Source organism: Primulina huaijiensis, chromosome 2 (assembly GCF_012295235.1).
Source record: "Primulina huaijiensis isolate GDHJ02 chromosome 2, ASM1229523v2, whole genome shotgun sequence".
In the NCBI taxonomy this organism is placed as follows: domain Eukaryota; kingdom Viridiplantae; phylum Streptophyta; class Magnoliopsida; order Lamiales; family Gesneriaceae; genus Primulina; species Primulina huaijiensis.
Genome location: NC_133307.1, coordinates 20,764,756 through 20,903,159, shown reverse-complemented (window position 1 = coordinate 20,903,159; position 138,404 = coordinate 20,764,756). Strand labels below are relative to the sequence as shown.

Sequence of the window (138,404 nt, the reverse complement as noted above, 5' to 3'; positions counted from 1 at the left end):
ATCATTACCTTCATCATCACACACAAATTTCAATATTCAACACCTAATTTTACTTAATTTTCAACATTCAAATATTCAATACACACATTTTAAATATTATTTTTCAACACTTTTATCTTTTTCTTTTCTTTTTTTGAACTGGCCAATAGGGAACTTGAACATACAAACACGTTCAGTTTGAGGCTGAGACAAAATTCCCGGTGAAGGGGCTCAAAAGTCAAAATAAGATAACTTGATCATGTAACGAAATTCCTTCGCCTAAGACTGAGCTTACCTTGAATGTACTATCTATTTAAGTTCTATTTTATGTTTCGTGGCTGGATTAAAAGCTTGACTGAGCTATAGTCTCCGGACTAGTTGAGCACTACTTAAAAAAATTGTGATGTTAAAATATGTATGTCTGATCAGTATTGAAACCTATTTCTCGTTTAAACCCAATATCCTGTAAACGAACAAATTGTCACAAACAATTCGCCTGATCCGAGATTTTTTTATGTTATATGAGATTTGTGGTTTTTTTCTTAATAAAGAATGGACTATCTCAATCTTAGGCTCCATCTGATCCTCTCTCGTACACAAGCTTTTTTTTTTGGGTATTTTCCGTTACGAGTTTTCTCATACATCATTACTCACAACATATCTTCATCCGTGGAAATGAGTTCATTTTGCCTCCTAGAACACAAGATCTCCAGAATAAATCCAGAGATTCTTAGAGTGTGGGTATCAATTGAGCTCCGTCTTTAGTTGTAACGATGATGAGCTATCTCGATTTTGGGTTCTTTTTTGGGTCTTTTCCTGTTAGCGAGCTCTTTATGAAGTTTTCTCCGTCATGTGAGGCATGGGAAAATACGTGAGATAGAAGGTCCTAGAAAAAGTCCTTTTACCGGAGAAAGTCTCACAGTGAACTAAAGATCGAAATAACCTATGATGGTTAAATGTTGATATGGAGCTCTCAAACAAATTTACAGAAAATAGAAAAAGTCTATTTTACCATAAATGATTTATGGAGCTCTCAAACAAATTTACACAAAATAGAAAAATGATTTATGGAGCCCTCAAACAAATTTTTTTTATTTTTATTTTATAAAACCCATTTGTTATCAGTATCATATTTGTGATGCGATGATTAAAGACGTAGATGTGAATTCAATGTTAAAACAAAATCATTGATTTATTGTACCTTCTGTTACGTCTCTCCCCTCTTTTCATAAATTTAATTTAACGCTACCAAATTCATCCTTCTAAATACTTTCAGAAAATATTTTAAAAGATGCATCTTTCTTTCAAAAAATAAAAAAAGATTCATACCATAAATAAAATCCACAATACATTTGATTTATTCCATTACTTATGTAATCTTTAGGCATTACGGATTCTACTCTCTTTTAACATTGTGCGTATGGCTTGATTATTTGAGAGTTGTCAAAACGGACCAATAAGAAGAGTGAGCCTTGCATACCACCATTTGGTGGGGTGAGATGGAATATTGTACCAAACGCGTTGATTTGGCGGGTTGAATGGGTTAACCTATCAATTTTCGGTTATATTTGACGGGATAGATGTAATTTGAGTGAGTTAAGAATTTGTCAATCCAATCCATTTGTTTAGCGGAACGTGACGAAACCTGAAGTACCTGGCCAGTTTTGACAAATATAATTGCATTTAAAGTTTATAGATAACAATACAATATTAAGTATTTAAATTAATTATCCAGCAAAATTTGTATAACACTTGAATAAAATTATTCATATGTCCTGGTGTCTTCATGCCTCAGTGCTAGGCTAAATCTTCAACTAAATGCTTACCACCATATGCATAGTCAATTATTATTACTCAGAAGAAACCAGAAATCAGCCACATGCGAGAAATGGAAAAGAAACTTGCAAAATTGCGATTCAATTTGCAAACAACAAACAACATTAATCATTCAGACACAAAATATTAATCAAGATATACCTAGTTATAGTTTAATCAAGCAAAAACCTTATTTAAGCAATCATCTGGTTGACTTGGAGCTGTTTTACCTAATTTCATACCAAATCACGAGAATATCGACTTATCTCATTCTGACTATTATCCCAACTCATGATCATGAACACCCTATTCTCCAAGGTTATTTGGGATTGCTATAAACCTGGATGAAGATAATTCATCACGGAGTTCTTAGCATCCAATTGGCATAAAAGACCAAAACTAAAAGAAAAGCTAATGAAGAACACTTGAAAGACCTTACCACAATTGCAAAATTTAGTGAGAAAATGGTGGGTGTAATTAAGAATGCTTCCGACGAAACTTCTACACCGTTTGGACAATTCTTCGGAGAAATTTCACCATCCGGGTCCGACCTTCCAGAGTACTGGTGTGGGGACCCGGACGCTAATCGTCTTCTTAATCGTCATTGGGATAATTGGATCAATGTAATTAATCTGGGTCTACAATTTTTTTTTAAAATATAGTACGGAACGTAATGGAATCAATCTAATTATACATATCAGTATAAAAGTACAAGTCTTGTACAACATACATTCATTTAAACTCAGGTTTAACAACTAACTGTCAAGTGTTCCAACCCTATAACATACCTTTCGTTCGTAGTCTTGGTCTGAAGACTTGGAATTTCTGAACTCAAAACTGTCGTCAATCTGAAATGACATATCGAGAATAGTAATATCAACATTCCATTCCCAATTCAATACTAAATCCGATCAATCTGAATTTGATTCAAAATTAACAGCATAACGGCACAATCCCGATATCCCCGTCAATACAATATCAACAGATATCAATTACAATTCATAATCCATATCCTATACAATCTGTAATCAATCCATAATCCAAATCTATTCAATTTCAATCAATATAATCTTAAAAATCATAACAATTCCAAATTCAACTTGTTCTTCGATCGGACTTCGATTTTACGATGTCTAACATATCCATAACACCATATAATGATCAAATAATAATTCCGCCAATATCATAATTTCAAATGATAACAGAACTCAATAAAACTTACTTTCAGTTGTAGCTGTTGACAAGAGGAGTACAGAAATGTATTCGGATTGAAAATCGGATAACCGAATCTCATAAAATCACCAATCTATTGTACGAAAGATTTTGACAAATCTCTGTAGCTTTTCCTCGGTCCTTGCTGATATACAATGAAGGAAATGAATCTTATATATCTCCAGCAAACATGGCAAAGACAAGTGTCATATTCAATTTTCATAATTGCACTTTGGCCCCTGAAGTCTTAACTATTTGCAATTTGGTCCTCAATAACTCTTTTTAATTCCATTTCAATCCTAATTAATTACAAAAACTATGGAATCTAATTCAACATTCCAAAATTCATAAATTAAATAATCTCGGATTAAAATGGTAAAATCTTGAGCCTTACAACTGGTGTATTGTCATGATTGCAATGAAGTAAAAATGTGTGTATTTTTATTGTTGTGTGCATTTTTTTTAATTTTTTGGTGATCTCATTTAATACCGTCTATTTTTATGTGTCCAAAACTATTGCATGATTATCAAGTTAAATTAATTCGATGATAAGTGTTTGTAATAAATTGTGTTATTTATTTTTTATCATGAATTTGTTCATTATTTTTATTTGATATTTATTATAAATAGTAAAATTACAATTAATTAATTAAAAATAAAAATTCAAATAAATTAAAAGGAGATAAAAAAAATTAACATTAAATTAATTAAAAAAATTCAAAAAAAATATGAAATTGACAAAATAAAAATCATTTTACAACTTTTGAGGATGAAATTTTTGTAATTTATGTCAAAAACTATTTAACACAGGACCATGATAAATATCATGGGCTTTCTAAAAAGTATCATGGACTTTCTAAAAAGGTACCAAACGTGAGATAAGGAGGATTATTTATCAATGCATCTCTTATCCCGTGTACCAAACTATACCTAAATATATAATGATCCTCCATGTTTGGAAAATCATTATAGTACTCTTCAAAAGAAAGTGTACAGATAAAAGTGGGTTGAAATATTTTTTCTCCTCTATAAAGAGGAATTCTGAGGCATCTCCAACCTTTACACTAAAATAGTATTTTAGCACCATTTTGGTGCAAAAATTGACTCCAATGGAAGTTGCACTATTTTAATCGAATATTCTTTTTGGTGTAAGATTTGAAGTAAATGGGTTGGAAATGGATGTTGTATTTGGTGTAGAAATCGCACTATTTTAGTGTAAAATTTATACTAAAATAGATTTTGTGGTTGGAGATGGCAACCTTGGTTGGAGATAGGTTTGGTTTCCAAGCTGTTCACAGCGGTGGACATGTTCTTGGGTACATACTTTCCGGTGCATCTCATCTTCAGTTGAATTATGGGGTACGGTTTATCCATCTCTTGCATTACTAAGCTAATCTTGGTTTATTTTCAAAACGCATGCAGGATTATACCGAAACCATTGGTTGGCAAAGAGGTTAATAATAAGTATTTGGTAGTTCTGAATCATATGAAAAATAACATTTGAGATCTAGTCGGTGAAAACGGTTGAGACTGTAGGGGAAGTGAGAATGGGGGCTGATATGCACCAAAGAAAGGCTGAGATCATGGCCCGCCACTCTGCCAGGTTTGGTGAAGAAAAACGTGTACTTACTATATATATGATCGAATTTGTCAAGATTCGATGCAACTGGGAATGGTTCTTGATACCCCGGAAAGAGTTTAGAACCCGGTTATCTTAGAACTCGGGCAAGAATCACTTTAGGCAAAGGAAGTGCTCTCTGGTTAACCAGAGCCGTATCTGTGTTGAATGAGACCTGAAACGAAAAATGAAAAATGGGTCCTCTTGTTGCAGTAATAAATATAAAATTCAATTTCCAAATAACAAATATAATAATAAATACATAAATATATCAAATCCAATATATTATATCATTAATAACTCAATAAATATTTAAAATGACTACATAAATATTACTCGTCTAGTTTTTTAGACACGAAAATATTTATCAAATCTGTGTAATCCAATTGTCAGACCATTTTTTTCTCAATCGACAACATAGTTAGCTCATTTAGTCTATCTTGCGACATTGTTGATCGAAGATAATTATCGTAGAAACTACACTTTTAGTCTCTATAATTGTAGAAATTACAAAAGTCGCACTTAAAATTTATATAAAACTCATAATTCAATTATAACTCATTAAAAAATTTAAATCATACGATATGTGCTTTAGTTATATATTTAATTAACATGATCTCTAAGCACATTATATTGCCCATATCACAAGTAAATTTCATTTTCAGTAAGGATGTTTTAATAGAATAATCTACAAATATAAATATAAATGTGTATTTATAAAGAAGATTTGAAATTGAAATAAAGCATAATTAATGAAGAAAATTACTTACCTTCAGGCTTAAAAGAAGTAGTGGACCGTAAACTTTATTTGTTGAATGAGAACAAAAATCAGGGTTGAGATTTGAAGTGAGTTAAAGAACAATTAATATATACATATATATATATATATATATGGGCCCTTTATTAAGCCGGGCTCTGAGGCAACCGCTTGGTTGGCCTCATAAAAGGTACGGCTCTGTGGTTAACCATCTTAAAGAGCAGATCAGACTGGCACGTGCCCAAATGAACTCGGGCTCTCAGCTTTGCCTAGTACAACAGGATTTAAGAGATTGAGGTCCTGTCCTCGTTATCACACCATGATCGTCTAATGTGGGCATGCGGTGTGCAAGTGGTTATGGGACTGAAGGAGCATGGGCTCAGCTAGGCATCCATGATATATAAGCCCCAACACCAGGCACTGACTTCCATGGGTCTTCCGGCCACAGTCCTTTCTCTTTTATTTAAATCTGATTTTTGAGACTTAAGAGTATTTATATTAATTAAATCTTAATTAATTCCTTTAGCTCTTGATTAATTATTAGGTGGCATAATCATGTGTTATGAATCACCTTTCAGTTTTTCACTAAATCCAATCGTTTTAGTCGCATTATATATAGGAGAAGAGAACTAAAGTTCGAATCGGGATCCATATTTCGCCTATTCTAGAAGTTAGATTTTAGAGTTTTTAACATTTCAAATTCCTACCTTCGACACATGGCACGGCCGCAAAAATTCCAAGCAAACAATATCCATCGTAATTGTTTAGATTGAAATTTACAGAGAAATTCACATAGATTAAATTCTTCCAAAACCGTAAAATGAATTTGAATAAGTATTGAATTACATAATTTCAATGCCCTCGACATCGGTTAATTGCATTTGTAGAGCGATAAATTAAAATGAATGGATCAGAAATTCTCCTAATTTATTACTTTCTATATAAGTGCAATAAAAACCCAGAAAGTGGGTTGTAAGTGAGTTTATAAAACCAAGTTCCTAGTGGATAGGACTTTCGAACGATATATATCACGGTTAGTAGGAAAAAAAAATATTCAACAAGAAGGTGTAGATTACTTTGAAACTTTTCATTAGTTGCAAAGTTAGTTATTGTTCGAACTTTGCTAGCTTTAGCCGTCATTCGAGGGTGGTCTATGATGCAACTTGATGTGAACAATGTATTTTTGCATGGTGCACTAAAAAAAAAGGCCTACGTTTCATCGTTGTCGTAGGTCTTTTAAAACCGTTGTTAAAGGCCATATGGTTAAAGGGTGCGCTCAAAGACAACGATTTTTTTCCGTTGCAGCAACAATTTGCGACGGTTTTTGAAAAAAAATAAAATTAGCGATGGATTTATGTAAAACCGTCGCTAATTAGCAACGGTTGGTTCATGATATCTGTCTCTAATATTTTCAGTAAAATAAAAAAAATTACTTTTAATAATTTAATAAATCTAAAAAAACTTACAATTTGTATAGGCTAATAATATTCATGATCTTAACTAACACTTAAAAATTTATCAAAAATAAAAGCGAAAAAATTTACCCTAAATCGAAATTAAAATCGTGTAAGAAGAAAAATTTTAAGTGTTGTGAAGTGGTAAAATCGTGTAAGAGAGAAAAATTTTAAGTGGTGTGTGTTAAAATGGATCGAGTGTGCGGATATTTATAGACAATTTGCGACAGTTTTTGGTTAAATCGTCGTTAATTTTTGGTTAAACCGTCGATATTAGCGACAGTTTAACCAAAAATCGTCGCATATTTAAAATTTGCGACGGTTTTTCTTAGTGACGGTTTTAAGCAAAATCGTCGCTATTTTAAAATTAGCGACGGTTTCAGCAAAACCATCGCTAAATACGTTGTTAAAATCACACTAATCGACAACGATTTTAGAAAACCGTTGTCGATTGTCCAAAAAACACGCTAACTATGATCCTAAAAAACGCTCAAAGACAACGGTTTTATAGAACCATTGTCATTGACCCTAAAAACCGTTTTCTTTTACCCCGTTTAAAACCGTTGTCTTTTGTTAAAAAAACGCACTTACGACATCGGTTTTCACTAAAACAGTTGTCGTAGGTACGTTGTTGATTTGTATTTTTCTTGTAGCGGTGACTTGTTTGGAGAAATTACATGTCACTTCCTCCTAGGTATAAACGAAAGGGTGAATTTTTGTCATCTAATGCAATTTGTAAGCTACAAAATTCTTTATACGGGTTCAAACAAGCTTCTCGACAATGGTTTCTTAGATTTTCTTCCAACCTTATCAAGATTGGTTTCGTTCAATCCCATGCGTATAATTCTTTATTTGCTCGCACACATAGTGATGTGTTTTTGGCTTTATTAGTCTGCGTGGATGAAATATTAATTGCCGCAAATGAAAAAACTGAAGCTAAGAGTTTGAAAACATTCTTGAACATGCAATTCAAGCTAAAAGACTTAGGTGAGAAATATTTCTTGGGCATTAATGTAGTCAGATCTTCAGGAGACACACACACACACACATATATATATATATATGTCGACGCCATATACTCTCCAGTTACTCACTGAGGCCGGTCTTTTTGGGAGTAAATCACGAACTACTCCATGGATGCTAATTCGAAACTAAGTTAAGATGATGGTGAGTTGTTGACAGATCCCTCCTTGTATCGTAAGCTCGTGGGAAAGATACTTTATCTTACCATCACCCGTCTAGATTTGGCTTATTTAGTAAACAAGTTAAGCCAGTTTGTTTCTGCATCAAGATTTGCCCATTTACAATCTGTATATTATGTTTTGAGATATGTCAAGGGAATAATAGGACAAGGCTTGCTTTATAGCTCCAAATCCCAAGTTAGATTGAATATATTTTCGGACTCTAATTGTGCTGCTTTTCCATATTCACGTCGATCGGTTCATGGATTTTGTGTGATGCTTGGCAGCTAGTTAGTTTAATGGAATCAAAGAAGCAACAAACCGTATCTAAATCTTCCGCTGAAGCCGAGTACATATCCATGGCAAATGCCACTTGTGAAGCAATCTAGATGATTTCCTTGCTCAAAGACCTGTGTACTATTGTTGACATACCTGTGACATTATTTTGGACAAACAAGCCCCCCATTCATATAGCATCCAACCATGTGCTCCATGAACGCACAAAACATAATGAAATTAACCGTCACATTATACGTGAGAGAATTCAGTCGGGCGTCATCAAAGTTCTAGTTGTCTTGCAGTTACAACTTGGAGATTTGTTCACTAAAGCACTCCTTCCAGCCAGATTTCGAGCACCGTTGGTCAAGATGAGAATTGAGAACATTTATTCCCCATCTTGAGGGAGAATATTGAAGCTAAAATTAAGAAACACGTTTAACATTAGTCGCTCTTTGTTTTCTTATTGTTTGATATAAATAGAGAGATTAGTGGTAGTTATTTTTAAGATTTTAGATCTCAATTCATTTTTAAAAACCTTGTACACATTCAATGGAGATTTACTTCCAAATTCTATTTGATTTCCCTGCTATATAAAGGTGGATACAATTGGTGAGCATCACCAACCGTGCACATTTCTATATTACATTTAATATTCCAGTCGAACACGAGGACATAAACTTCACACAAATTCATAAGAATTTGAAAATTATAAATTGACAAAAACTTGTGTGAGACGGTATCACGGGTCGTATTTGTGAGACGGATATCTTATTTGGGTCATCTATGAAAAAGTATTAATTTTTATGCTAAGAGTATTACTTTTTATTGTGAATATGGGTAGGGCTGACCCGTCTCACAGATTAAGATCCGTGAGACGGTCTCACATGAGACCCACTCTTATAAATTTGAATCCTCCATCCGACTTCCGAGTATAATTTCATGGTCGCTTGCACGTTGTTTCAAAGTAAGAAAAAAATTGAAATAGATGTCATCATAAATGGACTAGAAAATATCGCAAAGAGATATGACATAAGTTGATAGCTATTTTTAGAATTTTTTTAGAAACTTCATATCTGATTTTAATTTATTTATTTTTTTACAAATAGTGGAGGGAGAAACTTCACCATTGTGGAGAAGTTTCAAACATAACCTTATTTTAGGGAAAATTGCAGGAAGCTCCCCTTTTACCAGGGATATTCAAACTTCGGATAAAACCGAAAAAACCGAACACTGAATCGAATCGAAAACCGAATTTTATAATTAGGATATAAATGTTAAAACCGAAATTTATTTGGTTCGGTTTCAGTTTATATATGTCAAAATCGAACCGACCGAAAAAACCGAAATTTCATTAAATTAATAATTTTATTTTTATTATATATTTTTTGAGATGATATCAGTAAATGATGAATTATTTTGAATAATATTTAGTTGATTGTTGTTTATGTAATTCATTTAGACTTTATATTTAAATGTTTTACTAAGAAATCATGTAAAAAGATAACATATTATCTTTTACAATATATTTATCTTATTAATTTAAATAATTGTATCAAAACGAAATAACCGATCGAAATAATCGAACCATTTCGGTAGAAAACCGAACCGGACCGAAGAAAAATAGTTTGGATATCGGATTATATATTTGTAAAACAGAAAACATAAATAAAAAATTGAAAATCGAATCGAACCGACCGATGAACATCCATACCTATTAAGTTGTTTTAATTGGAAATATTAATAGTTTCTAAAAATGATGTCTTACATGGCTTTAAAAAGAGAAAACCCTGACACCAATTCAGCCCAAACCTGACATTTTTTAAAACAATCCGACCGATTAGATCGGGTCGGGTTGGTACCCAATACCCCAAAAAAAAAAAAATCAACCCCTAATACTATTACTAACAACACAATCTAATATGTTATAGGTATTTTATGCAACTTCCACATTTTATAGGTGGTTGGATACAATTTTTTACTTTTATTTTAAAATGTTTTAGTTATTTAACTTCACAAGATAATATTATTTCTCGATTACTTCGACCCTGGTGAGTGCTGTTTAAAGAGTTAGTCTAATGGTTATAACAAGAGATCACATCATTATTTCTATGTGATGTAATGCATTTGTCCACGTGAAAAACTATGTACGGATATCATTCAATACTTGCAATGCATTTATCAATGTAAAATTATATTCGGATAGCATTAAATACTTTAGGTAATATCCTAAAAAGATTATTTTTACAAAATATATTCGGATAGCTTTAAAGGAGAAGTTGAGAAGAAATTGTAGTAGGCCAAGAAAAGGGTATATGATTGTGTGGGAGAAGACGTCCAAGTCAAGTCCCTCGGAGACTCCCGACTCTGCTGTTTTCCTTCCAATGCCAAACACAATGATGCGCAAAATACGCGGTTTTAGCATAAATATTAAATGATTTTCTTATCTTTTATATATATATATATATATTGTAAAATATATTTTAATTAATTGTAAAAACAATAGAAAGAGTTTATCAGAGATGCATATAACAAATTTCTCCATAAATATTATAATTAATTGCAAATTTGATTTCATACAAATCCGACAATATGTAAAGTTCAATTTCCATTATTAGGATTTAATCGCATGACCGATTCCAAGATTGACGAAATTCCAAAAGGTTGATTGGGTTATCGAATTTATAATTCACTCGTGGTCTCGCCATATTAATTGGTGTATAAAACAATTTTCTACGTATAATATTTTTTTATCAGATTAAGTATTTTTTTATGAAAATATGTAGAGATTATATTAATATTAAGAATTTAAAAGATCGTTTTCATAAGATTTTTTAGTAAATAAATAGAAATAATTATCTAAGTAGGATTTGTTCATCTTTGAAATTTATATTATTTTATAACAACTTGAGGATTTTAATATGAGACAGATAATACATGGTCACTACTCATGCGGGCCCACCTTTTTAACCACGAAAAAGAACCCACATGAATTGAGTGACATTTTATCGTTTCACAATTGTCAGATGTATATTCTTATTATTAAAAAAAAAAATACACGGGTAACTCTATCGATATTCACAATAAAAAATAATAATCTTAGCATAAAAAATAATATTTTTCATAAATGACTCAAATAAGAGATCTGTCTCATAGAATACAACCCGTGAAACCGTCTCACATAAGTTTTTGCTTAAAAAAAATATTATTTTTTACTATAAAAGTATTGTTAGTTATATTAAAATATATATAAATATAGATCTAATTTGAGTGAAAAATATTATTTTTATATCAAAATTATATTGTGTAATACGCTAACAATATTATTTTTTTTATGTAGAAATATTATTTTTTACTGGAAGTATCAGATATGGATCGAGTTAACTTTTCTTTCATGCAGAGATCATTGTACATTAGACTTACACTTATTGTTTGGAACTAAAGTTTATAATTTTAATTGGAATTATAATAATTCCAACAACAACTATACTCCATCTGTCTTATAATAAACAACATGCATTTCTTTCGTTTGTCTCAAATATATAATTTATTTTCTACATTTACTCTTGTTTTTTAAAAAAAAAACTTGATAATAGAGAGGGAATTTGTAATTTCAGATACAAACAAGGAAGAATAATAGTCCAGAAACCGCGTGAATTAGTCTTGAGATGAGTCTCTTTGACAGCACTCATCGTTATAGATATCCGAGGAAGAAGCCTCACTTGACAGAAACACAAGGAGTAGTGCTGGTAGCAATATTAGATATATGCGTGAAAACATTTATATATTTATAATTATAATCATATGGATGAACCGAGACTGGAGTTGAAGTTGCCGGGTTTCAGGTTTCACCCCACCGAGGAAGAGTTGCTCAACTTTTACCTCAAAACCAGGGTGATTGGCAAGAAACTGCGGGGAGATATCATTGGAGACTTGAACATCTACAATCATCATCCCCGGGAGTTGCCAGGTTATACATATATATATAATCAAACAAGCTGTTTCTTTTAAAGAAGAATAAATCAATTGATTAATGAAATATGGACAGGGCTGGCGAAAATCGGTGAGAGAGAATGGTTCTTCTTCGTGCATAGGGACAGGAAACACGGGAGTGGAGGCAGGCCTAACAGGACCACCGAGTGTGGCTTCTGGAAGGCAACTGGATCGGACCGCAAAATCCTGAGCATATCCGATCCCAAGAAAATGATGGGCTTCAGGAAAACTCTGGTGTTCTATGAGGGCAGAGCTCCACGAGGAAGAAAGACTGATTGGATCATGAATGAATATCGTTTACCGGATACATTCTCTCATCAGTCCCCACTTCCACACAAGGTAAGCAAATATATCTCTCTACTTACACGAAACAATCTTGCATCATATGACGTTTGACTATAGTTTTACGATAATTCGTCGCATCCTTCCGTCATCGAGTCCTACTAGCCAAGAGGTGCCTAAATACTATACGTTATGAATTTGGTTACTATTCATTCTGAGTTGGTTTTCTTGTTTGATGCTTTAGGACATAGTATTGTGTAAAGTATACAGAAAGGCGACCTCCATGAAGGCGCTGGAGCTGATGGCTGCAATTGAAGAACCAGCCATGGACTCCATCTCATCCTGCAATCCAATCGATGAGCAGGTTAAGAGCCAAAGCAGTGACATGGGATTCAAGAAAGAATATGAACAAGACACGACATTTCTAGTAGGGGAGGCAGCAGCAGGATCAGGGAGAGCTTGTAGCAAGTTGAATTTACCTAATGGGCATGAGAATTTGGCAGATCTGCTGCTGCCTAAACTGGACATGGACTGGACTCAAGACTCTTTCTGGGCACAATTTAGAAGTCCTTGGCTTGATAACTGCGCCAATTTCTTGCCACTCTGCTAATTTTAAACTTCCTTCGTCTATATTATATCAATATATATACACTATTATGCATACGCATGAATATCTCAGGCTCGGGTCTGGACAGTAGGGACTTGAGTTCGGACACCGACACGATTTTGTGTTTAATGATCATGGAAGAAGGATCATTATGTAAAGAACAACATGGCTGATAACATGCTTAATCATAGTGGAATATTTTGTAATAAAACCACTGGAAATTTTCATTTTTGTGCAACTTAGTTGATGATTTATCTCAAAATGGTTGTTTACATTTTATAAGATTTAATCAAAAAATTTGAACGTCTCCAACCTTCTCTGGACACTCTGCCAGGATGGAGTCTGGAATAGTATCGCGTCACTCGTAACACCAGAATGTTGGCATAATGCCACCACTCTCTTGGTACGGTGATATTAACATCTTCCATCGAAAGATGTATGTGTTTTTTTTTTTTTTGAAATCCTATTCTATTGGGTAGGAGGACTCGAACCTGAGTAGAAGAAACAAGATGAGATCATTGGAGCTAAAGTTCGGCCTCGAAAGATGTATGTTTTAATTCACATTAAAACTAATATTTATAAAAATTCATTTTATTTGTTATTACAGAGTATAAAAAAGTGAAACTAATTTCAAGTTAAAATCATGAATCACAGAGGCTGCAGGCAGGATACCCATATTTTCAATCACTTGAATTTTACGTAAATTTTGTGGCAAAAGGAACATGACGTAGATATAATTCTCCATCAAACTTATGTATAATAACATTCTACAAGTCCTCTCTATATACAGAGTTCATTTATATATAAAATGAATTATCCATTCGTAAGCAAAACATAAATTATCACAAGATATAAAACTAATTCTTGGCATTTGCCAGTGCTCTGCAGTTCAAATATGCGAAGAATATGTTATGATCGGAAATAAATTTAGAAGAGGTGAATAAATTTATCTCAACAAATTATTTTGGTTGGATTAGCAACACTGAATTTTTATTCTTGTCAGTTGGGTTCTCAGTAAGTCAATCTGTATGAACGGTGCGGAAATAGACAGACTGAGACTGTTCGAACAAATTATTTATCAAGAAAATCAGTTGGCTTCTACTGAATAGTATTTGAGATTGATAAACTGAGAATTAATAAGCACAAAATTGTTTGTGGATGTTCGGAGACTTCAAAACTCCTACGTCACCCATTTTTCACGGAAGGATTGCACTAAAAGACTTTATTAATTACAAACAATTTGAAATCACCCACTTTAGTAGTACTTAACATTATCTAACTGACTTAGTAAACTCCAATCTAAAATGATTTGAGTGATAAGATTCTCTCTCAATTACACAAATTTCACAAGGAAATTATAAGCACAAATTTGATCCTCACAATGATCATTTAATAAATTATCAACGTGTGCTGGCTTTTCAGTTTGGCTCGCAAAAAACTTTTTCAAAGATCAGTTGGCTTTCAAAAGTTCAGAGATAGATTATGTAACTATGTAAGCTTCAGAGCTTGTTCAACTGATATATTTATAATTTAATCTGCAACAGTAATCTTTTCAAAATAATATATATGTTTCCAAATATAGATGTCGATGTCGTCACCTCATCGTTCTTTCTGACATGTCCTGGTAGTGCACAGAAACCCGACATTGTATTAAAATCCAGTGACTTTTGGTACGAAAAACTTTATCCTTTATTTCACATTAGCTATGATATTTTATCATTGATTATTCTGATTCTTCGAGAAATGTTTGAATTTAGACTTACTGAATGACTTAGATAGACTATTAGTTGGATTTCATCATTTAACATTGAATCGATTTGACTATCAATATCATTCTTATGTTTTATCCGTCTGGCTCTGAAATCAGTTAGCCTCCTTAGAAAACTTCTTCTAATGAGTATTCAATTTTCCTTCTTGAATTCAGTTAGATTATGATATGTAATTATTTGTTAGATTAACACCTTTGTTAAATCACCAAAAATTAAAATGTTTCAAAGGAATAAATGCAACACATGGGGCCACAAAGTACTTGTACAATTGCGGGAAAAATAAAAGCTACCTTCTAACCCCCAAAAAATACACAAACTTCAAAAGTAGAATGATGATCATCCTCTCCCACCAGCTTTTTGCCTCTTTTCTTCGAGTCCAGCAGCCTCCTTTAACATGTCAGCAGCATCCTGGTGCATGTCCAGTTTGGCAAGGGCAACCGACTGCATGTAGAAAGCTGTTGCCCAGTCTGGATGCACAATCTGTGCTTGCATTGCATCTCGAAGGGCCACATCAGCTTGATCACACATCAGATAAGATAAACTACGCCGTGCATACACGGTTGGTGAAACCATAGTTCCTACGTCGATGAACTGTGTAACCAATAGGAAAACAAACCATGATAAGGGCAGGTGAAGTAAAGAAACATCACTTCACTTTTTAACTTGAACAAACTACTCAGCCAAGTATCTGTTGCTTGGTTTCCGAGATGCTTGAATCTCTCTTAAACATAGATGCAAAAAAGGGTGGTATCTGAATTTTTTTTCCTTTTTAACCTTGTTTTTTATTCATCTTCAATAGGGAATTTCTGCCTACAGATTTAGAATCATTACCACTGCATTTCGCTAGTCATATTTTGTTTTGTCTCACTTGTTAAGGCAGTAAGAGGGACTCGAGCTACAAATGAAAAGGAGCACCACCTGGTTTTCATTTCTGTACATTTACATTTTCTCTACTTTAATCCGGGATATTAAATGAATCAAGTTAAATTAAATTATTGTGCAAGCAATTACTTATTTACATCCCATAACAACAGCAGGAAAAAATGAAAGCCCAAACCTGTGAATAACAATCAATAGCAGTCTTAAAGTCCTTGTCACGGAATGCATAATCTCCGTGCTTTCTAGCATCTAACATATCTCTCATCTGCTGGGTCCATTCTTGAAACGACAACTGGAGAGGGTTACCAAAAAATGCAGTTAAAATACCGAACCAAACATTAGAGGGAAGTGTATGTGCATCTACAACTATGAGAAATAATACCTCATTTGTTCCTTCGTCATCCCGATAGTGGGTAGTCACCAGTATTTGGTGTATTGCTGTGAGATCCATCCGAGAACAGGCCTCACCCATTGGTGAAAGAGGGCGCTGAGGTGTTGGGGGATCTTCTTTGTGCTTCGAAATTCCAAGCATGACATAAGAAGGAACCTGAAGCCCCGACGATTTGTGGTTAGATCAAATTACATCCAGTCACTTTCAAATTTGCAAGACGCAGTCTGTAGAATAACAAATGTAGCTTCATGCAACATCTGATATAAAGTATTCATAGGGAAGAGACATGCTATTGTGTATGGGAAACATTTTACTGCTCTTAAACCTTAAGTAACAGGATGGCTGGTCATTGAGATGACGTAAATTGTACTAAACTCTGTGAAGTTCAGAGGAAGACATTTTTAGCAAACAAGTGGCTATAAAGCGATAACAATATGACAAGTTGCCAAAGTCTATTATCTTAGAGGTGTCTGATTCTTAGTTTTCTATCAAAAAAAAAAAGAGGTGTCTGATTTGTAATTTATTAATTTTTTTATAAAAAAAAAAAAAAGATTCCCACAAGTATAACGAAAATAGTAGTACCAAATGAAAACATAAGGAATAGAGTTAAGATTCATACATCTGATTTTGGATGTAGTGGAGAAAGAGTAGAAACAAGATCCTTTACATTAGGCCTTTCCCTAGGTTCATATTGCAAACAACTTGAAGCAAGACCAACGACTATTGTAGCTTCTTCTGTAGAAAACCTTCCCTCCAAATGTGAATCCATCAGTAGAATGATGTTTTTACCTCGTATCACGTCAAGAGCCTGGCACATAATTCGAGTTTAACAAACCATTCCAGCAATATCATAATTCACACATGAGGAGGGACCAGCCATTAATAATAACGTTTATAATGTGATTCTCTAATTTCTAGAATTTTATGAGCGACAAAGTAATTTAAGATACCACGTTGCCCATTTAAAGCACACTAGACCACAATGTAGTTAAGTAATACAAGCTACTCACATGACTTGGAGGAATGTGCTTTCCACTTAGCAGATCCAAGAGTACAGTGCCAAAGCTGTATATGACACTTTGTGGTGTTACCCTTCCTATGATACAAAATATTGTCAACAAACTATGCATGGAAAATGGAAGCTAACGGTTGCTTGTTCATGGCTGACAGCCTAACACATTAACAATAATTATAATGCAACACCAGCAATAATGAGTCATGATAATGGAAATATCACAGTTTTTTTCTTTCGCTTTTGGGATCTATGATGGCTTTTCATAGAGTTTTAAAAAGAAAGTTGTAATCAAAGAAGCTAAGAGATAATTTAGAATATATGACAGGAAAACATAAATCAACGCCCATTACAATCAAATATGCCATTACATTGGGTGGACGATAGTGTGAATTGCGAAAACATTAATTGAAGCTTGAAAGTCATATACATCGTTCACAAGCTCGGTGCCAGATAAGAGTAACTGAAAATGTGAATTTTTGTTGGGTGCCCAGTCGAAGCTTCATATCCAGTTAGCCCTTGAAATCAGATGAGATTTCAGGAATAGTTACTTCATCTTAAAGTAACCAAGATGTCTCATCCACTAACCAGTCCTGCCATTCATAAGCATGTTTTTCAATCAAGAACTTTGGACTGATCATAAATCCATGAGAACAAGTGCCAGATTAAATTATTGAGCCAAAGAAATGGAAGATCAAAGAAACAGCATAATGCAGGCCGGAAGATGCTCATGAGTGGTACAAGAAGGATCAATAGACTCAAACCTACAAATGTTTCCACACACAAAAATAAAGAGTTTCCCAGCAATAGAACATCCAGCAAAATTACCATTTTTTAGATATTCTGGGGGAGTGTAGGCAAGATTTGTGCTATAACTTTTTCCATCCTGACTGTTTTTCATCAAGCCAAAACATGAAAGCCTAGGATCACCATCCTGCAAAGCCCAATCATATTTACATCGTTCAAGGTCTAAAAAAATAATAGCACAAGAATACTCTAGCACAAACAAGTAGGCGGCTGATTCTATTCACAATGACAAATCATAAGACAATACTCCATCGAAGAGAACCCTGTAGGCATTGAGGTCGTGGTACAACGGATGACCTTCATCGCCACAGTATGCCAAGGCTTCAGCTATATAAAGTGCCACTCTCAAGCGCATGGCCCATTCAATGGTCTGACTCTCCCCTGTAGAATTTAATGGGATAATAATATCACTAAAAACTGTCACAATGGATAAAGCTATCCCGCAATCTCGATTATCAAAATAAAAATCTACCAAAAATCATATTCTTATTAATATCATCTTCAGGCCCCAAGTGCTACATTAATTTATATAACATTTCAGGAAAAGATTGTGAAGAATGACATTAACTCATTGACGGGGCATTATAACAAATTTGATGCTGCTTAAAAGCAAAATCCGAAGTGTAAGAAACAAAGATAACATACAATGAAATAAATGCTTAGCAAGTGTATCATTTGTCATGTATTCTGCAACGAGCAACCTCTCATCACCATCACAGCAATACCCTATTAAATTTGCCAGCCTTTGGTGCCTCAACTTGCCGACTCTCCATGCCTCCTCCTACAACACAAATCAATGTATGGCATAACTCAACCATCTCAACATCCCTTCGCTGTAATATTCCACCAGATTAGATACACGTATTAGTGTCTATCATAAAATTGCAGTACCGCAAACTGTTTCGGGTCCGACCAAGCCATCTTAGGAAACTTCTTGACGGCGATCCACCGGCCGTTCTGGAGAAGGCCTTTGTAAACAATATTCGGGGCTTTTTCACCGCTTTCTGAGACAATAAAATCCGGGCTGAAGTTATTTGTGGAAGACTTGAGGTCCGCAAAGGTGAACTCGGAGAAAGATGGAACCCCGGCGGCAGCTACCCCTGACCCCGAGTCGGATCCTGCGGGCAGGTGTCGGCCGGTAGAAGTTGGAGCTGGGCCGTGCGCCTTGACCTTATCGTTCCCCGGCTGAGCCTCATCTGGAGGAAACTTTGAAGCTAGGCAGCCCATTGCTCAAACACTCCCCAATACTGTTCAAATACCCTCTTGTACTTATCTGCTCAGTATATATGTAAAATCACCCTTCTCACGTTCAGGTGTCAAGACTATGATTATAAAAGAAAAGAGCCCAACAATCCATACAGATTTGAGAATAAATTGGAACAGCTAAAATCTATTATATATCAATAAATAAAAAAAGGGATCTTTCTTGGTTTCGCTGTTTGTTCTTGAAATATGATATAATAATTAGTAGCAGATGATCAAAAAGCTTAATAATCTCCTCACAGTTTTTCATCAATCTTCAACTTTGTTACATGCAGTTAAAAGGATTGTTGGCCGGGTTTCCAACAGTACGAGGGACCATATATCATATTATATATTAATCTATATATGTCCAAGGTTGTTGGTATTTATTTACTATTAATTATGAAAGAATTAATGATTTGATTTAGTGGAATTTCAGGCTGGTTTAGCTGTGGAATATTGAACATTACACATTAAATTATGGCTAATGATTCTTGGTGACCTTTAGTCCATTCAAATGAAAATTATTTGAATAGGTATCTTGTAATACGGTCTCACGAATCTTTATCAGTGAGACAAGTCAACCTCACCGATATTCACAATAAAAAGTAATACTCTTAACATAAAAAGTAATACTTTTTTATGGTGACCCAAATAAGAGATCTGTTTCACAAAATACGATCCGTGAGACAATCTCACACAGATTTTTGCCAAATTATTTATCCTTCTTTTCCTTTTCCTTTGAGTCAATTATAACGAATTTGATGTCCTCTGAACCCAACTTTATTTGGATGCAATTTTTATATGACAATTACTATATATTAAATGTGACACAGATTGATCGATGAAAATATTAACATGGAATAACCATCATTATCTCAAGCGTGTGTATTTTTTTTTTTAGAAAAATAATAAAACAATCTAAAGCAAGTACTAATTATTGAGGAATATTACAATCATATTAATAATAATTATTTGAACATACTTGGTAATGAAGAATTATGTGAGAAAATATTCTGATCTTATTCCATATATTCATATTTGGTAAGATGATGCACATTCCAATAAAAATGACTATTCGATCATTTTGGATAAGAATGCTACTTATATTAATATTTTATCGAATAATAATTGTGAAAAAGTTAATTTTAAAATAATTAATAAATATTCATTATTTTTATTATTTTAACGATAATAATAATAATATTTTTTTAACAAGCTATTATTTTTACTTTTTAATTAAAAAATATTTGGTTATTAAAAACAACTGTATTACATTCTTTTTTTTAATTTCTTTCGATACCAATCATTGGGATAAAATATAATTCTCATTTCGTTCTCATCTTCATTCCATTTCAAGATGTGCTACATTCATATCATATTTCATTTATTCATATCAATCATGTCTTCATGTGCTATACGGCATTCATTAAGATTAAAATGACTACACAAAAAAACACACTTAAATTTATGGCAAAAACTTGTGTGATACGGTCTCACAGGTCGTATTTTGTGAGACGGATCTCTTATTTGGTTCATTCATGAAAAAGTATTACTTTTTATGCTAAGAGTATTACCTTTTATTGTGAATATCGGTATGGTTGATCCGTCTCACAGATAAAGATTTGTGAGACCGTCAGACAAGAGATCTACTCTAAATTTATATATGAGGAGTTTAAATAATATCCAAATAACTTACTATCTACATCCCAAAAAATACATAGGTTTTTTTATTTTTTACAAAGATGATAAGATTAGCATTTAAAATAAAAGTTTACCAACAAATTTCTTATTTTATTTTTATTTATATTTAATTTGTTCAAGAAATAATTGCTCATTTTAATTAACACGAGTATTCAATAAAAAATACTATTAAATATAAAAAAAGTGAAATATATATTTAGGACAATCGAAAAAAATAACATGGAAATGGAGATGGTATAATTTTTCAAAGACCCCATAAAAAATTATAAATGTTCCAATTACTACTTTATAAAATATGAAAGAATAACATATCCTTAGCTTTTAAATAATCATGGCTTTTAGTGACTTCTCTTTTGTAACGCCAGCAATTATGAATTTGCCGTCCAAATAGTGCCTCATTTGATCAAATAACTCGCACACAAAAAAAATTTTTAATCATAAAAACCCTTTTCACAGCATTTAATTTTCAACAACTTCCCATTAAAGTTTTAAAACAAGTAAAAAACAAAGTCCTCACTTCCAAAATCATTTGGCAAGTTCCTCTAAAGTCGCAGTATATAAGCATGGAATTTGACAGCTAAATCGAAATAAACATATTCACGCGGTGTTCATAACATCATATAATACAAACTATAATCAAAGTTCATAGTGATGTAGGAAAATTTGGTAATAATATAGCAATAAGAATCCATTCTCAAAAAAGTTGCAAAAATAATAATAATAATAATCCAACATGTAGAAATTGTGATCAGAAGTAAATGTCAGTTTGCTTGGACTGTGCTTTGAGGTCTTTCAGCTTCTTCAATATGTTAGTGAAATAATCCTGCAGATATTTCTCTAGCGTACTAATATCTTTGGCATCCACTCCAAGAAGATCATATGTCTCAGCCATTGGGTTGGAGAAAACAGTATCACTACTGAGAACCTACAAAACAAAGAATTAAATAATTTGGAATTTTGTGTCGATTCCAACTACAGGTCATTAGCCCACTGTTTATGAAGCAAATCTATCAAAGATTATTCAAGATGAGTACAGATATTGGTATGCCTCAGGGCTCAGTTCAACTGATAAAAAAAACTTCATGGAAAATGGTAGTGTTGTGCAGAATCTGGAAAAAAAGTGATCAATCAATTAATACCTCAGAAAACGCCAATCTATCAGCGACATCGTTGGTCCACTCAAACAAACGAGTCAACTGGCGTGTGAATCTTAAAACTGAGACAGGAACTGTGGTAACGTTTGCATCTTGACCAGCGAGTCTCTCGCACAAGCTTATCACCTGTAAAAATTACACAACAGGATGATTCGAAATCATAAAGTTGGTTTTACAGTTAGTGAATAGTGGCATGGCTGGGACGAGAAAGAATGAATAACACATTCTCAAGCCACAAGAACACTGAGTGGAGAAAATAGACACCATCAAATTTCCACAAACAACTATTTTCTCAAATTGAGGGCATTATTCTTTACCTCTTGAGTTGTCCATGCACGAGGCCCAGCAAAAGTGAGGAGTTTTCCATTGATATTCTCATTTCGTAGAGCTATAAATGTTAATCGAGCAATATCCTGGAGACAGGGTAATTGTTTGAGGACCTTAATTATATGCTAAATTACCAGATTAAGCTATAAAAATTTACTTGTGTATCCATATATGCTATTCTTGTGGGAGCATCAGTACCCCAAACAGATTTGTCTTCCAATATGGGCACTGCATACTGTCCAATCAGACCCTGTAAAGATTGGGAAACACCGCAAGTAAATGAATAATCTGATTCAGATGTCAAAATTTCACAATGAAACACAACAAAATGAGTCAGAAAGATGGCAAGGAGAGAAGAATCCAGTACCAAAAGTTTCTCTTCTAAGAGATTGGGGACAAACTGGATTATTTTTATTAAACATATGTTCAATTTCCCCGGTGGAAAATTCCTAAAACTTTACCGAGATTAAGTCTAAGTTCAATCTACAGCATGTCACAGAGAAAAGTTGTAACAAACTCTACAGTAAACAAACAGTTGGATGCAATTTTTCATTGTTTTTTCAGTTGATCGGGCCTTGTATTTATCAATTGCATCACCTTCAACGAGGAAGGCAAGAGTTCCAAAGACATTGGAAGAGAAACTAAAAACTCCAAACATTAAACAAAAAAAAGGAATTCACCTGCATGAAACCACATAGCCGGATTGTGATGTGGTTCAGGCCTGAATCACGGAGAAATTTCTCAGTGCAGTGTTTGATCTCCATAAGTGGAACTTCAGGATGCTTATCACAGTTATGGATTGAAAAGAAGACAAATTTTTGGATTCCCATAGCCTTTGCGCATTGAATGAGAGCAACTTTTCCTTTCCAGTCTACCTAAAGTGAAGGTGAACTAAGTATGGCAGATTTATGTAAAAGATTTCAAAATTATTGTAGAAACTCAATAACCCTCTAACATCGATCCATATCCTACTGTGTAATTGGTAAAATAATCAGATTGTTGGTAAATATCCTCACATTTTTTATGGGTTCCTCTGGTCGTCCTGTAGCACAATCAATAACTGTATGGATGCCAACCAATGTCGCTGGTATTGTTTCAGGTTTGCTCAAGTCTGCCTGCTCAGAAACACTGTGATTTAGTACATTATCATATCACGGGAGTAATAACTTTCGTTGATGCATAGATTTCAGTTCACACAGTAAAAATGGGCATATTGTCAGGCTACACACACAAGTTTTTTCATCAGAAGTCGATCCTCAAACAATCAATATTACGAAGAACTGAAGCTCTGGACGACGGAAGCGAAGGAAAACTGAAAGATTCGGTATCTACTCCCTGGCATGAACGTGAATATCAACAAATGTTTACATATAGGACAACAATATGGCAAACGACTCAGATTACGAGATTTAGATTCCATTAGGTGTCATATCTCCTCCCCTGGCTCCTCGTCAATCAGTTTTAAACTGTCTTTTAATTCTTGTAACCTCTACCGACCTCACGCCTTCCATTTTGTAAATGAGGACCTTCTCTACATGAATTGATAATTGATTCAAAGCTAGACTACACTTTGCCAATCCCTCACCTTTTTATACAGAAAAGGGTTTGATAAAGTAACAAAAATAAAAAAAACATGAATTCTTCCGTTTTGGAAAAAGTATGCAACACCAAATCTACCTTGTGTAATAAATTACAGTTCTAACATCGGGGTGAAACACAGCACTTTGGCAAAAGGAAAAAAAAGATCAAAACACAGACAATCCAAATTCCAAAAACCGCTCAAAAAATAAGTTTAGAAGGGTTTCCATTTGCGCACAACTTCACTCACGAGTAAAGTGCAACGTAATGATTACTGTACTAACATCAAGCTAACACATTGAGCAGTGAGTTTACATTGACAACAGTGGCGCCCCAGTCACGTAGGAAATCAGCAGGAGCAGGGCGAGGCCTGACGAGGCACCTAACGTCGTATCCTTCATCCAACGCCCGCCTCACAATCTGCCTGCCCAATGTGCCCGTGGCGCCTACCACCAGTATGCTGGTAGGCCTCACAGGAGTCCCCGGGGACAAATTTACAGCGGCGCATTTGATCAGCGCTCCATTGCCCCTGCCTAAATCAAAGCTAAAGACAATCACAAACGATATCAAAGAGTAACACAAAATGGCACGTCAAAAGAATGAAAAGGATCACCTTTACAAGTAAGAACCGTAGCGGAGGAAGAGGAGGTGGACGCAACGGCGTCCGGAGCCAAAGTGCGCCGCCAGGAAAGGGAGGTTCGCTGCGGACGGCGTAGAGCGAGGGTGGGAAATTGGGGGTGGAGAGTAGAAGCGGCCATAAATGATGAACCAACTTCAGCTGTGCTCTCCGTGTAGGAGAGAGAATGTAGCGTAACAACAGATGCGGAAGATGCCACGTCTGCAATGTCACGTACCACATCATTTTTATTTATATTCTAATAAAATATTTTTGTTATCAAACTTCGTGTTACAATCGGAGATCACAACTAAGATCGACATCATACTATGTTGATATCCGTTAAAATTCAATTAATTATTTAATTATTGATAATTATGATAAAATCTTCAGTTTATTTATTAAAATATTCATCGAGTTAATAACATATTTAATTAGATATAAATACATTAAATATGTTTGAAATTTCAATTTTCACCTAAAACCGTACACTGAAATCGAATATTATTTATAGTCAATTTAATCATGTGTTGATGACGTATTTATTGTAATATTTAACCAATACTCTTTTGATTCGTAATTAATCAACAAACATGTAAATAGGTGATCATGTTAAACTAATATCAATTAATAATTAAAATTAAAAAAATAATATATTGAAAAAAAAACCAAATATTAGACAAAATATTGTTTTGTTCTATTGTGATCTTAGTATGAAAAAATTTATTTCATAAAATTAAAACAAAGAAAAGACACAATGTTTGAATTCATAAGAATAAAATATAAAAATAAATAAGAAAATCTTAACTTGGTTGACGTGATTCTTCTTTCGAAGTTGTCTTCCTCCTTTCTCTCAAACCCTAACAGTTTCTTTCTTCCTCCAAGTTTCAAGAGAAAGTTATGTAATGTCGTCTTCGTCTTTCTCTCTCTCTTCTCTTTTCACATGTAGTTATGTATTCTGTTATCTCCTCTCATTTTTTATCTTCCTTAATATGCTAAGCTTTTTCAAAGCCCAAAATCTCCACGTGAAGTCCTAAGAAATCTGTCACAAAATCTCTTTTAATAAACTGCAGATTTCCTATGAACGAGTCCAGAATTATCAAAATTTCTCCATCCTTATCCTTGCTTCCATTGTGTATTACAAAGAAGTATTTTTTTTATTTGTACTGATATTGACATGTAGGATGAAATGTGTTCCTTTCGTTATTGTATGTGGGGAAATATCCCTCCAAATACACCTATTGTGGGTGCTTTAAGGATCAAGTGTTGGAGGTACATTGTTTGAAAGCCCTATTTTCCATTTTCAAGTTTGTTTTTAAATTTTTATTTATTTATTTGTCTCTATATTGGACTTTTTGGGATAATCGGTCCATATTCACTGTTTTTCAATTGTCAATTTCTCGAAACAAATTTTTATTTTGTCTATATTGAACTAATTAATTTCAATCTTTATTATTGAGTTCAAATTGGTCTTTTGTTGAGGTGATTGAACGTTTGTCTTTATGATGTATTGACGTTAAGCTTGAACATTNACACTCCATTATATATATATTTATTGATGGTGAGATTGTTCTTCTATTATTAATCTATTGATAATTTACTTTATTTAATTACATGTTTACTTGGTCATATTATTTATGAGTAGATCTTTTGTGATACGGTCTCGCGAATCTTTATCTGTGAGACTGGTCAACTCTACCGATATTCACAATAAAAAGTAATACTATTAGCATAAAAAGTAATATTTTTTCATGGATGACCCAAATAAGATATATCTCATAAAATACGACCCGTGAGACCGTCTAACACAAGTTTTTGCCCATTATTTATCAATCTACTAATTCTTTTATCTTATATCAATCAAATCATTGAATTTAAATTACAGTATTACCTTTAATAAATAATATTATTACAATTTTATTAGTTATTAAAATGAAAAAAATGTTAATTTATCATCTTATCTCAAATTTAATCAATAAAATCAAACAAATCAATATTTATCAATCAACCCAAATACTATATTAACTATAATTTTTTATTATATTATATTATTTATCTCCATGTTATTATTTATCTTTACGTTCAAATGTTGTCAATTTTAGATTACTAACCCACATACAACAAATCTGATGAGTAAAACTGATGATCCTGCATGAAATTGATAGCTCCGGCGCCGTCCCACACTACCATCACTTACTATGCCCCCGAACAAAAATATCCGCCCCTGATTTTCAACATACTTCTCCTTTACCGATGACTGCTCCATCTGTTGATGAAATACGGATGGAAGGGCATTCAACCAAGTTCCGGGTTTTGTTTTTCAACATCGTCCTCGCCAAGCTAACCAATCGGCACACTTCCTCGCAACTGAAATGATTTCGAGTTGAGTCAATTCCTTAAGACGCACATTTTGTTGTAACGCAGGTTTCTTTTGATATAACGGACGACCACATATTTACAATCGAAAAATATTTATATATTTAATCTTAAGTTTGTTATATTTATATTATATAGAAACTATTATTCAACTCAAAATAATATAAAAATCCAACGCATTATTTTTCGATCGCTTCGGGTAAATTCGTTTAAATTAACCTCACCTTTTACACAAGAGTAGAAATTGCTAACAATATCAAAAGTGGCCTAAAAAATTTGGGTTTGAATGAGATGAGATAACAAAATCCTCATCCACTCCAACATTATTTCTTGTTAATGTTAATAATTAAATGAATGAGATTTAAATGAGGGCCCTGACACCAAGCTGCTGCATTTCTCTAAGCTTCCATATAGAGTAAGGAGCTGCATAACCATCTCCAAGTTGTTCGGCATCCAACTGCTGCATAGCCCATGCATAATACACCGTCTGGATTGTATCCTGTTTCATAAACATACATACTTCAATCAAACATTCAAAACATCACGTTGTTCTGATTCCAACGGAACTCACAAGACTTGAAAATTCATCAAGGGCACGCAGAAAATTAACGAATGATCGGACTGTAAGTGCCGACTGCGAACCGATTGTTCACGTGCATTTCAACTACTATTACACAGCCATTCCATCAGAGGCAAATATGGGTGACTATCTAGAGCAGAATCCTTACAAGTTTCCAGATCTAGGAAGGCTTATATTCCTCAAAGATGACTCTCAGGGTAGTCACGAAGGAACACTGAGGAATACTTCCCTTAGAAACATCAATTCATTCAAATAAATAAGTACGCGAAGTTAAATTGATGGCTTATATAATTTAACTTCAATGATGAGAGATGAGCAGGGTACCCACAAGCTAGACAAAACAAGACCCGACTGTAAATGCTTCTTCTCCATTTACTTTTTTTTATTTATATTTAGAGGTTCAATGCAATAAAGGTCTCAACTTTACCTGACCACCTTCTGTTACTGAACCCAGACTATCGCGTACACAGTAGACTTGCTGCGTTTGAAACTGTGACAATGTCAAACCAAAATAGTTGTCAGTTCCAACTATTGAGCATTTTCCGGACGAAACATCAAATATGTACCCTTCGTTTATCAACAGACGAGTTCTTCATGGAAAATCAGAATGATAATTCCACAGAGACCAGCAAACATCCTCAACCACTTTTCTAATCTAAACAAATATACCAAAATAGGGGAGAAGAAACAGTTGATTAAGAAGGTAAATTTTATCCACTTGTACAAGGCTTGTCCACATCATCCCTTCCGACAATCTTAATTATGTTCACCTCCATAAATGTCTATAAGATTTTACATTCGCACAGTCAAGGACTTCATCACTTGGGTGATTGATATCATGTTTCAGAATAATAAAGGAAAATTTTTATTTATACGCATACTATTTCAAAATTTAATCTCACCAACATAGCCGAACATACTAAGGAGGTTTGATGATAAGCAAAAAGATAATAAATGAAAGCCTAGATGCAGCTTACTGTTGTCAAGTAAGTAAATACAAGTTCAAAATTAAATGGCATTTTTTAAAATTATTTGTCTCGATGTATCATATAGCAAAAGCATCCAAAAAACTTGAACTTCTACTCTAGCAATATCAGTATTATATTTCAATCCTTGATCAAATTACTTTTTACCTCGGTGTAAATTTCACAAAACTTACTATTCCTTAAATTTTGTAATTTCATGATTAGTTCAAGTTTATATTATTCAATAAGTTATTAGTGGATGTTGGTTTCAGGGGACACAGTTGTAATTATTGCTGTTAGATGATTTACTAATTTGGACAACATACTACAAAAGTATATATAACTTACCACATTTGAACTTCTACAATATGTCAATTTAAATCCAGGAATAAAAAATGTAACGATTTTTCCTCTAACTTTTTCAAGAGGTGATGTGTTCATGTCAATAGGAATATAGGATGTATTCCCACGATTCTCCACAAAAGCAAATAGAGAGCAGCCAAGGCGAGTTCTTACTGCCACAATTATAATGGGAGTGTCTCCCATCATTTTAGTCTCTCGAACCTCGACTTCTGATATATGCAAAATCTGCAAGGAAGACACAAAGAAAAGAAATATAGACGGGGTTGACATATCCCTATGCAATGAATGAGAAGCACAAAAAGTGGTACAATGTATTCTCACCTTGTTATCAAAAAAGATCCCTTGGCTTTCAAAAGCTTTACGCTCCGCTATACACCGCTCAATGACGTGAAAAGTACAGTACTTCTTCAAAACATCCGCATCACCCTATAGACAGCAAAGCACATAAAAGCATACATCAAGTTAACTAAACAATGTGCTTTTTAAAGTTACACTTTTTGTATCCAAACTAGAAAATATCAATCCATTTTTGGTAACAACATCAGACCCATGGAACACCGAATTAGATATCAAATACAACCCTTGCCCTCACGGACTTGAAGACATACTTTAAAATAAGCAATAAGAACTGGTTTGACCACTTCTTGAACCTCAGCTACAAATTCTGGTAAAGAAAAAGTCCTGCCACACAAAGTCAAGTGAGCGATATAACATTTCCGAATAGCACAGTTATTTTTTTATAAAACTTGAACAAGGACAAGTTATCTTACGGGTCTCTGCGACGAATCTCTTTAAATGACATGGCAGCGTCTGATTCTCCCAGAACAGTCTCACTAATACTGGCAAACAAAATAACAATTTTTAGTCATGTAAATGCTTTAAATTTTAAATAAATTTAGGGGGAAAGGGTGGTAAACTACTCTTGGATTTTGTGAACAACTGGGTGATCACTAGTCTCCCATCTCTCCCGCATATCTTCTGCAATCTGTATTTTAGCAGCAAGGATGAGTTGCCGATGCTAAAACAGAAAATGCTGGAAAATCACCGAAGATATAAATTGAAATATTATACACAAGTTTTTTGACCACTCATGCCCCTTTTCCAAAATTTTATAAACAATCCAAGAAAGAAAAAGGATTCTCCTAACATACTTGACCTCGTGAGATTTTTTAGTATCGGCAAAAAAGGCTAATTAAGAGCAATTTTGTAGGACCATAAAAGCCAGAAACTTAAGCAGAAAGATTCATCTCACTTTATACTGTCACCAAATATCTGTTATCCGCCATGCTTATCTATAAACAGATTACGCATCTGTGATTCGTAGAATGACTTTGGGGATGGTTGTGTACTTGTGTATAACAGGAAAGTGGGAAAATCAATTGGCACGTAAAAAACCAACTGCCGTGACTGCTATTAAATAAACTTAATAATAAACATGTTGACATCTTAATGCGACTAAGTTCTCTCAATATAAATATCCGTTAAATACTAACATCTTGGACAAACACTACATGCGGCAATTCAATTTCACTGCACAAAACAAATGAACAAGACATATTATCGCTAGCAATATATCATTTTAATCACACAAGCCAACAGAGAAAAAAAAACAGGCGTATCTACAGTCATTTGTGATAATTTCTTCATTAAAGATATATGACCGATGAATTATCACAAAAAGTAGGATTTATGTATGAACTCTTATTTCGATCTTGAGCGGCAGACACCAGATTGAAGAAATTGCGGATGTTAGCAGTGTAGATAAAAGTTCAAATAGCGCAACAGAGAGAACTAAAATATCATATTTCACATTCCAAATTACCTCCTGGCTCTTTTCAAGTACAGGTTCACTTAACCCCCTAACACGCTTGAACATAGGATAGCCTCGCATCTGAGACATCAGTAAATAACATAAGGTGAAAAAGGGAACACAAAACATAAATAATCCAGCATACAAAATAGAAGATACGGATTCACGTGTCATATCACCTTATTCTTGAATGCCTCCCATTTCTTACTCCATGGGGATTGTTTCGAAGGTACCACGACAATATCAGTCCGGGTACTTCTTTCAAAGTTTGAGGATGATGCAGCAGACGAAGCATCATATTCGAGACGCTTTCTCCTATTCGGATTGCCTTTCAACTCATCTTTCACAATCTCATAGCTCTTCTTTACCAAGTCAACGGGCCTCGCTTCCTTCACTTTGTGGAAAGCTAAAGAAACCTTGGGAGAAATGGAATAAAAACCGTTCTTCACCTTGCCAAATAGAGTTTTGACATTATCATTAGAATCAGGTTGCTGTTGCTGCCCCTGTTGCTTTTCTCCTCCAAAGGCAGACTTGTCTCCACCATTGCCATTTGAGCAATGACTTGATGGAGTTCCATTGGATCCTGTTGGCTCTTGCTTTCCAGCACCATAACTTTCTTTAACCTGGTTTAGACAGTTTGTGACTATCAAGTTTTCTATACTGAGTAATGTCACACAAAATGGCAGCAGACATATGTTCAATCAAGCACAAAAACTTCACACCTCGATTTTAGCAGCAGTAATCTTTTCTTCCATGTCAGCATAAACCTTCATGAAAACAAAGTAACCCAAAAGTCAGTAAAATATGTAAACAGATAAATAAAAACCAAAACAGTCCATTTTTTAATCTAATCGGTCAGTTGTTCAAGCGTAAATTAAATTCGGTCATTTCAGCCATCATCCCGTCACTCGACTTTGCAAGCTCCTCGGCGAATTGGAACCACAATTTGCATTCATGGCCAGATCATCCAGTTTTGAAATATTAATTTACAAGCAATTCATCACAGCCGCAAAAAGTTTGGCAAAATCTATTCAAACCAAGTTTATATCTGAGCAAACCAATAGACATCAAAGTTGACTCTCAAGTATTGTGTACTTGAGGTAAAAAGCTTTCCAACATGGAAATACAATCAGATGGGTAAAATTCTGGTCACCTTTCAATGCCATTCATTACAAGACCAATAAGAGAAATTTCTACCTTCTTTGCCTTAGCTTCAGTCTCTGTCCAAACATCATCAACATGCTTGTAGAGCTGCTCAGTAGTCTGCTTCGTTCTGCATTTCGCCATTTCACCAGCTCAGAGCTCCCATTGAAAGTGTCTGCCAGCCTTGACATACAACAGTATGTCTCAGCCTCCACGATAAAAGTGCTCGCTAAAAAAGAAAAAAATTGTAATAATATTACCTAGCTTTCAGGTCCTCTTTAACCCCTTTTAGTTCATTTGCCTTCTCCTTTAATTCCTTAACGGACTGTTGAAATTCCTGGTTCCTACACCCAACAAACGAGTCTCTTGTCTCAATTGAAAAAACAAATGTGTAAACAGATTTATTTACACATTACCTGTCAACTTCACCTTTAATCTTATTAGAGAACTCATTGAACACGCTGAACTCACGTCTAAGCATATTCCCATAGGACGAAACGAACCGCGGCCTTTCCCATCTACTCGAGGCCTACATAGAAACAACCGCACAAGCTATCACCAGAGCAAGATGCCATCTTTCATGCATACGGGGAGACCGGGAAGCGCGTACCTGTTTGGATGCTATTAATTGTGGTCGAAGAAGTATATGCTTGTTGATCAAGAAATCTCTAAGGACTTTTCTGTTGGCCATCAGACCCGCCGAGGAATTTCTTCTTCCCTAGGAAAATGCGGGAAGAGACCAATTTCTTAGGGTTTTGTCGAGCGTGCTGTGTTTCAACCTCGGCAAAAGACAAGGCTGGCTCTGTGTAAAGCAAAAGCTCAACTATTCTTCAAAAAAAGAGACGGTAAAGCAATTTTCTTGCCCTAATGCGACTACCGTAAGTTTCAGGATCTGGTCGACTTTTTTTGTTTGGTGGGGGATAATTTTCGTTAAAATTTTTTTTTAAATATAAACTCTTCTATTTTTTTGTTGGGATATTTTAATTTTATCTCCAAACAACTCTTTTTTTTAAGAAAATGACCTCCTCAAGATAGTTGATCGAGATTATTTAATCAATTTGTCCTATTTCGTTACATTATCATACTCTCAAATTGTTTTAAAAATTGTTAGCTAATTGATCAAATAATTTAATAACAATATCCCTAAACTCAAATATCAATATCTCTGTTTCGGCAAATACTTGTAAAAGGGTTTTTATAAAAAAAATTTATATAAATTTTTTCTAAAATGTTTTAGAAGTTATTTTATGAATAAATATGTTTTTTCAATTATTCTATAAATAAATTTTCAGAGCTCATGAGATGTTGGGTTATTCTAAAAATATCAGAAAACATATCTCAATTGTTCTTTAAAATCTATACTTGGAGAACGATTTTTTAAAAACATTTTGCAAACACATTTTATAAAAATCTTATCCAAATACATATTTTAAGTTTTTTCATTTATAAAACGCTAAAAGTGTTTTTTTAGAGTATTTGTCCAAACAGAACTTAAACATTCAAAATGACAATAATAACATTCACATTTCACACGCTATATCCAATAAACCAGAGTATAAAACAGTAGTAAATTTAAGCTAAATATAACTTTAAATCACCTTATCTCTACAAGCAAAGCAAGAATAAGTATTACAAACTTTGGTTAGAAAGGGTGCCCGAGAGGTCATACGAACCAGAAGACATGTTTTTCACAAACGATGTGGGACGGACCACGACACGTTACAACAACAAGGCAAATAGAAGCAGGGACAACTTAACGATGCTCCAGTTCTTATGGCGCTTCAAAGAGCTACTTCAGAAAAAAGCCAAGAAAACAGAAGCATCAACAAATTCAAAAGGTGGAGGAACTTCAATTTTTAGTGAAGTTAGGCTGTTACGCATTTTAAAGATGGATAGAATTGTCCGTCGAAGGAATTGGGAGGCTTCTTGAATTTATATACACATTCAGAAACTTGTATTCGACATTTTTTTCGAAAATTTAAAACCTTTGTTTGTCTGTAAGATAACTGTTTCTGCACTTAGTGAACATTTACACCTTGTTCCATCGTGATTATCATTTCACGAGCATTGGAATTCAATTTTTTTGAACTAATTGCAAGATCGAAATCTTTATAGTATTATTTTTTAACCAGGATATTTGGGAGAATAACTTTGGTCAAGCTTCATTTTTTTTTAAATGATCATCTCCAAGTGTATTTGAATATTTTCAAATATATATGAGAATATCATTTTTTTTTTAATATTTGAATAATGTTATTTTGGTAACATTTTTTTTACCTTTATTTTTTTAGATTGCAAAGTTGGTTTTGCAAAACATCATGGTTGATTTTTGTTATAATAGTTTGGTTTTCTATTTTCCCCCCAAAAAAAATTGATTAAATATTGTTTGATGATGTCGTGCACTATTTTCTATTTCGTTAAAGTTTTCGTCTACGAAGGAGAATGGATGGTTTGGATGAATTTATTCTGTGTTGCTGCGATAATTTTTTTATTTCTTGATCTTGTGAGTGGAAATAGGTTCGATTGTTTGATTTATAATATGGTTTTTATATTGAAAGTCTTTAGTTTCAGTGATAACAAACAAAATCGAATTGTTTCAAAATCCAACAACCATTTAAATGTACTTACATGTTTCGAGACTCAAGCGAGATTGTTTATTCTTCAAGACTCTAGCTGGAATGCATTTTCTGGCAGCTAGCTATCCTAAAGTCATGATGAATAGTGATACCCCCGATTCGGGGACAGGCTCGACCCAAGTCTCGGTAGCCCACGAGGCCCAACGATCGAGAGCCCATGTAAGGTCCCCTGCCGCGTGTTCTAGGTGGTCATCCGGGAGGTCACTTCAGCCGAGCTCCACGTGAAAACACCGGCCCACGTGAAAACACTTCGGCCGACCTCCCACTAAGATCCGAGCCGACCTCCCGCGACGACTTTTTCCATCGATTGTGTTGTGGCCGACCTCCCGAACCGAGGTCCCATGGACGGCCGAGTTCATACGTGCGAGATCCCTTAGACACTAGCAGACAGGCCACGAGAATCAAACCCAGAAAGATAAAGCCCATTAAGATTTACCAAATCTAGCAGGATTTAAGCCAAATCTATAAGATATGATCAAATCTTTCGCGAGATTCTGAAGATCTAAATCTACCAAAACAGGGTTTTATTGCTCTCCTATAAATACCAGGTTTCATTCATTATTTATTCATTCATATATTCACATTCTCTCAGCACACACATTACTCTCTCAGTTTTCTATTCTCTGACTTGAGCGACGGAAGGGCTACGCCGGAACAACCTTCCGGCCCCCTTCTAACGTTCTTGTTTGTGTTACCAGATTTCGAAGGTCCAGTCCGAGCTCCCCAAGTGAAGATCCGACCTCCTAGCCACCGCTCAAAGGTTTGATCCGAGCTCTTTAAGCGAGGATCCGACCTCCCAGTTATTATCACCGATTTTAGCAACATCAATTGGCGCCGTCTGTGGGAAATACACTGAGAAGACATAGACATGTGGGGACGAAGAGGTTTAAGAACAGGCCCTAGGGGTGGGCGAGGAGGTCCTGGAGGGGGTCAATGGAGAGGAGTGGCTGATCTTACCCTAAACCAACTGGCCCAGCTGATTAACAGATCCGTGGATGAGGCCCTCCGTCGGAATCGGTCCCCATCACCTCCACCGCAACAACCACCACCTCCTCCTCCTCGTCCTCCTCCTGAGCATCTAGAAGCCATATGAGAAGAAATCAGAAGGCTTGGCAGGCAAGTGGGAGGCCGACCCCCTATGCTGGACAGGGAGAGCCCGTTCTCTCCAGAAATATTGAACGAGGACCTCCCGCCCAACTTTCGTCAGCTAACAGTTAGAGATTACGACGGAAGTACCGACCCCGAAGAACACTTGGGGAGGTTCAATAACGCTGCCCTGCTCCACAGATACTCAGACGGGGTGAAATGCCGAGTTTTCCTTACCACCCTGGTGGGACCGGCTCAGAGGTGGTTCAATCTGCTGCCGCCAGATTCCATCACCAGCTTCCGGGAATTTAGTACTGTCTTCATGAACCAATATGCCACCAGCAAAAGATATTTGAAGACCTCCCTGGGCTTGTTCAACGTGAAACAAAGTGATGCGGACTCATTGAGGGATTTCATCAAGCGGTTTAATGACGCAGCCTTGGAGGTCCCAGCCGCAGCCACCGAAACCCTGGTAAATGCCTTCACACAAGGCCTTCGTGGGGGACAGTTCTTTAATTCTTTGGTAAAAAAGCCCCCCACAGCTATGATGAGCTCCTTAGCCGAGCTGAGAAATATGTGAACCTTGAGGATGCACAGAGACAAAGACGTACGGACGGCAAGCCGAGAGACAGAGACAAGGGAAAGGAACAAGTTGAGTTGAGCAGGAAGAGGCCTGCGGAGAGATCAGAGGAACGAGGCCGTGTTCCGGGACCTTTCCCGTATGCCCCATTGGCTATGAGTTTGGAAAGAGCCATGACAATCTGTGAAGAGAGGAAGAAGTTAGAACGCCCAAAACAAGCCGAAAAAGGACCACGTTTACCTCACTCGGATAAGTTCTGTGAATTCCATCAAGAATACGGTCACATTACCAATGACTGCCAGAGACTGGGAGAAGAGGTGCAGAGGATCATGCAGAGGGACCCTCACATGAAGAACCTATTAGCCCGACTAGAAGGAAAGCACCGAGATGACAGGAGAGGTCGAGGACCTCCCTGGGTAAATCAGAGACCACCCCGAGAGGATCGACCCAACCAAGGGGGCCGAGCAGGTCCTCAGCAGCGACAGGGACCTCAAGTCGAACAAATAGCCAATGATCCGACCCGAGGTGTAATACACATGATATCTGGTGGTGCAACCGACGGTGATTCAGGAAGGGCTCGGAAAGCCCACGGTAGGAGGTTGGAGAGCCTGGGAATAGACCTAGCTCCCAAGTCTGATCCCACCATCAGCTTCGGGCCAGAGGACCTGAAAGGTATTGTGGCACCCCACAACGATGCCTTGCTAGTAACTCTCACCGTCGCCAATTATGATGTAGCGAGAATCTTTGTGGACACCGGAAGCTCAGTGAATATTCTTTTCAAAAAGACCCTTGATCAAATGAAAGTGGAAGGGTTCGAGTACGACCCCATCTCTACGCCTTTATTTGGCTTCACGGGACACGCTGTCCAAACCATTGGACAAATTATGCTCCCCTTATCTTTGGGGACGGGATTGCACCGCGTTACCAAAATGACATGCTTTACTGTAGTGGACGCCCCTTCCTCTTACAATGGTATATTGGGCCGACCGACCTTGGCCGACTCCCGAGCTGTGAGTTCTACTTATCATCAGAAGTTAAAATATCCTTCAAGGAGCCATGTGGGAGTTGTATGTGGAGATCAGAAGTCCTCACGCCGTTGTTATGTGGATGAGGTAAAGGTTGAATTGAAGAGGTCCCGAAATGAGGTAGGAATGATTGAGACTCAAAAAAGAATGATCCCCAGAAATGAGGCTCAACTCATATCAGAGGAAGAACCAGAGATGGTGGAAATAGGAGCCCAGCAGCACTTTAGGGTGGCAGCCGACCTGGATCATGAAACAAAGAATGAGTTGTTGGCTTGTTTAAAGGCTAATCCCGACGTGTTCGCCTGGTCTTCTCAAGAGCTTCAGGGGGTCAGGCCGGAAATCATGGAACACCGTCTTAATATACTTCCTGAAGCTCGACCAGTTAAACAAAAGAAGAGGCACTTTGGCCCCGAAAAAGACAAGATAATAAAGGAGCAGGTGGACGAGCTTCTTAGAGCAGGGCACATACGGGAGGTCTTTTTCCCGACATGGTTGTCAAATGTTGTCCTAGTCCCTAAGAGCTCTGGAAAATGGAGGATGTGTGTCGATTTCAGAGATCTCAACAAAGCTTGCCCGAAAGATTGTTACCCTTTACCGAGGATCGACCAACTGGTCGATTCCACCGCAGGTCACCAATACTTATGTCTAATGGATGCTTATCAGGGATACCATCCGATACCACTAGCGGAGGAAGACCAGGATAAAGTAAGCTTCATCACCTCCGAAGGGACATTCTGTTATGTGGCAATGCCTTTCGGGTTAAAAAACGCAGGAACCACTTATCAGAGGCTCATGGAAAAGGTTTTTTCGGCTCAGGTTGGAAGAATGCGGAGGTTTATGTGGATGATATTCTAATAAAATCCAAGAGTTCCACCGACATCATAAAAGACCTCTGTGAGACCTTTGCCACCCTGAGAACTTATGGGCTGAAGTTGAACCCCAAGAAGTGCACCTTTGGGGTCAGGAGCGGAAAGTTTCTGGGATATATGGTAACAGAAAGAAGAATCGAAGCCAACCCCGAGAAAGTAAAGGCCATTCAATCTATGTCACCTCCCGGGAATCTCCGGGAGGTCCAGAAGCTTGCCGGGAGAATCGCGGCTTTGTCGAGATTCATTTCATGAGCAGCTCATCGAAGTCTGCCTTTCTTCCGTATTCTCAGGAAAGCTAAGAAGTTTGAGTGGGATAAAGAATGTGTGAAGGCCTTCGATGATTTAAAGAATTACTTGGCTGAGCTCCCTATATTAGCCAAACCAGCTCCAGGAGAACAATTGTATGTTTATCTCTCTGCCACCGAAACGGCTGTGAGCTCAGTTTTAATCAGACAGAGAGGTACTGAACAGAGTCCCGTATATTACACCTCTCATGCACTCAAAGGGGCAGAGCTCAGATATACAGTGGTAGAGAAGCTTGCTCTAGCTTTGGTTACAACAGCTCGAAGACTAAGGCCATACTTCCTTTCTCACCCCATTATGGTCCTCACTAACAGCCCTCTCGGGAAGATAATGACTCATGCTGACATCTCGGGAAGGCTAGTGAAATGGACCACGGAACTGGGAGAGTACGACATTCAATATGTTCCCAGGACCGCAATAAAAGCGCAGGCCTTAGCTGATTTTCTCGCTGAAACTCTGCATGTCGAGATAGAAGATCTTTGGAAAGTATATGTGGATGGTTCGTCCACCAATGAAGGCAGTGGAGTCGGTGTGTTGTTGATCTCTCCGAAAGGGGATGAGCTAAAGTTGGCTGTGAGACTAGACTTCAGGGCATCCAACAATGAGGCAGAGTATGAGGCGGTTTTAGTGGGTCTAAGAGCGGCACGGCAGGTCGAGGCCGCTCGGGTTCACATTTTTTCTGATTCTCAGTTGGTGGCCCATCAAATGAACGGTACTTATGATATCAAGAATGAAAGACTGGTGGAGTATGTGAAGGCAGTGGAGGCAGCCAGAGAACTCTTTACGGAACTTGTGTTTAAGCAAATCCCTAGGGAGGAGAATGAGGGGGCCGATTCCCTTGCCAAAATGGCAAGCTCACTTCACAATTGGAAATCAAGAGATATGGTAGTTCAAGTAGAGCTAAGTCCTTCTCTGCACTATCCATCCCCCAAAGCCGAAGACAATGACTGGCGCTCTGAGTTATTGGATTATATGAAAAATGGGATGCTCCCTAAAGATAAAAAAAAGGCATATAGGATGAAGCGAAGGAGCCTTCGATTTATAGTTGTCAATGGAGATCTATACAAGAGGTCGCTCTCACAACCTCTTCTCAATTGCTTGGGTCCCAAGCAATCTAGCTACGTGCTAAGGGAGATTCATGAAGGCTGTTGTGGGAATCACTTGGGATCTTACTTTCTGGCACGGAAAGCACTTCTGGACGGTTATTTCTGGCCCATGATGCTGAAAGACGCTCTAGCCATCGTGGTCTCTTGCAACAGTTGCCAACGTCATGCAAAACTCCAACATCAGCCAGCCGCATTAATGAAGAGTATTGTGGCAGCCTGCCCGTTTGACCAATGGGGGATCGACATTGTGGGACCTTTTCCCCCAGCCCCAGCTCAGAAGAAGTTCTTTCTTGTTGCTATTGATTACTTTTCAAAATGGGTCGAGGCTGAGGCTTTAGCCAAGATAACTGAAAATGAAGTACTCAAATTTCTCTGGAAGAACATTGTCTGCAGGTTCGAGGTCCCAAGGAAGCTGATATCTGATAATGGAATACAATTTCAAGGAAGCCGGATCCAAGCCTGGTGCAAAGAGATGAAGATTCAACAGCACTTCACCTCTGTGGCCTATCCTTAGTGTAATGGACAAGTGGAGGTCACCAATAGGTCCCTAGTGCAAACCCTTAAGACCCGATTTGGGAACGCGAAAGGTAATTGGGTGGAGGAGCTCCCCAGGTCATACAGGACTACTCCTAAGATAGGCACGGGGGAGACGCCCTTCAGCCTGGTTTATGGAAATGAGGCAGTGCTTCCGGCGGAGATCGGGGAAGAGACATCCCTAGTGATCTTCTACGACGAACAAAACAATGAGAGGCGAGCAGCGGACTTGGATTTCCTGGAAGAAAAGAGGGAAGCTGCGGCCATAAGAATGGAAGCTTACAAAAGACGCATAGCCCAATCCTACAATAAGAAAGTGATTCAGAGGAGCTTCTAGGTCGGAGACCTAGTTTGGAAGAAGATTCAAGAAGAGAAGGTCGGAAAGCTAGATCCAAGATGGGAAGGACCGTTCAAAGTGGTGGAGAAGCTCAGCTCGGGTGCTTATTACTTAGAAGACTGGACAGGGAAGAAATTGATGAGGCCATGGAATGCTTATCACCTCCGCAAATATTATGCTTAGTGTTAGGACTTTAGTTTTTCTGATTGTCATTTACTTTTGTTGCAAGGACATCAGGTTTTAATGCTTTATTTTGACATTAATAAAATTATGCGGTTAAAGATTATTATTATTGCTTGTAAGGGTTTTCACCCTAAACCAGTTCAGGAGCCCAGAGTTCACCTCATCTTGGTCAAGCCAAGTTTATAAGGGTTTTCACCCTAAACCAGTTCAGGAGCCCAGAGCTCACCTCATCTTGGTCACACCAAGTTTATAAGGGTTTTCACCCTAACTCAGCTCAGGAGCCCAAAGATCACCTCATCTTAGTCACGCCAAGTTTATAAAGGTTTTAACCCTAACTCAGTTCAGGAGCCCAGAGCTCACCTCATCTTGGTCATGCCAAGTTTATAAGGGTTTTCACCCTAACTTAGTTCAGGGGCCCAGAGCTCACCTCATCTTGGTCACGCCAAGTTTATAAGGGTTTTCACCCTAACTCAGTTCAGGAGCCCAGAGCTCACCTCATCTTGGTCACGCCAAGTTTATAAGGGTTTTCACCCTAACTCAGTTCAGGGGCCCAGAGCTCACCTCATCTTGGTCACGCCAAGTTTATAAGGGTTTTCACCCTAACTCAGTTCAAGAGCCCAGAGCTCACCTCATCTTGGTCACGTCAAGTTTATAAGGGTTTTCACCCTAAACCAGTTCAGGAGCCCAGAGCTCACCTCATCTTGGTCACGCCAAGTTTATAAAGGTTTTCACCCTAACTCAGTTCAGGGGCCTAGAGCTCACCTCATCTTGGTCACGCAAAGTTTATAAGAGTTTTCACTCTAAACCAGTTCAGGAGTCCAGAGCTCACCTCATCTTGGTCACACCAAGTTTATAAGGGTTTTTACCCTAACTCAGTTCAGGAGCCCAGAGCTCACCTCATCTTGGTCACGCCAAGTTTATAAGGGTTTTCACCCTAACTCATTTCAGGAGCCCACAGCTCACCTCATTTTTATTACACCAAATTTACAAGGGTTGTCACCCGATCTCAGGGCAGGAGCTCTGATGACAGCATAACTCAGCTCGCACTGATCACGCTGAACAGTATGGAGCCGAGCCCCGAGCCTATCTCCATGAGAATGATCTCATCGTGTTATCTACCTCTCTCGGAGATGGTACCGAATTATTATTTTGCTAAAGAGCTCAGCCGAGCTCAGCTGGCCGAGCCGACCTCTCTCGGAGATGGTACCGAATTATTATTTTGCTAAAGAGCTCAGCCGAGCTCACCTGGCCGAGCCTATCTCTCACGTCTAGAACTCACCGAGTTATTACTGTTAATAGTGCTTAGCCGAGCTCACTTGGCCGAGCGTATCTTTCACGTTTTGATCTCACTGAAGTATTATTTTGATAAAGTGCTCAGCCGAGCTCACCTGGCCGAGCCGATCTCTCACGTCTTGTACTCACCGAGTTATTATGTTAAGTGTTGGGCCGAGCTCAATCGGAGGAGCCGACCTCTATTGGAATGATAAAAGAATTATATACCAAATTATTACGTGTTGGGCCGACCTGGTTCCCTATGCCTTTTGCTGACCTCAAGCGGGGCAAAATGATGAAATAAAATTGTCATTTAAAATTCAATACAAGCAAAAAGAATAAAAATACAAATGAGCTGGGGTGGTAGGCCTAACTAATCAAGCTTCGGGAGGGAGGTTATCCACAACCTTTTGGGCATCAAGAAAATCAGCCGAGGCCCCCTCTGGAGGGTAACCGGCCTCCTTGAACTGAGCCACGGCGCCGTCAAAACCCACGTGTATAAAGCCAAGGGCCCTCTCAGCAGCAATAAGGGCAAACTCTTCTGACTTCAAGAAGACCTCCTTGAAAACCTCGGAGCCCCTTTCCAGGTCATCTTGAGCAGCCCTGGCCACCTCCTGAGAAGATCTGGCCTCCTCTTGAGACGCCTCAAGCCGGACCTCAGCCAACCGCAGTTCATTTTTTAATTTCAGGGCCTCAGCTGCAAAACCTTGGCGCATGTCATCCTCCCTCCTCTTCGAGTTGGCCTTTTCTTTCTCAAAAGCCTCCGTCAGGTCAGCTAGTTTCTTACCCCACTCAGTGTTGCTGACCTCGAAAGCCCTGGCATCCTTCGAGGACTGCTTCCGAAAATTGGTGGCCCTGAAAGCCACCTCAGCGTTCAGGAGGGCAGCCTGTACAGAAAATTCAGTTAGGATCAAGGGAGGTATCAGGAAATCACTTGAGGAACATTACCTCGGCGCTGGCAGTCGTGGACCGGGAAATGAGCTCGGACCAGTTGAGATCCTGGAGGAAGCAAGCATCAGTCTCGGAGACAACGTCCCGCAGCACGGCCCCTGCCAGAGGAGTGGACCCTTTCCCTATTATCCGGAGGTCATCCCGGTACATATCGTAGAGGTTAAACCTGCAGCGGAGGACCCGTGAACGAGGGTCCGGCTTGAACTGACGCAAGGGCACAACATCGGTGGGGGGAAGTCCTAACTCCCCACTACTGCCGGACTGACCTAAAGGACCAGGGGTGCTAGGAGCTCGGCGCTTTCGGGAGGATGCGCTCCCAGGGGCCTGCAGTGCCTCAGTCATCGCCACCACAGTGACCTCTTCAGCACTGACCTCGGTGGCCACAGCTTTGTCTTTGCTCGCGGCATTCGAGCTGGCCTTCTGCTGCCGCTTCTGGGCTGCAACTTTTTGTATCAACGCATTCATGACTCTGTTAGCTGAGGCAAGAAAAAGAGAGAGTCGTGTTAAAAAAAAAAACAAAGAGAAGAAGGGGCCCAAGCCGAGTTCCATACCCTCATGACCCTGGGAGGAGACTTTGGCTGAGCTGAGCCCATAGTAGCACAAGAGGTCCTCGGCTAGAAGGGTTGGGGTATGGAAACGCCGACCCCGGATAGCCCCGAAGGGCTCAAGAAAAGTAGCACTTTTGCGGAAGCCCGGAGGTGGACAGGGGAGCTCGGGGAGAGCAGCCCTCCATTGGGAGCAGATTTCCCACTGGTCCGAGGGTCGGACAAAAAAGAAATGATGTTTCCAAAATTTATTGGAGCTAAGGGACCCCTCTAAGAATTGACAGTTTGGCCGAGCTGAGAAGTAGAAGGGATCCTCTTCTGACCTCTTTGTGAGGTAAAAATGGGAGAAGGTCAGGGGATCCACTGCGTAACCCAAGGCCTTGAAAAGAACAACAAAATTACACAAAGTGCGGAAGGCATTTGGGGTAAACTGGCCGATGTGAATTTGGTAAAATTGGCTGAGCTGTTGGAAGAAAGAGGGGATCGGGAATCGAAGTCCATCCTCTATCTGGTCTTGGTAAAAGGTATAGTAACCGGGAGGGGGGTTATTAGCTCTCTCCTCAGAATGGGGAAATATAAACTCGTAATCGGCTGGGGCGTGGGAGAGAGCTCGGAGCCGAACCTCGTCTGATACGTCCAACCACGAAGGGTGGAGCTCGTACCAAAGATCAGGTGCCCCAATTAGTTCCTCAGGATGAGTGAAACCGAGCTGGTTCAGGATTGCGCCGTCATCACCAGCTTCAAGGCGGGAGCTGATCCCCAGGTCCTCGGGGTGCTCACCTGACCCTGAGATTTCCGTGAGGGGATCCTACTGATCCACCTCTTGGAAGACCTCCTCGGAGGTCGGCGAAGAAGAACGATATGGAAAAGTCATGATTAGAAAACTTACGGAAGATCGGGAGAATGAGTAGGAAATTGGGAGAAAGGGAATTCTGGGGGTCGGAGCCGAGGTGAAGATATGGAAAATTAAAAAAAAATGATTGAAGGGAGGGGCCAGTATTTATAGAGGGACCAGGAGAAGATCAAACCGTTGATTTCAAACGGGTTGAACGACCAAGATCACCTCGAAATACGTGCAACTAGCCGTTGGACTGACAGGTGACAGCGACGTTTCATGATTAGGGCGGGAACCAATAAAGTCAGAAGCATCGAGCCTCAGCCCAGCAGAGGCAATGACTTGGCAACTAATATGGCTATGGACTGCACGTCTCGGCTCGGTTCAAACAGAGCTTTATCGGCTTCGCGCAGCAGGAAACTATGCTTGGCAGGTCAGTTTGCCCGGGAACTCCGTCTGCCCGTCCAGAACAACCAAAAATTCAACGCAGCTAAAGGCTCACTTCTCAGGTCCGACGCATTTGCCATCTTAAGCTCAACACAGTTAACAATCTCTAAGCTACCTGAGATATTGAAGCTCGGTCAGAAGCTTCGCCCATTAAGTCAGAACATATCGGCACCATGTAACCTCAGATCGATCTCGGTAGAAGCCCCTATAAGGCCATGGGCCACCGAGAGTTCGGACAACTACGAGCTTCGGGTCTGCAACTTCAGCTCGACTTGAAGGGGGGGACACGTGATACCCCCGATTCGGGGACAGGCTCGACCCAAGTCTCGGTAGCCCACGAGGCCCAACGATCGAGAGCCCATGTAAGGTCCCCTGCCGCGTGTTCTAGGTGGTCATCCGGGAGGTCACTTCAGCCGAGCTCCACGTGAAAACACCGGCCCACGTGAAAACACTTCGGCCGACCTCCCACTAAGATCCGAGCCGACCTCCCGCGACGACTTTTTCCATCGATTGTGTAGTGGCCGACCTCCCGAACCGAGGTCCCATGGACGGCTGAGCTCATACGTGCGAGATCCCTTAGACACTAGCAGACAGGCCACGAGAATCAAACCCAGAAAGATAAAGCCCATTAAGATTTACCAAATCTGGCAGGATTTAAGCCAAATCTATAAGATATGATCAAATCTTTCGCGAGATTCTGAAGATCTAAATCTACCAAAACAGGGTTTTATTGCTCTCCTATAAATACCAGGTTTCATTCATTATTTATTCATTCATATATTCACATTCTCTCAGCACACACATTACTCTCTCAGTTTTCTATTCTCTGACTTGAGCGACGGAAGGGCTACGCCGGAACAACCTTCCGGCCCCCTTCTAACGTTCTTGTTTGTGTTACCAGATTTCGAAGGTCCAATCCGAGCTCCCCAAGTGAAGATCCGACCTCCTAGCCACCGCTCAAAGATTTGATCCGAGCTCTTTAAACGAGGATCCGACCTCCCAGTTATCATCACCAGTTTTAGCAACATCAAATAATTTCCAAACTACTTCTTAAAATCAAGCGGATTGTTTAAGAGTGATCAAGCTGCATATTTGTCTCAGCTTTATGTTTAGTACTGGCTAGACAATTCAGATTTGATTTTTGAATCAAATCAGTTATCTTAATTTAAAACAAAATTAAATAAATAAAATAATATTATATGTACATACATAGGGATTGGCCGAAAGAGGCACTTAGAAAATTTGATATTCAGATTTGAGATTTTTGAGAATTTCTCTTGGCCGAAACTTTCTTTAATTTTGTTTTTGTTTTCTTCATATAATCGATATACTGCTAGAACCGTGGTTTCGTCACAATGTTAGGTTTCTTGTTCATAGAACTCGAATAGTCGTCTAGTGTCAATTATTTGTGGTAGATCCATTCGGTGGTGGATCATATTTTGTGTGATTGCGGCAAAGTCTACCTTACGGTCATAGTTGGACAAGATTGTTCTCACTACAACTAAGGTCGTGGGATAAAATATTTGCGCACATTCAATTGTTTGATTTTTCCTAGCACTTTTAACATCTCAATAATTCATTTTCTTAAAATGGCGAACCATCGAGAATTTCCTCACCCACGAACAATATCTAAACTAGTAGCAAAAACATAGTTTATCAATGCAAACAATACAAACTGGTTAAAATGGAAGTACAGAAAGTTTTAGAACAGAGACCTCTTTGAAGCATTCTTCCCAAGAATGGCCTCCCATACCAAAGGAGAAAAAGGCCCTTTCTTTTCCAAATACTCCCTAACCGCTTTCTCTTCGACAAAAAAACCCTTTTCTTTCAACGAAGAAATCACACTCCTAGACTCCTCCTGGCCCTTCTCTCGGCAATACCCATCAACCAAACCCGTAAAAGTTGCCATATTCGGTGAATGTCCAGCCTCGAGCATTTCGATACAGAAACTGTACGCATCCTCCAACCTCTTCCCTCTGCAAAGTCCTCCAATCAGCACCTCATAGCTAAACGCATTTGGAAGAATCCCATTACTCTGCATTTTCTTGAATATTCTCACCGCATCATCGAACTTGTGTGCTTTACAGAAGCCATCGACAACAGCAGTGTACACGACCACCTCAGGGATCGAGCCCTTCTCACGCATCAACCCAAAGAGCTTCATTGCCTCTTGCACCAACCCATCTTTACACAACCCATCGAGCATAGCCACTGCATTAGGGACCAGCCCCGTCTCCTTCATCTTCCTAAAAATCTCATCTGCATCCCCCGGAGGCGATGGCGACTCAACCTTTTCCTTTTCTGATGTCTTGCTAACATTGTTTGCAGACTCAGTTATAGAGGGTTCTGATTTGCGATCAAAACCAAGTTTGAATCTTTCAAGAAAATCATCATCAGCTGTGCTTCTTGATGAATTCAGACTTTCATTTTCACGACCACGATTGAATTTTGGGAATTTATGGTTTCTAGGAGGAGGTGACTCCCTTCTCAAGGGCCTGTTTGGGATTGGATCGGGAGGGTGATCACAAGCGTTGCCATCACCAACAGAGGAGCATGAACGTAGTTGCAGCAACAGGCGAGCATTGGAAAGTGATTTCTCACAACAAGATTTAATCTTGAGCAAAGTGGACATTGGCATTGGATATCCTGCAGGAAATTCAACCAATCTATTTCCTTTTGTCACTAAACATTGATATGCAAAAATTCAACAACAAACATGACTCAAGGTCCGTAGGGAGGACTCGGATGCGTCCGGAGTTAAAAGCAAGACTCTATGCAATAACTAATGCTACCAGCTTTGTAACTTGTAAATACTCCAATCCAATACATAAAAAAAAAAGAAGCAAAACCCACAAAAAAAGTGATGAATCAAAAAACACATTCAATTCAAACATCTAAACCCAAAATTTGAAATCAATATCTAACCGAAGGCCAAAAATAGCAATACTAGCAGGTAAACTACATTACCTCAGGAAACGCGAGTGTTAAAATTCCTTAATAATTTCCTCTTCTCCACAAATCTCAGGCAGGCCAACAGGACATCTCTTTGTCTCTTCAAAATTTCATTAGGAGAACGCGAAAAGGAACAAAGATTTTAGGGTTTTTCCGTTGAGCTGTGTTCCAACCTTGGCTAATTTCTTGCCCTTAATGCTGTTTGGTTCGCAGAATTATAAAATCATATTAGCAACAATAACACATTTACGTTTTAACAAAATTAATTAATTAAATTTAATTTATTAAATTTTAAAACACACAAATGACATAAAGTGAAACGGATTATTACAAAAATTATTATTTTTAAAATACTTATTTAAATAATTTTTTTAGAAATCAGAATTTCTCTGTTCTACTTTTATTTATAAAAAATAAAATCACTCTTTAACTTATATTTAAACGTAAAAATCGATTATGTTTTATTTTTTATTTAATAAAAACATTTTTAAAAGTTATACTTATCTAATGTTTTTCTAAATGTGTTTGAATGTATAAAAAATGAGAGTTGAAATTGTAATTGGATTTTAAGTCCATGGAATTGTAATACTATTTTGGCTTTTTATTAAGATTTAAAATGTAATTTGATTTGAAAATTAGAACATAATATTTCTTATATTAAAAAAATTTGTATTGTTTATTTTTAAACTGAGTAGGTCATTTGTAAGACGGTCTCACGAATCTTTATCTGTGAGACGGGTAAACCCTACCAATATTCACAATAAAAAGTAATACTCTTAGCATAAAAAGTAATATTTTTTCATGGATAACCCAAATGAGAGACTCGTCTCACAAAATACTACTCGTGAGACCGTCTCACACAAATTTTTGTCATTTAAACTTCTTTTCTTATAATAATATTGCTATAAATACTCTTTTTTTAAAAAAAAATAAAGAACAAAAAATATTTTTAACATATAACAAATATTTTTATTACATATATTTTATAAGAAATAAAAATTTAAAGTTTATTGAGATGCTATAAAAAATAAAGTTATCAAATTTTGATAAATTGAGTTTTTAGTATAAAAAATAATGTAGTTTTTTAAGAGAAAAATAATTCATATAAATTTTTTAATATAAAAAATTTATTTGATTTTCTCAATATACATAATATAATAATGTGAATTGATAATATATATTTTTGAATAAATGATACTTTGTAAAATTTTTAAAAAAAGATTTAAAATTTATAAACAAGTTATATAAATTTAATAATAAAGTAATTTTATTGTTTTAAGAATTCAAATCTCAAAAATCCTACCAGTTTTTAAGAATTTCAATTAATTAAATGAAATATCATGAAATATCGTCAAAAAGGTGACTCTTTTACAAATGAGGGATATAGATATTTGCTTGTATAAAGAAAGATTCCGGAAGCATGAACGTCGGACGATCCTAACCGCCTCAATCACGAGAACGTGACGTCTCCCTTTACTCTTTCCAATTTGAACAGGAATTTTGTAACCTTTTAAGTTCATTTGGGGGCTGAATTTTGGTGTACTCGTTTTCTGGTTTGCTTTTTTTGCGTACATATTTCGAGAATCAACATAAAAACAATGGCGGTGGCCGCACAATTCAGTGCTGGCGCGTCGGTATGGAGTCGATTAACATGTTGGAACCGTAGAAGGGATATTTCGTTGCACCAGTCAACAGGGCTTCGAGTTCATTGTGGGGGAGACAACTTGAGGAAACATAAAATTATTGATGGTCGACGTTTCGAGGCTCGTTCTCTGTATTTCGAAAAGGCGAAAGGGTTTATGACTTATCCGCTTGTTCGTCATAGGAGGCACTTGTTGTCAAGGTTCGGTAACCACCGGAGTTCCGATTGTGGGGTGCAGTCTCGTGATGTAGACGAAAACTCTGCAATACAAGAGGAAGACTTTCTCTCTAATTCAAATGGAGGACACAAGTATGATATCCTTTTACTGGGATGATTTTGAAAAATGGCCCAGATATAAGCATTTTTAAAAAAATATAGGCCTCCCCAGTGTTTTGTTTTCCATTACTTCTGGTTCCGGCCTCAATTTTTCAGGGGCACTTCAGATACATAGTCTATCACATCTTATCTTAAAAACCAAAAGTCGCCATCTTTAATGCTTTTACAAGCTTTGCACCATGCACAACACATAGAATAAGTCCATCTAAAAGTAGGAACAGATGCAAGTGGGTACATAGTTAAACTTCAGTCCATATTTTGGAGCTGTGATATTTATTTGTATGAAAATAATGCAGAACTTCTTCGTTCCTACGAAGACTGAAGTCTGTGGCACCTAGTGATGATTTAATTTTAGGTCTAAATTTATTTGCCTATCTGTAGCCTAAATGTCATCGATCTTCTTGTCAATAAAGAGAACTTATGTGTCAGATGATTATAAAATATTTATGATTTATCCTTCTGTTAATTTTTGTTGTCATCTAATTGTTTCCAGTGAGTTGAACTGCACTGCTTCTTCTGGGATCATTAACACCGAGGACGACTCGAGGGAACCTCCCATCAGCACTTCTTTGTCAAAAGATGTTAAGCATGAGCTTGTGATGCTGACTTTACCAGCAATTGGGGGACAGGCCATTGAACCTCTGGTACAATTGATGGAGACGGCATTCATAGGAAATTTGGGTAAGGTTTGATGCTTAGGTATTTAACCTGACTTCTGGGTTGCATTATCCTGTAATTTTTTCACATGATCTATGTAGTTACCCTTCTACTTTGTATACATGGCATAACTATGAATATTGTGAGTTTGCTTGAAGGTCGATGAGATTAATCCTTAAACTTTTGACATGCGTCATGATGAGGTGAATTAGCTTTCTTTAATTAATTTATTCGAAGTGTGATCTAATGTTGTATTCTACTTCAACAGCTAGATATCAATATATGAATGCATTGTTTTTCTTTTTAGTTTGCATTGCTACTTATCACATGGTTGTTATCCATCAGGTTCTGGCATTTCATTGCTCTCACAATTTACTAGCATGTTTCTCATTTAGGCTCCATGGAGTTGGCCTCTGCTGGTGTCTCCATGTCTATCTTTAATATAGTCTCAAAGCTTTTCAATATCCCTCTCCTCAGCGTTGCTACTTCTTTTGTGGCCGAAGATATTTCTAAGAATGCGAGCAGATTTCACACATCCGGTAGATTTGGAATTGTTGGATATACCCTTTGTTTTGAATAACAAATGTAAGTTTCTCTTGATGATAGTGCTCTTTTAATTCAACTTTAACTTTTCTTTCCTTTATCGTTGCAGAAAAAAGGGTGCAGCTTTCTTCTGTGTCCACAGCTTTGCTTTTAGCTGTTGGCATTGGCATCTTTGAAGCTATTGCCCTGTCTCTGGGATCTGGACCGTTGCTAAGTTTGATGGGAATATCACCAGTATTCATTTTCCTGTTCTAAGTTCTAACATTCTATAAATTCTATGGCTCTCAATTTTTTACCTTTTGTTAATTTTTTCCTGGTTGTATTGTACTTTCCATATTTAACTATCTTGACGATTTGTTGCTTACTTTTCATTGCTTATCCTGAGAAGTTTGACTTATTTTGGTGTGGTATTACTCGTTAACCAAATTCTAACTTTTGCCATATTCTAATTATATAAGGTTTGATTGTATAAATTTTTTTGCTACTATTTTGTGCTAAGAAAAAAATAATCAATCTTTGGTTTGGAATTGAAGGCATCTGTCTGGCTTTTGTCACCAAGGGCGTTATGTGATATTTGATCTCTCTTCCTTTGCCCCTGGAAGTGGAGAGATCGTTGAACTATTTATTTGTAGCTAAGAACTGGAGATCAAAATATGTAGTCTTCTAACATTTGCTGAATTTTTATCGTCATCTGGTTTTTAATCCAAAATATGATATGATTGGTGACGTGGATATTGAAACACAATAAGTAATATTGATTTAAGTTTTGTATTACTCCCAAACCTACAGTGTTTCGTGGCTTTAAAGGAAGGAATACTCAAAAGAACGATCACACATTTATCATCTATTTAGCATGGATACTCCTAATTTTTTTCTTCTGAAGTATCGGATACGGATACGATATGCCGATATGTGTGTCGGATACGGAAAAATCCGTGTCGTTGACTTTTTATAGGTTTGACCAGTCGGATATGTCTTGGACACGGCTAGAATACGTTATGGACACGACAGATATACGTTTCTGGATACATTTTTAAATCACTGCTATGAAGTTGTACATTGTATATATTTACATAAATATGTATATATATTTCTACAATATATTCATATAATTATATATATATATATATCTACCTTTTTTATTTATTTAATGCTAAATTTATATATATATAAAATATTTATATTTTAATAATTGTCGTATCTTAGCCATTGTCTTATATTTTCAAAATTTGTCGTATCGTCGTATCCATATCGTATTCGATACGATACCCGTGCCTGTATCCATGCAACATAGTTTATCATTCATTGTTTTTTTTTTATGTATCATGTGTTAGATAGGGCTTGATGGTCAATTTGTTCTTGTGCTACAAAGTTTGAATTTGATTAAATTAATGATTATTTGGAGGGAAGGCAATAAACTTGTGCCTTGTTAATTTGTCATCATCGTGCTCTTAACTAATCACCATGTGACCTACTGCTACATTTGGCATTTGAATTTACATGTAATATTTTTGTAAGTTTAACTGCCATTACAGGTCTCTTCTATGCGTATTCCAGCACAACGATATCTTCTTCTTAGGGCTCTTGGTGCTCCTGCATTTGTTGTCTCTTTGGCTCTTCAAGGCATTTTTCGTGGTTTCAAGGATACAAAGACCCCTGTGATTTGTTTAGGCAAGTGCTCCTTTGCTTTTTGGTTTAATTGTGTTCAAACAGGTAGATAATGTAGCTAGTCTTTTTCTTAAATGAGAGCTAATGAAAATATTTTCTTACGAAGAATGATTAAATATGTATATTATGCTGCATGATAATGTATCTCAGGACGCTACTCTTGTGTGAAATGTATGTAATGCATTTCTTCATCGGGACTTTGATCGACTTTTAAAGTTCATGTGTCACATGATGGAAATACATTGTTTAAGAAGTTATATCTTATAATAGTGGTGGGGACTGAGGATCCATAATGCCGAGTATCTAATTTTTACATCAATGTAAAAAATCCGTTTTTCTAGTTAGTTATATGCAAAAGACTCGGTTTAACTTGCATTTAACAATTTGTGCATTCTTTGGTGTGAACTTTGCCCTTAGGAACTCAATGCTTTGTGGTTGGACAATTATATTGTTGTTATGATTTAGCAAATTCATTTCCATAAACAGTCCTTTTAAAATTATTTTTCAAAAACGACTCTCTTTTGCTGCAGGTTTCAGAAATTTTACTTCTGTGTTTCTCTTTCCATTGTTTATTTATTATTGTCAGATGGATGTTTGTGAAGCTGCCATTTCTACCGTTATATCACAGTATGTGTTCAATTTCCATTTATGGGCTCTGTTTTTTTTGCTGCAGGTTTCGGAAATTTTACTGCTGTGTTTCTCTTTCCATTGTTTATTTATTATTGTCGGATGGGTGTTTATGGAGCTGCCATTTCTACTGTTATATCACAGTATGTGTTCAATTTCCATTTATGGGCTCAGTTTTTTTAACTCCTCTGTTATTTCTGGGTCCCTCCGTGTTTGCTTCACTTGAATATCTAGATTTAATATTCATGTTGCTTGTGCCTAGATACCTTGTTACTTTTTCGATGATTTGGAACCTGAATAAGAGAGCTGTCTTGTTGCCTCCAAAACTTGGAGAGCTGAAGTTTGCTGATTATCTGAAATCAGGTAAGCATTTCTCGTTCAAGTTTTAATTAAATATTTAAATGCGTTCCACAGAATGTTATTTTGAAGTGCTTCATTTGGTTGATACGAGGGTGTTTTTTTTACTTCCTTCATAGGAACAAGCTATTCATGCTCAAAATTAGCTCTATGGTACTAACTAGCTACTGCAGATAATCTGTTTTAAGGTTTCTAATTGGTTTGATTCTTTAAAATGTAGCATACTACCATTTTAGACCTGCATTTCCAATTGTCATCTGATTGCTGCTGATCATGCTTAAATTGGATTTTATATATGTGTTTTCTATACGGACTTCTCTAATCCGTTTTTAAGATTCTCTTTCCACGCATACTTTATCAGAAGTTGGTTGACTGAAGTCTCCCCCCACCCTAAATGTTCCCTTTAATTTTATTCAGTTGAAGAGTTCTAAACTTTTAAAGCTTACCATGAAGGTCATGGCCAATAATTTTTTCCTATCCTTATAATTTTAGTTAGTTTTGCAATAACGGTTGACCTGCAGACTTGGAAATACACTACGTAAGTCACTCAAGAGTTGTTCCTTGTTTCTAATGTTTTTAACATGCGGAGTTTATTTGCCACTTAAGAGTGTGACTATATGATTTTAAACACATGTAGCTGGAATGTATTAGAAAAATCATGTGACAAATCTATGACTAAGTGTTATGACTATTTTATGCAGACATTGATGAGATACCACTGCTAGAATAGAACTACAGTTAAAATTGAGATATCAATATAAAAAGTTTCTGCATCATTGTACTGAGGTGCCTGAACTGTAACTACATGTGAAAAATAGTCTTTCCCTCTCTTGTTCTTGTATGTGTATTTGAAATACCTTGCATGCTAGTTTATCTTTACATTTAAGAAATAATATGTAACTTCCATATAAATTGGATATTTTGTTGTTCAAGTCACTGCTATGAAGAATATGACGATTTTGAACACATCGAGCATGCCGATCAGGTTCAATTACTATAATTTTGACGCGGCCACGACTTTCAATCTGGAATACACTCTCCAATATGTAGTTTAGTATTATTTGGCTCATTCAAATATCGAGGACATATGTTATTTGAATGTTTGTGGTCATCAGGTGGTTTTCTTATTGGGAGAACACTTGCTGTTCTGCTGACTATGACACTTGGTACATCGATGGCTGCACGCCAGGGCCCTATCGCGATGGCTGCTCATCAAATATGCTTACAAGTATGGCTTGCTGTATCGCTTCTCACAGATGCACTTGCTACTTCGGCTCAGGTTATTTTTATGGTTTTATCCCCTTTTCTGTCTTTAGTTTTTCTAGGTCGCTTTAATCCTTTTTCCAACTCATTAAGTTGAGCCATCTATCCAGGCCTTGATTGCTAGTTATATATCAAGAGATGATTACAGGACTGTTAGGGATCTCACACAATTTGTGTTGAAGGTAGTACTTGTCTTCTTATTCAGTAGGTTCTTTGGTCAGCTTAAGTTTCTTTGTATAACTGATTCCATTTTTTTTTTCTGATTTATGCTTTATTGTTGTGTTTCCAGATAGGTTTTGCCGTAGGTGTTTTCTTAGCTCTGGTTCTGGGTGTTTCTTTTAGTTCTTTGGCCGAATTTTTTTCGAAGGAAACAGAAGTACTAGGTATTGTTAAAACTGTTGCTTTGGTAAGTGATAAATCCAAGTCTTTCTGGAAGCATTCTCGTTAAGGTAGAAACAACAATGTCTCCTAACATGATATTGCTGCAAATGGTGCAGTTTGTGAGTGCCAGCCAACCTATAAATGCTCTAGCTTTTATCTTTGATGGACTCCATTACGGTGTTTCGGATTTCCCTTACGCAGCACGTTCTATGGTAATATTCTTCACATCATGTGATAAAGCTTGATAATGGGATAAAAGCTCTCATATACGTACATACATATATGGTTGTAAAATGCAGATGGTGGTTGGGGCTGTCTCTTCTGCGTATCTGCTAAGTGCTTCTACCATCTTTGGACTTCGGGGTGTGTGGTCAGGCTTGACTCTCTTCATGGGATTGAGGATGGTGGTTGGATTTATAAGGTGAAATGTATCGTTTATCTATTAATGTTCTTGAAACGCCGCTCTCTTTCTTGGTTTTACTTACACCCGTTTTTGCCTGTACGTTGCGCCAAATAAATTTTTCTTCATACGACTAATTTCATTGGCCTGAAGAAGAAAAGATAAAAAAATTTGGCACAATCATTTCTAAACTATATTTCTTCTACTTTCAGGTTATTGTCGCATAGGGGTCCGTGGTGGTTCCTGCACGTCAACGAGGCCAAGGTTAATTCCGAGTTGTTCAAGTTGTATCGAATGGATTTTTTTTATTACTTTTATCAAATAATACTATTTATCTTCTATTGTTTTGTGACTTTCAGGTCACTGGGTGAGAAGTTGAGAGTTGAGGAACGCTTGCCTGGGAGCCAACCCAGGAAACAACTGATAAAAAACAAAGACTTGCTAGGAAGCCTTTAGAGAATTCCAAGAATTCTAGATTCGAGACCGTGCAGCACCTGAAGAAATGGAGTATTTGGTGTTCTCATTGGAGGCAGATGTGCGGGTAGTTTTAGATGCTGACAAGATATTGTTGAAACATTACCTTACTTGTTTATTCTTACAGACCAAGTTTTAGCTGATGTATAAGGTTTTGACTGAACCATTCATTGTAACTTATGTTTGCGCCATACGACAAGATATAATGGTGTACCATCAATCAATTTTGAACTCAACATCATGTTAAAACCATAACATGATAAATCTCAATATATTGCTTTCCGCCAAGGATCAAATTACGTTTGTCTACATATTAAAAAATTTCGGCAATATGCACATCATTATTTGACAAAACCCAAAAATTAATATATATAATCAAATCATTACAATAATGAAGTGTGAAAATATGGAGAAAGTCAGTCGAGATTTGCAATGTCAGCACCCACAACTTCTCGAGTGGTATATTCACCTTCAGATGTTACACGCTTCACAGAGGTCTCTAGTCTGTCGGAAAATGAAGGAAACTGCAGGTGTTTCAGAAAACAGCAAAGCTACAGGATTTGCTGCCTTTGTTTCTACTACTTTCTCATTTCCTGCTGAGCCACCTTGCTCGAATATGGATGACCTGCCCCGACATTCCCTGAAAGGGATCAGTATCACTTTAAATCAAAAAGATATCATTCATGTCAAATAATATCAATACAATTGATGCAGATTTGTAAGTAAACGTCATCGTAACAGATAAGGTTGAGTATGTATGGATCACATTCTTTGATGCTAGATTTTTGGTGGTCAGTGCTCGAGGGTCTCAATCTCACAAACATGGAAATTATGAACTCGAGTTTAAAATAGCTGCATTATGCATTGTCTTGGGATCAAGTAATATGTCTTTTCCATCTTGAAAGGAGGAAAAGCTCTCGAAAGAACTCGTGATGAATAATACCTCCAGGCATGACACCAGTACCTCCAGCAATTCCAGCAGCTATATTTGCAACCAGATTCCCATAAAGTTTAGGAGTTGACTGCAATTTCTTGTGTATTTCAAGGCTTCAAAACTCAATCCAAACTAAAAAGAAAAAAGTAAAAAAGAGAGAGCAATTATTAAAAACCATGGATCAATTTACGATAATTTACTTATATTTTCGAAAATGAAAATACATTTATCCTTTTTTAAATAGTTGAGTTTGGAATTAAATATTTAATATGACACTTTTTATTCTGAAACTTCTAAATTTATACATTATTATTATTATTATCATTATTATTATTTAAATAAGATAAGATAACTTTTTATAATAATTAACATATTAATATTTAAACTGTTAAAAAAAATAATATTTAAATCTACTGATTATAAGTTGTTTTTCATTAAAAAAGTAATACTAATAATAAAAAGAGTGTGTTAAGAGTGGCTGCTGACTGTTTTGATGGCGGCTGAGTATTCATCGTTTCTGAAGAACAAAATCTGGGTACCCAGGCATGGAAGAAGCATCCCAAACGCAAAGGGAATAATCATTTCATCTCTGGTAATCGTATCCTCAATCGCCATTTATCCACCAACACCACCATGCGCTCTGTTTTCTGCCATTTCTTGTTAAATTTCTGATTTGTTTGTGATAGGAAAATGGGATTCTTGAAGAATATCGTCTGTGTCCTGATGGGATTCAGCAGGCTCGTTTGGCTGGAGAATCCTTCCTCAAGGCACCCTTCACTCTCCTTCGTCGATTATTATACCAGCTTTAATTTGTTTCGTTGTAGAATCAAAATTTCGTGGCTTATATATTCAATACTCGTATTCATATTTGATGATAATGCTATTCCTAGTGTTGCATTGAGGTAAGACGCACATTTCAGCACCCACTTACGCTTTCAAGGCAAACTGTGTGATACTCACGGAAAATTTTAGGGTCCGCTTCCAACAAATGTCACTAGTCCAGACGCAGGTTCGAAATTACTCTGAGCCTGAAATCACGAATAAGATCGTTAGAAGGGGGGCGGGAGGGTGTCCTAGCCCCTCCGACGCTCAAGTCAGAGACTGAGGATATATAGGAGGACCAGCTGAGGGTGCTGCTGAAAACAATATAGTGAATGAATCAACTGAACGGTCAAACTTGGTATTTATAGGAGAATACCTGGGCCTGTCTTCCATTTCGGCTGTAGATGGGCCAGGGGTAGTGGGACCATCCATGGGGTATCACCAGTCTCCTCCTCCCGAGTCGAACTGAATCGTAGGTTCAAAGTTCGATTAATTGTGTTGTCCTTAGTTTATCGGCGATGAGGGCATAACGTGCCAGAAAAATTAATTTCGTTTGTCGTTAACGAACGATGTTACCACTGCGAAAATTACGGGGATCGATCTGCCCGGTCAGGTCGTGGGGGTTTGGGGGCGTCCATCACTCGCAAGGGTGAGGCCGTGCATTTTTCCTGCCGTTCGTCAATCTCCAAAGATCTGAGCTCCCCTATAAATAATAGTCGTCTCTTCCTTTCAATTTCACTTCTCCCCTACATAATTTCCTCTGCACTTCACGTACGCTCCACCATCGCAGCCCACATTCTCTCTCTACATCTGCGCTCGTGAGCTCGCCCGACGCCGCCGAGCCCTCACGCTCGCTTGTCTAGCCGTCTCCCTGCCCAGCCGAGCTCGCCTCGCCCCTGCCGCGCTCGCCTAGCGCTCGCCCAACGTCCGAGCCACTCTCGCCCAGCACTCGAGCTACGCTCGCCCAGTGCCCTTGCCACGCTCGCCCGACTCTCGCCCAGCGCCTCCGCCACGAGCTCGCCAAGCGCACCTCGCCCCTGCTGCAAGCGTCCCGCCCCAGTGCTACGCCCAGCGCGCCCTAGCCCTCATCACGCCCCGACAGCACCTCTCCCGACGCCCATCGCCTCGCGCACACAAGCGTCACGCTCGCCCGGCGCCCCTACTGCAAGCTCGCCCCATCCGCACGCTCGCCTGGCGCCCCTGCTGCAACCTCCGCGAGCGCCTGCCCAGCCACACGCTCGCCCAGACCAGCGCCTCGCCGAGCGCGCAAGCCACCAGGCTCGCCCACAGCCAGTGCCACGCTCACCTCTCGCCCCACGCCGCGTGCTCGCCCACGCCGTGCCACGCTCGCCCGAGCGCCGAGTGCTCGCCCACAGCCAGTGCCACGCTCGCCCCAAGCCGCGTGCTCGCCCACGCCTTGCCACGCTCGCCCCTCGCCCACGCCCTGCCCCGTTCGCCCTAGTGCCGAGTGCTCGCCCAGCGCACGCTCCTGCTCTCGCCCCGGGTTCATCACTTGTTCGTTCTAGCGGTTCTGTCCTTTGAATATTTTTCCGCGCTTTACCCGGGTCAGTTCTCTCTTTTTCCTGTTTGATTATCCATAATACTTATGTCTTCTTCCGATTTTGTATCTGATATTATTAACCAGCTAGGCCAAATAAAATCTCGAGCTCTACTTCTCTTCTGCTAGGCATACCTTAAGCAAGAAAATAAAAATTTCAATGCTCCCATCTATTAACTCCTCTACTAGGCGATGCCGTAGTAGAAAAATCAAAATTCAACACCCCCACCCTCTAACTCATCTGCTAGGTGATACCTTAAGCAGGAAAATTTAATTTTTCACGCTGCTCCTCTATTAGGCGATGCTTTAGTAGGAAAATAAAATTTTTCTCCTTCACTCTGCTCCTCTACTAGGCGACGCCATAGTAGGAAAATTTAATTTCTCTCATGTCCTCTGCTCCTTTACTAGGCGATGCCTTAGTAGGAAAGTTTAATTTTTCTCCTGCCCTCTGCTCCTCTACTAGGCGATGCCTTAGCAGGAAAATAAAATTTTTCTTCACCCCAACTCTGCTCCTCTGCTAGGCGATGCCTTAGCAGGAAAATTTAATTTTTCTCTACCCCAACTATGCTCCTCTGCTAGGCGATGCCTTAGCAGGAAAATAAAATTTTTCTCCTTCACTCTGCTCCTCTACTAGGCGACGCCATAGTAAAAAAATTTAATTTTTCTCCTTCACTCTGCTCCTCTACTAGGCGAAGCCTTAGTAGGAAAATAAAGTTTTTCTCCTTCACTCTACTCCTCCTACTAGGCGACGACTTAGTAGGAAAATTTAATTTCTCTCCTGCCCTCTGCTCCTCTACTAGGCGATGCCTTAGTAGGAAAAGAGAAATTCAACACCTCCACCCTCTAACTCCTCTGCTATGTGATACCTTAGCAGGAAAATAAAAATTTAACATTCCCGCCCTCTAACTCCTCTGCTAGGTGATACCTTAGCAGGAAAATAAAATTCTTCTCCTCCACTCTGCTCTTCTGCTAGGCGATGTCTCAGGAGGAAAATTTAATTTTTCTTCACCCCAACTCTGCTCCTCTGCTAGGCGATGCCTTAGCAGGAAAATTTAATTTTTCTCTACCCCAACTATGCTCCTCTGCTAGGCGATGCCTTAGCAGGAAAATAAAATTCTTCTCCTCCACTCTGCTCCTCTGCTAGGCGATACCTCAGAAGGAAAATTTAATTTTTCTTCACCCTAACTCTGCTCCTCTGATAGGCGATGCCTTAACAGGAAAATAAAATTCTCCACCTTCACCCTCTAACTCCCCTGCTAGGCGACGCCTTAACAAGAAAATAAAAAACTTTCCACCATCACCCTCTGACTCCTATGCTAGGCGACGCCTTAACAGGAAAATTTAATTCTTCTCCACCCTAACTCTGCTCATCTGCTAGGTGATGCCTTAGCCGGAAAATAAAATTTTTCTCCTCGCCGCCTCTGCTCCTCTGCTAGGCGATGCCTTAGCAGGAAAATAAAATTTTTCTTCACCCCAACTCTGCTCCTCTACTAGGCGATGCTTTAGCAGGAAAATATAATCCTTCTCCTCCACTCTCACCCTCTAACTCCTCTGCTAGGCGACGTCATAGCAGGAAAATAAAATTTTTCTCTTCCCCAACTCTGGGCAATGCCTTAGCAGGAAAATAAAATTTTCTCACTTTCATACTACACCAACATTCAAGAACTGAAAAGAAGAACTTGATTTTATTGAATTCTAACTGATTACATTGGAAAATGCAAAGATGAAATACATCGACGATAAAATCCAGAATGATACTCCCTAAGGTGGTAAGCATTCCAATGTCTCTTTAAAGCCTTTCCTTGAGCATTCTCCAAGTAATGAGCTCCAGAATTAAATTTATCAATCACTCTGAAAAGTCCCTTCCACTCTGGGTCCAACTTTCCCCTCTGATCTTCTTGTACCTTCAACAGGAGCAATTCACTCACTTTTTCTTCATAATCATGTTAACCTCCACACGAGCTCTTTTTCCTTCCTCCCTCACTACCCCTTCATAACACCGACGCGCGACTTTTTGGTCTCCGCAAAAGACTCCAACTCCTTTTCCCAAATGAACTTAAGCTTCTGATGATATGTGGAGGCTACATCTCTAAAATCCTTTAGGGCCGACCGTCCCAGAATTCCATTGTAAGCGGATGGGGTGTCCACCACGGTAAATGTTGTCATCTTCGTTACCCGCCGAGGCTCATGTCCCAAAGATAAATGAAGGACAATCTGACCCAACGGTGGGATGACATGTCCTGCAAACCCATATAGAGGAGTAGAGATCGGCTCGAACTCAAATCCCTCCACCTTCATCTGATCCAGAGTGCTCTTGAACAAGATATTCATGGAGCTTCCATTATCAATAAATATCCTCGCCACATCATAATTGGCAATGGTGGCCGTCACCACCAAGGCATCGTTATGTGGGGTCGCAACGCCTCGGAGGTCTTCCAGCCCAAAGCTGATGACGGGGTCTTGTGGTAAGTCTGTACCCCTAGATATTTCAAAGTTCTCTAACCTCCTCCCATGCGCTTTCCGAGCTCGTCCGGAATCTCCATCAGTAGCACCCCCGAGATCATATGAATAATTCCTCTCGTAGGGTGGTTATCCTCATTCGTTCCCCTCCTCGGTTCAACATGCTCCCGAGGGACATCCTGACCTCGACCTTCTCCCCTCGGCTGTTCGACCCTCTGATTTATCCACGGAGGGCTTTGACCCCGCCTAGAAGACGGGAGAGATCTGAGCTCATTCCCGGATGAGGATCTTTCTTGTCTACCCCGCGGTGGAGGCCGAGCACTACTCTCAACCCTCTGCGACTTCCCCTCGCTCTCCCCTGACTCCCTCACCTCCATCACCTTGTCCCGACTTCTATTCAGAGGAACATGTGATGAGAATTGTCCTCTACCTCTGGCTCTGTCCTCCTCCCTTTCACCAACACTTCTCTTCCTACCACATCTCTCCGCTCCCTCAGCTCTACTTCCTCCGGGCCGGTTCTCCATCCTTATGTATCGTTGGGCATCTTCCAAGTTTACATACTTTTCAGCTCGAGCCAACAGATCATCATAGCTCGACGGAGGCTTCTTGACCAGCGACTTGAAAAACTCCCCTCCCCTTAGTTCTTGTGTAAAGGCACTTATCATGATGTCGGGGGTAGCCGCTGGTATTTCCAACGCTGCACTGTTGAAGCGCTGGACAAACTCCCGTGAAGTTTCAGCCTCTTGCTGCTTCATCACAAACAAACTTAGATAGTTTTTCTGGTGCCTCTTGCTGCTGGCAAATCGGTGCAAGAAAGCTGCAGAAAAATCTTCGAAAGACTGTATGGAGTTGGGCTGCAGGGTATTAAACTATTGCTGGGCTGACTTCACCAACGTGCCCAGAAACACCCTGCACCTGACTCCGTCCGAATACTGGTGCAACAGAGCCGCATTCTCAAATCTCCCCAAGTGTTCCTCGGGGTCAGTATGTCCATCATACTCACCAACGTTAGATTGTCGAAAATTCAGAGGAAGTCCTTCCTCTAGAATGTCAAGCGAAAAAGGACTTCCTCTCTTGGGTGCCGGCGCTCTACTTCCCAGTTGCTGCCTCAACATCCGTATTTCATTCCACATCTCCTCCATCTCGAGATTCTCCCCACCCCGGAGCGATTGCGTCTCTTCAACCCTGCTCTGATGACCCTCAGCATTCTCCTCTCGCTCCTGGCGAGTGGCTTGTCCTTCAGCAAACATAGACTCTTGGCTCCTCTTCATGGCCTCGTCTACTGTCTGGGTAATAAATTGGCCCAGCTGTTCTAGGGTCAAGTTCCCCACATTCTCATTGGGACGAGTTTGCTCGACCCTCGTCTCATGAATGGGCTGCTCGGTTCTTGTCTCTTGACGAGGTTGTTCCTGTCTCGCCTCAGCATGAGATGGTTCGAGTCCCCTCCGAGGACGCGATGATGCTGAAGTGGCTCTCCCACTCCCTCTCTTCCCTACCATCTCTACGTCTCAACTCAAATTTCCCACAGACGGCGCCAAGTGATACTCACGGAAAATTTTAGGGTCCGCTTCCAACAAGTGTCACTAGTCCAGACGCAGGTTCGAAATTACCCTGAGCCTGAAATCACGAATAAGATCATTAGAAGGGGGCCGTGAGGGTGTCCCGGCGTAGCCCCTCCGACGCTCAAGTCAGAGACTGAGGATATATGGGGGAGCAGCTGAGTGTGCTGCTGAAAACAATATAGTGAATGAATCAACTGAACGCTCAAACCTGGTATTTATAGGAGAATACCTGGGCCCTTGGTGGGCCTGTCTTCCATTTGGGCTGGGGATGGGCCAGGGTAGTGGGACCATCCATGAGGTATCACTGTGTATTACATCATTTGTTATATGTTGGGGGCTCGACAAATAACTGTGGAAGGAGTAACAAAATGGAGACATTGTCACGCCCCCAGACCTGAAGCGAGTGACACCAACATTATATCGAATTTTATATTCGAAATTTCGGAAACCATTCTAATGTCGAAATACATTGTCTTTACGACAATCAAATAAATAATAAAAAACAACGAAATGTCTAGCAAAGACATCGAATTTACATAACATAAACTGAACAAAATAATTAATCGAATCTCCTTCACCGACCCCAAAAATGGGCTTGCTGTCTTCTTCAACTCTTCTTCGTTCTTGTCAGAGATGGGTGGATGGGTGATATGATTGCTACACAGTAAGTTGGGAAAATAATCTTCCTAACCATTAAATTCATTTTTCAACTGAAATCACAATATAACAATAATAACAGATATATACAAAAATATTCTGATTTTCAAAATAAACAGATACCAAAATTATGCATTGAAGATATTACAAATTTATGGCTAGCTGATATCAGTTCTCTATATTTTGATACTAAAGGGTAAGACATGAATCAGAAATAATAAGAATCATGCATGTTCAGAATATATATTCTTATCATTTGTTCATAAACTTCAGTGTTTCAAACATACATATTTCAAGAATAATACTTTGAAAACATAAAATACATGTTGGTTGGTTTTAAATCAAATTACACGAGTTAAAATAGAAAGCCTAATTACCGTAATATGCTTAATAAGATTCGGTTGGTGTTTGAAAAAAAATATCTGCTCTTGCTACTCGAATGCTGCTCGAATAAGGCTGCTCTTTGCTCGAATTTTAGGGTTATTTGTTCAGAATTTTGTATAATAATGATTTAGAATATCGTCAGGGTAAAGTATGACTGTTACCCTCTCATTTACTGCCATTTTCTGCCATAATTTCGAATTAATTTGTCAGTTATAAGATTTTAAATGGCTGTCGACTGATGGGATGCTCTGCTGAAATTTGGCTGCGGCAATGGCTGCTGAAAATGAGGGTTGCCCTACTCAAATCAATAGCTATGCTGAAATTATTATTTGTGCTGAAATTTGGGGTTCTCACAGATATCCCATCTAATAAGCTAAATTTTGGGTTTAGTCGTTCCTCTCGTTCTTATAACTTTCAAGTTAACAAATTTGTTGAGAGTTTATACAAGAAAGAACCTAAAAGCTACCATTAATTCAATGTTGATTGACTAATTCTATCACTAAAATAGTTTTTGTCGAGAATAAATTTTAGTTCTTACAAAACTTCTCTTTTGAGAATCGAGGAGTTAAAGTAATTATTTTTAATGTTGTGCAGTTGACATTATTCTAGTAGTAGTAGCAGTAATGGTTTTTATAGCTAGCATAGGTGCTGTTTTTTTGTTTAAACTTCTTTTAAATTTCAGAAGTTTCACTATGGTCGATCAGTTATTTATTTGTTTCTAACTTTGAATTATCTGCGCAGGAAATAAAGAAAAGAAACATTGGACTAGAACACATTCGTATATGTTACTCACCATTTTCAAGGACCAGTCATACTGCAAAAGTGGTTGCTTCTGTTCTAAATGTTCCATTTGATGGTCCACAGTGCGAGGTGATTTATTTTTACATATTGAAATTACCTGTTTATTTTTGTTTGAGAGTTTGCATTCAAAGTTTGAGAAATTACCAGGCTAGTGTTACATGTTTATCGGATACCCGGTTTAAGAATGTGGTTTTGCTGTTGAATTTTTTGGACTCTGATGATGGATTATTCCTTGTGTTGAATGAGTTATTAGTAATAGTCCATGTCAGGCCATGCATGGATGTGTGATAATTTATGATTTTAGAGAGCAGTTATTTGTCTTCGACCAGGCACCTGAAAACTCAGTACTTAATGGTGAAAATATAATCTTGTGGAGAAGTGATGACTGACACAGTGATAGTTGTTTCCATTTCTTATTTTGAGGTTAATAGATGCTTTGTTTTTATCCCAGTAATATTTGTTTAACAGGCTATGGAGGATCTTCGGGAGCGGTTCTTTGGCTGTTCATTTGAGCTGATGTCCCATGATAAAGTAAATAGCTCGAGAAAGTACCGGCAGATATCATCTCAGATCCAATTTGATTATCAATATGCTCCTTAAGTCTACTTTTGTGGTTATCATGGAGCTTATGAGTATCGAAGCTCACATTGGTTTACAGTTAATCCTCAATTAATTAATGGTAATTGTGTTTTCTTCTCACAGTACCCTGAGATTTGGGCCATGGATGAGGAAGATCCCTTCACACGGCCTGAAGGAGGGGAAAGTGTTGCTGATGTTGTCACAAGGCTGACAAGGGCTTTGATTAAAATGGAATCAGCATTTGAAGAGTAACAACTGACTTTATTCTTTTTTCGGCTTTTGCTTCAATGCTTGACATGTTTATCAAGTGATGTTCGATCCATTTGGTAAATTTTTAGTGCATCCTTACCTGTTTTGGCATCCTATTTCTGCTTTTTTCTTTTTTTAATACGAGGGAAAACTTATATAGGTTGAAGCAGCCATCACAAGTTTATTCTCTAGTGAAATAGGATATATAAAAATTTGATTATCATTCAGGGTGTTTGTTCCGCCCAATAATATAAGTTCGATAAGTTTTACATATGTGAAAATCTAACAAATTTTCTACCTTGCTGGTGCTATTCAAGTGGAAATATTTCATACCGTACATTGAGTCATTTGAGCAAGCATACACAATTTTAATCACACAGATCCTATTAACAAACACATAATTCCTCTGCAGTTCATTGAACTTTGTAATCTTATAAAGCAGTTGCTATCTGTATGTCATTTAGTTTTTGATAATAATTTATCTTTCTCATAATTCAGTGGTCTTATGGCATATGCTTGGTTCAATGTCCTTGGGTGATTTATATGAGGATGCTGTCCATTCTGTTTTGTAGCTGCATGGTGTTAGTTGTCAGTCATGGAGATCCATTGCAGATTCTGCAGACAATAATCAATGCAGCTGTGCCGACCAGAAGAACTGATGCAAATGACTTGACCTCAAGAATTCAGGCAATCAGTGTCCCTTCCATACTATCACAGCACCGGAAATTTGCTCTAAATACGGGAGAACTTCGTGAATTAGTGTAGTTTATGGCTTCTATGGTATTTTCTTCTTCCCAGAACCTGTCTGCATGAGATGTAAACCCGTGCATGCAGTATCTGCTTCTGCTTATACACGTCTAAATTTTTATCTTCTTAGAAGCCAGGTGCCAAAAGGCATTTTTTAGTTTTATCTTTTATTGAAATCTGTTGAAGGGAACAATCATCATAAATAAGTGTCAGTTGCTCTTGGACTTGTGTCTACAGAAAGTTTTCAGACCATCCTATACCAACTACCATTATCAAAGTACTCATAATGCACATACAGAACTAATTATATAAGTGTAATGGATATATGAAACTATATTGTTATAGTTAATACAAAAAATAATCTTGTTTCATATATGCGCTATAGAAATAACTCATTCATGAGTACTTGTGTAGTAATTCTTTTCCAAAAAATTTCATAATTTATAACCGAATTTAGTTCACATGTATGATTATCTTGTATATTGTTGTGAAGTTGTCCACCTTTGAGTGCCTTCTCGGCCGTCGTAAAACTAGTTACTCAGGAGCAATGATCATGACAATCATAACAGTTCTGTTTATGGTTATCTGGCGACCTGAGAGATGAATGCAGCATTGATTTGTAAATCCATAATTTCCCCAGTTCACTTCCACTTGACATTTTATTCCTCATGTTGGAACGTATATTACGTAATACCTCTTCACCAGGAAACAATTGAGCCTTTTCAAGTTGATTATCTGAATTCTCCATCAAATGATTATGAATTTGGGAGAATGATATTGCATCTCATAGAGTTTGTAGAAATTGTTGGATCAGTCAGACCAAGGTGAGTATGCAGAGAGCATGCCCTTCAGCTATGACTATGTATTCTCAGTTAGTCAGTTTATGGTTGTGCTGTTCAGTGTTATGATCTATTTCCTTTGTTTTACTTATTAGGTTTTCTGTGCTGAAATGGTCAATGAAGAGTTTCACTAAACAAAGGTATTTTACCTGTGAGTATGGAAAGCCTATATTTCATTTTGTGATGTTAAGTTACTTTCTTGATGTTCTCATCCCTAGTTCATATGAGGATATGGGTACAGATGGTGGCTTGGTTTACACGTCACTTGCAAGAATTTTCATGTTCTTATTTGCTTGTGCTTGTTGTGGCGTACAAGTCACTGATGCTTATCCAGTGCAATGATCGGGTTTACGGGTTTTATTCGTTTCTGCATGATACAGCTCTAACTTATATCTGTTTGATCAATATGTACATGGCTGGACAGTTGATGTTGCATAAATATTTCAATTAAGTATGTCAACTTTGTTGGCCCAAATTTTTTGATAAAGTTCGAACATTCCTGGTGTACACAGCTAAATCTGATATTGCCATACCAAACTAGGCATACGGTGGGAAGAGATTGATTCTATAATTAACAAGTTTTTGAGATATACGTTAGATTCTGACGCACGTACACTTGTGGATAATGATAACATTAACACCACTTCACATATCTGCAATTTGGTAAGGGACCCGATGTTATCCAAGTTTAGATTAATATATATCCAGGTGACACATTATTTTGTATATGTATGACCAATAGCATGTTATTTGAAATTTTAATAGAACTCTATAATTCAAGGGAATACTTTATTTCAATTGTGCAAATGACTTTCATGAGTACATTTGCCACATAATTAAGATTTTTTTCCCCATTGATTTAAAGTCAACCCCTCAACCCTATTGCATTGCCGGAGGCTGTGGAAGTATATTTAGATCCAGTCGAGCGAAACCAAGAACTTCGCATCCATGGTTTCAAATTTTTTCAACTATTTTCGTTCGAGATCCAATTATAACAAACCACTTGTTAATTTAAGATGTTCCCATTCTTTATATACCAAATTAGGGACACCCACTCCTAAACATCTGATATAATGTATTTGAGTTCCCTGCCTTATTTTTCCTGATGTATGTGTGTGCGCGCGCGCGCGTAAATGGTTATATAGAAAATTCTCAAATTTTGATTTATATTGATAGAGTTGTAATGAAGAAGATGGATGATTAGTTGTAGCCACATCAGATGCTTGCAAGAATTCACCATTATATTAGTATTATTATCTTGAAAAACAGGTACATGCTTGTTTCGTCACTATGAAGTATGAATTATTGTTATCATCACTACAGATAAAGCAGGAGGCAGGACAAAGTACTACTAAACCCCATATTTTAAAATTGCAAAATTTCAAATTATGAATATTCCATTCGATCCTTTTCACTGCTTATATATACGGAAAACTTGGCTTCTGCCGCAAATATATACTTATATAAGTGCGTAATCAAACAACAATAATTGAGGTTTGACTGCCCTTTACTCTATTTTAATATATATACTGTTTATATGACAACAGCAATAATAATAATAATATATAAAATACACATAATTAAGCTCAACCCCCAGAGTAGTCAAATGGGTCGGGTCCATGACGGGTGAAATCGATCAAATTGATATTATTTTCAAGTTCGGTTTGAACAATTTTAAAAAATCAAGAGAACTTAGGGTTTTTTATTATATAATTTGGAGAAGTTAAACTTTTAACTAATTTGACGAAGTTTTGTGTATAGTTTCAATAATTATTTAATCACAATGGATGTTCAGACCTTAACGATGATGAATTGTGTTCAGATTTGATGGCCGTGAGATGTTATTTAACAAATGAAAAAAAGAAAAGAAATTGAGAGTATGTTGCGAAACTGAATGTTTTATTCCCAAATAATTATATTGTCTAAGCTTTTGTTAATCATATCAATAACAGTTACATCAACAGAAAAGAAGCTTATCAGAGTTTAAGTAAATTAATAATTATTTTCGATGAATAATGTCACAAAATAGACTAAATGACTAGCCATGTTTCTGATTGACAAATACATTATCAGACAAATGGATTATACATATTTTGTAAATAATTTTGTATCTAAAACAACTAGATGAGTGGTATTTATATAATTATCAAATATTTATTGACTATTTATTAATGTAATATATTGTTTCTGGTATGTTTATATATTGTTTATTATATTATTTATTTGCGAAGTGAACTATACTGTTATTTACCGCAACAAAAGGACTAATTTTTTACTTTTCACCTAAGACCTCATCGAACATATGTACGACTCTGCTTGCCCTACGTGGTTTACCAGACTACCCAGCGTGCACTGAAAGGTAGTGACTGCGAGTTTTCACGTCATAAAAAAATGAGTGGAATATCCCTCAAGAGTGTTCAAGTTGTTGAAGTAAGTGAATGAATGACTAATGTTCAAGACTGCGATAATCTCTACCAACATTTCGTCGGGCGAGCTTGTCACACATGATTTGCGAAGTGTTTTTTACCTGAATAATATGATTTTTAAGCTATTGAGTTAGTTCGAGAATTTATCCAGTGCACACCGAAGAGTGTAGGCTGCGAGTTCCCACAAAGAAATGAGTGGAACAGTGGATATCCGAGTTGGTAGAGTAAATAAACGCTTGTCCAATGATAATGAGTTCGATTATCCGTACTAATACTTTTTCGGGTGAGAGTGTCATATATGGTTTTTTCAGTAAGATTTACCAAATTAAAATAATTTACAGAGTATTATATTAGTCCAACAATTTACCAAATACACATCCAAGAAAAACAGCAGCGACCTTTCCAAAAGAAGCGGAATATTCCTGCTGATTCTATTATAGATTGGTAGTATATTCAAATCCCTTATTAATTGCCAAAATAAATATAACAGTACTTAGAAAAAATCAATTATAATTATATTTATGACGTCAGAAGCCCATCCCATTGGCTGGGAGTCGTTGACAATCATATTATATTAATTATTAATTCTCCCTTTTATAATCTTCCCATTTACTACCTTTGCCAATGCTTATTAAACATTGATTCGCCCAATAAATAAGTTTTCCAAATGACTGATCAATAAACAAACAATAATAATTATACTATATGATTAATTTGAGATGCCTCGTCACATATTCAACAAGAAAGTAGATTTGTACAACCCGCATTAAACTTTTCAAAATAATTAAATTTAAGTGAGACATTAACCACTCACATATAACTTTAATTATAGATTAAGTCAATTATTAAAGTTAATTAACATGGATTAAGCTTCTAATTAAGCAAACAAGCAAGCTTTGGTGGTTAATTGGTTGTGCATAAGCACTAGTGATTATTAAAATATAATATAGTAATCATCGACACACTTCTATGATTAAAATAAATAAAAATACCTATATTTATTGTTTGGTACGTTGGAGTGTGGAGGGGCAACTTATAGTTGAGATGCGGCAAACCGAAGCTGATTATTAGAGGCAGCAAATGCATGTCCCTAAGATGATTTTGAGAGCCATCCATACATATAGATACATATACGTATATGTTTATATTGCTAAGTTTCTTTTTATTAAACTCTAATTATTACATATATAAAAATGTTTGTGAATTTATTTCACTCAATCTCTTTTGCATCGTTGGATCATAATTATATAATTATATATATATATATATACACACACACACACACACACACACACACACACACACACACAGATTAAAAGATGATGAAAACCAGGCCTGACGATAAAGAATTGGAATGGATATCATCTCTATTGGGCACTATTTAAACAAGAAATAATTATAAGAAAATGATCATTAGCAGTAAATAACCTACAACTTTTCTGTTTCTTTGGGCAGACAAGCAAGATTTTGATCTGCATTTCATGATAAGAAGTCAATAACATGTATGTATTTATCAAAGGGTAAAATTCTTTCACTTTTTATACGATTCACAAAATATAGCATAACAAGAGTGAGAGATTCTTTCATACTGTGTCTGTCCGTCCATCACACGCCCACCAGACAAAAAAAGGAACTGAAAAAGTCACAGCCCAGAAGAAACCTGAAATTTTTAAGGAAAGTGAGGGAAAGAAGAGGACATGCATGAAGGAAAATATATATAAATGAACAAAAAATTTGCTTGAATGAAAACATTTTCTCCTTCGTGGAATTAGTCGAGAGGGAACCGGCAAGAAACTGCAAAACTTTCTGATGTTACAGATAGCACTTTGGGGAATATTGTGGATTCACAAGAATTAATTAGTCCCTTGTCCAAGTGAGATCTTCTTTTCCCTTTCTGTTGTTAAAATTTGATTTCACGTCATGCATCGATCATATGTACATCCTTTTTCCTTTATGCGCGATGGTGTTGAACCCTTTTTTTTCTTTTTCTTGATTTCAGGCGTACAGATGATTTCCATGTAGAATATCTGCATCATTTTGAAGAAATTCTACCATGTTTTTTGGGTATGTCCGAGCTGATCCACCACCGGTTTCTTTTCTTTTCTTTTTCTTTTAGAAAATGTTCTGTATCGAGTTTTCTTAAAAAGCATATATTTTATGCACTTTTGTGCGTGTGTGTTTTATTGTGATGATTCAGGTTTATAATATTAAATTCTGAAATGGAAGATTGAAGCAGTGGCACGTGTTGTTATTGATGATGGAAGAATTTGGATTCACCGCCGTTGATTTCAATCTTATGGATCAACTCTTGTATGATGGATTCTGGTTAGAGACTCAGACTGCTGATGGATCCAACTTTTGGCAGCCTATTTCAACTCATCATTTAACTTCTCCTTCATTTATTTTTCCTGCTTCAGACAACATAGGCAGCTGGAATACGAATCCGAGTCCGGACAATATCTTAAAACAAACACAAACATCAGATTTGTTTCTTAATTATCCGCAAATGGATCATCATCTTTCTCATAGCAGTGAATCCACTGTTCCACCATGTTCTTTAAATAATCCCAACATGGAAATGAACACAAAGTCATGGGTTGGAACGAACCGAAAACCGGTGAATGCTCGTGCTCCGATTTCAGTGAGGAAGAGACTAGACGAGGCTATTAAACGCCTTAAAGACTCTGTAAGAGATAAAAATGTGCTTATCCAAATCTGGTTTCCTGTAAAGAAAGATGGCGGACAAGTGCTTGTAACTAACAACCAGCCATTTTCACTGGATTCCAACTGCAAAAATCTTGTGGAGTACAGGGATATATCTAGAAATTATCAATTCGCAGCAGATGAGGAGTCTAAAGAGTTTGTTGGGCTGCCGAGCCGGGTTTTCTTGAAGAAGTTGCCGGAGTGGACGCCTGATGTTCGGTTTTTCAAAAGAGAGGAGTATCCGCGCGTTAATCACGCGCAGCAGTACAATGTTAGAGGATCACTCGCACTTCCTGTTTTCGAACTGGGGAGCCGTCGTTGCCTGGGGGTGGTTGAAATCGTTACGACCACTCAGAAACTAAATTACCGCCCTGAACTTGAAAATATCCGCAGAGTTCTACAGGTGCTTTTTCGTCGCTCTAGTTTGTCTAAGTTTCATTAATTGCTTTTCACTCTCTTCTATACAGCCTAAAAGATGATCAAAAGATGTATGTACAATAATTTTTTTTTTGTTACAGTCTGTTGATTTGAAGAGTTTTGATGTTCAAAGTTCCCCCGGTATAGAGGTATAGAACAAAAACATTTCAAGTTTCCTAGTCGAGCTTGATATCATTGGATAAAAGTTTTAACACATGAACACGATATTTTTTCTCAGGGTTGTGATGAATCTTACCAATCTGCTTTGACAGAGATCAGAAATGTTGTGAAATATGTGTGCAGTGTGCATGAACTGCCTTTGGCACAGACATGGGCGCCCTGTACTCAACATATTAAACAGGGTTGCCGACACTCTGATGAGAACTATGCACATTGTGTTTCAACTATTGATTCTGCCTGCTATGTTGCTGATCCCCAAGTTTCTGGTTTTCACGAGGCGTGCTCTGAACACCACTTGCTCAAAGGTGAAGGTATTCCTGGGAAAGCCTTCATGAGTAACAAACCGTGTTTTTCTGAGGATGTGACGGCTTTTAGCAAGACAGATTACCCTCTCTCACATCATGCTAGGGTGTTTAACTTGTGCTCTGCTGTGGCGATACGAGTCAGAAGTACCTACACTGGAAATGATGATTTTGTTCTGGAGTTCTTCTTGCCTCTAAAATGCAAAGACCCCAACGATAAAAAGATAATGCTCGACTCTTTATTGTATGTTATACAACAAACTTGCCAGAGTCTGAGGGTTCTGTCCCAACAAGAGTTGGGTCAAGAAACTTCAGATAAAGAAACTAGTAGCACTAAAGCCGGCAGGTCGTACAAGGAAAATTGGCCAAAGTTTAATCCTTCACGTTCAGAAAAACCTTCTCAAAATGCTCCATCCTGGATCATAAATATAATGGATTCCCAGCAAAAAGGTGAAGGAGTTTCGGTTTCTTTTGATGACGATAACAAGGAGGAATCAGTAGGAGAGTTCAGGGTGACAACTGAGTGGGATAATCCTGAAGACTTTTCCCCTTCTGGTGGGTATCTTTCTCTCGATGGGAAAGCAAACAAAAAGAGGCGGACAAAGACTGAGAAGGCCATTGGTTTGCAAGTACTTGGGCAATATTTTGCTGGGAGCCTAAAAGATGCTGCCAAGGGCATTGGGGGTATGACTGACTGATAGAATTGAAGCAACAGCTTTAGTTTCTGAAAATTACTAATCCATTTTCTTTATTTCGATTTGCAGTTTGTCCTACTACCCTGAAAAGAATATGCAGGCAGCACGGGATCACCCGATGGCCTTCTAGGAAGATAAAAAAAGTAGACCATTCATTGAAGAAACTCCAACTTGTGATGGATTCCGTCCAGGGTGCTGAGGGTCCTATTAAGCTCGGTTCTTTCTATAGCAACTTTCCGGAATTCGCCTCTCCAAAATTACCCGTAAACACTTCAAACATGAACACTCAGACTACTTCAAAGTCACCTTCATCTTCCAGCAGTCACAGGTCCAGTTCAGGTTACTGTCTTTCTACTGGCGTGAAACAATCATCTCTGACTCTCAGTGGAGATGCTTTATCAAATGAACAAATGATTGATCAAGGAATGCTCAAGAGAGCAAGGAGTGATGGAGAATTGCCTCACTTAGAGGCCCCACCAGTGCCACAGAACAGCAGCAGGCAGGCGAAGGACAACATAGTCCCATACAGGATAAAGGCCACTTTCGGGGAAGAAAAGATCCGATTCAGTCTGCATCCAAACTGGAGTTTCAATGATTTAAAAGAAGAGGTCTTAACGCGTTTCAATGTAGAAAATGTGGGTAAAGTTGATATAAAATACCTGGATGATGATGCCGAATGGGTGCTTTTGACATGCGACGCTGATCTTGATGAATGTATTGACATACACAGATCATCCAAGACCAGAACCATAAAAATTACTGTCATTAATAAAGCTTATAACCAAAGTCTTGGAAGTTCGTTTGGTAACAATAAATAGTGGCTTTTGCAGGACTTCACAAATTATCCTCTTTTCCAAACAGTGGGGTTAATTTGGCCTTTGGGGATTGTTACACAACCACAGTCTTAGTTTTATTAGACCATTGACTTGTTTGACTAAGACAATATGTAGGGAAAAACTAAACATCGGCACTCTATGTTTCAGTGTCATTACATATTTTCTCTGTATCTTTGTGCTGATTTGTGCTTATATAAATAAATGAAATATGTGTAAGGAGTCCCTCAATGCTCTATAGATTGCATGTGGTATCATCGTTATCAACATCATTATTTTTTATTTGTTTTCGTCATCGTCATTATTCCATTTCGTGTTTTTTATCCCCGAGTTACGATTAAGAGTTCAACTCATATTGTAATAAGGTGTATATCAGTTATAGCTGGCGATTTCAAGTTTACAGAAATAAAAAATTTTGAATTTGGCTTATGTATTTTCTAAACCAAATGAAATAATGTGAGTGCGGATAAGTGCTTGAATGGTCCAAGCCATGTGGAGAGTCCAATATTTAATTTTTGCACCATCCCACGAAATTAATGTGAAACAGGATCTCGTCGAAAGGATCAATTTTCCAATACTTGAATCCTGCTTTACTCATCGAGAGGGATTAAAAATCCGTTCAATATATAAGCACATAGGTAGAAAGTACCTTTACAATGAATACAAATTCATCGTAGAAAGAAAATGACAGTTCCCATGATTTGCGATTCTCAATACTTCATCATATCTTACAGCATAAAACTATGGAGTACTATGTCACAACAGCTCTTCATTGCAGCTGAAAAGGAAGACTTGGTTCTTTTAATTTGCCACTCTACATACGTTGTGGCAGCGGATACGTTGGATTTTCATCTTGCCTCGGATGAAGCGGGTAACGGTGCTGAAGAGGCTGCTGGCCGCCACCACGTCGATTGATTGGCTGATGAGTCGATTTTACCCTGAGCTGATCTCTAGGTAATGTCTCGGGAGCGCCATCGATTCTTTCCAAGGTCTCCACAATCTCTTGCATTGATGGTCTGTTCTTTGGTTCATTCTCGAGACAATCTAGTGAAAGCTGAGCCATTTGTAATGCTGATCTTGAGGGATATTTTCCTTCCATCCGAGAGTCCATCACGTTCTTCAACTTCCTCCTGTCAGTTAGATGCGGCTTGATCCAATCAACCAGATTTTGTTGCCCGTTTGGACGACTTGTGTCGAGCGCCCGTAACCCTGTCAGCATCTCCACTAAGACGACACCGAAACCGTATACATCGCTCTTGACGTACAAGTGCCCTGATAGACAAGAAATAAAAACTCCGTTAAAACACATCTTTGCTATGTTATTTGCTTTCCCAGCGCTAGTGTGGAAGAAATTAACTCACCTGTGGCGACATATTCAGGGGCAGCGTAACCGTTGGTTCCCATTACCTGCGTAGTTACATGGGATTTACTTTCCGTCGGACCCATTTTGGCGAGACCGAAATCCGACAACTTGGCGTGGTATGACTGAACGTAGACGAAAAATCAAACCAACGTCGCAAAGATCAGATGATGATAATTTTTTAATCATTAGGAATATTTCATTTCTTTCAAGAAAACTAACCATGTAATTGGATTGATTGTCCACTTATAAATATAAAATACAAAATGTATCAACGAACAAATCATAAATATATACAAGATGAAAATATTAGAGTTGTCAAGTGAGTCAATTTGTGGCTTGTGCTTTATCGAATAAAAGCAATCTTCATCTTAATAATATTTTACGATTTTGTGCAATTATGACATTTATTTTATTTGTGTACACATGCAAGTAGTATAGATAAAGTCATTGAATATGCAAAAGTTGACATGAGTTCTGTCTTTCTATGTAAGATCATGAAACTCATTAGGAAGTGTACCGTATATTCTAAATAGATTCGTAGTCGAATCAGCCGCCTCAAATAAGAATAAAAATTGCTTGAACTTGATATTAACATCTGTAATATAAACACATGTTTCATTGGTAAGGGTGTGAATATGTTCATTCATATAAATGATTGATCATTTGATGATGCACTGAACATTTCTCACTCGAACTATCCAAGTGGTTATCATTTATCGAGTAAAATAGTCTGCGATTATGGTTGTACACCATTATTCATTTGACTCAGGACAACGTAGAAGCTCTACGTACTTGCATGAACTTTGATCTGTTTACCGACTCCATTGAAGATCATCAGGTGGCGAGGCTATGTGTAATTTCGAAATATGTAAGAGTCAATACATTGTAGTCGGGGATTAACCGTTTCCCTAAAGGTGAAGATATCTCTAATGATCTGATGAGTTAATAATGCAAGGAATCTCTTGCCAGAGTAAGACATGTGAATTTTGAAAAGTTGTTTCCTCAGTTGCACATACCATGCCATTATTATTACTCAAATATATATATCACATCATTATCGAATTCATTTGCAACTCTCGTTATATGTATCGTTGCAGATTCGATCGGAATATATGAGTTGAAGGGATCGTACTGTACGCTAACCATAATTTAAGGTTCTTGCATGCACTATCAGTGATATCTAAGGGATCAGGTATGATGCTACTAGACGTTATTGCCATGATCCGATAGGTGCAATCAAACCTGATTTTTGACATTCTGGATCAAGAGGTTGATGAAAAGAATTATGCTAATTAAGGAAAGCACGAATAAGAATAAATGTTATTATGAATCATATGAAGTTGTAAATCCATGGAAAGCTGTGTCATTGAACCATTGAAGATCACACAAATATCAAATTTTGGGTTCCCGTTGATATAATCAAATTCAAGGAGTTGAATTTGATGACTGTAGTTTTATGGAGATCAAATAAATTGCTTATAAAAAAATTTATAAGGTAATACCGTATGATGAAAGTTGTCGAAGTTAGCCTAAAAGTTAATTAAATGATGAGCATGAAACTGCCTGTGAATATTTTAGATCTTATGACGCCCAAGAAACGTTTTGAAAATCAAAACAAATTTTTAAAACTTTCTTTACACCGTGGGTGCAAGAAAACGATACTCTAACGATGATATAAGAGCTAAGGTTTCGCAATCGTATATTTCTATTGTTTAAAACGTGGAATTCTCAAGACTTCGGCTCATATTATTTAGAGATCTCAAGGCGACCATCCACTAAGGTTCAACATTGATGGGTTGGGATTCACACGTGAAGAGAAATATGATCATATTATTGGGCCCTTATCAAACGTGAGGATTGCAAGGGGTTGTAATTGAGCTCTAACTTTTGAAAATTGTGATTGATCGATATTATTCGGGATCATAATTTAGCAATTGGGGTCTTATGTAATTACTAAAAAAATTATATTTTCCGTTTTCATGATATGGTGGTGAAAATGTCAAAATAGTGAGAGAAAATTCATAAAAACAAAAGTCCATATTTTTTCTTACAATTTTTTTTTCAAAATAGTTAGAACGTTTATTTTGTTTCAATTTCAATATATTTACGATGTCGTCGTGAAATCCTCTATATGTTATACTCGATCAAAACAAGCTAACCGGACTAAATTACCTAGATTAGCTGAGGAATTTAAAAATTGTTTTAAATTCTTAAAATAACATATGTGCTCACAAAAGCACATCAGAAAACGACTGCTACCAATACCCCTGCTGAGGAATTGGCGAGGGTTTAGAAATGGTGAGACCATGATATGCAGGCTAAGGGCTATATTTTGGGTTCTATGTCAAACAAACAACAGAGACGGTTTGAGGAAGCTGTAAATACTGTTGACATTTATGGTCACTTGCAAGAGTTGTATGTCCATTAAGACATGCTACAGTCAATGAGCTTATGAAATCATGCTTGCGAGAAGGGTCATCGATCATTGAGCATGGCGTGGGATGATTGGACTCATCAAGAAGCCAGTGGGCCTGGATCTTGTTATTCTAAACGAATTGTTTACGGACATTCTGCTACTGTAATTACCGCCGTTGTTTGATGAGTTTGTTGTGAACTTCAATATGAACAAGTTGGAAGACAGCCTCAAAGAGTTGGTCGATGTGCTTTCTGGTTATGAAACAATCATCAAGAAGGAAAAACATGTTTTCCCAGTGTGCTTCTCATCTTGGACGAAAAAAGGCCCAAAAAAAAAATGAAAGAAATGTTCGTCTCCTTCCAAGAAAAAGAAATCAAGTAAAAAGCAAGGTCCAAACACTTCTAAATGGCACACAAAGTCCAATAAGTTAGAAGATATTTCTTCCACTGCAAGAAGCATGAATAATGGAAGCGCAATTGTAAGGAATATCTAGAACATAAAAGTTCTGGCAAAGGCATGTTTTATATTGAAGTAAACGTCTCAATTAATTCAACTTCTTGGGTATTGGATACCGGATGTGGATCTCATCTATGCAATGATTTACAGGTGATGACAAGAAGTAGAACGTTAAGGAATGGTGAGACCTTCCTGAGGATGAACAATAGAGCAAGAGTTGCTGCGAGGGTTGTACGAGACATTTACTTAGTGTTAAACAATAATTTTTAAGTTACTTTTAATATATGTTTTATACGTTCATTACTCAGTTAAAACATTGTTTTCATTTCTATGCTTGATAAAAATAGATTTTCTAATTTATTTACTAAAGGTGCTTGCAATATTTTTAAGTAAACACGATATCAATAAAAAAAGAAAGAAAATAATATAGTCTAAATCAAAAACACTTGTGACACACTAGATTATGACATATTTCCCAAATAAAGATGCACAAGCTAGTAGGACGGGACATGTTTGACATGTCAGATATTAACTCTCTTGAAACATGCGAGTCCTATCTGACAGGAAAGATGACCAAAGCCACATGATCTATTGGTTTTGATTAATACAGATGTGTGTAGCCTGCTAAATGTTAGCACAAGTTATGATCAATCCTACCTCGTTACCTCTACTGATGACATCTCGAGATATGAGTATGTGTATTTAATGAAATACAAGTATGAAGTTTTTGAAAAGCTCAAATAATCCAGAGCTGGAGTAGAGAAACAATTAGGAAAGAGTATTAGAACACTTCGATCTGATCAAGGTGGAGAATACTTAAGTATTGAATTTTAAGACAACCTTAATGAGAGTGAGATTCTTTCATTGTGAACCTCACCTGTCGCACTCCAGTTGAATTGTGTGTTATAACTTTGTAACCAAACATTGTTGGACATTGTTCGATCTATGATGAGATTCACTGAATTGTGGCCATCTTTTTTGGGATTTGTACTTGAGACTGGGACAATATTGTTGAACCAAGTCCATACAAAAGTAGTGGATAAAACTTCTTAAGAGATATGGATGAGAAAACCTCCCAAATATTATTTCTTAAGAATATGTGTATGTACTGCTTATGTGAAGTAAGCAGTGGGAGAAAAATTAGATAGTAGAACCAATTTGTGCTACTTTATAGGATATCTAAAGAATTCCATTGGATAACATTTATATGATCCCAATGAAATAAATGTATTTGTTTCAAGGAATGACACCTTCTTAGAGAAAGAGTTTCTATTTGATACAAAAGGCGAAATGATTGAACTCCAGGAGATTCGAGAACCACCCACTTCTGAAATAGTTGAATCTACACCCCCAACAGCCAGTTGAAGAACACGAGCTACTAGGAGATCTGAAAGATTCTCAAGGCCACCTAAGAGGATGAGCCGCCTGCTCCTTGAAGAAGACTAAGATGAGCTCATCATTGATGTGATCCAAGCAACTTCAAATAAGCATTATCTGATGTCAATTAATCTAAATGGCTTGAATCCATACAGTCTGAGATGGATTTCATGTATTCGAACCAAGTATGATCCTTAGTAGATATACCCGAGGGAATTGTTCTCATAGGAAGCAAATGAATTTATAAAAGGAAACTTGGGGTGGATGGGAAGGTAATGACCTTCAAAGCAAGATTGATAGGAAAAGGATATAGTCAAAGACAAGGTATTGACTATGCGGAAACCTTTTTTTCCAGACGCAATGTTTAAGTCCATTAGGATATTGCTAGCCATAGCAGTATGGTATGACTATAAAATATGAAAGATTAACGTGAAGACAATGTTCCTTAATAGTGAAATTAAGAAAGAAATTTACATGTCTCAACCTGAATGATTCACATCAGTAGAAAGTGAGCATAATGTATGCAAACTTCAGAGATTCATATATGTATGGGTGTTCAAACTTCGGATAAAATCGAAAAAATCGAAAATCCAAACCGAAAAAACCAAACACCAAACCGAACCGAAAGCCAAATTTTGTAATTCGGATATAAATGTTAAAACCGAAGTTTATTTGGTTCGATTTCGGATTATATATGGCAAAACTGAACAAACCGAAATTTCATTAAATTAATAAAAATTTTTATATTATATATTTTGATATAATATTTAGTGAATGAAGAACCATTTTGAACAATTTTTTATTGATTGTTGTTTGTTTAATTAATTTAGACCTTATATTTAAATATTTTACTAAGAAAACATGTAGAAAGGTAACATATTATATTTTACAATATATTTATATTATTAATTTAAATAATTACACAAAAACCGAATTAACCGACCGAAATAACCGAACCGTTTTGGTAGAAAATCGAACCGAACCGAAGGAGAATGGTTCGGATATCGGATTATATATTTCTAAAATCGAAAACCAAAAAAACCGAAATAAAAACCGAAAATCGAACCGAACCGACCGATGAACACCCCTACATATATGGACTCAAACAGAAATCAAGGAGCTGGAACTTCAGATTTGACAACATTATCAAAGTGTTTGATCTTGTTAAGAAGCTTGAGGAACCATGTGTATACAATAAGGTTAGTACGAGTGCAATGATATTCCTCATAATTTATGTTGTTGACATATTACTAACTGAGAATGATGTAAGAATATTGCAGTCAACTAAAGTATGGTTAGCTAGTAAATTCTCCATGAAGGATATGAGAGAAGCATCATATGTATTAGGAACATAGATCTATGAGTATAGATTTTTTAAAAAAAAATGATAAGTGTAATGACCCGAATTCTTATTTTGAATGAAGTACTAACTAAGAGATGATTAAGGGGTTGCTAATTAAACATTATTGAGATCCACCGAATTTAAAATGGACAACTCAATCTACTTCTGATTACATTATCCCGAGAAATCCAACTAGATGAATGAGACTATGACACGTGATAGATAAGATTGATTTGGATTTTCTGAACTAGTCGGATGCAACCTATAAATGGAAGATGATTTCTTTTGTTTCTTACACCGCTTTCTTCGGAGAGAGTTCTAGCCATTTACCTTAGATTTTCTAGCAAGTTCTAAGGCACTTTGGTGTCGGAAAGTATCAGAGCTAGTGTTGACTAAAGGAGGAGTCGATGAACTGGGATCAAGACATCATCAGCGGGCTGACGACAGACGCAGGTATAATCCTAAAGTCTTAAATAGTGATTTAAGGATCATTAGAAAGAACTTTGGAGCATGTTTGATAATTCAGGAGATGGCTTGATAGTGATTTCATTATATTGGTATTGTTTAAGTTTAGAGCTTTCTGTCAGATTGTTTTAGTGAGGTACGTGATGAACTGACTGAGATATCCAAGTGTAGTATACACACTTATATGATGCATATTTTATTTGTTGCATGACACATGTTATACTGTTTTGGTTTATTATGCATGACATATCATGCTGAGCATGATATCTTTTGATATATACCTCGTTTGGTGGCGTCGTTCATCCCTATTATGTATTGTGGATGTTGGGACATCGAGAGCTACAGTGTCCGACGGGACCCGTGGGCTATGATGACCTGGACATTGTAGGTCCACGTCTTGATGATAAGTGTTGGAGCCAAAACATGCCTAGGACAGATCAGAAACTACACATTCAGGCGCCTCTAGACTGAGCATGAGATTCTTGACTTGATCATTGATATCCGAGCATATTGCATTTTGCATGCATCATATCAGTTGGTATACTCGTACATTCTCATATTGGGAGATTGTCTCTTACGTCCTTGTTTTTTCATCTTGGGCACCTCATTCCATGGGACAGGTCTTAGTTCGGACGGTTCGGATGGCCAGGGCAGTGGCTAGAGCAGTTGGGTTTTCGGTGGTGATCCAGTGGAGGTTTTATTTGGTTTATCATATTCTCGTGCAATATTATGTTTTCGATATGGTTGTATTAATGTTTAAGACAGAGATTATTGTTCTATTTTCATTTGGATTGTAAGATGATTAAGTTATTTGGTTTTCGCTGTTTTATTGTTGTTATTAAGTTTTAATGTTTCATGATTATTAGTCTGTTTAGTAGTGGTTCGGGTAAGGGTGCTACAATAGGGCTCACCCAATTCGTTTATATCGATACCTTACTAAGGAGATTCTCCATAGAAGAGTCCAAGAGTGGATATCGCCCAATATGTCATGGTGTGACTTTATCTAAGTTTACGTGCCCTAAGACTGACGATTAGATAGAAACCATGAACCGCATCCCATGTGCGTCTGTTATAGCATTATAATGTATGATTTGATATATGCTTGACCTGATATTGCATTTTCACTTAATGTTGCAAGCAGATATAAGACGAATCCTGGTCCAATGCATTGGAAAGCAGTGAAGGACATTCTTAAGTATTTTAAGAAGGACTAATAATTTGTTCTTGGTTAACGAGAATGGAGAATTAAAACTGTAAAACTATACCGATTCTAGTTTCCAAACAGATGTGGATGATTTGAAATCAACATCTGAATTTGTATTCAAGATCAATGTTGGTGTTGTTTCTTGGAAGAGTTCCAAGCAAGACACCACAGCGGATTCAAACACTGAAGCCGAATACATAGATGCATCAGCTGCATCAAATGAGGTTGTTTGGATGATGAATTTCGTTCAAGAGTTGTGTGTTATTTCTCAAAAAGTTGATCCAGTCCTGGTCTACTGCGACAACACTAGTGCCGTTGTGCTAGCAAAGGAACAGAGATTTCATCAGCGATCCAAACCTATACTGAGGAAGTTCCACATAATCCAAGAGACTGTGGGAAGATGATACATATCAATAGAGAGAGTCGGCTCTGAAAATAACGTTGTTGATCCACTGACGAAGCCCTTACCAAGACCATTGTGAAGCAGTGGTTCTGAAATCTATAGGTAGTTGGTTGTAGGGCAAGTGGGAGATTGTTAGAGTATGTGTCCAACAAGCCAACTTGTGGCTTAGACTTTATTGACTCTTATTAAAAACAATCTTTATTTTAATAATATTTTACGGTTTTACCAAACTATGACATTTACTCTATATGTATACATATGCAAACTGCATAGATAAAGTACTTGAATATGCAAAAGGTATCATGAGATCTACCTCTCAACGTAAAATCGTGAAACTCATTAGAAAGTGTATCATATATTCAAAACAGGTCTCTAGTCGAATCAGCCACCTAAAATAAGGATAAAAGTCGCTTGAGCTTGATACTAGCATATGTGATCTAAACGCTATGTTTCAATGGTAAGGGCATGTATATGTCCATTCATACAGATGAGTAATCATTTAATGATGTACTGAACAACCCTTCCTCAAACTATCCAAGTGGTTATCACTTATTGAGTAGAACAGTCTGCGGTTATGGTTGTACATCATTAATCTTTTGACTCAGGACACCGTAGAAGATCTATGTACTAGCATGCACTTTGATATGTTTACTGACTCCATTGAGGGTCATCTGGTGGCGAGGTTGGGTGTAGATTCGAAATACGTAGGAGCCAATATATTGTAGTCGGGGATTTACTATTTGGCTACGAGTGAAGATATCTATGTGATATGATGAGTTAATAATACAAGGAATCTGGCCAGAGTAAGACATGTACATTTGGGAAACATATTTTCTCAGTTGCACATATCATCTCACTATTATTACTCAAAGATATATCACATCATTATCGAATTCATTTGAAACTCTCGATAGACCAATGATTGTAGATTCGATAGGGCTATATGAGTTGAAGAGGCCGTACTATACGCTAATCGTAACTTAAGATTCTTGCAGGCACAATCAATGATACCTAGGGGATCGTGGGCGATGCTACTAGACGATCTTACGATGATTCGATAGGTGCAATCAGACTTGAGTTCTGACATTCTTGATCAAGGGGTTGGTGGAAAGAATGCGGTTAATTAGGGTAAGCCCGGACAATAATAAATGTTATTCTGAATCATATGAAGTTGCGAACCCACATGTAGCTATATCCATGAACCATTGATGGTCATACAACTATCGAATTATGTGCTCTCGTTGAGAAAGTTAAATTCAAAGAGTTGAATTTAGCGACTGTAGTATAATGAAGATTAAACAAATTGCTTATAAAAGAGTTTATAAAGTAATTTAATATGATGAAAGTTGTGAAAGTTAGCCTAACAGCTAATTAATCGAGGAGAATGGAACTGACAGGTTTTAGTGCAGGAATTCACAAAACTGGCAGTTGCCAGAAATGGATCAGTGAAATTTTCAATTTTCATTCTATGAACAAAATTTGCCCCTGGTACATCGTGTCTGTCTGATCGTCGATCAGAGTTACAATGAGTTCACAATAATTTATATAATAAATTTAGAATCTACTAATCAAATAAAAAACATTAGTAGTGATGACTACTATATGTACTTGATTATCATGAAATATTCTAGAGCATTCTAAAATTGATTAATCAATCGATTAATTAATTTACAATTAATAAAAAAATTAAATAATAATTATTTAATTTTACGTATATGTCTTTATACACACACATATATAATGCATTATTTATTAATAGCTGACTTTGCATGAAATATACTAAATGAGAATTTTTAATTAATGAAAATAAAAGAATCCTTATGGGAATAAGATTATGAATCCTAATAAGAGTCGGATTTCTGATGTGATCAGAAATCAAAATCTATAAATATTTCATTAAGGGTTATTTGAAATAAGATAGTTTTTTCAAAGAAAATTTTGTCTTTTCTCTCCTTCACACATATAACTTTTCGGCCACTTCTTGAGAAGAGCAAGTCACGGCCATGACTCTTCTTCCACTGCGCCGCCGTCTTGTCGTCGTTAGTGTTTTGAAATTTTGGCAATCTAGTTCGGACGCAAAATTATTTAAGACCTCTAGTGCGATCTAAACAATGAATCTAGTTTTCAATCACGGACTTGATTAGACGATCAAAAGAAAGATCAGTATGGATTTACAAGAAAAACCAATTCTGCTATTTTTCGAACTGGTTTGGTGTCCAGTGTTAAATACGCAAAGATAAATAGATCTAACCACTCTATGAATATTTTAATTCACACGACATATGAAGAAACTTTCTGAACGATAAAACAAATTTTTTTAACTTTTTGTTGTGTATTTTTTTTTTCGAGGAAACCGTATTATAAGAGAAAATACAAACAAAAAGATTGAAGTTCCAAAATAAGAGAGGCAGAGGTATAGTGTCAAACATTATCTTACCTCATGAAGCAATATGTTGGACGCCTTGAAGTCTCTGTAGATAACTTTTCTATCCGAAGCATGCAAGAATGCAAGACCACGAGCTGCTCCGATCAATATCTTAAGCCTAACGTCCCACGGAAGTGGCTGAACAGCAGAACCCCCTAAACCCAAGAACTTGAATAATAAAAAAATCGGATACAAATTAGCGGTCCTCCAATTCAACCATTGACACACTTACTTCCGAACAGATGGTTCTCTAAGCTCCCTTTTGCCATGAATTCATAGACCAGTAGTAGTTCTACGCCCTCCCAACAGTAGCCCAACAGCATCACCAGATTGGGATGAGAAAGTCTTCCCAGGAAATTTATCTCTGACTGATCAAGAACTAATATTGATCAGAAAAATCCCATACAACTGAAAAAAAAAACTGGTTAAACTGGGATTGGAAGAGACCTGCCATTCTTGATATCCTTGGCTGCTTCCCGAATTCAACTTCTTTACAGCAATAGCTGTTCTTGCCCCATTTGTTCCTTGGAGCCATCCCTTGTACACTCTGCCGAATCCACCTTCTCCCAGCAGTGTATCACTTCTGAAATTTCTGGTGGCGGTCTTGAGCTCTGAAAAAGAGAAGACCCTTAAGTTGGGGTGTGGTAACATCTGGCCGGCGGCGGAAGCAGGGGAGCTTATCTCATGATCGCTTCCGGAGAATATGCTGCTATTCCCAGAAACATTAGCGCTCTTGCTCGACGTAGAAATCGTTGTAGTCGCCACTGCATCACATAAAAAACCATCAATTTCAAGTTTTCAACACACAATACATTACATACACACTCAAACATATATATATCGGATCAATCGGTATCTGATAACCTGAACTCCATTGGCTGCTGGTGGCGGAGGGCTGGCTCTGACTCTGGTTAACGTCGCTGTTAACCGTAGCCGATCTACTGCCACTACGACTCAAGCAAATTCCCATGTGTACACCACGCCGATACGATTTATTATTAATCTTGAGACCTGTTTATTGAACGGGACAAATATATTCATCCACTGATCAAATTTCTTCGATTCGAGAAGAAAATGGAGGGTCTGGGAAGATTGTTTCAGATCAAGTTTTTCTTGGAGTTGGTCTTCGTCTTAGCTCCTAACAAATGGGAAGACAGGAAATTAATGGATCGAAACATGGAGGGATATGAAAGTCCAAATCAAAGGATGTGAACGTAGAAATTATCACGGCGGACTTGTTCTCCTCCAATTATTATTATTTTTTTCTAAAAAGTTGGGTGACGATGATAAACCCCTATATAGAGGTACATTGACCAGATCGGGAGATAACTTAAAGAACACGCAAGTAAGAACTCGAAGAAGAGAATAACAAACACCGACTTTAGAGTAATATCATTGTCTTATGAATAAGTCTCTTGTAAATAAGTCTCTTATAAGACGCTCTCAAAATCTTTATCTGTAAGACGGGTACGTCAACTTTACCGATATTCAGAATAAAAAATAATACTCTTAAAATTGTATTATTATGTTATGATATAAGAGATCCGTCTCACAAAATACGACCCGTGAGACCGTCTCACACAAGTTTTTGCATCGAAGAGTGGCTCTCATGTGAGACGGGTCAACTTTATCTATATTCACAATAAAAAGTAATACTCTTAGCATTAAAAGTAATATTTTTTCATGGATGACCCAAATATGAGATCTGTCTCACAAATATGACCCGTGAAACCGTCTCACATAAATTTTTGTCATGCTTAATAACTACCTAGGAAGGACACCAACTTTTTCTTCCAACTTTACGCTTATATGATACTAATATTACACTTTTGTTTTTTTTTTTAAAAAAAAATTCAACACACACTTTCATTTTTATTTTTTTATTTCAACAATTCAAATATCAATTTAGTCCCTCCATAATTTGTCAAATTTCACTTTAGTCCATCGATAATGATAAAAAAAAATATACGCACACGGATCACTAGTATATTATATTATTGAGGGTAACATATTAACTAATTACTAATCCACTATATATTTATCGTTTTATTAAAAAATACAATAACTAGTAGTGAAAGTGAAATTCAATTATTTTATATTTTATAGTATCTTAAAAACCATATTCTATCAATGACAATATATTTGCGCCTCATCAAACTCCACACAATAATTATACCGATTTACAATTCATAAAATTCTACATATGGTCTTGTTTAATTTGATATTATTTGGAGGATCAAATTCATATTATGTTATTAAAAATTATAGTTTGTGATAATTATATGATCCAAATTTTTTATACTGTACATTTGTACAATAACTCAAATTCCATACAAAAACCCATATTACATGTTTGCAAGAAGGAAGATCGTTGTCACCAACATGTGATTTCAAATAATATATAAATGAGATTATATCAAACCTTAAAGCATCCAAAGTCAAAAGCAATATTTTGAATGTAATAAAAAATTCTATTTCTATTCTTTTAATTTTTTTTTAAAAAAAACCCAATGTAAACAATATAATTTAAATGTTTTTAGTTACTATAAAATTAATAAGAATGATTTTAAAAAAAATGAATCATCTTTATGCATTTTATTTTTTTTTCCTTTTTTCCTCGTGATTTCTGTAAGCACTTACAAATCACGTATACCAAAAGTAGATGGATTTGAAGATTCAGATGGAAAATAGAATAAAATTTTATTTACTTTATTTCGTTTCTTTAATTGGAAATAACGAAGTATATACAAGTTGTGAGCCTCAGTTTTTACGGTTACAGTTAATTATCAAATAATATCGATAATTTAAAATTACAACATAAGATTAATAGAAAATAATTAATAAAAATGGACCTCAAGGTCTGTAAAAATTTCAATATAATCTCCCGATAAATAAGGCATACAAAAAATTTAAAATAACTGTAAAAAGTAAATGACTCAAAGACGATACTTATGTATTCATAAACAGTCACACATATGTGTCGACTTGGCACAAAATCAACAATTCACAAGCAGCAATTCAAATAGAGTCGGCAAGGCTTACAACAATATAAACTAAATCAAAACTCACAACAAGAGCTCCAAATAATCATAGAGATACATATGTCATGATCTCCCCGGTAAATAAAATATGACACAAATCTTACAAGGACTCGCATAATATATAAACTAACTAGGAGACTCTAACATCTGACAACCGAGTAATCATATCTCACTCATGAGCTCCATGGACAGAACCACTGGATGGTGCTGCAAAATTACTCGGGTGACTTATCATGATGGCCAACAGCGGCCACAATAGTCCCCCTAGTATAAAATATTTATGTTAGGATTCTGATATGAAACAAGTAAACAACAATAACAATAATCATAAATCATGCATAAACATTTAATAAAATGAAATATGCAATACATGAACATGGCTAAATAACAACATGATAACATGAGCCAATAATAGTCCGATAACAACAGGAATATTGCTCTAGCACAATGCACAGGGTAGCTACAATGTCGTGCAACTAAATTGTCCTCCCAAGTATGCAAGGTGTGTTGTGATGTAGGCATGCTTAACAGACCGGTACAGACCGGAATAGATCCGTTAAGCTCGGAATCTGGTCCAATATGGGTGAATCGGACCCGAAACCATCTCTAATCCACTTCGTAATGGATTGAACCGGTTGAACCGGTTCCGATCAGGAACATAAATATTTTAAAAAAAATAATGTTTTAATAAAAAAAATTAAAGGCCAACGGCTGCTGACCCGGACTCCAAAGGCTATTTATTGTGTATTCAGTAGCCGTTTCCAATGGCTAATGAATACACATATTTAATTGCAATTTAGCTCCCAACTTTGTGGGCCAAATTGGAAACATATATTTTTTTACCCCACAAATCAACTATAAATACAAGATCATTTTTGACATTTTCACACATTAATATTCTCTCGACTCTATATTTCTCTATTTGCTATTATTTCTCAACACATATTCAATAAATTTGTTTATTTTATCTAAATTCAGTATTCTCTTTATTATTATTTACTTAGTATTTCGCAATTTACTCATATAGATAATTCGAATTTCAATGATGTCATCTTCAAACCGTGGTGGTGGTGGAGGTGAATACATTTTCGACTTTGATGAACATTTTAGCTACATCACCAACTTTGATAAAGTCGAACCTGACCACGAGGAAGAAGAAGCAATGGAACTTCCCAACAGATATGTAGGGACGTCATCTTCCACCCCAGCAAGCAATGAGCATGACGACAGTCCGAGCAAAGCAAATCAAAGTTTCGAATTCACTTCGATATCGAACAACAAGGTACAAACAACTCTTTTACAGTATGTAAAATCTGAAAATCCAAATATTCGTACAAAACGGACGGTGGTTCCGGTGGTACCAGGACTTTTGTAAAACATTTACTCAAAGTACGTAAAATTGACCATGATACTCAAGAAATTAATCCTTCTAGCGGTAAAGCTTTCACAATTACAAAAGAAATTTTTCGAAAAGTGAAACGTCTGCTACTCGTTTTCTTAAAACGTGCTAGAAATTTTTTTTTTCTCCTTAATCTCCATAACTCCAAATATACATATATGTAAATACTTTAAAATAATTTTACATCATTTTTAAAACAAAACAACCAACTACCATTTAAAAATCCAAAGGAAATAGTTTGAAGCATAATATTTTAAGGAGTTTGGTAAGCTTCGGGCCAATTTTAGAGGTCCAGGGGTGAAACGATAATTTTTGGGTTTCTAGGGGCAAAATGATCATTTTGCACCTAGGGTGAGATTTTGGTCCTGGCAGCGCCCTGAGCACAAATTTTACATGTTTTAAATGTTTATGCATCATGATCACAATTTTAAGATTTTATAAAAATATACGTCTTATGCTTGAATTTAAGAAAAATTACATTTGTGCATGATTTTTATAAGTGATGTAAATGATAATGTTTTGAATGACGAGAATTAGTTGTGGCTATCGAAATATATGTAAATGTTTAAGACGTATATATAAATGTTGATGATGAGGCCTAAGCACAGTGTATGGGTGATCCTGTCACTGATGTCCGACAGCCGCCGGGTACCGCGGTTCTATGTATGATGGATCCATCGTAAATGATGATGTATGATAGTCACCTCCAATGAACTGAATTCACCAAAGGAAATGATAAACGATGAATGATGAATGATGATTAACGATGAGCTGTTTTGACAGGTCATGANGATGAATGATGATTAACGATGAACTGTTTTGACACGTCATGATTTTACGNTTTTAAGATTTTATAAAAATATACGTCTTATGCTTGAATTTAAGAAAAATTACATTTGTGCATGATTTTTATAAGTGATGTAAATGATAATGTTTTGAATGACGAGAATTAGTTGTGGCTATCGAAATATATGTAAATGTTTAAGACGTATATATAAATGTTGATGATGAGGCCTAAGCACAGTGTATGGGTGATCCTGTCACTGATGTCCGACAGCCGCCGGGTACCGCGGTTCTATGTATGATGGATCCATCGTAAATGATGATGTATGATAGTCACCTCCAATGAACTGAATTCACCAAAGGAAATGATAAACGATGAATGATGAATGATGATTAACGATGAGCTGTTTTGACAGGTCATGATTTTACATGACACGTTTATGTTACGTTTTTAAAGTTCATGAAATGTATGTTGAGTATGGTATTTTTCACTGCTGTGTGCTATGTATATGTATTTGCTATTAACGGTACAGGTGTGTTGAGTCTGTAGACTCACTAGGCGTGTGTGATGCAAGTGAGTTTGATGTCGAGGAGACTGGAAGTGCTGGACTCTGAGTCAGCAGACCTGGTGAGCGACACGACCCGAGGACCGTATGATTTTCCGCACATTTACGATTTTATGTTTTTTTGGAGAGGATAAGAGGATTTTATACATTGTTTTATTTTATTGGTTGATGTTAGGATTTTACTCGTCTTTACTCCGTTATATTGTTACTGGTAATTGCTTATGAAAATTCTTGAAAGATGTTTTTATGTAGGATTGCATGCATGCGATTTATTTAAATATTTACTTTCAAATGAGAGCTTTATAAAAAAAAAATTCCACAACTTTTAAAATGAGTAAACGTTTCACAACATATTTCGTACAACTCTCAAATGTTTTCATCAATTGTTGTGGTACGCGGATTCCACTAGCGGCAGATGGTCCATATGCCCATTCTCAAGACATACTCGAGCCCTTGCAAAGAGGTGTCAATGTAGACAATGAATCCTCCATATCCTGATGACAAAACAACTCTAACGTAGTTCCTTGAAAATATCTTCACACTTTGTTGTTCCTTAAGAGCTTGAAATTTTTTTCCGAAGGCATAGGCGATCATATGCCCATTCTCAAGTGTAGTCAAGATCGCGTAATTCTCCTCGTGAACTTTCAACTGTCTTCACTTTCAACTGTTTGGAGGCATAGACGATCATATGCCCATTCTCAAGACACACCTGATCCCTTGCAACGTGCGAAGAGGCGTTAGTGTAGATAATGAATCCTCCAGATCCTGATGGAAAAGCCGACATTGGTGTTGTCGTCAAACTCTGATATAGTTCCTTGAAACTCTCTTCACACTATGTTGTTCCCTCGAACTTGACATTTGTTCTGATCATCTGTTCCAATGATCTAGCAATTTGGGAGAATCGTGAAACGAATATCTGATAATATCTTTCCAAAAAATTTTGTATTGAATTTTTTTGTAGAGAAAGAATTATTGTTCAACTTCCATGGCTCTAAAATATCACCCAAAAATTGCGTTCAAAACCACAATGAGTCGTATTTTATGTTTTCGTTCACCAAAGCAAAACTGTTACTGTAAGAGATATATATTCTTTTTCGTAGAAGAGTAAAATCTATGACAAAAGGTAACGACGATTTAACAACGTATATACTGTTATACATCAATTATTACATAATAATAATTGAACAATGTTCATATATTACATTACCACTCACTTGTCTTGATATTAAGATAATATTACTAGCTAGCTAAGCAGTAGCTGTGCACGTGGGACAGGCACACCCTGCACCACAGCTGCAGAAGGCCTTCCCCGTCCCGCCGGAGGCCGTGTCGCTGCTCTTCGAGCAGGTGCAGGGATTGCAGCCGCAGTGCTCCCCACACGAGCACTGCTTGTGTTCCATTGCGTTGGGATCTCCGCCCGAGCACCTGCATCCAACCAGTTAATCAGAACAATCCATCAGCTTACAAGTTCTTTCTTGAATGATCTGTGGGTTGTTCATTCATACGTACCTACAACTTATGTCGCCGGGGCACGGCGAAGGACAGCCGCATCTGTCGTCGCACGCTGCGCTTATTCCTCTAACGTCAGCCATTGCTATCTNAAACGATCGAGTATCGACGCACAAATCGATTTACATTTATATACATATATATATTTGAAATTTCAATATAGTTACTATATTTAAAAAATTTAAGTAATATTTTTTTACAGTTATAAAATAATAAACTTTTACAAAAATAAATATATATTAGATTTATATGGGTAAAAAGGCAGTTTTAAAAATAAAAATAGGCTTCTGATTACTATTCTAACCCTTTTATTTTAGCAATAATAGTATAGATACACATATGCATGTAGTAATCCACAAAAATTCATCGACTCGCACAATCTAATTTTTTCGAGACGTAAATACTTAAAAATAAATAAATCTAGCGGCTGTAAAAGTATATATGAAGGGCCCATTCATTATATTTCTAGTCTAGCATAAAAGGAATTACATAATACATCATAATGTCAATAAAAAATATATGTTGCTATAATAAAGTGAAGTGCTGTGTGTGCGCGGTTGTATTCAAATGATATCAACCAACCAATACCCAAATTCGGAACTATATTATGGATATTCTAGTGTTGGCCCTGCTTACCGGCTAAATCATCAAAAGCATAGGCTATTGTCTCACAAGTGCCATCCTTTTCAAAAGTGTAAAGTAAATCACCATTTTTCTGTGTCAGTCAGAAACATCTTCAAATCAGGGCTATTTTATTGCTAAATAACAGACTAGATGATAAAATGAAATAGTAAGAATTCAGTGTACCAAAGTTGTAGCTTGGATTTGCTGAACTCACAGCCAGTCTGATGGATATGGTGTCTTTCAAACCTGATAAGGAAATTATCTGATTACTTAGCCGTTAATCTCGATAAAAATAAAGAAAAAACCGAAAAACATCTTTAGATGAGAAATCAAATGCCTGGCTTATCAAAAGAAACAAGTTTTCACCACATCTTTCAGGATTGGTAAAATAGCATCAAGCCATTTGTTTATCTACCTTTACATTCATTTTTTACGAAAGAATGGTCCCCAGAAGATACATCACGTGACAAAGGCTTTGATAAACTATTGCGCAGAGGAAAAGTGAGAATTACGTTTCACCAAAAAATAAAAACATGTAGGTATGGTTATTTTCTGAACTAATCGCAATCAATCTATTCACACCTTGATAGAGAAAATCTCCAGGAGAGAATACCAAGTCCCCAAAACACCGAGAAAAGCACCCAAGATAATTAAGCCCCAATCAGCACTAGCTTGTTTCCAGCTCATGTCTTCTTTGAATGCTAGATAATGGAACAGCGCGGGTAAAACGAACCCAAGGGCACAGCAGGTGCTGCTGCCCACCAACGACAAAAAATCAGCGAAATTTGGAACATATAGAGCAACTAAACTTACAACCAGCACAAGCATCCATCTCATCCACAAGCAGTAATTCCCGGCCCAGAACCTCCTCTCAAACACTTCATAAACTGGGTTCATCATCAACGGGTATGTAAAGAACAAATTTATGCAGAGGCCTAGCTGAACCAAAGTGCTCAACAATCCTTTTCCTATGTTGGCCGTGATTATATCCTTAGTGTTCTCACCAAATGCAAAGTAACCCATCGTTCCAAATGCCCCATACATGGCAGCAATGAAGAGCATGGCCAATCCCAAAATCTTACCAAACTTAGACTTGTCCTTCATCTCCGACTCCAAAGGCAATGCCGTTCCAATCCCCTCAAACGAATACACAGCCACTCCCAATCCATAAAAGAAGGTGGAAAGAGTTCCAAACGCCTCCACCACCGGCATTTGCTTGATGAATATTAGGAAATCCTCAACAATCACAATCCCCATAGCCGCTAAGTCCAAAATATCCGCGAAGATGCTGAGGGGCGCCAAAAGGGTCAGCGAGGAAATCGAATTCAAACCCAATTAAAAGGGAAAACAAGTCCAAATGTAAACGGTTTTGGTGCTTGCTCCCCAGATTTTGTGCCCAACCAATAAGGAGGAGGAGGAATTGAAAAGATTGACGAGAGTGTTGGCAATGAAAATGAGATAGCCAACACAAAAGCCAGCTTGGGAGAGAACGATCATGGAATCAACGGCAAATCTGCCAACAGAACCAGAAACAGCGAAACCCAGATCGCCAAAAGAAGCAACCGCGTAGGGGGAATCCCGAAGCTTGTGACGGGTTCTGATTAGGAGCATCATTCCATGGTAGGTGAGTGCGCCGACAACGAGAATCGTGAGGAGACTAGTGACCCAACCCGTGCGCATGAAGGCATAAGGGAGGCCGAGAACGCCTGCCCCAACGATGGATATAAAGACATTTGCGAAGGTTTTGAGCTGAGAAGACAAAGCATGGGGCTTGTGGCCGGAAGAAAACAACAAAGGCGTGTTCTCTGTGGGCAGCGCGTTCGACGATGAGCCCGCCTTCTTTTCTTTCCCAAGCCCCATCACCATCAAAGTCCAATCTAACCGAGTTCCGTCGGCTGATGACGACGAAATCGATTCACCTCCACAAACCAAAGATATATTGAAAGTTACGTGTGTGTATAATTACATACATTAAAATCGATTCACCTCCACAAACCAAACGACGATGTGTGTGTATAATTACATACATTAAAATATTAATAAAAAAATATATTAAAACGACAATTTTTTTTTTCAAATTTTGAAGTATTGAAAGTTTTTTTTTCTTGTCATATTAATTTTAATTAGAGTAATATGAGTTTAATTATCGTCCATCACGTAATAAAGAATCAATATCAAAAATCATATTTGATTGTTTAAAAGGTATTTGGTTAAACTTATTTAAAAAACTTTATAATCTCTTACATATTTTAAGTCGTTTTAGTTGTTTATAAACTGTAATATTTTATTTAAAAACAAGTTATTCAAATGTTTGGATAAATTTATTTTAAACAAATTAAATATGTTAATATTTTTTATATTATAATATTTTTTTATTTCAAAATTGTAAAAATTGATATAAACAAAAGCGAAGTGATATAATGGAAAATTAACTAACTGTTGATGAAAAAATAAGAAAATATATGATAATATTTTGGAGAAGTGAAATATTAAAATATGATCTTTTTTAAAACACGCGAACTATCTTGATTTTTTTTTAAACAATGTATTACAATTTATAAGTTTTTATTTCAGAGCTTATAAGTTCGGTCAAACATCTACTTAGTAGTTTCAGACATAAAATAATATGGAAACAAAAAAAATTAAGTTATTGTATAAAAACAAAACTTTGAAAAGTTATATAATTAAGACTTGAAATAAGTCAACCTATGGGACTAAAATTGCAATTTTTTTTAAAAAAAAATCGGAATTAACTAATTGAATTTTAAGCCAATGCTCCAATATTTTCAAAATTAGTACAAAGAAAAAAGATTTAAAACAATTAGAAAATGAAAAATAGAAGTTGAGAGAGTTTCGTGGGAGAAAAAGCTGAATTACCCTTTGAAAGAGTAAGAAGTGGAACTAGACACTTTTTTAATTACCATTTCGCCTTTCAAATATATAACTCTCACGGTGGTGTTTGAGATATCTTTGTAAGAATTACGTAATGAAGTTGGACAAAAAAAAGTAAGTAAAAGATATATATTATTATGATAACCACAATATTCATTTATGTTTCATTATGATTTTTTGGGTTTGCTGTATAGATTATGATGAATGAGTCGAGACAGAGGTTAGATGGCCTTGCTGGATTAATGATTCAACACAATCATCAAACATCTCTTGAATTGATCTGAACTTCATTCCTAAACCCTTCAGTTTCGACACATTGAAATCATAGTATGGTCTGTCCAGTTTCTCGAACCTGAACGAAGAAAGTTGCAACATCAGATTCAACATGGTTCTCAATTATATTAGTTGGTGACTGAGGATTCTCACCTTTTGGAAATGGGTAGTGCAGGATAGCGAGCTGATAGAATTGATGCCAATTCATTGTTGTCCAGAACAGTTGAGCTGCAAAGATACCGCCCTTTCGCGTTCTCGTTCTCAAAAACAATAATATGGCTCGACGCAACGTCGTCTATGTGAACATATCCCATTCTTCCATACCACTGAAACTTCTCTGATTCCCCTGGTGTGTGTTGTTATTGGATAGGAGCAAAAAACTAGAAGTCAGTTGCTCGGAAGTTGGAAGTCAGTTTTGTTCTACTCATCATAATCTTAATCATGTATTATTACGTCATACATGACTACCTCTGAGCAAACCAAGTACATCAGCTGAAGTAGAACAGAGAACAGGGGGTAAACAGGGTCCAATCACAAACGAAGGCAGAACTGTCACCAGATTGATTTTATTGTTCTCACAGAATTCCCAGGCAGCTTTCTCCGCCAGAGTTTTTGATATTGCATACCAAACCTAGTAGGAACAAACCCAAGAAAAAAAGGTCCCATGTTTGATATACTTACAAAGCATATATAAAAGATATTCCAGGCTGCGACTTATTGGAATACCTTGTGTTTTTCACACAGATCCACAGAGCTCCAAGATGACTCATCCAATGGCACATCTGGGTCAAAATCTTCTCTTGTCCTCACTGTCGATGAAGATGAGGTTAGAACCACACGCCTCAAAGATGGATTTCTTTTGCACGAGCGTAACACATTGAGAGTGCCATCAATTGCAGGTTTCAATATTTCCGCCTGCCACGAACCAAAATCAACGTATGTCTCGTGGAGAATATATAGGGTATTAAAATAGGTAGTATATAAAGCATGCCTCTGGATCAGGAGTAGGGTGCTCTAAAACAGGTGAAGCAGTATGAAACACTCCAACACAGCCCATGATTGCTTCATCAAAGCTGCCTTCTATCATCAGGTCTCCTCTCACCAGGCAAAGCCTTTCTTTTGCTCCATCCAGCTTCCACAGATGCCCCACTTTCTTCTCATCTCCTGATTAAGAATTGTAAGAAACAGAGTAAATACTGCCAATATATTTAAAAAAAATACCACAGGAGCAAAGTTAGTCTTTCAATTTTGCAGCTGATTCTACCTGGATCTCTGACTGTTCCAATGACATGATAATCAGATAAAAGGAGGCGCTTGATCAACCATGAGGCTAGAAAGCCAGCTGCACCAGTAACACACACTTTACCCTTCACTTCAGGCATCTGATCCAATCTCCTTTCGTTTTATTAAAAATTGTAGTTATATGATATGAAATTCTGTTTGGCAGAGCCAGGAATCAAATTTATACACCCTTCAAAGCAATGCAAGTACTAGAGATGGTAGGTCATCTGATGTGTGTGTCTCATTAATTAACAAATATAAAAATAAAAAGGCAACAAGGTTGGAGTGGAAGTTTGACCTGGTTTACAGGTATTAATAAGTAGGCAGAGAAGCCAAAAAGCATGACGATCATCAATGTGCTCAAATTAATGAAACATGACAAAACTGTTACAGAGTTGGTTCTTGTTAAATAAGAATGAATCTCACTATCCAGTTTAATATAATCTATTCAAAGGAACTGTTAAAAATGGTAAAATGGTCTGCTATGAATCTCTTCGTGCCACAAGACGCAGTGGTAGCTGCAAAGGCTGTGGTAGAAAAATGGCAGTTCAAAGTTTCTCTTTGCCACTGTCCAATAAACATAGCCGTATAATCAATTTGTTCGCGGCCGTTTTGCAGAAAGAAAATACGCCAATTGCTTGGCCATTATCATTTATCAGAATAGATTCAAATTTAAACATCCAACCAAGAAAGTCAGATTCCAAGAACAAAGATGTTGGAGTTGATTTGTAAAACGCCAGTGGGACTTGTTTGACCCTTCTTCGTATCTGCAACAAAAACTAAGCTTTAAATAGCATACTGAATTAAGAATGGCAACCAGCAAAAATATAGTGGTTTAAAGAGACTCGCATTGTAGGTCAAGTGAAGACGAAACAAATAAAAGATCAAACAGTTTGGATAAAGTTATCTAAAATGCACACACCATGGGCCATACTGATTCTGTCGTGATTCTAGCTTATTTTGTTGCAGTTCTACAAGGGCCTTCTTCCAATTCGCGGCTGTAATCTTCCATGTGTGCTTTGCATTAATGAGCTTCTCATTCATCCATTTGTCAAAACGGGAATCTGAGATAGTGTGCATGGACAGTTTGCGTTAAGATTTTTAGCTGTGGGTCAGTATTAGCTTTGATTATTCTGAGTTATGCATTTTATCTAAGAAAATCACTTGTGTGAGTATATCTTATTTGCATCCCATATTCTGTATTTATGAAGATTATTATTTGAACTCGGTGAATGTGTTCTAGTCATTGAAACAACTTTGTGGAAACTACAAAATGTTGCCAAGAATTTGTGCATTTTCTCACGAAGTTATTTTTAGCTAACGACTAAAGTGTTATGTTTGTTACAAATAACAAATTGAAGATTGGGTGAATAGAATTTGTAAGGTCTACGAAATTTAAAAGACGTAATCTGAATACATGCAATCTAGAGTTTAAAAAAACATTGTGGTGTTTTTGTATTGATTAATTATTTTTTAACCTTTTAAGAATCTTTTTGTTATATATAACATAAATATATTTATATATATATATTATTGTGTCGGCTTCATGTACATTTGAAGAATGACATGGCAATGAATGTTATGCACCGACAGTGTTTTTTAATGATAAAAATTACTTCCCAAACATAAACTATGATCACCGGGGCCTGGTTCGATCCGAGTTGTGAATGAAAAAAAAAAAAAAAAAATCAGATCCATGTGATGTAATAAAAAATGGCAAAAACTTGTATGAGATGGTCTCACGAGTCGTATTTGTGAGACGAATCTCTTATTTGGGTTATTAATGAAAAAGTATTACTTTTCATGCTAAGAGTATTACTTTTTATTGTGCATATGGGTGAGTTGACCCGTCTCACAATTAAGATAAATGTGAGTCGATCTCACATGATACCAACTCCTAAGAAATTAATAAACGAAACCAAAGTAAGGCAAACAAATTAATAATCAAGAACATGAACACCGACAAATGTGTCGACCAAAAAACTGAGTATTCTACTCCGTTTGCGTACATTGATACGAACACCATGAAATTAGCTAAGATTACAACAAAACAATCTTCGTTTTAAGCGACAATAGAATAAATGGAATCACACCCACAAGACGCCGGTGATATCTATCGATCATACTTGGAAGCTGGAGATGGAATGTGAATGATTTATTATTCTGGCTGGGTGAACAATGTACAGGCATATTGTATATATATGATTTGAAGGGATGATTGATTAGCTGTAGCGCACGGTCTGGGGGAGGCCAACGTCGTCCGAGCGGGAGAGTTTGCGGCGGAGTTGGGAGGTGACCTTGAAGAAGACGTGGCGCCAGCTGCCCTTGTTTTGAAACCCGAGGGTGGCGGTTTCCTCCTCGTTCATCTCCAGATCTGCAGCGAAGGCAGGCTTCCTGGAGAGGATCCAGCCCCACCCCCAATCCCACCACTTCCTTATGGAGTCGCCGGCGTTCTCTCCCAAGGAGGAGAGCGACTTGGAGCGGCGGAATGCCCATTCCGCGGCGGCGGGAGGAGAGGGCTGGATCTTGAGGTTGAGGGAGAGGGATGAGAGCCTCCGCCGGATACCGGGACGCTCCTGCAGGCCCGGCTCCGAGACTGGGAGTGATTGCGAACCCTGCTGCATCATCTTGAACACGGACATCATTGCAGCCCAACAGTTACTGAGGAGAGAATGAATGAATCAAGAGGCTTGGAGGAGTTGGGACAAGACAGCCTGTTTTTATTTGGATTTCACACAACACCAACCACGTGTTTACCTTTTAGCTATCAACCATTTTTAATTTAATTTAATTTAATTTATTGCTTATTAAACATCCTTCCCAGATTTCATGAACAAAGTACAAATCATATTTACTATAATACACAATATTTTAGTTTTCTCCAACTTAATATATTAATTCTTCGAAAGTTTTTACGTTACTAAAATTTCACATCTTGATTTTATTATATATATATAATATAATATTNTATATACACACACACACACACACACACACACACACACAAACACACACGCGATTATGACCCTGTCAAAGCCACACTAGTTGGTTTGGAACGTTGCTGGATTCTTTCCGAATAAGGTGCTTAACATATAAAAAAAAGTATCATTTGAAGAATATTGTTACTCCAGGGCCACTGGTTCATCTAGACTCGAGGACCACAAGTTATAATAAGCCCAAAAAAGCTTCAGAAAACAGTAGGACAACCGTGATTTTGTTTGTCATAAAATTTGGGCAATTTCAGATGCTAGATAGCTATGTTTCAGGCTAAGTACTGATTAAACTTGATGACGCAATCATAGAGCCGTCCTCCAAGGAACTCAGCAACCTCCGGGTGCTTCACCTGGATCGCAGAGCAAGAAATGAATACATATCCATCAGTAGCAACCGACGTGAATATTCGAAGGAAGTTAACCTTACCATAGCAATTTTCAAGGAATCACATTTAAACTGTGCATAAAGGTTAGTCTCTATTCCACGGCCCTGACCAAAAATATCAAGACAAATATGTGAGGCTCAGAAAAATTAGTCATGTACCAACACTTAACCAAGCAACAAAGAAACACATCTTTAGTTTTCACTTTATCGGACCTCATCATCCCAAAGCACTTCTGCTGTCTAATACAAGGTGGATAGAACAATGTCTTAAAATTAGCAATTATAATTTATAACTTGGTAAGAACTTACCATCCCTTCCAAAATCACGAGGTCTGCATCACTTGCTAGGTAGGAAAGTTCTTGTGATACGCTGGTAAGATCAATAACCTGTTATAATATCAAACCATACTAAAATATCTACGGAAGTCTCATTTCAAGAAACAAAGTCAGACTAGATTAAGAAATGGATTTCTTACAGGCAAATCATTACCAGAGTTGGCAATGAAAAGATTTGAAGTGTCAACTCCCAGAAGCATCCCATTCTCATCCTTCAACTGTGCATACAAACTTTTTGTGACAAACCCAACCTGCTCTTTAAGCTATTATCGCACCAATACTATAACAACTCTACTACCTTTGCTAAAACCTCGATCAGTTCAGTGTATGTTATGTCATTGATAGAAGGCAAATCATTAGCGGCCAATACAACCTGCAAAGAAATAATTTTTTCCAGCTTGAAAGGCCAAAACAATTTATATACACGTCTCTTCTATCATAATATAGGATATATAATATAGGTTCATAATTCGGCTAATTTCTGCACTACCGCAAGGGAATAAAAGATGATTGCAAGGAATCGCTTTTCAATCAAGATAAAATCTTTACTTTACTTTCTTAGTAAAAATACAAGCCAAACACTTGATCGACAAGTAGTAAAATATCAAATCAGACCTTTACACCGTGTCGTAATAGCTCTCTTGCAAATGGCAATATACCCAAAACAACATCTGCACCAGAATTATCTACAAAGATTACAGCCTGTGCAATTGGAAAGCAAGTCAGAGAGAGTAAAATGTGCATAAAGGATGAGAGCAAACAATGGAAGAAAAAACCATTATAGGTCAATTAATCCCAGAAACTAACCTTTTTCCACGATTTTTGACCCCATTTTGATATGAAATTGTCCAAATCATCAATAACCCATGGTCGGGGGACAAGGTTCTGACAGCTAGCTTGAAAGGACATGCCATCCTTTGCAAACAACTCCGCTAGCTTCAATATTCAAGTGAGTTGACAAATTATGTAATGGCATTCAAAGGCTGAGCAATCAATCCAACCAGATAACTTAAAACGCAGACTGAGGAATTATTCCAACAGGATAAAGTAAATGCAGGCTAAGGGATTAATCCGACCATATAACTTAAATGGTAGTATGCTACCATTGTGCATGCTTCTAAACTTGAAAACTGATCAGCTTTTGCATGGATGCATCTAACTAAATAGAAATTTCAACATTTTCTGAAAAACTGCACGATTAAAAACACACCGGATCAGATTTCCAAACACGGACTACAACCCAGTCGGAAATTCAAGTTGTGGTGAACGGTGTAGAAAGTTTAAAATTAATATGTTGATGAAATTTTATTTGAATCTTTCAGCATCAAATTCATATTACAGTGAGAAAATTAATCGATGATGTCAGTGAAGCTCTAGAAATTTTCGGTTTCATCAGTGACAACCATCCACAGCAATCATGAGATAGAGGCTGTAATCTGATAGGCCTACAACTAAAATTTTTCAAAACTGGGGAATCTATTGTTTCTCATAAAATGCAAAGCTAAATGAGGAAATAAATTATTCTATAAAAGCCAATCATATAATCATGCAAGTCATCATATTCCAACAAAATGGTGCTTAATTCCTACAAATCCTAGTTGAGAGCCTGACATACCTGTGCTGAGCCAAGATCAAATATGTTACCAGCAAAGATTCCTCTAATCAAATTCTCAATACGCTTTGCTTCATCTTCTATGGCATCATTAAGATGAACAACATCTTTAAACAGGGTAATCGCCTTGGCATTCTCTTCATCCTATCAATGTAAAAAATTGATCTCGTTCCACCCATTGTTAAGCAGAAGTAAAACAAAGAAGGAAGCAAACATGAAGCTCAACTAAGAACTGCTTCATCAAATCCAGAGAAGTTGATACTGCGTATAGGTGCTATCATGTAAATGGTCAATATTTAATAAAGATCACTCTTGTAAATTTTTTAAAAATGGATAACCCCAGTCCGAAGTAATATTCAAATGTTGGACTTCGGTGACTTGGGTTGAATCATTTGCAATCCACGATTTCGAATTTAAAAACTCGAATACATCTTCTACTTATTGACACTATAATTATACAAATCACAATGGGTTTCATATAATTTTAATGTTACAATGATTTGAAATTCATTATGATTAGTACAATTGTACATGAATAAGTAGGGAGAGGATTTAAATTTCATTTGAATCACTTGATTTCAAATACTTCCATCCAAACACAACCAAAATGAATCTGTCCCTCGTTGACAAAACTGCTTTTCTCAAACCCTACGAAGTTGATTAGCAGCATCAAACTCAAAATCTCAAGGTCTAAAGGAATGAAGCTGGTGTTATTATTGACTGAAACGAACGTGTGAGAAAATTCCCGACCTTGACCTTTTTGAATATATCTCTGAATCCCACTTCTCTAAGGACTAGCTCACGAAGCTGGCAAAGAAGCTGATAACAATTCCTTGTGAATAAAACAGATCAAATATACAAAAATATATAACTCGAAAACTTAACAGAGTAGCTCAATTTTACGAGAGGGATCGGCATACAATGCAATCAGGCGGGCCACCATGACTTTCGGGATCTTTCTTCAAGTCCTCAAGTATTTCCTTGTATCTAGAGGGGGTGGACACACAAGTAGTCAAGAAAATCTAAACAAAATAAATGCAATCAATCGAGCACAGCTAATCTCGTATGTCAGTAGTTGAACTTAATACACAAAGTCATACATCACCTTTGAGCGAACTTTTCAGCTTTGGCGGGTGCATCGGGCACCGAATCGTCACTCTGAGCGCGATTCCTGCAAAGTCATCCATAATCACAAACATGATCATGAGAAACAGATGTGAAAAATTAATAGTTGAAAAGAAAAAGGGAAAGTTGATACCGGAAAGAGGGGATGGAATTGGCGAAGAGATTGATCCAAGAGAGCTCGGTGGGGGTGGTCTTCTTAGGATTGTCGGAAGGGAATCTGTAAGGAATGGTGCATGCTCTGTAATTTTGCTCCAGCAACACCGGCAGCGCCACCATTTCCCCCGATTTCTCCATGCCGAATTCTAGAGCATTCCCGATTGATTAGAAAATGTAGTTTGATTTGAAGGTACCATAATTCCCATAGAAATATTAAATTATTATTAACCTAATCGTCAATATTAATACATTAGTAAAATCTCGACATATCATAATGGTAAATATCGATGTAACGATTGTAATTTTAGCATTATTTTTAATTTACAGTCTCCAATATTGAATTAGGTTATGTTTTGAGTTTGGAAATATTCTAAATATTTTTTTTATGTTTCCAAATGAAATATTCTAATTGTATGCTTAAAAAATTTAGTTTTTTGAAATATTATATAATTTTAGTTTGAAATATAAGATAAAATATGTTATTTTGAAATATCATATAATTATACGAATTATTTTCGAATGTCATAATATTCATGTTTGATTTTATTAATAGAAACAATTGAATCCTTCTATTGTTGTATATTAAATATCTTATAAAAATTAATTATTTTTGACAAAACTTAAATATGTTGTTTCATAACTATCACAACTCAAATTAAATATAGAATGATTTAAAAGAATGTAAATCAATGTCATACAAAATTATTCTTATATATTATTTTAATAATAATAAATATATAAAAACAGAAAGAAAAAGAGAACAAAAACGAAAATATAACGATCATAACTCGAGCATTAAAATTTATAAAATAATCTTAGTTAATTAATTTTTTAAAAAAATTAAAAAATAATTTTTTAAATATAAATAAATTTGAGAAAGTCATTTTCTTTAGAAATTTAATTTGAAAAGTTTATTTTTTGTCTTTAAAAAAAGTAATCTTGCAAAAATAAAATTACTAGTTGAGATAGGGCAGGCAACATTATAGAGACGAGAAACAACAATAAAAGGAGGATCCGCCACGGCAGAATCAATCGCGAAGCACCGCTCTTTCCCGAATCAAAATCCGAAATTTCATCTACCCTTCTTCGATTTTTATTGCCCAGGATGTTGGCATCCGTAGTGTTGAGTCCTTTTTGTTCTATATTTGTGTAAGATTACCCGCTGTTCTTGTTTATTAGACAAAAAAGGAGGTTTCTTTGAGAGGAAAATGTGTTTGGAGAGTTTTTTCAGAAGATCTGCTGTGGATCGGTTGCTTTTTTTCTAGTTGATATCGCTGTAGATTATCCACGATCCTTCTGCTTTTTTTTCTATTTCAGAAGGTAAGATTAGTGTTTGCCTCGTTTTTTATTCGTGGATATTAATTAATTAATCGATTAATATTTTATGGTATTACTGTTAATTGTTGAATTTACGTGAATAATTGCTTTTAGCTTTCGGTTTAAGCTCTTCTGGCTGGATGAATGTCAGCGCATTAGATTTTTTTTGCTCTTATTCCTTATTAATTTTATGTGAGGACTATTTATTAATTTATTTCTTGCTATTTTGGTGTGACGATTTCTTGCAAGGACACTATGTTTCACTGTGTTTTTTGTGGATGTGTCATTTATCTGAAATCTAATATCTGCATTACTTATTGGAGAAATCGAGATTTAGAACCCACTGAATACCGTAATTCATTCATGTTCTCAACCTTTGTAAACAATATAAATTCTTCTTCTTCTTCTTTATCGTGTGTCCATTCCAAAGAAGAAGATACATCTTTTAAATATGCTGCATTTTATTGTCTTTGGCTCATTCTTGTTCTACCACTAAAATATAAGAATTTATTTTCTTCACGTGAAATTTGTCAATTTATTTCTGTGCTCGATGATTTATATACTAATTTTACGTTATTTCTTTGAGATACTTCTTAATAGGGTGACTGAAGATTCTGAACAGAAGGTGGGTTAGTGAGCGGGAGGTGATTTTGCATGGGTGACGATGCCGGAATTGCGTAGCGGAGCACGGAGATCAAAACGGCTTGTTGATCTCCAGCCTGCACATCAACCCGCTAATCCAGAAGAGAATTGTGTTGCACCTGTTCAGAATAGAACGAGGAGGAGAGGTAGAGGTAGAGGGAATGCAGCTGCTGTAACTAAAGGGCCATCTGCAGTAACGCCAGCTAGGCCAACTGCTGCTGGTCGTGGTCGGGGCATTAGGTTGATAGATTTAGACCCAGAGCCACCTTGTGAGGTTCTTCCACATCCTGTTGGCCTTGGTGCTGGGGAACAGCCTCTCAACGTAATAGAGGGTGTTGAAGAAAAGGAAATTGGCATGGACGGTGGGAGTGCAGATAAAGTAATGGGAGTTGAAGAAGAAGTGAGCGCTACTCCAGTACCAGATAGGGTAATTTTTTATTTTTTTCGTATCCAAGAATGTTCTATGAAAATCTTGTTATGATCTGTTATTCATGGGTCATTGGATTTTAAACTCTTGAAATTGCATGATTTCTTTTCCTGTTATTTACTTATTTAGTTCTTTTCACATTTTAACAGCATTCTTAGTGATGAGTGCATTTTGTTTGTTCAGGTACAAGTGGGCAATTCTCCCATGTATAAGACAGAAAGGAAATTAGGTAAGGGTGGATTTGGCCAAGTTTATGTTGGCCGAAAGGTAAGTGGTGGCACAGAAAGAACAGGACCAGATGCAATCGAGGTATCACTGAGCACCTGTTTTCAACAGTTGGAGAGTTTTCAGCAATCTCTCTTTTTCTGAAATTTATTAGCTTGGTTTATCATTTTCTAGGTCGCACTTAAGTTTGAACACCGAAATAGCAAAGGCTGCAATTATGGCCCTCCGTATGAATGGCAGGTGTACAAGTGAGTTTGTTGTTCTTAACTAGAGGATGTTCTCATTTCTTTGCATTACAACTATTCACATCTCTCCTGTTGTCTTATTTATTGAAAAGCACACTGAATGGATGCTATGGGATTCCATGGGTTCACTACAAGGGCCGTCAAGGAGATTTTTACATCTTGGTGAGTTTTGATTGCAATTTTTTGCACCGGATTTTTCAGTATGATCTCAAAGAAATTTTGTTTCAGGTCATGGACATGCTTGGACCCAGTCTTTGGGATGTTTGGAATTCCTTGGGCCAGTCGTAAGTTCTATCTCTTTACCTGCTTCCCTCTATCTTTCTGTTCAATCCTTCTTTTTAAGTAAACTAGTTAATGCGTGTTGCATTCTCAAATGTGCAACAAAGTAGCAGTTTTATTGTTTCTATGCTGATTCTTTCCTTGTTTATTATTATCACTTGAAACAGAATGTCTCCAAGTATGGTGGCTTGCATCGCTGTTGAGGCTATATCTATTCTTGAAAAACTTCATCTTAAGGGGTAAAACCTTAAAATTTTAATATGTATAATGATGTGTTGGCTCCTTGATAAGATGAAGTTGTTCACGAACTTCATTTTTCTTGCTTATTACTTTCTTAGTAGAAGACAACTGATTGATTATCTGTACCCTCCCTTTCACTTTTCTAGATTCGTGCATGGAGATGTGAAACCAGAGAACTTTTTACTTGGTCAACCTGCGTCTGCTGATGAGAAAAAGCTGTATCTCATTGATCTTGGTTTGGGTATGATGCTGCCGTTCCTTTTCTTTAACTTTGTGTGATGACTGACCATCTAATTCTTGGTTAGCACCCATAGATGTTCAAAGACAGAAAGATCTCATTTTTTGCTATTGGTTTTTGCGTAGCTTTGATTTTTCTGGTTGACCTTTTGTTTTCATTTTTACTATCCTGATTAGTGGGCTTTATACTCGTTAATTCCTCGTTCATGCAGCTTCTAAGTGGAAAGATGCATCATCTGGTCAGCATGTTGAATATGATCAGAGGCCAGATATATTCAGGTGTGTGAAGTTCATGCAATATTTTCACATGAGCTATACTTGTTATGAACCAACAAACTCCATCGGTCTGTTCACAGAGGCACAATAAGATATGCTAGTGTGCATGCACACCTGGGCCGCACAGGAAGCAGGAGGGATGATCTCGAGTCATTAGCATACACGCTGATATTTCTGATAAAGGGAAGGTTACCATGGCAAGGCTATCAGGTCAGTTGAGATGACTGCTCCTAGTTACTTGTGATAGCTTATTCCATTTTTATGTAATTTGTTGTTCCTTGTTCTTATTTGGATGATTGCAGGGTGACAATAAGAGTTTTCTAGTCTGTAAAAAGAAAATGGCCACGTCTCCGGAGTTGATGTGTTGCTTTTGCCCAGCTCCATTTAAGCATTTCCTTGAGGCTGTTACTAATATGAAGTTTGATGAGGAGCCAAATTACCCGAAATTGATATCTTTTTTTGAGAGCCTAATTGAACCATGCACATCATTGAGACCGATACGAATTGATGGAGCACTCAAGGTAACTTTTTAGCAGAGAACACAGTCTATTCGTTTTTTTTGTTTGTACTGGTTTAGAAAGCATTTGTTTAATTTTTTTTTAATCTTCTATTAGGTTGGACAAAAGCGTGGGAGGATGCTCATTAACTTGGAAGAAGATGAGCAACCAAAAAAGAAAGTACGTCTTGGTAGCCCAGCTACTCAGTGGATTTCAGTTTATAATGCTCGGCGACCCATGAAACAGAGGCAAGCAACTTTGGATTTACTTATATGCTTATTCTGTCATACCTTTGCTACTTTTTGTTTGCTTCTCATGGAATTTTGTTCTACTGCTTTGCAGTTTGTCTTTGAAATGAATACCTGAACTGTGATATATTACATGTGTGATTTTATGATTTGCACGAGTAATCTTTTAGCCAATGGTTTTTATTTGTGAATCTTGATTTAATGTAGGCATTCAACCTTTCCTGTTTGTAATTTTACTTCTTGCCTTTTCTTTTGTCTGGAGCCATCTATGTCAGGGGCTTAGTGTTTAAAAAAGTTGGCCAAAGTTGAGAAGTATCTTCAAAAGTATGTAACAATTCTGGAGACCTGATATTTTGTTTGGTTGTTTTTTGAGTTGTGCATTGCACGTGTGATTCTATTTCTTTGTGATTTTTTTTTCAATCGCATAGAGGTTTTTCGTTTGTGTATTTAATTTATTTATTTTATTTCTTTTTGGGAACTTATTGTACTTGAATTTGTTGATGCCTGTAGAATTTGAATATCTGAAAATCTAACTTCTGGAAAGTGACAGTAAATTGCCCTTGTCTTCCTGTTGACTGATGTGTCGATTGTTGTTTCCATTAATATGAAAGATTTTAGATTCCGACCTATATGAGAATTGATGTTTCCATTAACATGAAAGATTTGAGATTCCAACCTAGATTGTTTCTCATCCCATGGTGTACTTCCTATCCGTGAGATTGCTGCCATATTTGCAATTTCTCTGTTTGTGATTAAATGGTTGCATTTGTGTAGATACCACTACAATGTCGCAGACTCAAGGCTCCGTCAACATGTAGAGAAGGGCAATGAAGATGGCTTACATATCAGTTGTGTAGCATCAGCTTTAAACCTCTGGGCCTTGATCATGGATGCTGGGACAGGTTTCAGTTCGCAAGTGTATGAGCTTTCTGCTGTCTTTCTTCACAAGGTTGTTCATCTAACTAACATTCCTCGTTATGACTTCTTGTGTCACGTCCTAGCTTGGCACTGTTTCCTATCCCAACAATAATGTTCTCTGGTTCATGTTAGGATTGGATCATGGAGCAGTGGGAGAAAAATTATTACATCAGTGCAATAGCTGGTGCAGCTAATGGAAGTTCACTGGTGGTTATGTCTAAAGGTGGGTTGAAGCTTCTCGTTTGTTGCGATTTTTGTCTCATGGGGCTCACTTCCATTTTTTGCCATGCTTTTTTGGATGGTGTAAAGATATGCTCTTTGTTAAATGTCCACCACTGCACTAATTGGTTGGTCACTTTTCTTTGCTATATATTTGCACTGGTTCATTCTGACCATAAACAGCTTATAACATAACATTTATGATTGTGCGCACGATGCTTCTGATCAAATATTTTTGCTATATGCTTTTGGGATTTTTTCAGGGACTCCTTACACCCAACAGTCGTATAAAGTTAGTGAATCATTTCCATTCAAGTGGATTAATAAAAAGTGGAAGGAAGGTTTCCATGTCACATCCATGACTACCGCCGGCAGTCGCTGGGGTGTTGTAATGTCCCGAAATTCTGGATATTCTGAGCAGGTAAGACTTAATTAATAAGTTGAACAGTCAACCTAAGGACTTCCTGTACCTTGAGTTATGTCTAAGTAATGTGCCGGTGTGTTCTTAGGTTGTGGAGCTTGATTTTCTCTATCCTAGTGAGGGAATACATCGTCGATGGGAAAATGGCTACAGAATAACCTCCATGGCTGCTACAGCTGATCAAGCGGCCTTCATACTTAGTGTACCCAGACGTAAAATCATGGATGAGGCTCAGGAGACCCTTCGGACATCTGCCTTCCCAAGCACCCACGTAAAGGTAGTAGCTGCTCGTCTGATAATTTATTTGCGGATCTTTGGGATACACAATGGATTGGAATCGGAGTACAGTTTAGCCTGGAATTATATATTTCATTGGAGAATTTTGATGAAGTTTAACCCCATCAGTTCTTTACCATTTCATAAACTTGAAGGTATGAACCCCTGATATTCCTTTTGATTTTGTTTGCAGGAGAAGTGGTCCAAAAATCTCTACATAGCATCAATATGCTACGGTCGTACCGTTTGCTGAAGGTGTTGTGCAATATATTCTGGTGCTGAAGGTGACAAGATTGAAATTTTGGAAGCTCATATTATTTGGCTCCAATTTTGGTTACCATGTGTGTATTAGGTTCTCTGCTCTTTTGCCTCAAAAATTATGTAACTGTAAAATTTACTGCCTCCGCTTCTGATAAATGCAAAATGACATGAGAGTTAAAACGCAGAGAGGGGGAGGAATATTGCGATTGATCTTTATCCAAACCCGACCCTTGATTATGTGGCAGCTTGCCATTTTAATGTTATATCAAGTGGACCTCTACTACCACTTCCTTTATTATTTATTCTCAAAATCAGCATATGACATTATGTCACCAATCTGGATCCCAGCTGAGTTCTAAATAACTGGTGGAAGAGTGAAAATTTATCTGTCATAGGATGGCTGACGGTATTTTGTCGACACCGTTGAGATTCATGATGGTTGGTGTTTGTGTAAGTGGCCACAAATGTCGGATACTTCATATATGGAATCTTTCTGACTTAATTTCCATAAATTCTTCATATAGCTGTGTTGGATATGGTTCGGAATTTGTTTTTCAGATATTTTGAAGGATAAAATGGAAGTATTTTGTGATTTTAAGAAGGTGAGGATTTTTTTTTAATACTTAAGTCATATTTTTAAAAAGTGAGAAGTTGGATCAATTGAAAAACGCAGTTTAAGTTTTTTATAAAATGTTTTCTTTCTGTTGTATGCAAAAGTGGTCCAAGTTAATGGCTTTGGTTACAAGGGATTGATGTTGTCAAATGTCAAAATTTCCTCTGTTTTGCTATTGTTGTTTGTTCCTGCGGTGGTGTGAGGACAGGAAATATCCATGTTAGAAGGCGAGGACAGGTCGGAGAATAAAATTATTTGAGAAATAAAAAAATATGTAGATACATGTGGTGTAGCCTAGGCATGTTACCGGCTGAAGTTGGACCGGACCATATTTAACCGATTCTGGATTATAAAGTAACATAACCATACCATACCAATCAAATAACATATCAAATTAAACCGGTTTGGGATTTACCGGATTATGTATATAATTCAATCCATACCCGAATCAAAACGAAAGGGGTTGCACCGGATTTGATCGAACGGTTGACCGAATTAGGAATGTGTAGGAACGGTTGAGATCAGATTGAAATCATTTTTTTTAATCTTCAATGTACCTAAACATATCATTTATAAAGAAATGTATTTGAAAATTAAATATATTATTTGTTATATGTATGATTATAAATGACAATTATTAAACAACAAAATGCCAAAATTCTTTTAAAAAAAAAGGTTCAGACTGGATTGGAGTTGATCGGATCATGTTAACGGGCCGGATTGGTTTCGAATCAAGTTTTTAAAAAATCAGTCCAATTCGAATAGAATATTGGATTTAATTCAACCTTAAATCACATTAACCGGTTCCGAATTATGTCGGATTGGTTTCGGACCGGTTCTGATCAACCCGATCCGTTGACCATGACTAGGTATAGATGATTTACTTTTATCATATTTCATCTGTTGGAAAAGGTTATTATGTTTTTTTTTTTCTCTTGTAGGAGTAAAAAACTTATTGTGCTTGGCTAATTTGACGTGCTGCATGTGTGCGCCCGAAATTTGCATGGATTTTTCTAGATCTTGATGAATAATTCAAGATTTACTTGGATTCGATCTTGTATTCTTCCTATCTTTCTTACAGTGCATGGACTGCTAAAATTGGAGGAGTTGAATTTAACGTTCTGGAAATTTTTTATAATATTAACCCAAGAGTATAGTCATATGCTGATGTCTACCAAATGAGGTATGATTAGGCGAAGACGTGAATAATTTGAGGCATCTAGGCGCGCGCGCGCACACACACATATACATAGCTGTATCAGTGATGAGAAGTTAATGCCATGTTGAAGGAGTGTTGCCTGTTGGATTGTCAATTGAATGGAGTGCTGCTGTCAATGATTTGGAAAGTTTGTAAGCAGAGAAATAAAAAACAAGGAGAATCATATCCTCATTTTTTAAGTTCAATTATTCTCTCTTCTCATATTATTCTTGTGTGCATTTTTTAGGACACAAATTTCTGTTATATATCGAATTGATATAAAAAATTATAACTAATATCCAATATCGGTCGTTAATGTATTTTTAATCAACGAGTCATATTTTAAACCGATACGCAAAATTTAGCAAGTCGGAGGACTTTTTGAGGATTCAGACAATATTTTAAAAAACATACCTAAACGAAATATTTTACGGGAATGTTTTTAGGCTTAATGAGATTATTTTATTGCATAATGGACCCAAAATTTTACTTAACCTAATTAATTTTAATTAAAGGCCCATTTACTACTTATATTATACTTAAACTAAATTCCAAAAACCCTAATCTCCTACACTCACCTTCGGCCTCCCCCTCTCCCAACTCCAGGAGCCATCTTCAAAATTTGAGCAGCTTTCTCCTTAGGTTTTCTCAAGTTTCTTTGAAGGAATCTCTTCCCCGTCTCTCCGGTGCAAGTTCTATGCAAATATCTCAAAGGTTTCGAGCGTAATTATGCAAAGACACATCCTAAATCTTGTTTTTCTCATCATTCACATCATTATATGATGATTTGTGTGTTTATCCATGAGAAATTCTTAGACCTATTAAGTTGCATCCGTTTTGCAAGGTTTTGTCACGAAATATGCATACTATTCTACATGTACCTCACGTTTTCTATGGTTCTGTGCAAGGGGCTGCTAGATCTAGGTACTAAAGGGCCGTCCATGTCGAGAACTAGGAGGACGAGGCCCGAGAACACGTTGAGTCATGGTTAGACAAGGGGGCCGATTGGTTTGGCTTGGGTGCGTGCGTGTTGTCTAGATCGGAAAAATAGGAGGGCGCCGATGCATGGGACATGCTAGGGACGTGGAGTAGGCCTTGGTGGGTCTGAGACACATCCTGGAGCAGCTCGTACAAGGCTGGTCTCGGATGGAAGGAAGATCGAAGGGGCTAGCTATGAGTTAGGTTTGCGCGATCGGGTTTCGGGCTTGCGTCGTGTGGATCTCGTTTGCTGTGTGCACGGGGCTGAGGGCAGTGGTTAGGTCGGTCCAGGAGGGTCCAGAGGTGGGCTAGGAGTGGTTGGTTCGAGGCTCATCCGGTCTAGTTTGGGCTAGGATCGAATTCTTGAGGGTTAGGTACCGTAGGGTTCGAAGGAAGCAAAGCACAGAAAATATCAGCAAGTGACAGCCGTGCTTAGAGCGATCAAAATGGATGGAATTGTGTTGTTCAGTGGCTGATAGAGTGTGAATAAGTCGTGGTTAAAATTTGGGGAAGTTTGGTTGAGTTTCGGGTTGATTCGGGTTAAAACCGAGACCCCGGTCCAAATTTTAAAACAAATCGTAAAAGTTACGGAACAGGCTCGAGGTTACGTCTAGGAAATACTTTTAATTATGTTTTGAGGTGTTTTAAGGAGTTTGGTTGGCTTCGGGTCGAAATTTTGAAGTCCAGGGGTAAAATGGTCAATTAGGGCTTCTAGCGGCAAAATGATCATTTTGCACCCGGGTCGAGTTAGCGGTTCTAGCAACGACCTGAACAATAAATTTGCATGTAAAAAATGTATATGATATCATGAACATGAGTTTCTACAAAATACGAAAATACGTTGCATGATTGATTTTAAGGAAATTTACGTATATGCATGATTTTTGTAAGTGATGAATATGATGACATGTTTTGAAAGATGGAGTTGGTTGTGACTAATACGAACACGAACACGAACATGTAAGTCCAAGGCTCAATGAATGGGTAATATTGTTCCTGATGTCTTAGCCGCCGGGTACCGCAGTTATACGTAGATGGATCCATCGAATTAGAGCTGATACGAAAGTCACAACTAATGATCTGAATTCAATTAAGGAAAAGAATACGTATATGATGACATGATATGACATGATTTGATATGAATATGTTTACGTTTATGTTCATGCTTTTAAAGATCATGAAAGTTACTTTGTTTACAGTACTTTTCACTGTTGCATGATATGTATACGTACTTGTTATAACGATTCAAGTGTGTTGAGTTTTTAGACTCACTAGGTGTGAATGGTGCAGGTGAGCAGTTTGTTGATGAGGAGATTGGAGGCGCTGAAGACTGAGTAGGCTGAGCTGGGGGTACACATGTTAACCCGAGGACCTTGCATTCTTCCGCATATTATGATCACGAGTCATAGGTGTAAACAATATTTTAAATGTTTTTGCATCTCTTTATACGTTGATGATTTTGACAGACATTGAGTTCTTTTAAAACAATAGATTAGGATATTGATTTCATTTTAAGATTTAATTAACTGAAGTTATTTTTATTCAGTGGTTGGACGACTTTTTAAAATGCATGATTGACTGCTTTTATTTCATGCACGTGTTTGAGTATTTCCGAAAAGAGCTTTAAAAAAAGAAATATTTCAGTAGAATTTTATGCAGTAGACGTTTTAATATAACTAAGCACTCAAATGCTATAAGATGAGAGAAAACTCGAAAAATAGATAATTCCAGAATGAGGGGAAGAAGCTCTATTAATATAGCTTTTCGTCCGTGTGAAAACACGTAAAAAAACACGTTTTCTCGTCTGAATTTTCCCGTCAATAATCTGCCAACCCACATTTAATGCACGCGTTTTCTTCTCCTGCTGACATAAGATATGTCGGTGTTTGTAACCTCGTGCTTGCATGGACCTTTATTTTTTTTAAAAAAAAAAATTTTGTTTCTGAAAACATATTTAAAGCTAAACTTGATATATTGCTGTGGTAGCAACAGCTAGGGTGATTGATACCCAGTCGCAAATAATGGCTTCCGTGTGCATATGTAGTGTGCTACAACATTTTGAGAATGTTTCAAGATCGGTTCAGACAAGGATTGGTTGGAATATACAAATAGTTAGAAAGCCAAGCCAGCTAATACTAACAAGACAGGATGACCAAGTCTGATCTTCTCGCACTAACCTAACCCTCTTTATACTTTTCAATGCATTACAAATTTGGAGTTGGTAGCAACAGCTTTGACTTGTCCAAAAAAAAAAAAGGCCAAGTCGTAGTCTGACTTACGCGTTGGGTTTCTAATTTCTGTTATAAGAATACTCAAGATGTGCTATCTATCTTGATCATGTCACTATTTCTCTCGATTAAAATCCAGAAATGTGCCCTCTGAGATTCATCTTGGTGTTCTTCTCTGCGATACTGGCAGCTTATTTGGCATGGAATTCCTTAACTTCTTCCCAGGAATTCACATCTTCAGAAGATTTATCCCAACATGTCAATGAAACTTCTACTAAACATAAACAACGATTTCACCTTTTCAAGGTAGGCAAGTATGATGCAATTCGTTCTATATGTTTGTCCGTTCTTTCTTTTTTTTTTTCTTTTTTTTTTCCGCTGATGTTCTCTTTCTGAATATTTATTTAGATGATGCAAAATGGATTCTGGGTGTTGATCGATATGGCAAGTGGACGTTACCTGTGGCGGAGCATCAAACAAGTTAAACAGACGGGAAGTGTAAGGGTAGCAGCAAGTTAGAATTCCGGCTTATCGCCAAATCTGTGAAGCAATGACATTAATTAGCACTTATCTCACGTCATCGAAAACAATGACGTGTATCTGTTATTCTTAATTGTTCATGCTGACAAGCAGCGAAAAGCTGAAACTGTCAATTCTTTGAGAGCTTACTTAGTAGATAGGTCTGAAGTGGGGCTCGTCTTCATTCATTCCATTGTTGTTCACAAAATTAGACTTGGTAAAATATTAAATGCAATCATCCATGAAGAATTGCATGAAGTAATGTTAACACCAGCAATGGAAGAATGAATAGAGATACAAGGAAGAATCGCACTTGTTCTCACAACAAAAATAGGCAAGAGTAGATCGTATAATAGCTTTTTAACTGGAAACAATTACACACATAATATATACACAAAGATTCAGGATAACAAATATCCATTACAGAACAGCATAGCCAACAACAGCTGCTTTAGTTTAGATCAACTTGTAGCTTTATGGACATATACAAAAGAGTCAGGAGAGCACCTTGGGGCAGTGGAATATACCCTGCAAGAGTTGAGCCAAACCACATGGCAATTACCACCAGAGCAACAACGCCGCTACTTGTTTTACCACAAACCCAACTTGCAAATGACAGGAACATGGAAAGCAAAATACCACCTCTCCCTCCTAAAATCCAGGCGAGTAAATAACCAAACTTATATCCTGCATCCAGTTTGTGGTCAATCAAAGCCACAAGGCTGCTAAATGTGAGAGTTAATCGGACTCCCACAGTCTGCATCAAAAACAGAGAGAGGAAAGCTGATCGTAGCACCTCAACGAAAGAGTCTCTCTCTTCATTTAGCTTTTCTTTCTCAGAAAACTTGCTGGGGTTTTTATAAAATTGCTCTTCTTTATTATAATATTGCTCCCAATATTTCTCATTTCTCATTTTACGCCTATCGGAAGCCCATTTATAAAACCTCATTCCACCTTCATAAGCCAGATTAGAGTCCCATTCATCACCCAAAGGCCTTCTGGCACTTTCGTGACGTTGCAGGGCTCGATCATACTCATTTCTTGTTATTTCCTTGATCAGAATCTGCCACAAAATTATTGTTCCTTTAAATATATCTTGACAGTGGAAGATAGAAAACTAAAATTAGCTATTACCAAGTCTACAATTATGTGGGAGGTTCGACGGTACGACATTTAATAATGCACGAGATTACAGAGTTTTTCATTGAGAACCAATAAATGAACTCTTCAAAATATTAAATACAAACTTTCCATGCTGCAATTTAAATGAGACTAAATTAAGAAGTTTGCTAACATGCAACATGTTTGACTTCTTTTTTCAGCTTAATTTTCATATTGCTGATAAATTTGAAGAACAAAATTTAAAAATATTCCTATATAATAAACATCAGATGGTTGAAACCTTTAGGTTTAAATCAGGAAGTCACCACAAAGAAATAAACTACAAAAAACCATTAGATGTGGACACAAATGAAAATCCACATAGAAACCAAAAGCAGGAAGAACCACTAAGATGATATTAAATGTTAAACTACTATCAAATTCCAGGGTGGGACTTGGGAGTAAAATATTTGCCTACACATCTTATGGCCAATTTCATCCCGAAACTATTTAGATCACACACAGAAGTAAAACGTGGTCATGAGAAAATATGAACTGTAACAAAAATAAATATGACCTTTGAAATCAAATGTCATGTAAACTTATAATACCATTTTTATCACCCTATACTAAAATAAGAGAAATAAATACAAATTTTATTCAAATGAGAATGACACTTATCTCATAGACGTTGATCATCATGGGCAAAGATCATTCCTATTTCCTCATTTCACTATCTCCTTATTATAGGTAATGTATCACTGAAAAGACAGAGAATAAAAAAGATTTCTCACATCATATGCAAGGCGGATACTCTTGAAAGCCTCGTTTGCTCCTACTTCCTTGTTAACATCAGGGTGATACTGCAATAACAAATTAAGAGCAGCTGGATCAAAGAGATAATTTGATCTTCTAAAATACAGACATTTTTTTTAAAAATAAAAGGGTCACAAAACCACATGCACGCATATCATATAGCATACGGACTTGAGTTCAAATTAATCACGTGTTTGTCATGAAAATTACCGTGTGGGAGGGTTAAAAAGGTAATTAAACCATATACGTTACGGTTTTCTTTTTGGGTGGGAGGAGTGGGCCTAGAGAAATAGTTTTGAATTTTGCACATGGAAGCCTCCTAATAGCCCTTATTATATGGGTGACACATGCCAATAAAGTGAGAGAGATTGTTAGAGCTAGATAGATTCACGCTGACATTGAGGATTAATGTGTTATGACCATAAAGCGACCAAGGATGTGCTTATTAATGATGAGACTAGTGTCAGTCATGGATATGTTGAATAGGTTACATCCATGAAAATGAATTGTGACCAATGATGGCGTGATTAGAAGTTCCAATCATCGCAGCACTATGGCGTTCTTAGGTTAGGTGTTAAACAAGTACTTCAAACCATTAAAAGGAGGAAAGCATCCCAGTGAGGTGAGTCACATGTCATTACTTCAGAGGCTTGCAAAATAATATTTTCCGCCAAATAAGGTTGGCATTTCATTATTTAAGACAATCAATGCCACTAAACATTAAAATAAAAGAAGAGAATCAAGCATTGTGCTTTTTTTTTTTGGATAGGAAACATATATTTTATTTAATCAAAATAGACCATTACAATACTTAGCGGATGAGTTTTCCGTGAAATAATAGAAAATACAACAATTAGGTCAATACGTGACGAACTTCCAATCCCTAACCACATCTGAGATAGATAGATGACACAATTTTGGACGTTATGACTCGAGAGAAATAACAGAATTTTCAACGACTCGTCTCACTCGGTAGACAAGATTTAGGAAGTGCTGAAATTCAGGGTGGCGCATTGTGCTTTGACTAGGGATGACAATGGAGGCGGGCGGAGCGGGGCGGGATCGGCCATCCCCGCCTCCATCCCCAGTTCTATCTACTCGGGGAATCCTCATCCCCGTTTTCGTCCCCGCTTCAAATACCCATTGAGTTAAGCCAAAAATTTCTTCAATTTTCTTGAAAAATTATTGATACAAAAATCCAATAATATATATAAATAATAATATTACTTAAACAATACACATGATATATACTATTAATAATCCATCGTTTAATAAACATAAAAAATAAACTTCATCATCATCGTATTACTCTCTTCTCCATTAATGTCATTCTAGTTGGATCTAGAAGCACAATACCCGAACCCGAAAACACGCCCCCAAACCCGTCCTGTTTCGGGATTTTCCCACGAGGAAAATAGTCATCCCTATCCGCTTTGTTTGGAATCCTCATAATCTTACAAATTTGGTTGGTTAGCCACAAGCAAGGACGCGGGGAAAATTGCCATCCCTTTCCGCTTTGTTAGGAATCCTCATAATTTTACAAATTTGGTTGGTTAGCCACAAGCAAGGAGCGTGTGGAAGGTTTCTCAATGAATTGGAAATTGTTGGTTGCTTAAAATGTAAAAGGCTTAAAGCATTATCTTTTGTCCCTCATGGTTAAATGCTCCGAACTGATTAGAAAGTTACATGAATTTGACAACTTAAATTATGGCAATGATTTCTGACCGCACCCTGTCATTTGTAACTTTTACGGATTTTAGCGTTCCTTTTCCATACCCGCATTTAAATTTTAAAATTTTAGGTTAACATGTGAAAGAATATGTTGTTTGGAAAAAATACCTGGAAGCTTTTTCAGGGGAAAAATACAAAACTTCAAGATAATTATCAAATGCTGCCTTAAGTTATCAATGGAAAATTCCAAACTACATTTCTTGAATACAAAAAGGGTGGGTTTCCCTAATGAAATAAAGTAGCTAGGTGCAGTATATGATGAAGTCTACATAAGTCCATTAGAAGGTAGATTAACAGATTTCCATTTTGCTGATACACTAAGTGCTAATTACTTAATCCCCGGGAACAGTAGTTCTTGTGGATGGTATGTATGCTACACTACCTTCGAAAAGTACGATTCTTTAGCTGGAATTGGATGAAATCTGAAACATGAAATACCTTGAGAGCGAGGAGACGATAGGCTCTCTTAATATCGCTGGTGGAAGCGTTTGGCGAGACCCCCAGCACGGCATAGTGATTCCGCTGTCCGTTGGCGGCGGCGGACGCAGTGAATTGAGGTCGGCTCCGGCTCTGGGAGGTGCGGCCCAGCACGAAGTACCCGTAGGCCTGCATAATTGATCGATCGTACACTGTAACTAAAGCGCCATTCGTGGCATGAGTCGCGTGATATGCGACCTACGGGTTAGGGCACTGTATGTATGTATATGTATATCTCTTTTGATTTTGATGAATAAATATCAAAATCCAAAAAAAGAAAAAAAGAAAAATCCTAAACTTAAATTTTCTAATTTTGAATGAAATAAATATTTATACGAACCACGCGGGAATATAGAGAGGGACATAGTGGCCTCCGCCACCTTTCCTCCATTGCCCAAATTGCGTCTAGATTCAATCAGTTCCACCGCTGCAAGGAGTCGCCTCTTTTCCGATCCCCTTCTTCCCCGCGCTTACAGGTACATAAGATTCCGCCATTGTTTTCCTTCATTCTCTCTCACCTATTTTATGTATTTTGTTCTCGAAATAAATGCGGGCACTTTCTCGCTTCCGTCTTTCATATGCTAACTCATTTGGGCCGAAATTGTACCTTCTTGTTTACCAAGCGCTGCAGTGTATGCCATGAGTAGAGCCACGATTCAACATAGAAATTGAATGGAGAAATGTTTTTGGGCAGATTTAGGCTGCAGTTGGATTGATGAACATGATTTCCATGGAAGGATCTGATTTGGACAAGTATTTCAAACTTGGATTTTAAACCAGTGCATTTAATTGCTAATAAATTAGTTTGGATCAAGAAGGGATGAATTTGAAACTAATCTTAGTCGAAATCTTCCAAACACGTTGAAATTCATAATCTGAAAGTCTCTCTTCTGTTTGCAGGAAAAAGAAGAGTATTTTATTTTAATGTCTTCTGTGGGAAATTCAACTAACATCTTTTGGCACGAATGTCCTATCTCGAAGCTCGATAGGGAAAAACTGCTTAATCAACAGGGGTGTGTTGTATGGATCACTGGTCTCAGTGGATCAGGTTAATGTTTGTATGTGGTTTTTAATTTACAAGGTCTTTCTTTTAGTTTCATCCAGTTCATTTTGGTTTTGTTTTGTTTATATATGCTTCGAGTATAATGTCCTGTTCAACACACTAGTATTGTGTTCTATTAAACTTCATTTGTGCCATTGAATTGTCCTTGTTAATATCTTTCAAATGATTTGAATCATTCCTTTACTGGCACTCCCTTTTTATTGTTATATAGAAATATATTGGCAATATTTGTTCATGCTTTTCAGGAATAATAATTTAATTTCCAGGAAACACAAACTAACATAACCCATATCGTTTCAAAAATTTTGAATGAAAACTATATTTTCATTCGACTCCAAGATTCCCATATTTAATCATTATTGTTATTATAATTCAACTTTTAAGCACTCCTAAGAACAATTTTTATCACTATATCATATTCTAACTCAAGATATGACATTTTCTTTAAAATTTTAAATGTTTATTCATCAATTATAGTTAAATAACCAAAAATGTATCACATGTTGCCAGCAAATATTTTCCACAGGCACCAGAAATATAACAAACATGCATTACATGTTGTCTTTATGCTCGCTTGATTTACAAAAATGCCGAATCACTGTAAAAAGTAGATAAACCATTCTTTAGATTGTTAACAGCATCTCAGCTATCACAGGCTGTGATTGAATTGTAAAGTTTTTGTTGCTTGTAAATATCTTTTTGTTGACTTTGTGGCATAGGAAAAAGCACACTTGCATGTTCGCTCGGCAGACAGTTACATTCCCGTGGTAAACTCTCCTATGTTCTTGATGGGGACAACCTTAGGCATGGCCTAAACAAGAATTTGGGTTTCTCACCAGAACATCGAACTGAAAATATACGCAGGGTCGGTAAGTATGCAGTTTTTTTGTTTGGAATTATAAATTATCAATGCCTGAAGACTTAGAAAAGAGAAGAGAACAGTAGGGGAAGTTGTGAAATTTCATCTCCTATTCGAACATGATACTTCTGGTTCCTCTTTGTCAGATTGTTAAGCCACACAAGACACCACATTCATTTTTTTTCTCTGTTATCCTCTTTCTTTCCTATTCAAAGCTTTTCTTTTCATAATCTAGACCAAATATAGCTACAGTACATTGATATTGAACCTGGAAGTCCCCTATGTTCATTTGGTTACCAATGCAGTCTGCTTAAGCACACCAAAATCTATAATTGAAATGCTTGATAATCAGATAATATATATAGTTGAGTGCCTCGCCTTCTCTAATGAAGGCTATGTTCCAGTAAACATTTTGTTGATGCCAGTTGGTTCTTGGTATAGCAATTTTTCATAATGCTAGAGTGATGTCATTGGCTCCACAGTCAGGACATGAGGTGTATCTACTGCATAGTTACTACTTGTTTACTAATGCATCTTCTTTGTTGTCCATTTAGGTGAAGTGGCAAAGCTCTTTGCTGACGGTGGGTTAATTTGCATTGCTAGTCTTATATCTCCTTACCGTAAAGACCGAGATGCTTGTCGTGCCCTGTTACCAGAAGATAATTTTATTGAGGCAAGAATTAGTTTTCCAATCCCAAGCATCCTTACACATACAACGGAGGCCTTAAAAAAATTCATAATGCAAAATTTTCAGGTCTTTCTGAACATGCCTCTTGAGTTATGTGAAGGCCGAGATCCCAAAGGTCTTTACAAGCTTGCACGGGCTGGGAAGATCAAAGGTGCATCTTCTCTTGTCTAAACCTTGAATGCTAGAAATTCTAGATCTGTTTTTTTTTGTGGGTCAGATTTTTATAAACGGTATGATTAAGTTTCAGGTTTCACTGGAATAGATGATCCTTATGAACCTCCTTTGAACTGTGAGGTTTGTAATAATTTTAATTACAGATATTTGGTGATTCATCAGGAGTTATACATCATTCACAGTTGATCTTTGTGCTTTCATTTTTCTTACCTCACGAAGTTATGGTTTCAGATTGAATTACTACAGAAGGATGGAATCTGCCCCACACCCAATGAGATGGCTGGTCAAGTGGTATCTTACTTGGATGATAAAGGATATCTCGTAGCCCATCCCCCTGTGATGACCAATCATTTCACTTAAATATATCGATCTTTACCATACATTAAGCAATGACCCTTAATATTTTTTGGTCTCTTTTGTATGTCACTAATGTAGTTACTTGAGTAATTTTACCTTTTTCTTGAAATTATTATATGAATGGGATAGAGTTTAGATCAACTTTGGTAATCATTATTGTTCAATTCTTTAGTATCACCAATCTACTTCTTCCCTTGTTGTTCGATTTTTATCTCTGTGTTGTCTTTTATTTTTTGATTGTCTCAAATATATAGTCTAATTTTTATATTTAGAAGTATATTTTTTTAATCAATATAACCTATTAACTCAGTTTTGGAAAGATGTGTAATATTTTTAAAAATAAATTAGATAAGAATAACATAATTTTTTTAAAAATTTGTTTTCCAATAATATTCTAAATTTATGTGGAAAAACAACAAAGACTTCTATATTTACTGTGGATGGAGTATAATTGTATAAAGAAAGAAGGAAAAAATTGAAGTTACTAAGATTTATACGAACTGTAGTCCAATGTTAGCAAACTATTGAACATATCCATTTAGGTACGTTATCAACGCTTAGGGTGTGCTTGACAAGGAGTTATTTTTGTTAATGAAACAGTGTCATTGATGCTGGAATTTTATTTGTTTGATGTACTTTCTATGTCATCGGTTTTTCGTCCACTTATCTGTGAAAAATGGAGACTATTGATACTAGTGAGTGGTCAAGGCAGAAGAGTTGTTTCGAAAAATACGGGCAGAACAATGTGCTCTTGCCACAACATGCATTATTCAATCCCAATATTTACTTTTGTTGGTAATACATGGTGCAAAAATGTAAGTTCTTCATAGTGTTTTTTTTGCTTTTGATTTGAGATGAACACATTTTCTTTCATCATAAGCACTTAGATGCTTAATATTTTGTTCTTTTCTGCAATTGTTTCGACCTGTCACAAATTTAGTGTCACCGGTTTTTTGTCAAGACTCTTTTGATCTGCTCGTACGATAATGAGGAGTTGCAATTTTCCTAGTCCAAGCTTGGTTGGCTCCAGAAAAGAATAAATAAGAGAGATAATTTAGAGAGAAAGTTTGGAAACTTTTCTATTGCTCCCAAAGAACATTTACTATGAATTATTTTAAGAAAAATTGAACAGTTCAGCTAATACTTCTGACATGCTCTGTATTCAGTGTGAAATTGTTATAAACATGTGGATAATTGCCTCTAAATGTGTCCATATTCTCTAAGAAGAAATTATTTTCTGGAAAATTAATTAGTGTAAGACATCAACTAAACAAGATTAATCAATTTGTGTTAAAAGGATCGGACTAAAGATTAAATCTTTTATCCAACTGGTTGGTGTTATTTCCCTGCATCTGCAAGGCTTCTCTTTGACCTAGTACTCCTTAAGATTTATCATATTCAGATGTTTTTTTTTGTTTGGAGGTGGGGTGGAGGGGATCTTTATCTTCCTACAGTTAGAATTCTCACATGTTTATGTGCTACCTGTTATGAAACCCGTCTATTTAAAGAGTAGTTTCATGTATTTCAGTCGTAGAATGGTGCATTGGATACTATTGTGTGGGTATGAAAGGCTGTGTGGTGCCTTTAGGTAAAAAATAGTAATATTGGTGCAAAGTTTGGGTAATGTGTCAACATGTAGGCTACAACCAGGTAGGAAGCATTGGGCCATTGGCTTCTTGTGTTGGTGGTATATGTTGATGAATTGGTAATATGACATACTTGAAGTACTGAGATGTGATATTTTGAGATTGTTTTGGTTGTCTGATGAACCTCAGAGGAATTGAATGCATTGAAAGTTAGAAGTTGGCAATGAAAGAAAATTGTATTCATCGAAGATCTTTTTCTGAATGACACAATCTGTGAGTCAGAGGACCTTGCTTGATCCTTTTTCAATTCTAATTTTTGTGGTAAGCATTTGAATTAAACCCAGTCAAACAGCATTGATGTTTTATTTACTCATCTAAAGACCTTTTCCCAGGAATTCTCTGTGGAATATATAATTGGGAAGACTGGGGGCAACTTGCGTGTATATAATTTATAACTGTTGTGCCCTTTTATTACATTGATGATGTGCGTACACTTGGAATAGATTTTTCACATTAATGGATATTGCTTTAACCAAAAATAATCACACATCTTTTTACAAAACCAATAAAAACATATGAAATATGCGTTTTCTTAGTTTCTTGATCCATCCCATACCATAATTCTTCTCGTGCTCAGATAGCTGCATCGTAGTGACCCCCGAAAGTGATACGTGCTTTAGCTATTTGAACTCCTCTCACAGCACGAACTGCATCGCTTAGCCTACTTGAGTGGTTTACGCCTTGCTTGATCCTCTGCAAACATGCTAAAAGATCTATAGCACCACTTTAAAAGCCCAAAATGAAATACAGTGAGCTCGAAAATGTTTGATTTGATACGTTTTGGGTTCTAACCTTGTCATTGGCGTGAGTTTGTGTTTGAAGCTTTTGATTCTGCTGAGGATGTTTGTTACTCATGCCGTGGCTGCTGCGGAAAACGATGATGCAGCAAAGAGTGACCCCGAGTGAGCAAATAGCACCGATCCCAGTTAAGCTCCATTTCCATATGTTCGATCCTCCTCCTTCGCCTTTCTTCGAGTCCATGCTGGTGTCTTCGTTGATCTCCATTTCTGAAACACCACAAGGAACGGCGTTCTGGCCCCCCTTCTCTTCGAACTGAAAAACCGCAGCACCTTCGATCTGAGGAATGAATCCCCTACTAGCAGAACCGGACCTTGGTGAGTCCACTTTGATGTCGACAAATTCGGTCTCCTTCATTTTCTTGAAGAAAACTTGTGAAACAGGGTCTGATGATGTTGCTGGAGGCGTGATCTTCTTGATCATCTCCACCGGTGGTATAGAAGATTCTTGATCCTGTGGCTTCTTCGGAAGTCTTGGTTCCAAAAGATGAAGAGAGAGAGGTGGGAGATGATCATTAGGATGATGCTGGGAAACAGAATCAACAACATTCGAACGACATATGAAGTAGTTCATGTGGAAAACACTCTTGGGATGAATCGTCTTCCCTCCATCATCATGAATTCCAAGAAATCCCTCGTCGGGGAGAAGCTCCCACTCTTCAATATCCATCTTCTCTGGAAGTTAGTTCTTTTGCTTGGTAATGGTGGTAAATTCATTCCAATCCCGCTGTGGCTGTGGCTGTGGCTGTGGCTGTGGCTGTTTTTCATGGAGTGTAGTGAGGAATTCTAATCAAAACAGGGGGGCACCCCGCGATGTTGATGCGGATGCTGCTGTGTAATGAATGTATCTTCTTCTATCTTCTGTCTCATTTAGCTGAGAGGACAGGAGAGGGCTACGTGCCGGTATGTAGAATGGTCAATGGTCCCCCTCTACCCAGAAATAGCACTCTGCCCTGCTTGATATTTACCCCATCATTTTCTTTTTTCGGAGCCTCTTTTGAAAGTTATATTGTCACTTTTTTTATGGAAAAAAAATTTAGTCTAAAGATCTCTTAAAAATTACTTAAGTAGATCCTTGTTATGGAAGCTGATTAAGATTCCGGTTCAACCGGTCGAACCTCGTTTTTTCGACTCGATTACTTACTTCGCTTATTTCGGTTTGGTTTTGTCCTGTTTTTGTAAAAGTTCGGGTCAATGTCTAGGAGCAAACTCGATTCATTCAGTTTTCGGAAGTTTTATAGCCTTCTAGAGAAGGAGTGGAACAGTCTTCCACGGTATTGATGCTCGTTTTAGTCTTAATAACCCTATTTTTATATTACTAAAGATGTAAAGGGATAGGTGCATTTGTTTGTTAGTTAATGTTTACGTTTAGGGTAGGTTTTTCTGTGATAATCTTAATGAGTTGGACTGATTCATAATTATCACGTAAAATAATATTTTCGACATAAAAACTTATATTATATCATGAGTTGGGTCGAATAAAAAATACGACTCACAAGATAAAAACTTATATTATATCATGAGTTGGGTCAAATAAAAAATACGACTCACAAGATTGATCCGTGAAGTTTTCTCGAAAAGTTTATGTGTTATGTTTACGGATACATATAATATATAATATTATATTGTTGCGTTGTATCTAATCAATGTATCTATAAAATAAAAAGTGGTATATTTTCTTTTTTGATTTGAATAAAAGGGATATTTGGTCAGCAGTTGCTTGTAGAAATGGGACAGGAATAATATTTATTGAGATATCTAATTTTTTTAATAATTATAGTACAAAAGTTTGTACTATCTAATTTTTTGCCAAAAAAAAAATACGGCAAATTGGTCTTCAATCTCAGCCGTCGATTTTTTTTGTGTTCAGTCCCTGGGTATTTTTTAGTACCACATTTCCACATGAAGTGTACCACATTTTCACATGAAATGTATCACATTTTGTATGACATAGTACCACAATTTTGTGGGTAGAGAGTGAACCCAAAGAAATATTTTGATTGGGGATTTTTCATCAACTTACCCAAAAAAAATACCATTTAATTTTAATATAAATTAAATAATTTAAATTATATAGATTAAATTCTCTATGTATAATTTGGGATTTTAAATGTACACAGTTAAAATTTTAGTTTCGGTTTCTTACTTTCTTTGAATTAGACCCAAATCATACATACGTAAGGGAGAGAAAAATATCGAATTTTCGGTATATCGAGATTATCGTACAGAAAAATATTGAATTTACAGAATTTTCGACACGGTACAGTAATGATCTCGAATTTTTCGGTACGATAATGATATGAAATTTGAAAATTTCAAAATATACCGGAGTACCAAAATAATATATAAAAATTTAAAAACAATAAATTTATAAAATTTTAAAATTATAAAGTTTTTTCGGGTATAAAACGGTATATATCGATATCGTACCAAAATCTCTGCATATCATATAGTTTCGGTATAATCTGTATTCTATTTATATGTACCAAAATTTTCGGTATATCTTTCGATAAGGTATGATATAAAATTTTCTCATACCATAATTTTTATTACGACAAACGGTGTACAATTTTTGGTACGATATAATACAATATACCACTCCTAAACTAGATCATTGAAGTCGGATCTAATTTTGGAACCAAAATCGGAAAATATGTTTCAATTCCAAATTTTGGAAGATGTTTTTGATACGTCGTTTGGTCTAAATCTCACGAAGTGGTCCTATCATTGCATTGCTACATAAATATCTACCTATGTCTTATGTGAATAACAATTAACAAATGAATGGTCCATTGGTCCATGAGATTACGTGCTATCTCATAGTTTCTCAATATCTAATTATTTTACATTTTTATTTGGGTATGATTTTTATAGAAGACATTATCACATATTTATATCTATGAGACGAATCAATCAGCTTCATACATAAAATGAGAACTAATACTTTTTGCACAAAAAATAATATTTTTTTCATGAATCAGATCAGATAAGAGACCATTATCACAAAATTGACTCTTGACACGAAATTTTGAAATTTTTGCATTCATTTGTTTGGTCCACAATAAATAATAAATATGCAAAATAAAACACTTTATTTCCATCTAAATTTGAAATTTGAGTATTAAAGTCTCCATCATCTCCCAATCTTTATTTCAGAAGAGGCATGTTCAGCAAACACCCAATTAATAATTGACTAGGCGTCTTGTAAGACGGTTTAACGAATTTTTATCTGTGAGACGGATCAACCCTATCCATATTCAAATAAAAAATAATACTTTTAGCATAAAAAGTAATACTGTTTCATGGATGACCCAAATAAAAAATCCGTCTCATAAAATACTACTCGTGAAACCGTCTCATGTAAGTTTTTGTCTGAATAATTAATACAACGCATACTTACCTCTATAAAACTTGCAATCAATATAACATTTAGGCACCGTTTGGTATCAAACGATAACACTTTATGCATTTATTTTTAAGCATCGAGCTTTTGAATTCTTATCATTTCATTTTACGAGTCAAACGAATCTAAAATTAAAATTTTGTAATTATTCACATATTACTCCTTGTTCTAATAAATTTGTTTAATTCGAACGTCATCATTATAAAATAATTCACCTCGAATGGTACCATTCAGAGTTAGGAGTGGAATCAGAATGCAAATTAAGTATATTACTGCTTGTGAAAACAATCTTTTTTTTAGAAAAGTGAAACAAATATTTTAAAAGATTTGATATTTACACTCCATTTTGTGTTATCTATACTCCACTTCATATGTAAAATATGTATCAAATTTATTCACAAATGAAATACAAATAACAAGAAATGAAGTATAAATATCAACTGCCTTATTTTAATATCAGCAAACGAGTCTTTAAAAAAAATCAACAAATGAGTGAGGGTTCAAAGATTCAACACGAAAGGCAAGGGTAGGAAAAAAATTAAATTTTATATAATTTTTTTTTCAAAAATAAATAAAATATCACCCCGTTTACGAGGACTAAAGTATTATTTGAACTGTCATTTAAATTTAGGTTGTATTAAAACTTAATTATATGATGCCTTAATGCTAAACACATATTAATCAACTAATCGGCAACCATTATTCTTTAATTTATCAAATCTTATTCTTTATCGATTAACTAATTAACTTTCTCGGAACTAATCTATGCCACCCTGAATTCAGATGTGTCTTTTACACAAAAACAGGTTTGGATCGTCTCACCACATAAAATAGGTTAGTTGAATTGAGAATCTCAACTCATCAAAATGTGAGTCACTTTACCAACCAAATTCAATAAAAAAAATTTAATTAGGTCAAGCCCACAACATAAAGTTAACAGTTGAGTTGGCAATTTTGTAGATATTTTTCAACTTCCATATTGGTTTCTTAAAGATCGATTGTTTTGATAATTCTAGACTGCTAATTAAAAAGAACTTATTTCAACTTTTGAGGATATACAATGACATAATTGCCCTTTCTTCTTGGTTAGTAGTTATACGCGTAATTTGCATTCACTTTTGTTGATACTTGGAAAAATTGGCGTAGATGTGGCAACTTTTTAAAGCAGAATCTCCTTATAAATCGTGGCCTAGAACCGAAGTCCTTACTTAGTAGAACGATCGAACCGTGGTGCTTGAGCTATTGTACGTTTTAAAAGATTTGAGTTGCACAATTACCACCAGCTATAGCTTTTGGTAAAGTGGCAAGCGCTCGATCCTACACCGATCATATCGAACTTCTGCACACACGAACCAAACACTCGTGAAAGGACACATGAAGAGTTTTTAGGCATGATCACTCAAACAATCAAGTCACAATTGAGATCACGAAAAAGAGAGAACTCATTCAGTGAAAGTATTGTAAATTCTGAATGAATACAAGTGCAATGTGAACCTTGTATTTATAGGCAAACCTCCATATGCGATCAAAGATCATGGGAAGATTCATTTGCTGTTTGAATATTGAATCCTCCATTGTCCATGACTCTTTCCTTATCTATACCCCTTCCTTATCTAGAAATCTTCCCTTGTCTAGATATACAATTATTTAGAAAAAGATTTGATACTCAATCCACTCAAAATTCCTCATATCTTCTCCCTCCATTGTCCCCATTCACCACCCTCTAATTACCTTCTACTGCCATTTTCGGTAGTTCGGGTCCTCATAATTAGTTTCTACATTTAACTCACAAGCCTGGACTGTGGGGCCCTTAGCTCCTAATCGTTATTACAACACAATTTGATTAGGGTTAATTAATCACAGCGGAAAACGAGTTTAAAATTTCTTCACAATGAGCCCAAAATATGCTATTTTAATACTAAAAATAGTATTTCATCTCACAACATAAAACAGGCCCACACATAATCAAAACAACTCATACAACAACAAATCATATCCTCGGGACATACCCCGGTATATAGATACATATACATATATACTGGGAAACAACCACTAAACATCAAATCAGACTATGACTCCCTCTAGAAGCACCCTCTCCGGTCTCCTGATATCCTGGAGTACCTGTCATTGTCAACATACAAAGACAACAACAACCCCATCTGGGGTGAGCAAAGCTCAGTCTGAAGCAACCACAATATATACCACAGATATCTAAACAATGATATATGATATGCAATGCATGTATGTCGTGGAGGTATCAGGTCAAATGCCCATCCACTGAGCACATGTCAGAGTCAATCGAATCGCTATCAAATCAATGCTCGAGCTGGCACACCGGCCTCAATCAGGGATAATCGTATGATAGCGTCGACAAAGCGCCATCAAATCCCAAATCTCAATCAATCATCGGGGCCACTAATGTCTATGCTTTAAGGGTCATGTAATACCAAACATAGCATTGTATTCACAAACCTCAGAATCAAATCAAATCATATCAGGGTATCCAAGGATCATAGCTCAACGTGTATGTCATGTATGCCACATCAACTCAACAAATAAGGCATATAGACATGTATCTCAATCCAATCAATCAAATCAATCAAACATATATCATATGATACAGATACCTGTCGTATGTTATCCGGTCGCAACATACCTCAATTTGTCGTTTCCAGTCCACTGTAGCTTGAAGATATCAGTATAATAATCTATCTACATCAATAACATATTCATTTCAATCAACAACATCGTTCAAAATCAATAATATAAGTTTCAAATATCTTTTGAAACTTCAAATATTCATATCAAATTCAAATCATGACATAATTCAATTCCGACTTCAAAACTTAGTTTCTTGTCGGTTATTCTACCGCATATATTTATCAGAATTAATAATAACTGACAAATAAGTCTTCAATCTCAATCCAACGATTAAAATTCTTTAATTATAATAAATTAGGAATAATTCAAAATAACATCACTATAATCATCTCTTCTTCGTTAAAATCATACATTATTCAACAATATTCAATTTCTATATGATTTAACAATTTATCGGATTTATTCCAAAAATCGACGAATTTCAAACATCATCAAAAATATAAAATTTATACCTCAAATCGAAGACCACGTGTCAACGATCCCAGAACTGAAGTCGGTTCGTCGATTGGATAAACCGATAAACCGCACGATCGAAAAGAAAAATCGAAACCCTATTATTTCTTTTCTCTCCTCCAATGCCTTTCTCGTTCGTTTACTGTAAGCAAAGCTGAATTCATTTCATTTCATGAAATGAATCCACCGCCTTAAATATTTTTATTATTATTATCTTTTTTTAATATTATATTATATTATATTAATAATATAATATATACTATTTAACATTTTAACGTCGGTATATCTCTTTGGACCAGTCAAACGATCAAATTTTTCAAAACTCAGAACATGAAACTTCTATATCTTTGATTTTTCTACGTTATATCCTAATCTCAAATCATTTGGACTTCATATGACAAAAATTTGTCACTATTTACCATTTTGCCTTTAAAATTAATTCATTATTTTTCAACTTATTTACGAAAATGCCATCAAAATAAATTGAATATTTTTCAACTTATTTACCAAAATACCATCAAAGCTATTTTAGTCTCGGGGTCTCACATTTCTCCCCAACTTAAAAGATTTTGTCCTCAAAATCTCAAACATTTCTATATACATAACATTGGCAAACATATAATATGTCACCAGTTATAGTACATATCAAAACTAAAATCAGTAAATGGATCACTATACATCGAATACAATGGAACAGATGACATAGAATCAAATAAATGCGGATATGAATCTCGCATTTTGCTCTCCAACTCCCACGTCGACTCTTCCACACCATGCCGTGTCCATTGTACTCGAACTAAGGGGATCGATTTATTTCGCAATACTTTCTCCTTCCGATCCATAATGCAAACAGGTTGTTCAACATAGGAAAGAGAAGGATCAAGTTCAACCTCATCAGGTGCAAGTACATGTGAGGGATCTGGTTCATACTTTCTCAACATAGAAACATGAAATACATCGTGAATGGCAGATAATGCTGGTGGCAATGCCAGTCGATAAGCAAGATCTCCAACTCGATCAAGGATCTCGTATGGACCAACATATTGAGGAGATAACTTCCCTCGCATGCCAAATCGAACGGTGCCTCTAAAGGGAGATATTTTCAAGAATACTTTATCACCTTTCTGGAATTCCAAGGGTCGTCTTCGTTTGTTCGTATAACTCGTTTGACGATCCTGAGCAGCTTTCATCCGCTGCCGAATTAACTTAACCTTATCATTCATTTCCTGTATCATTTCAGATCCAGTCAATTGTCTTTCACCAATTTCATCCCAGAATAATGGTGATCTACATCGTCTCCCGTATAAGGCTTCAAAAGGTGCCATACTAATGCTCGTTTGGAAGCTATTATTATAAGAAAATTCCACCAATGGTAAAGCATCTTGCCATCCCATTCTAAAATCCATCACAATCGCACGCAACATATCCTCTAACGTCTGAATTGTGCGCTCCGTTTGGCCATCAGTTTGAGGATGATAAGCAGTACTCATAGCCAAACGCGTACCCATCGCTTCCTGAAAACTACCACAGAATTTAGAAGCAAACCTGGGATCACGATCAGATACAATTGAGACTGGCACACCGTGCAGTCTCACAACATTCTCAATGTATAAACGGGTCATTCTCTTATAAGGATAAGTCCGTTCATACGGAATAAAGTGTGCAGATTTCGAAAGCCGATCAATAATGACCCAAATAGCATCACAGCCCTTGGGCGAACGAGGTAAATGTGTCACAAAGTCCATAGCAATATGTTCCCAATTCCGTTTCAGGATTTCGAGACTATGGAGTAATCCTCCCGGCTTCATTCTCTCGGCTTTCACTTGCTGGCAGACCAAGCATTTCGAAATCAACTCAGCAATGTCCTTCTTCATACGTCTCCACCAGAATTGGGGTCTAAATGTCAAATACATCTTTCGACCTCCAGGGTGAATACTGTATTTGCTACAATGTGCTTCTCGAAGAAGGGCAGATTTCAAATCAGAATTATCAGGAACTACCAGCCGACCATTAAGTCGTAAAGAACCATCAGAAGAAATCTGAAATCCAGACTGATGTCCTGCAGATACAAGTTCTTTCGACTTCTGAATCTGAGCATCGCTTCGTTGGGCCTTTCGGATTTTAGATATCAAATTCGGCTCAATTTGCAATGCTGAAACAGTGACAGAATTCCAATTCGAGTAAAAAGTCCAACCAGAAGTACATATATCCTCGTGTACTTTGGCGACACAAACACATGCTAACACAGAATCATGCACCTTACGACTAAGGGCATCCGCAGTAACATTCACCGATCCAGGGTGATATTGAATCTCACAATCAAAATCTTTCAGGAGATTCATCCACCTGCGTTGCCTCATTTTCAAATCCGATTGAGAAAAGAGATATTTCAGACTCTTATGGTCCGAATAAATAATAAACTTTTCTCCGTACAAATAATGGCGCCAAATCTTCAAAGCAAACACAATGGCAACCAATTCAAGATCATGAACAGGATAACGTGTTTCATGAGATTTCAATTGACGAGACGCATAAGCAATCACTTTGCCATGTTGCATCAGAACACAACCCAAACCTTTACCAGACTCATCTGTACACACTACAAATCCTCCAGTACCTGAGGGAATAGTAAGTACAGGTGCTGTGGTCAATCTCGTCTTCAATTCAAGAAAACTAGCTTCACATTCATCTGACCAAATGAATCGCTGATTCTTCTGTGTCAGTTGAGTAATAGGTTTAGCTATTTTCGAAAATCCTTCAATGAAACGACGATAATAACCAGCCAAACCCATGAAGCTACGAATCTCAGAAACATTCGTAGGTCTCAGCCAATTCAATACAGCTTCAACCTTAACAGGATCAACAGATATGCCATGTCTCGAAATGACGTGGCCCAAAAATATCACTTTGTCCATCCAGAATTCACATTTGGACAATTTAGCATATAAATGGCTAGTACGAAGAGTTTGAAGTACCAGTCTCAGATGTTCAGTATGCTCCTTGTTCGATTTTGAATACACGAGAATATCATCGATAAAAACAATAACGAATTGGTCAAGATAATCTCGAAAGACACGATTCATTAGATCCATAAATACGGCAGGAGCATTCATGAGACCAAAAGGCATAACCAAGAACTCATAATGGCCATACCTGGTACGAAAAGCAGTCTTAGGTACATCTTCGTCTCGAACTCGTACTTGATGATAACCAGATCGAAGATCAATCTTAGAGTATACAGAAGTACCCTGAATCTGATCAAATAAATCATCAATACGAGGAAGTGAGTACTTGTTTTTCACAGTAGCCCTATTCAATTGCCTATAATCAATACACATTCGCATAGTACCATCTTTCTTTCGAACAAATAAAACTGGAGCTCCCCAAGGTGATACACTCGGTCGAATATATCCCTTATCAAGAAGATCCTGTAATTGTTCTTTCAATTCTTTCAATTCCAATGGTGCCATGCGATAAGGAGCTTTAGAAATAGGTGCAGTCCCCGACACAAGATCAATACTAAACTCAACTTCTCGATGAGGAGGAAAATCAGGAATCTCATCGGGAAATACATCCGAGAATTCTTTTGCAACAGGAATATCAGATAAAGATGGCTCCTTTTTCGAGACATCAACAGCGTAGATAATATAACCGTCATCTCCGCTAGTCAAAAGTCGAGACATTTCCAAAGAGGATACAAATGAAATTTTGGCTTGGGAACCCTTGCCATAAAAATTCCACTTGGGTCCATCAACCGGTCGAAATCGAACCACTCCATGAAAACAATCAACAGTAGCTCGATTTGTTGTCAAGATATCCATGCCAACAATACAATCAAAGTCGTGCATTAGGATGACAATCAAATTCAAGAACATCACATTATCCTCATAAATCAATACACAATTATGCACAACTTGCTCAGACAAAATAATCTTTCCTACTGGCGTGGCTATCGACAAAACATCATACAACGGAGTACACTCAATACCATGAGATGCAACAAATGCATGCGATATGAATGAGTGAGATGCTCCTGTATCAAATAAAACACGTGCAGGATAATCGCAAAGCATGCAGATACCTGCAATCACACCACCAGGAGCTTTTTTCGCCTGATCCTCAGTCATAGCATACACTTGAACTTGAGGAGGAACCTGGGCAGTCTGACCACCTGGTCCTCGATATCGTGGGACACTCGACTGCTGAAAAGAGAGAACAGGAACAACAGGTCTCATCATGCTAGGGCCACCTCTAAATCCTGGCTGGGGTTGAGAAGAAGTCGTACCCCTGTTCGGACATACTCGAGAGAAATGACCTTCCTGCCCACACTGATAACAAGTACCAAACATACCTCGACACTGCTCGATAGTATGTCTACCCCCACAATGACTACAGTAAGGAGCAATCACAGGACTCCCTCGCTGGGATCCACTCGAACTCG

General features: G+C 36.9%; 18 protein-coding genes, 1 long non-coding RNA gene and 1 pseudogene across 31 annotated transcripts; 9 read left to right on the top strand and 11 right to left on the bottom strand.

The window, feature by feature from the left end:
* Positions 1–12,074: 12,074 nt before the first annotated feature.
* LOC140959730 (NAC domain-containing protein 6-like) lies at positions 12,075–13,403 on the top strand. Its single transcript, XM_073417729.1, has 3 exons — positions 12,075–12,262; positions 12,341–12,624; positions 12,812–13,403. Exons 1-3 carry the CDS (start codon positions 12,097–12,099, stop codon positions 13,175–13,177), a joined length of 816 nt encoding a protein of 271 aa, XP_073273830.1. The 5' UTR covers positions 12,075–12,096; the 3' UTR covers positions 13,178–13,403.
* A 1,752-nt stretch (positions 13,404–15,155) lies between these two features.
* LOC140968862 (serine/threonine-protein kinase BSK1-like) lies at positions 15,156–19,592 on the bottom strand. Of its 3 annotated transcripts, none has more exons than XM_073430015.1 (9): positions 18,924–19,592; positions 18,678–18,813; positions 18,280–18,413; positions 18,054–18,159; positions 17,224–17,309; positions 16,833–17,021; positions 16,205–16,369; positions 16,001–16,114; positions 15,156–15,521 (listed from the first exon to the last, which is right to left on the bottom strand). In XM_073430015.1, the coding sequence occupies exons 1-9, from the start codon at positions 19,257–19,259 to the stop codon at positions 15,471–15,473; spliced, it is 1,317 nt and encodes a 438-aa protein (XP_073286116.1). In that variant the 5' UTR covers positions 19,260–19,592; the 3' UTR covers positions 15,156–15,470. The 3 variants fall into 3 exon arrangements, with proteins under 3 accessions (XP_073286116.1, XP_073286108.1, XP_073286100.1); XM_073430007.1 differs by having other exon boundaries at positions 15,156–15,534; positions 18,295–18,413; XM_073429999.1 differs by having other exon boundaries at positions 15,156–15,534; positions 18,924–19,591.
* Positions 19,593–21,556: 1,964 nt separating this feature from the next.
* On the bottom strand, positions 21,557–24,867 carry LOC140968852 (protein HIGH CHLOROPHYLL FLUORESCENCE PHENOTYPE 244, chloroplastic-like). The gene is made up of 8 exons (XM_073429990.1): positions 24,651–24,867; positions 24,353–24,570; positions 23,476–23,574; positions 23,140–23,334; positions 22,617–22,709; positions 22,450–22,545; positions 22,118–22,258; positions 21,557–21,903 (listed from the first exon to the last, which is right to left on the bottom strand). The coding sequence occupies exons 1-8, from the start codon at positions 24,793–24,795 to the stop codon at positions 21,727–21,729; spliced, it is 1,164 nt and encodes a 387-aa protein (XP_073286091.1). The 5' UTR covers positions 24,796–24,867; the 3' UTR covers positions 21,557–21,726.
* Positions 24,868–27,260: 2,393 nt separating this feature from the next.
* On the bottom strand, positions 27,261–32,778 carry LOC140968842 (mitochondrial import inner membrane translocase subunit TIM44-2-like). Of its 2 annotated transcripts, XM_073429971.1 has the most exons (14): positions 32,501–32,778; positions 32,307–32,419; positions 32,151–32,234; positions 31,945–32,020; positions 31,470–31,514; positions 30,927–31,370; positions 30,760–30,828; positions 29,858–29,922; positions 29,708–29,776; positions 29,546–29,618; positions 29,259–29,363; positions 29,091–29,162; positions 28,037–28,099; positions 27,261–27,528 (listed from the first exon to the last, which is right to left on the bottom strand). In XM_073429971.1, exons 1-14 carry the CDS (start codon positions 32,579–32,581, stop codon positions 27,391–27,393), a joined length of 1,497 nt encoding a protein of 498 aa, XP_073286072.1. In that variant the 5' UTR covers positions 32,582–32,778; the 3' UTR covers positions 27,261–27,390. The 2 variants fall into 2 exon arrangements, with proteins under 2 accessions (XP_073286072.1, XP_073286080.1); XM_073429979.1 differs by lacking the exon at positions 32,501–32,778 and having other exon boundaries at positions 31,945–32,073; positions 32,307–32,417.
* A 2,886-nt stretch (positions 32,779–35,664) lies between these two features.
* On the top strand, positions 35,665–40,366 carry LOC140957383 (uncharacterized). The gene is made up of 4 exons (XM_073414617.1): positions 35,665–36,135; positions 36,210–38,050; positions 38,377–39,853; positions 40,010–40,366. The coding sequence occupies exons 1-4, from the start codon at positions 35,665–35,667 to the stop codon at positions 40,364–40,366; spliced, it is 4,146 nt and encodes a 1,381-aa protein (XP_073270718.1).
* A 5,840-nt stretch (positions 40,367–46,206) lies between these two features.
* Positions 46,207–47,791, bottom strand: LOC140968829 (uncharacterized). Of its 2 annotated transcripts, none has more exons than XM_073429954.1 (2): positions 47,567–47,791; positions 46,207–47,245 (listed from the first exon to the last, which is right to left on the bottom strand). In XM_073429954.1, exon 2 carries the CDS (start codon positions 47,235–47,237, stop codon positions 46,302–46,304), a length of 936 nt encoding a protein of 311 aa, XP_073286055.1. In that variant the 5' UTR covers positions 47,238–47,245; positions 47,567–47,791; the 3' UTR covers positions 46,207–46,301. The 2 variants fall into 2 exon arrangements, with proteins under 2 accessions (XP_073286055.1, XP_073286061.1); XM_073429960.1 differs by having other exon boundaries at positions 46,207–47,265; positions 47,567–47,780.
* Positions 47,792–48,932: 1,141 nt separating this feature from the next.
* LOC140968821 (protein DETOXIFICATION 45, chloroplastic-like) lies at positions 48,933–56,135 on the top strand. Its single transcript, XM_073429942.1, has 14 exons — positions 48,933–49,502; positions 50,023–50,210; positions 50,582–50,725; positions 50,839–50,963; positions 52,265–52,400; positions 53,071–53,167; positions 53,287–53,387; positions 54,497–54,660; positions 54,755–54,826; positions 54,934–55,050; positions 55,142–55,237; positions 55,325–55,446; positions 55,638–55,689; positions 55,785–56,135. The coding sequence occupies exons 1-14, from the start codon at positions 49,150–49,152 to the stop codon at positions 55,794–55,796; spliced, it is 1,779 nt and encodes a 592-aa protein (XP_073286043.1). The 5' UTR covers positions 48,933–49,149; the 3' UTR covers positions 55,797–56,135.
* A 1,154-nt stretch (positions 56,136–57,289) lies between these two features.
* On the top strand, positions 57,290–66,876 carry LOC140968807 (fructose-2,6-bisphosphatase-like). Of its 2 annotated transcripts, XM_073429922.1 has the most exons (6): positions 57,290–57,425; positions 57,520–57,600; positions 65,018–65,146; positions 65,546–65,608; positions 65,780–65,904; positions 66,478–66,876. In XM_073429922.1, exons 1-6 carry the CDS (start codon positions 57,327–57,329, stop codon positions 66,668–66,670), a joined length of 690 nt encoding a protein of 229 aa, XP_073286023.1. In that variant the 5' UTR covers positions 57,290–57,326; the 3' UTR covers positions 66,671–66,876. The 2 variants fall into 2 exon arrangements, with proteins under 2 accessions (XP_073286023.1, XP_073286031.1); XM_073429930.1 differs by lacking the exons at positions 57,290–57,425; positions 57,520–57,600 and adding an exon at positions 64,148–64,347.
* Positions 66,877–71,338: 4,462 nt separating this feature from the next.
* LOC140968791 (protein NLP2-like) lies at positions 71,339–75,055 on the top strand. Of its 2 annotated transcripts, XM_073429911.1 has the most exons (7): positions 71,339–71,790; positions 71,917–71,981; positions 72,115–72,242; positions 72,335–73,023; positions 73,139–73,186; positions 73,276–74,203; positions 74,284–75,055. In XM_073429911.1, exons 3-7 carry the CDS (start codon positions 72,230–72,232, stop codon positions 75,030–75,032), a joined length of 2,427 nt encoding a protein of 808 aa, XP_073286012.1. In that variant the 5' UTR covers positions 71,339–71,790; positions 71,917–71,981; positions 72,115–72,229; the 3' UTR covers positions 75,033–75,055. The 2 variants fall into 2 exon arrangements, with proteins under 2 accessions (XP_073286012.1, XP_073286004.1); XM_073429903.1 differs by having other exon boundaries at positions 72,115–73,023.
* Positions 75,056–75,654: 599 nt separating this feature from the next.
* LOC140968782 (probable serine/threonine-protein kinase PIX13) lies at positions 75,655–87,753 on the bottom strand. Its single transcript, XM_073429892.1, has 6 exons — positions 87,363–87,753; positions 86,946–87,262; positions 86,731–86,866; positions 86,511–86,653; positions 76,409–76,532; positions 75,655–76,319 (listed from the first exon to the last, which is right to left on the bottom strand). Exons 1-6 carry the CDS (start codon positions 87,466–87,468, stop codon positions 75,862–75,864), a joined length of 1,284 nt encoding a protein of 427 aa, XP_073285993.1. The 5' UTR covers positions 87,469–87,753; the 3' UTR covers positions 75,655–75,861.
* Positions 87,754–94,745: 6,992 nt separating this feature from the next.
* LOC140968765 (amino acid transporter AVT3B-like) lies at positions 94,746–96,373 on the bottom strand (annotated as a pseudogene).
* Positions 96,374–97,457: 1,084 nt separating this feature from the next.
* LOC140959726 (tetraketide alpha-pyrone reductase 1-like) lies at positions 97,458–99,154 on the bottom strand. Its single transcript, XM_073417717.1, has 6 exons — positions 98,850–99,154; positions 98,577–98,749; positions 98,312–98,500; positions 98,054–98,216; positions 97,739–97,931; positions 97,458–97,664 (listed from the first exon to the last, which is right to left on the bottom strand). Exons 1-6 carry the CDS (start codon positions 98,965–98,967, stop codon positions 97,508–97,510), a joined length of 993 nt encoding a protein of 330 aa, XP_073273818.1. The 5' UTR covers positions 98,968–99,154; the 3' UTR covers positions 97,458–97,507.
* Positions 99,155–100,790: 1,636 nt separating this feature from the next.
* On the bottom strand, positions 100,791–101,600 carry LOC140968774 (uncharacterized). The gene has a single exon (XM_073429879.1). It carries the CDS (start codon positions 101,509–101,511, stop codon positions 101,089–101,091), a length of 423 nt encoding a protein of 140 aa, XP_073285980.1. The 5' UTR covers positions 101,512–101,600; the 3' UTR covers positions 100,791–101,088.
* A 332-nt stretch (positions 101,601–101,932) lies between these two features.
* Positions 101,933–105,683, bottom strand: LOC140968755 (damage-control phosphatase At2g17340-like). Its single transcript, XM_073429858.1, has 12 exons — positions 105,451–105,683; positions 105,298–105,363; positions 105,113–105,179; positions 104,943–105,011; positions 104,196–104,336; positions 103,388–103,516; positions 103,196–103,282; positions 102,879–102,953; positions 102,721–102,798; positions 102,554–102,631; positions 102,287–102,349; positions 101,933–102,209 (listed from the first exon to the last, which is right to left on the bottom strand). The coding sequence occupies exons 1-12, from the start codon at positions 105,609–105,611 to the stop codon at positions 102,129–102,131; spliced, it is 1,095 nt and encodes a 364-aa protein (XP_073285959.1). The 5' UTR covers positions 105,612–105,683; the 3' UTR covers positions 101,933–102,128.
* Positions 105,684–107,454: 1,771 nt separating this feature from the next.
* LOC140968747 (casein kinase 1-like protein HD16) lies at positions 107,455–112,494 on the top strand. Its single transcript, XM_073429846.1, has 16 exons — positions 107,455–107,859; positions 108,043–108,168; positions 108,259–108,332; positions 108,422–108,491; positions 108,558–108,613; positions 108,776–108,847; positions 108,995–109,089; positions 109,298–109,364; positions 109,442–109,571; positions 109,664–109,882; positions 109,976–110,106; positions 110,881–111,055; positions 111,157–111,247; positions 111,507–111,664; positions 111,753–111,941; positions 112,134–112,494. The coding sequence occupies exons 1-16, from the start codon at positions 107,455–107,457 to the stop codon at positions 112,191–112,193; spliced, it is 2,118 nt and encodes a 705-aa protein (XP_073285947.1). The 3' UTR covers positions 112,194–112,494.
* Positions 112,495–114,591: 2,097 nt separating this feature from the next.
* LOC140959720 (uncharacterized) lies at positions 114,592–116,629 on the top strand. Its single transcript, XR_012172052.1, has 2 exons — positions 114,592–114,726; positions 116,281–116,629. It is a non-coding gene; the product is annotated as an uncharacterized lncRNA (long non-coding RNA).
* A 462-nt stretch (positions 116,630–117,091) lies between these two features.
* Positions 117,092–118,475, top strand: LOC140968740 (uncharacterized). The gene is made up of 2 exons (XM_073429832.1): positions 117,092–117,524; positions 117,627–118,475. The coding sequence occupies exons 1-2, from the start codon at positions 117,360–117,362 to the stop codon at positions 117,735–117,737; spliced, it is 276 nt and encodes a 91-aa protein (XP_073285933.1). The 5' UTR covers positions 117,092–117,359; the 3' UTR covers positions 117,738–118,475.
* LOC140968705 (uncharacterized) lies at positions 118,015–122,059 on the bottom strand. Of its 2 annotated transcripts, XM_073429768.1 has the most exons (3): positions 121,824–122,059; positions 119,633–119,701; positions 118,015–118,800 (listed from the first exon to the last, which is right to left on the bottom strand). In XM_073429768.1, the coding sequence occupies exons 1-3, from the start codon at positions 121,995–121,997 to the stop codon at positions 118,189–118,191; spliced, it is 855 nt and encodes a 284-aa protein (XP_073285869.1). In that variant the 5' UTR covers positions 121,998–122,059; the 3' UTR covers positions 118,015–118,188. The 2 variants fall into 2 exon arrangements, with proteins under 2 accessions (XP_073285869.1, XP_073285876.1); XM_073429775.1 differs by lacking the exon at positions 119,633–119,701 and having other exon boundaries at positions 121,824–121,997.
* An 88-nt stretch (positions 122,060–122,147) lies between these two features.
* On the top strand, positions 122,148–125,177 carry LOC140968716 (adenylyl-sulfate kinase 3-like). Of its 5 annotated transcripts, XM_073429820.1 has the most exons (8): positions 122,170–122,338; positions 122,557–122,615; positions 122,763–122,910; positions 123,645–123,794; positions 124,339–124,457; positions 124,539–124,623; positions 124,720–124,766; positions 124,878–125,177. In XM_073429820.1, exons 3-8 carry the CDS (start codon positions 122,787–122,789, stop codon positions 125,004–125,006), a joined length of 654 nt encoding a protein of 217 aa, XP_073285921.1. In that variant the 5' UTR covers positions 122,170–122,338; positions 122,557–122,615; positions 122,763–122,786; the 3' UTR covers positions 125,007–125,177. The 5 variants fall into 5 exon arrangements, with proteins under 5 accessions (XP_073285887.1, XP_073285921.1, XP_073285912.1 ...); XM_073429786.1 differs by lacking the exon at positions 122,557–122,615 and having other exon boundaries at positions 122,148–122,338; XM_073429811.1 differs by having other exon boundaries at positions 122,210–122,338; positions 122,557–122,910.
* Positions 125,178–127,032: 1,855 nt separating this feature from the next.
* LOC140968697 (uncharacterized) lies at positions 127,033–128,342 on the bottom strand. Of its 2 annotated transcripts, none has more exons than XM_073429756.1 (2): positions 127,442–128,342; positions 127,033–127,362 (listed from the first exon to the last, which is right to left on the bottom strand). In XM_073429756.1, exons 1-2 carry the CDS (start codon positions 128,114–128,116, stop codon positions 127,354–127,356), a joined length of 684 nt encoding a protein of 227 aa, XP_073285857.1. In that variant the 5' UTR covers positions 128,117–128,342; the 3' UTR covers positions 127,033–127,353. The 2 variants fall into 2 exon arrangements, with proteins under 2 accessions (XP_073285857.1, XP_073285847.1); XM_073429746.1 differs by having other exon boundaries at positions 127,033–127,342; positions 127,442–128,329.
* Between the last annotated feature and the right edge of the window lie 10,062 nt (positions 128,343–138,404).

What these genes read in the sequence shown, in the direction of transcription:
- LOC140959730 (XM_073417729.1), top strand. Translation starts at nt 12,097, where the DNA reads ATGGATGAACCGAGACTGGAGTTGAAGTTGCCGGGTTTCAGGTTTCAC. An exon ending in TCATCCCCGGGAGTTGCCAG is followed by an intron (nt 12,263 to 12,340) that starts GTTATACATATA and finishes AAATATGGACAG; the next exon opens with GGCTGGCGAAAATCGGTGAG. An exon ending in AGTCCCCACTTCCACACAAG is followed by an intron (nt 12,625 to 12,811) that starts GTAAGCAAATAT and finishes TTGATGCTTTAG; the next exon opens with GACATAGTATTGTGTAAAGT.
- LOC140968862 (XM_073429999.1), bottom strand. Translation starts at nt 19,259, where the DNA reads ATGGGCTGCCTAGCTTCAAAGTTTCCTCCAGATGAGGCTCAGCCGGGG. An exon ending in CGGACCCGAAACAGTTTGCG is followed by an intron (nt 18,814 to 18,923) that starts GTACTGCAATTT and finishes TTTGTGTTGTAG; the next exon opens with GAGGAGGCATGGAGAGTCGG. An exon ending in CTATTGATTGTTATTCACAG is followed by an intron (nt 15,535 to 16,000) that starts GTTTGGGCTTTC and finishes TTGGTTACACAG; the next exon opens with TTCATCGACGTAGGAACTAT.
- LOC140968852 (XM_073429990.1), bottom strand. Translation starts at nt 24,795, where the DNA reads ATGGCCGCTTCTACTCTCCACCCCCAATTTCCCACCCTCGCTCTACGC. An exon ending in TACGGTTCTTACTTGTAAAG is followed by an intron (nt 24,571 to 24,650) that starts GTGATCCTTTTC and finishes GCTTTGATTTAG; the next exon opens with GCAGGGGCAATGGAGCGCTG. An exon ending in CAGAGGAACCCATAAAAAAT is followed by an intron (nt 23,335 to 23,475) that starts GTGAGGATATTT and finishes CCTTCACTTTAG; the next exon opens with GTAGACTGGAAAGGAAAAGT.
- LOC140968842 (XM_073429971.1), bottom strand. Translation starts at nt 32,581, where the DNA reads ATGGCCAACAGAAAAGTCCTTAGAGATTTCTTGATCAACAAGCATATA. An exon ending in ATTAAAGGTGAAGTTGACAG is followed by an intron (nt 32,235 to 32,306) that starts GTAATGTGTAAA and finishes TGTTGGGTGTAG; the next exon opens with GAACCAGGAATTTCAACAGT. An exon ending in TTCTTATTGCTTATTTTAAA is followed by an intron (nt 29,364 to 29,545) that starts GTATGTCTTCAA and finishes TGCTGTCTATAG; the next exon opens with GGTGATGCGGATGTTTTGAA.
- LOC140957383 (XM_073414617.1), top strand. Translation starts at nt 35,665, where the DNA reads ATGCTGGACAGGGAGAGCCCGTTCTCTCCAGAAATATTGAACGAGGAC. An exon ending in GACAGTTCTTTAATTCTTTG is followed by an intron (nt 36,136 to 36,209) that starts GTAAAAAAGCCC and finishes GAGGATGCACAG; the next exon opens with AGACAAAGACGTACGGACGG. An exon ending in CAGGTTGGAAGAATGCGGAG is followed by an intron (nt 38,051 to 38,376) that starts GTTTATGTGGAT and finishes CCGTATTCTCAG; the next exon opens with GAAAGCTAAGAAGTTTGAGT.
- LOC140968829 (XM_073429954.1), bottom strand. Translation starts at nt 47,237, where the DNA reads ATGCCAATGTCCACTTTGCTCAAGATTAAATCTTGTTGTGAGAAATCA.
- LOC140968821 (XM_073429942.1), top strand. Translation starts at nt 49,150, where the DNA reads ATGGCGGTGGCCGCACAATTCAGTGCTGGCGCGTCGGTATGGAGTCGA. An exon ending in GTTTGATGGGAATATCACCA is followed by an intron (nt 50,964 to 52,264) that starts GTATTCATTTTC and finishes CTGCCATTACAG; the next exon opens with GTCTCTTCTATGCGTATTCC. An exon ending in CACTTGCTACTTCGGCTCAG is followed by an intron (nt 54,661 to 54,754) that starts GTTATTTTTATG and finishes CCATCTATCCAG; the next exon opens with GCCTTGATTGCTAGTTATAT.
- LOC140968807 (XM_073429922.1), top strand. Translation starts at nt 57,327, where the DNA reads ATGGCGGCTGAGTATTCATCGTTTCTGAAGAACAAAATCTGGGTACCC. An exon ending in GAATAATCATTTCATCTCTG is followed by an intron (nt 57,426 to 57,519) that starts GTAATCGTATCC and finishes TGTTTGTGATAG; the next exon opens with GAAAATGGGATTCTTGAAGA. An exon ending in TTGATGGTCCACAGTGCGAG is followed by an intron (nt 65,147 to 65,545) that starts GTGATTTATTTT and finishes TTTGTTTAACAG; the next exon opens with GCTATGGAGGATCTTCGGGA.
- LOC140968791 (XM_073429903.1), top strand. Translation starts at nt 72,172, where the DNA reads ATGATGGAAGAATTTGGATTCACCGCCGTTGATTTCAATCTTATGGAT. An exon ending in ATATCCGCAGAGTTCTACAG is followed by an intron (nt 73,024 to 73,138) that starts GTGCTTTTTCGT and finishes TTTTTGTTACAG; the next exon opens with TCTGTTGATTTGAAGAGTTT. An exon ending in AAAGTTCCCCCGGTATAGAG is followed by an intron (nt 73,187 to 73,275) that starts GTATAGAACAAA and finishes ATTTTTTCTCAG; the next exon opens with GGTTGTGATGAATCTTACCA.
- LOC140968782 (XM_073429892.1), bottom strand. Translation starts at nt 87,468, where the DNA reads ATGGGAATTTGCTTGAGTCGTAGTGGCAGTAGATCGGCTACGGTTAAC. An exon ending in AAGGATATCAAGAATGGCAG is followed by an intron (nt 86,867 to 86,945) that starts GTCTCTTCCAAT and finishes GTTCTTGATCAG; the next exon opens with TCAGAGATAAATTTCCTGGG. An exon ending in CCAACATATTGCTTCATGAG is followed by an intron (nt 76,533 to 86,510) that starts GTAAGATAATGT and finishes GTCTACGTTCAG; the next exon opens with TCATACCACGCCAAGTTGTC.
- LOC140959726 (XM_073417717.1), bottom strand. Translation starts at nt 98,967, where the DNA reads ATGCCTGAAGTGAAGGGTAAAGTGTGTGTTACTGGTGCAGCTGGCTTT. An exon ending in ATCTGTGTGAAAAACACAAG is followed by an intron (nt 98,217 to 98,311) that starts GTATTCCAATAA and finishes TGTTCCTACTAG; the next exon opens with GTTTGGTATGCAATATCAAA. An exon ending in TGTACTTGGTTTGCTCAGAG is followed by an intron (nt 97,932 to 98,053) that starts GTAGTCATGTAT and finishes AACACACACCAG; the next exon opens with GGGAATCAGAGAAGTTTCAG.
- LOC140968774 (XM_073429879.1), bottom strand. Translation starts at nt 101,511, where the DNA reads ATGATGTCCGTGTTCAAGATGATGCAGCAGGGTTCGCAATCACTCCCA.
- LOC140968755 (XM_073429858.1), bottom strand. Translation starts at nt 105,611, where the DNA reads ATGGAGAAATCGGGGGAAATGGTGGCGCTGCCGGTGTTGCTGGAGCAA. An exon ending in ATATATTCAAAAAGGTCAAG is followed by an intron (nt 104,337 to 104,942) that starts GTCGGGAATTTT and finishes TTACATTGATAG; the next exon opens with GATGAAGAGAATGCCAAGGC. An exon ending in TTGATCTTGGCTCAGCACAG is followed by an intron (nt 103,517 to 104,195) that starts GTATGTCAGGCT and finishes TGAATATTGAAG; the next exon opens with CTAGCGGAGTTGTTTGCAAA.
- LOC140968747 (XM_073429846.1), top strand. Translation starts at nt 107,455, where the DNA reads ATGCCGGAATTGCGTAGCGGAGCACGGAGATCAAAACGGCTTGTTGAT. An exon ending in TATGAATGGCAGGTGTACAA is followed by an intron (nt 108,333 to 108,421) that starts GTGAGTTTGTTG and finishes TTTATTGAAAAG; the next exon opens with CACACTGAATGGATGCTATG. An exon ending in TGGAATTCCTTGGGCCAGTC is followed by an intron (nt 108,614 to 108,775) that starts GTAAGTTCTATC and finishes CACTTGAAACAG; the next exon opens with AATGTCTCCAAGTATGGTGG.
- LOC140968740 (XM_073429832.1), top strand. Translation starts at nt 117,360, where the DNA reads ATGTGCCCTCTGAGATTCATCTTGGTGTTCTTCTCTGCGATACTGGCA. An exon ending in AACGATTTCACCTTTTCAAG is followed by an intron (nt 117,525 to 117,626) that starts GTAGGCAAGTAT and finishes ATATTTATTTAG; the next exon opens with ATGATGCAAAATGGATTCTG.
- LOC140968705 (XM_073429768.1), bottom strand. Translation starts at nt 121,997, where the DNA reads ATGCAGGCCTACGGGTACTTCGTGCTGGGCCGCACCTCCCAGAGCCGG. An exon ending in ATCGTCTCCTCGCTCTCAAG is followed by an intron (nt 119,702 to 121,823) that starts GTATTTCATGTT and finishes TTGTTATTGCAG; the next exon opens with TATCACCCTGATGTTAACAA. An exon ending in GTATCCGCCTTGCATATGAT is followed by an intron (nt 118,801 to 119,632) that starts GTGAGAAATCTT and finishes ATTTTGTGGCAG; the next exon opens with ATTCTGATCAAGGAAATAAC.
- LOC140968716 (XM_073429786.1), top strand. Translation starts at nt 122,787, where the DNA reads ATGTCTTCTGTGGGAAATTCAACTAACATCTTTTGGCACGAATGTCCT. An exon ending in TGAAAATATACGCAGGGTCG is followed by an intron (nt 123,795 to 124,338) that starts GTAAGTATGCAG and finishes TTGTCCATTTAG; the next exon opens with GTGAAGTGGCAAAGCTCTTT. An exon ending in CAGAAGATAATTTTATTGAG is followed by an intron (nt 124,458 to 124,538) that starts GCAAGAATTAGT and finishes CAAAATTTTCAG; the next exon opens with GTCTTTCTGAACATGCCTCT.
- LOC140968697 (XM_073429746.1), bottom strand. Translation starts at nt 128,116, where the DNA reads ATGGATATTGAAGAGTGGGAGCTTCTCCCCGACGAGGGATTTCTTGGA. An exon ending in AAACTCACGCCAATGACAAG is followed by an intron (nt 127,343 to 127,441) that starts GTTAGAACCCAA and finishes GCATGTTTGCAG; the next exon opens with AGGATCAAGCAAGGCGTAAA.